This window comes from Danio rerio, chromosome 19, assembly GCF_052040795.2.
Source record: "Danio rerio strain M-AB ecotype USA chromosome 19, GRCz13ab, whole genome shotgun sequence".
Classification (NCBI taxonomy): Eukaryota; Metazoa; Chordata; class Actinopteri; order Cypriniformes; family Danionidae; genus Danio; species Danio rerio.
The window spans coordinates 7,017,501-7,157,500 of record NC_141039.2 but is presented as its reverse complement, the minus strand read 5'-3'; the positions used below and the strand labels follow the sequence as shown (position 1 = coordinate 7,157,500).

General features: G+C 37.3%; 3 protein-coding genes and 2 long non-coding RNA genes across 10 annotated transcripts in view; 4 read left to right on the top strand and 1 right to left on the bottom strand.

The window, feature by feature from the left end:
• Window positions 1–40,176, top strand: part of erf (Ets2 repressor factor) — a 52,099-nt gene extending 11,923 nt beyond the window's left edge. The window contains exons 2-5 of one of the 2 annotated variants that reach the window (XM_087294612.1): window positions 29,246–29,480; window positions 35,825–35,940; window positions 36,039–36,973; window positions 37,061–40,176. In XM_087294612.1, the coding sequence (XP_087150738.1) occupies window positions 29,246–29,480; window positions 35,825–35,940; window positions 36,039–36,973; window positions 37,061–37,618 (1,844 nt within the window). In that variant the 3' untranslated portion in view covers window positions 37,619–40,176. The remainder of the gene's footprint in view (window positions 1–29,245; window positions 29,481–35,824; window positions 35,941–36,038; window positions 36,974–37,060) is intronic. The other variant, NM_001044927.1, reaches the window with a different exon arrangement.
• A 7,142-nt stretch (window positions 40,177–47,318) lies between these two features.
• Window positions 47,319–96,289, top strand: cica (capicua transcriptional repressor a). 2 transcript variants are annotated; one of them, XM_087295321.1, is made up of 20 exons: window positions 47,319–47,467; window positions 53,333–57,011; window positions 57,975–58,106; window positions 58,231–58,384; window positions 59,037–59,136; window positions 59,402–59,584; window positions 65,172–65,304; window positions 65,423–65,710; window positions 67,627–67,724; window positions 70,262–70,673; window positions 76,531–76,667; window positions 77,139–77,299; window positions 79,328–79,515; window positions 81,707–82,135; window positions 84,578–84,735; window positions 84,819–84,943; window positions 87,794–87,945; window positions 91,337–91,468; window positions 91,549–91,674; window positions 93,629–96,289. In XM_087295321.1, exons 2-20 carry the CDS (start codon window positions 53,504–53,506, stop codon window positions 93,892–93,894), a joined length of 6,882 nt encoding a protein of 2,293 aa, XP_087151447.1. In that variant the 5' UTR covers window positions 47,319–47,467; window positions 53,333–53,503; the 3' UTR covers window positions 93,895–96,289. The 2 variants fall into 2 exon arrangements, with proteins under 2 accessions (XP_087151447.1, XP_087151446.1); XM_087295320.1 differs by having other exon boundaries at window positions 70,262–71,114.
• Window positions 81,712–83,878, bottom strand: LOC147832448 (uncharacterized). Its single transcript, XR_015516433.1, has 2 exons — window positions 82,892–83,878; window positions 81,712–82,427 (listed from the first exon to the last, which is right to left on the bottom strand). It is a non-coding gene; the product is annotated as an uncharacterized LOC147832448 (long non-coding RNA).
• A 1,955-nt stretch (window positions 96,290–98,244) lies between the features above and the next one.
• On the top strand, window positions 98,245–124,242 carry gsk3aa (glycogen synthase kinase 3 alpha a). Of its 4 annotated transcripts, XM_087294605.1 has the most exons (11): window positions 98,286–98,640; window positions 101,922–102,109; window positions 104,063–104,155; window positions 105,031–105,114; window positions 105,216–105,326; window positions 108,640–108,770; window positions 109,774–109,978; window positions 110,311–110,406; window positions 112,319–112,505; window positions 116,065–116,142; window positions 121,237–124,242. In XM_087294605.1, the coding sequence occupies exons 1-11, from the start codon at window positions 98,385–98,387 to the stop codon at window positions 121,287–121,289; spliced, it is 1,482 nt and encodes a 493-aa protein (XP_087150731.1). In that variant the 5' UTR covers window positions 98,286–98,384; the 3' UTR covers window positions 121,290–124,242. The 4 variants fall into 4 exon arrangements, with proteins under 4 accessions (NP_001038386.2, NP_001352463.1, XP_087150731.1 ...); NM_001044921.3 differs by lacking the exon at window positions 104,063–104,155 and having other exon boundaries at window positions 98,245–98,640; XM_087294606.1 differs by lacking the exon at window positions 116,065–116,142.
• Window positions 124,243–124,743: 501 nt separating this feature from the next.
• Window positions 124,744–132,533, top strand: LOC103909195 (uncharacterized). Its single transcript, XR_015516431.1, has 2 exons — window positions 124,744–124,862; window positions 130,004–132,533. It is a non-coding gene; the product is annotated as an uncharacterized LOC103909195 (long non-coding RNA).
• The last annotated feature ends 7,467 nt before the right edge of the window (window positions 132,534–140,000 follow it).

Sequence of the window (140,000 nt, the reverse complement as noted above, 5' to 3'; positions counted from 1 at the left end):
AAATCTATCTTTTAAATTTAGGTTTTTTTATAGGAAGCTCTACAATATTACAGTTGTGCATATGCATTAGATTAGTCAGTAATGAAGTCAAATCTGGATTTCAACTTACAAAATAACTTGCGATAATGGTCCAGAAACGCATGCACTTAAATTTACATGTTATAGAAAAGTATTAAATCTAATTTTTAAAAAGGAAAAATCAAGAGAAGCAAAAAAACAATGCTAAATTTTATTGAAATTTTGAAGGTTGTAATTTATTTTTGCAATATTTTGTTGAAATTTACTTGTATTATCTTTCTATTTCTAAATATGTTTGGTGACTAAAATAATATTGTAATAAATATATCTGTTTAATAAATCTGTTTTGTTTAAATACGCCAAAATATATTGCCAATATTGAATGAGAAATGGATAAAAATATTCGGTTTTAAAATGGCATGCCCTCAACTATGCTGATCACTGTATATTCCTAACGGAAAATAGCATTTTTTTTTTTGTATGAAAATTGTTATTGCAATACCCAACCACAATATTGCAATATTTTCCAAGTATTGAGCAGCCCTAGAAACCCATGGTGTTTGCCGCTCATGTTATGTCATTACCATGTACTGAACTCTTATTCAACTATGCTTCTGTATGTGGTTTTGCATTCTATGACACCCTTAAATTCTTGCTAAGTTGTTTGATAAGGTCATGCTTTTCACAACTGAAATGTATTATAACCATTAAAAGTCTCAAGAAAAACTAAACATGTTTTTAAATTAATCCTAAACTGTTTTTATCTAGTTTAAGCTTTGTTTTCTTTTTATACACAGCCTACAATGGTTTCATTGTCCTTGTCTAACCGGATTTGAGCAGATCTGCTCTATTTTTTAAGTAAAATTATTTGCAAATGGAATTTCACGTTAGCTTTAAAGGTGAGACGCAAATCGTAGTCATTGCCTGCTGTGGTTGGTCGTTAATGGGGGAGGTCGAACGCAGTGAACGTTGCCTCCAGGGTCCCCATGGAGATATTCAGACACCCAGTCTCCTGTCTGCCACACTCACACTCGTTCACTTTTCTTTAGACATTCCACAACACACACACACACACACACACACTTCTCAGCCAGGTCACACACATACAATCTGGAGAATCACCTGGGGCCCAGATGACTGTCTCCAGGCCAGCCTTTTGGTTTAATGGCGCGTTCTTGCTGTTGATGTGGACCAATCACAGCTCTCAGCATGTTGCCAGGGCTTGAAATCAGACAATCAGATTGGCATTTCACATTATCAGACGTTGCATCATTGGCAAAATGCAAGCTCAGGTTTACTTCAACGTTGGCTCCACCCGCTACTTCAAACACAGCGCTCAAGGTTTGAACGATGCTGTTATAACAACTATTTTGTAGTATATCTATGAGTCAACATTTGCTAACTCGGCTGATTTTGCATATCAGTTGAATTCTCGTCCCCATCCCCCAATCAACAGGTAAATCTCACAATAGGGACACCAACTGAGTGCGTCTTCAAACGTGCTGCGACAAGTAGCTGAGCTTTGTGTTAAATGCTATCTTTTAGACGTTGGTGCTGCAGAATTGTTTTAAATCCTGTTTTCAGCATCATGGAAATTGCAGGGTTCGCAAGTGTATACGCCTCGTTTTTCAATACTTGCATGGCTTTGCACAGGGTAGGTACGCCGTCTATCGCTAGTCGCAGCCACGTAGAAATGCCAGTAATAGAACAATGATCTCCAACAACTGGACGAAGAAGAATTAGAATCAAAGCCCACAACTGGGAGGGAACAGCGTAGAGGATTTAGCAAGCCGTCTTCTCAACAGACCAATAATAGGGAGCGCAGCGATGGGCGGGACAGACACACTTGATGTTTATTGCTCAGCAAAGTCAGTTTAAGTCTGCGTTTCTGTTTTTGGCGACTCTGGAGAAGAGTTCTCCTGGTCAGTCCTGCCCAACCCTGTATAATCTGGCACAGGCAGGGTGATGGCAGTTAAAATTAGCTGCTCTGAATGAGCTTAGAGCATCAAGGGGAAAACGCTGAGCTTGATGATTGTAGCCAGATTCAGTCTGGCTGACTTCCACCTGCCCTCCAAGACCAGGAGGGTGAGGTTCACATTTGCTTCCCTGAAGTCATCAGTATTACCATGCAGAGTTTTGCTGGTTTGTTTCCACTGATTGGTATGGTATGAGTTGGTATGGGTCACCTTTTATCAGGCTTGTGTTTTCACTGCCAAAAGGGTACCAATGGTGGTGTTCAGACGACATCATTCTCACTCGAGGGAATGTCTGCAGTAAAGCTGTACGGGTCGATCACACATCGTATGAGAAGCACTTCTCACAAAACAGATGCTTTATACACATAAATACTTGTGTATTGATGTTTACTAACCTTACTATAAACAGGATTTGATTATAACTACAGATCAATGATGATATGAAATAATCTACTGTAATGTCTGCAATTATATGAAATATATAAATGCAACATATATGAACACATACAGACCCTTACAGTCTCTGATATGTTACCAAAACTACACACAGCGTACAATTAGTCCTTATTTGGGTGAAACAACAACATGCAACCTATAGCTAGGCCCACCCAGAATCTGCGCGCGCAGAATTCCGCAGATTTTTAGCCCATCATTTATTTTATTTACTTGAGTAAATGTTTGTAAATCTATATTTATTCAGTTTTTTTTTATATAAATTTCAGTAATATTATTGACTTATGTGAAAATGATTACCTGATTTATGTACAATGCAGTTTGTACAGTACTATTTTCTGTCTTTTAATAGATATATTATATGACAAACTTGCTTTATTTACCAAATAAAGAATCTAATTGGATTTGCATTTTAAACATTAAATAAAAGTTAAAAAGATATAATTTTTTATTTCATATATTAAGGTTTTAGTTATGATTCTCCTAAAATAATTCCTCAGAAATCTGCAGATTTTTACCAAAATTCTCCGCAGAAATAACAAAAAATGTCCGCAGATTCCGTCTGGCCCTACCTATAGCCCACAGTTACCCCTCGTCTGTATCTTTAATCTTCACCAGCACATGAAACCTCTTGTTAGAGAGTAATTCCGTCATTCCGAGTAATAGTCCAAAGGGTAATGATGATAGTTAAACATGGCAGTTTGTTCATCTTTTAGGTTGATGAAAGAATCATTTGCTCTTTTGTTTTTTCAGGCTTCTCCTTTGTTTTTTCACGCTTCACTCTCGTGGTTGTTAGTTTCTGAAAGGATTGAGTGTCAGAAGCACTTTAAAAATCCTGCATTATTATCAACAGCTCAAGAAGTTTATTTCAAAAATAGACGCGCACACAAGCAAGTGAATCCACTTTGGATGGCCTCGTAAACAACTGCGGGGCACAGGGTAGATTCTGCTCTTCTTTTCGGCTTTGTGGCTGTTCATCAAGACGACGACAGTTTGTTTGAGCTCGGGTCAACCATGACTTGCTATTATATGTATATATTGCAGATCCCCTAGTTTTTCACGAAAAGTCATTAATTTTTGCAAGCCTGCAAAATTCTTAATTTAAACGCAAAATAATCACGAAATATTTAAATGGCATCAAATTCCTAAATATATTATCAAATTCTATTTATTTCAGTTTGCATTTAGTTGTTTTATGTGACTTACAGACGTGGCAAATGCAGCTTGAGATATATATTTGATTCTCTGTCGAAAAATTACATTAATATGTAATTTTAATGTAATTTATATTATAATTTATATATATATATATATATATATATATATATATATATATATATATATATATATATTTTTTTTTTTTTTTTTTTTTTTTTTCAGAATTGTCACCAAATTTTTGGGAATTACCACCACAAAATTTGTCATTTTTATTGCAAAAGAACTAGAAGGTCTGATTATTACGGCGTAGCGTCTGCTGTGTATTTAAAAATGGCGCTTCCTTTGTTTTCATTCTCCTGGCTTGTGCACGAGTGAGCAACGTTTTTCTATAAACTAATAGCGTTCAGCTGCGCATTTTGCTCTGTATTTTGGTACCCTTTTGTTGTGCTAGGTACCCTTTCGAAAAGGTACCCAAAAAGTTTTACGGTACGGTTTGCTTTTTGGTATCTTTTGAAAGTGGAAAAGCACACTCGGTTAAAACAGGCCATTAAAAGGTTAGTGAACCCCCACCTCCCAAAAACATTCCGTCATCAATTGCTCACCCTCATGTCTTTACAAACCTGTGACTTTCCAAAAAGAGATGTCTTCATCCCAGTTCAGTGCATACTTCTTCCTTTAAATTTAGAATGACATGAGGCTGAGTAACTGATGACGTGTTTTTCTTGTGGTGAACTATCTTTTTATCCTGGTTAAAGGTTGTTTTTAGCCCTATGTAGAGGCAGCATCTGAGTTGACCTCTGTGGCATAAACATCTTATCAGTTTTTTTGGGGGGTTTCCTTATCTAGAACCGGTATCTGGAACCGGAAAAATCAAGCAGATCTGCACTGGTTTTCCTCTGATTGATCTTCTCTGCCCATGACTAAGTGCGAACAGAAGTGGGGGAAGGAAAAGAAAATCGGTTAAAAGTTCATGTAGAAGTGGCTCCCTGGAGGAGATAAAGCCGGGATGAAAGCTTTACTGTGATAAGATATTAGAAATCCACGTCTTGCTGATAAAACGTAATGCCACTATCACCCTTGCAACCTCGGCGGTTCTAATGACTTTTGCTCGGCTGCATGAGTGAAGGCCACTGGAGTGTGTGATTTAACACTCTGATGAAGAGAACATGATGGCTGGGAGACTTTTAAGATTGAATCGGAGAGATTCCACATTACCAGTGAACGAAAGGGCTTGCTTTCATTACTTTCTTTAACTTGGTTCTATTTTGCACCAGTGCGTCTTGTTTTTAATATCTCAAAGTGAACAAATTGAACTTTTAGTTTGCAGATGCTATTTACATTTGCTTTTCAATAGATTTCATGCAATTTGAGACTGCATAGAGGAATATCATTTGTGATTGATTAATTTAAGTGATAGGGGTAGCACTGTTGAATCTACCACTCAGTCCCGATCTGTGCTCCAATTTGAGTCATTAAATGCTGAGTGGCTTCCAATACAGTCTTCATCCTGCTTGTGTAGTTCTATAGATTCCACTACAGGTTACAAATATAATGATGAATGAAAAAGTTGAGGTGGAACCTAAATGCTTTCTTTGGCTATTACTTAAAGATGTTTTCTGTCACTGTTTGCTTAGTCTGCATTAATGCATTCAGTTTAAAGCTGCACAATAAAAACTATAAAAAAATTGTGATCTCGATTCAAACCAGTGATGCATGAATGATAAATGAAAATGATTTGTATATGTTTATTAATTCTTCAAAGAGCTGCATTTAAATAGTTTTTGATCAAGAGAGATTCAGTTTTTACACTTTTTTCAGTTAGTTACAAATAATTAAATAACACAGCAGGGTTCAACGCTAAGGATTTTTTTCTACTGGCCCGATCGGACCAGTGGTTCAGATTTTTACTTGCCTCGCAAATATTGTCACTGGCACCACCAAAAAAAGTTATTAGCTATTGCTTAGCCACAAATAAAAAAAATGTCAAAATGTTTGTAAATCTAGAATTTAAATATTTAAAAAATGTTAAAGTGTTTTGCAAACAAAAGTAGCAAAATGTGCAGGTATTTTATTGCAAAACAACGGATGACTGACCTGCCAAACTAACGGCAAACTATACAAAACATTACTTTTTTTTTTTGTCGTGGTTTACCCTCGTAAATGTCTGCCTCCAAGACGTTAGAGACAAATGTTTTCCTTTAGCATCATCACTTGATGTTGCCGCCATGTTGCTGTCTCTTAGCTTTATTGGTTGTTACGGAAAAAAAAAGAACATGCTCACAACAGCCAATCAGATAAGAGGAACCAAGAAGGTAGCATTTGAAAAACACAAACGGTTTCTCTATTCTGACTGTATTTGCACGCAATTGACAAATAGTCGCAGGCAAATCAAACTTTAGTTACAGGGCATTAGTGGCCCGATCGGGCCAGTAACGATCCTGTCTACTGTCCCGAGCATCTCACACGTTGGCCCCGGGCCATCGGGCAGACCTTATTGTTAAGCCCTGCACAGAAGTACTGGGGGAACAGTTTATATTTCAGATATAAACACTGATGTTTATGGTAAAGATTAAAATGATCGTTTAATGGAACTTGATGCTGGGAAATGTCGCATTAACATTATGTAACCAGTGGGTGGCGACAAACAACCATCTAAATTATGTCACTGAATAGGGTATATGCCGAGCTAGTGCTGTTCCCATGCTGATACACTTCCGGTGACCTGTTATTGTGAACTTTTTTCTCATTTTATACGGTTCCTTATACAGCATCGATGTTGTAATGTCATTAAAATACATTCAGTTAAATAAACTTTTGCATTTATGTAGTGCTCAAGCGTAAAACGAGACAAAAAGCCGTTTACTCGCACGCGCCCGTCAGAATCGGCAGGCTAACGCAGGAGCTCCATTGAATATACTGGGGTAAAATAAATGCTCATATTATTAAGATATGGCGGGGGAAATGTAAATTAACGCAGTGCTTCTTGTACAATCTGAGACCCACTTTAAATCGGATATCACTCAGCTAGTGGAGATCGCTGATTTTTTTAAAGAAAACAGACCTTAAACGCACCGGATTTTGCATTGCCATTCAATTCGCCGGAAGCGCTTAACCCATGGGCAAATTAAAAGTCCTATTAGCATGCTTCGGCATATACCCCATAGGTTTTCAAAAATGATCCACCTATATTAAAACAAAGTTTTATGTGTGACTTGTAGCGTGAACATTACTGGCTTGGGATGGACATCACATCTTAACCAATAAGAACCTGAAAACTTTTCCACGTGGCTAGTTGATGAAACCAAAGATATTCATAACCACCGAAAAGTTGAATTGTGTTATTACCATAGTACAGTGTTTTAATTTAGCATTTTTCAATCTCGGTCCTCACAACCAGGATTCAAAATAGACCTTTTATAACTATTTAAAAATGTGTCGAAAGTGCGAGGTGTGCAGATTTCTCTAACAATTTCAGCTTTCATAGCTTCATAGCTTTCATTGCTTTCATAGCTAAGCAGTAACTGCACTCTGCAAGGAACCACCAATGACAAACCTTTGCTGTAGCGCTGATAATAGATTTATTTACAGGGAAAGGAAACATCTGATGTGATCTGTTTGTGTGCCCTGCGTTCGTCTGAGGTAATTAGTCTACTTTATAACTGAAGTATGCATAATACCTATGGTGCATGCTGTGGCGTTACACAAATCTCCTAATGAACATTCTGAATTGGAGTAAAGCAGAGATGCCAAAACTAGGGCCTGTGGGCCAAAGCTGGCTCCTGGTAACCTTTGATTTGGCCCACCATCCAGTCTGAGAAGGGACTGATGGGAGGGTTGGGAGCGAATGCCTTTAACTGAGATTGTCGTTTCTAATAGGGTTGTGCTGATAGACGATGCCATCGTTCATCGCCGATGGCCGACAAACTTCATGATCCTGAGCCGGCATCATGATCCATCGCCCCGCCCCACATTGATATTGATATACAAGTTATTATTTGCATGTCATCTTAAAAGCAATAACGGCCTTTTCATGTGCTGTTAAATTTTACATATAGCTGCTGCTTGCACGGCTGACAGTATCCTGAGGATTAAATGAAGGATTAAACAGCCTCTCTCGCGCTAAATGTGTAGATTCAGAGGCAACCGCTGTTACCTGCAAACCCCATCCCACAGACTTTGCAGTAAATGGCTTTAGTTATTTTCATAGCTAACTTGAAGCCACTGGAAGTCTTTTATCCAGTCTTAGAATAGTGTAAATTGTGGATTAACATTCAGCACATGATCACTAATAAGATGTGCTATTATTAGTAACTGTGGGTGAATCTGTCAGTGTTATTTTTACTCTCTCATCTTTAGCGCTTTGGATTTTTGCAGTTGTAGTTGCTAAAGGCAGAAGGCATTGATTTGGTGATTGACAGCTGATATTAACCAATCATTCGTGTTCAGGTTCTAGAGCAGTGGGCCAATAAGAAGAGCACAAAGGCGGGGCAAGCACTGCGGGCTTTTTCACCTTAGCAAGTTCACATAACAACTGTTTATATGTTTCTGAGTGCTGCGTTTGGCGGTTTTAGGTGCAAAGATGCGTTCTGCATAAATGTCGCCTAAATCCGCGCACACGGTGAGGATTTTGCTGTGAAAAAAAATGAAAATGTATGCACTACAGTGAACTCCAATTGAACTCTCGTCTTCTACACCAGCTGTGGGAAAAGCCATTAGAACGACACAGATCACGGTATATTATATATAATATATTAATGCCAGAGTTCCGCAGAAAAAAAAATATTGACAGGTTGTAATTCGTTTGTAACTTTATTTATTTATGGTATGGTTGTGGGTAAGTCCACACGGAATCTGCATGCGATGAATTCCGCAGATTTTCCACAGAATTCCGCAGATTTTTAGCCCATTATTAATTCTGTTTATTTACTTGAGTAAATGTGTAAATCTGAATTTATTCCGTTTTTATTCAGTATTTTATTACTTTTTATTTAATATATTAAGGTTTTAGTTAGGATACTCTGCTGGATACTCCCAAAATAATTCCGCAGAAATTCAAAGGATTTTTACCAAAATTCTCAGCAGAAATAGCAAAAAACATCCGCAGATTCAGTCTGGCCATGGTTAACAATTTATTAATTCGTTATGAAGTAATTGGTATTTAACAGCGACTTCCAGCCCCTGAGGTGCCAAAGGATCGAACACCTGCAGCGCATATTAGATTTACTTCTAAAAGGCTTACAGTAAGATTATATATTAAATACATTCACAAATACGAAAACGAACAAGGTTTTTGCTATAATTGTTGTTAGTTTCAGTCAGTTTTGTATGTACACAATACAGTAGTAGTTAGTTCTAGTTTTTAAAAAAAAAATCGTTTTTATTTTTATTTCAGTTACAAACAATTATTTTACATTTTAGTTTTCGTTTTTTCTTTCGTTTTCGTTAACTATAATAACCTTGCCTGGCAGTGGCAGATAGCTTTGGTTTTAAATGTAATTTGTTTGAATCAATATATTTTAGCTCAGGACTAGTGCTATAAAAATATCTATTGTTTAAAGTTACTACACTTTGTTGTTTCTATACCAGATACACTGCTTTTGTACACATGTATTTAAGCATTTGCTTTCCTACACATCCACCGTTTTTGCTTGACTGACAATAAACTTTTGTACGGCTAAATCATTGGATTTCTAAGAATGGCAGTATCAGGTGAGGAAAGATATGTGGTAACTTCATTGATGTTGATTTGAATATAATAAAATTCATAAACATAAAGTCTTATAAGAATCTCTAGCAAAACTCCAGGATTTTCCCATAAACATTTCAATGAGTGACCTATAATGGGTTAAGTTTTTGGCCATAATTTGCAACAAAGCACATCTTCTGATTTGTCAGGTATGTTCACCTCACATATTGAAGCCAATTTTGGAAGTTTTTGAGTGTCACAAGGTACAAGATGTGCTCTGATGTCTCGGAAAGGTCTTTTTTGACACTCACAGACCCTTTAAGTGAGTGCACGCGCAGTTCAGAAGACCTGCACAGGCCTGTTGGTAAGGATTGTTTGGCAGGCGGCCGTCGCAGGCTGCTCCTCATGCTCAGCAGTCCTCACATAGCAGGAAAATTGGCCCAGAAACGCGCCCTGCCTGACCATTTATGGTTGATTTAATCATATCCCTACGAGGAACTCCCCTGTGACGCGTCTGGTTTCTGTCTGGGCAGAGTTGGCCGTCGCGCTGCGGCGTCCCGGACATCTGGAGCGCTGTCTCCACCGCCGTGTGCCGGTAACTGGAGTTTTTTGGTCTCGCTAGTGTTGACATGAAGATTGTAGACATGAAAATAACAGCTACTAGATGTTTAGCTTATGGAGCCGCAGCTGTGAAAGTATTAGACATAGCTAATGGCTCCTCCTTGGCAATGGCGTTTGGGACACAACGCGCTCCTCAGTGTCTGCTTGGGTGGGAAATACCCTCGTGGTGTGACATGGGTGGCAGGATGACCTAGAGGCTCACATAACGCCTAGGATAACACGCGGGCGCAAACATAATCAAACACTTGATCCCTTTTGCCCTCAGTTTGTTCTTATTTGGGTTAAAGTGTTCCCAAAACACCTGTCCAAGTACGCAGTACTGCACGCTTGAGATCAAGGAGACAGATTATGCCTATTTTGACTATAATGTAGACTGTTGGCACAGGTTGCTTGTTGCATTATTTTCATAACGGTGGTATAGTGGAGTCTGTGCTCGTGGAAAAGTCTAGATGCTTTAAAGTTTTTCTCAGGCTGTTTTTTTTTTTTGCACTTAACTGTTAAGTAACAAATGCCAATATTTTATTAATAAAAAAAGGAATAATGCCTTATATTGGTTCAGTGTTGGTGTTCTCATTCAGTTTATTGTTGTTTTTTATTTATTTGTGTTGGTATTGGTGGCTATTGGATATACAGTTAAAGTCAGAATTATTAGCCCTCCTGAATTATTAGAGCCCCTGTTTGATTTTTTCCCCCAATTTCTGTTTAATGGAGAGAAGATTTCCTAAACACATTTCTAATAACTGTTTTTTTTTTATATTTGCCAAGACAGTGAATAATATTTTCCCATATATTTTTCGTGACACTTCTACACATTTCTAAACATTATAGTTTTAAAAACTCATTTCTAATAACAAAATTATTTTATCTTTGTCATGATGACAGTAAATAATATTTGACTAGATATTTTTCGTGACACTTCTATACAGCTTAAAGTGACATTTAAAGGCTTAACTGGGTTAATTAGGTTAACTAGGCAGGTTAGAGTGATTAGTCAAGTTATTGTATAACGATTATTTGTTTTGTAGACTATCTGAAAAAAAAATAGCTTAAAGGGGTTAATAATTTTGTCTTTAAAATGGTGTTTAAAAATTTAAAACTGCTTTTATTCTAGCTGAAATAAAACAAATAAGACTTTCTCCGGAAGAAATAATATTATCAGACATGCTGTGAAAATTCCCTTGCCCTGTTTAACATAATTTGGAAAATTTAAAAAAACTTAAAAAACATTTAAAGGGGGGCTAATAATTCTGACTTCAACTGTATATATATTTAATAAACTGCTCTATAACTACTCTAAACTCTAATGCTGAATAATATGCAAGGACAATAATGTCAAATGTCTGTGATTTTATCTGTGAAAAAATTTGCCCATTTATCAATGACAAAGTGCTCATCATATTTAGGTACACCTCTCACAAATCTACCTTTTAAATACATATTATTAGTAATACATACAACGTTATATTTGTGCATATACATTAAAACAGTCGGTACTGAAGCCAAATCCGAAGCTTATCTAACAAAATAACTTTCGATATTGGTCCAAAAACTTGTTCACGCAAATTTACGTTATAGAAAAATATTAAATGCAAAATTAGAAAAGAGGAAAAATCAAGAAATCAATTGAAGCCAAAAAAATGTTAAAATTAAGTTAAATTTTATAGGTTAATTTAATTTAGCTTGAATTCAATTGTATTATCTTTCAATGTCTAAATATGTTTGGTGACTAAAATATTATTTTAATAAATATATCTGTTTAATGACTCTGTTTAGTTTAAATGCACCAATATACACTGAGAAATGGATCAAAATATTCATTTTCTAAATGGGGTGTACTCAATTATGCTGAGCACTGTATATTAGGGCTGACATTGGAAACAGCTGAAATTCCAATATTTTATTTCTCTGTGATGCATATTGCGATCATCGAGTATAATTTTAAGTGATGAATAATTCTATTTGAAAAGAATGAATAAATTCAGAATATATTCATATGAAAATGTGATGATTTTGTCTTTTGATGGCTTCTGTATTTTGGTGAAAACTTTATTTCATGGCACGGTTAATAAATCTAAGTTACAAATTAAATAAATGCTTTATGGTTTTTATGAGAGTTTAACAGTATTTAGGTACACAAATTTAATAATTCAATGCAAAATAAATAACACTGTATAATAGTCATTTGATAAATACTCTATTGATCTTTCTTGAAGTTACTAAGCTTTTAACTGACTTAAAATGCCTATATAGTCACTGGCCTTAAAACACTTGCAAATTACACATTTTGTTTGGTAACTTTATGGTTAAACTTTGCCATTACACCACAATCAGGTATGTTTTAAAGTCCTGCTTAACTACAATCCAGACCCAACATTGCAGATCATGTGATGTTACTATTGCGGTTATGCACATTACGATATTGATGCTGAAACAATATTTTGTGCCACTCTTAGTTAAAATATTTAAAAATTCATTATTTAAAACTTGTGTTAAATGTGATTTTAGTATTTATCTTTTTGTTTTTTGTATGTATTATTTAATAACTTTTTAAAATACTCCACTGGTTTGCTGTCTGCAGTGTTTTTAAAAAGTTTTAGCATGTTTGTCATTTGCGATATTTTAGTTTTTTTCTCTTAAATTTATATTTTTAGTTTCTTTTATTTCCAGGTAAAATATTTTAGTGTTAACTTTAATAACACTTTGTCATTCTCTACAAATCTTTTAGCACTTGTTTATTGTAGCTGCCAATGTTGCATTTCACACTTACAACTCTGCTAAACTAAATCAACTCTTGTTATTGTGAAGATGCTTTGCTCTCAGTAAACCTGTTGCTGATGCCTGTTCTGTCACTTCTTTTGACTCATGTTTGCACATCGCCATGCGTCTATGAACTTCAGCAGTGGCCCTGACGGAAATAGCCTGCTGTGATCAATCAACCTTGACTTATTTACAGTTAAAGTGATAAACCCCTTGTTACACACACACACACACACACACACACAGCGTAGTGTACAGTAACATGTTATTGTTCAGTCAAATGAGCTGGTTGTGCCACATGTCACCAAATACTAATCCAAAATAAAGCTCCGTTGCAATGTGTTCTTTGCAACCACTTAATGTAAAGCACGTTTATTGACTAAACCTTACTGTTAAAAGCAGTTTCAAGAAAAAAAATGTTTTTTCGTCTAAATATCCAACAGCCACTAGAACGATTATATATTTCTAAATATAGGATCGACTTTTTAAAAGTTTTTAAACGTCTTTTTCCTGCTAATATTTGAGCGGATTCTTAAACGGTGCTAATTGTCCATTGTGTTCACATGCACAACAGATATGACTGTGATTAGTTGTAAAGATCATTGGTTTACCACGCTCCACTACTGTTCACCAAGTACAAACTGAAATACAGAGAATCTGGAGTGTTTCAAAACAATGTTGAATGTTGATCAGCTGATCTGTCTTATTTACTGTCCGTGTAGCTGTGTTCGCACTCAACAGTTCTTAAATATAAGAAGGACACATTTAAAAAAAAAATTCAGCACTGATTGTTACCGGAATCAACGCTTTTGACAAACCTAATGTCATGCGGACTTGTGCTATTTCGAAGAAAGTTTAAATCCAGAAAATAAGGAATTTTAACTAGTGACAAAGACAGAGTATTGTTTTGCCATGCTATTGTTCTGTCACATCCTCAGTTTTTGATTGTTTTTTTATATTAAACATGGAAATACTAAAGACGCTTCAATATGTTGTGGGTTTTATTAGACTGTGAAAAGCAGCATTATAACAGAACTTTTTTAAAGATTTATTTTTGGCCTTTTCCCTTTATAGGACAGTAATGGGACAGGACTCCAGTTAACTCCAGCTGTATCTCTTTTTGGCAACAACTCTTATTACGTAAAAAGTGGCATATTCCACAATCTGACATTGGGCTTCGGTAGCAGCTATCTAAATAAAATGAGAATGTTGACTCCTGAAAGATTTGCCATGTTTTAAGCCTACTTCATAAGCAATTTTAACTAGGACAGAGACCGTGTATTGTTTTGCCATGGTCACCTTCAGGGGAGGTGGATTTTAGTCGCACTGTTAAGTGGTAAAGTGTAGAAGCTTTGGATACACACATCGGTATAGCATCATTTTTTGTGACACTATGCAACAATTATTACTATTTAGTTACAGTGAGGGTTTGGTTTAGGCGTAGGTGTTAATAAAATGCAATTTAATGGCTTATTTATTTAATAATATGACAAATGCTCTGTATAATCACTGTTTTTTCGTTAATATGAGGGTTGGGGGTGGTAGATTTTTAATAAAGTACAATTATTTGGTATTTTCATTATTAATGTAAATAATACTGGTTAACCACAGCTGTATCTCTTTTTGGCAACAACTATATCACGTAAAAAGTGGCATATTCCACAGCCTGACATTTGGCTTCAGTAACAGCTATTTAACTAAAATGAAAATGTTGACTTCAGAAAGATTTGCCATGTTTTAGTAGTACAACGACGACTTCTGATTTCTCAGTCGTTTAATGTTAATGCTTAGGTAAGCCTACTTCATAAGTAATTTTAACTAGGACAGAGACCGTGTATTGTTTTGTCATGATCACCTTCAGGGGAGGTGGATTTTAGTCGCACTGTTAAGTGGTAAAGTGTAAAAGCTTTGGATACACACATCGGTATTGCATAATTTTTTGTGACACTATGCAACAATTATTACAGTGAGGATTTGGTTTAGGCGTAGGTGTTAATAAAATGCAATTTAATGGCTTATTTAATTAATGATATGTCAAATACTCTGTATAATTACTGTTTTTTCATTAATATGAGGGTTGGGGGTGGTAAATTTTTAATAAAGTACAATTATTGGGTATTTTCATTAATAATATAAAAAATACTCGTTAACCACAGCTGTATCCCTTTTTGGCAACAACTATATTACGTAAAAAGTGGCATATTCCACAACCTGACATTTGGCTTCGGTAACAGCTATTTGACTAATATGAAAATGTTGACTTCAAGGCACTTCTAATGTCTTAGTTTGTGACGCCTTTAATGTTAATGCATAGGTAAGCCTACTTCATTACATATTAAACTAGCATCCATTTTGCAACCAAGTGCAACTGTAAACCTTTGCACTGTGGCGGCAGCACTTTATTAGCATTGATGGAAAATCAATAAAATTCATTTGGAAGCACTTAAAGTAGTTGTAGCAATTAGTCGAGCAAATGAACACCTACTTCAGTGCAAGCATGACCTGTTGAAGTCAGCCGTGTAAGCAAAGCAGATAAGAACGCAGCATTTTTTTGGTATCATTCGTCCACTTTCTCAGCATTTTTCCTCGTCTCGTCGGTGTCCTCAAGAAACTCACACCGCTGGCCTGACCCTACGGTTGGTAACTAGAGATTAACCAGCAGGGTATCAGCACACCTTCTCCAGTTAGCACCGCATCGGCTGCTCCAATGGATCAGAGCGCTTTTTATTTGCTTTGGGGGTGAAAGAGATGAAGCGTAGGGATTTACGTGCCTGTCTGCTGCCTGTTAGGGGCAACAACCCTGAACCTTTCCTGTCATGCTTGGCAAGAGGAGGCATGACTGTGTTGTGGGCAGCAGAATCCACACAGACACACACACACAGTGTGTTATGTAAGAGTGCATGGCGGTGATCATGTGAGGGCTGCAGGCTAGCGCTGCGCATCTACAGATGACTGGCCGGCGCTTTGATCCTCTCCTCTCAACCTGGAGTGTTTGTTCTCTGTTTCTGGTTGACTCGCTCCCTCCATATCTTCACCCTTTCTCCGTCTGTCTGACTGTTATCCAGTGATCGCCTTATTCTGCTCAGTGCGATTCATTCTTTCTTGTGTAAAGATTAGTTTGGAGCAAGAATGGATGATAACTGAAATATTGGTGCTGTATTAGCACTCCATGTTGTTTTCCACCTTCAATACTTAAGGTATTTCAAGTTGAATTAATGTAAATAAATCTTTTATTATTATTATTATTATTAGTAGTAGTATTATTATTAGGGATGACCCGATCAGATATTTTGCCTTCGAGTCATTTGATTTTGAGTATCTACCGAAATCGAAACTCGATCTGATACTTTTAGAATTAGGGATGGGTATCGTCAAGGTTTTAACGGTATTACTACTTTTATTGATACCACTTATCTGTTTGGTACTTTAACGCAGTGGTCCCCAACCACCGGGCCACGGATCGGTACCGGTCCGTGGAACAATTGGTACCGGGCCACATAAGAAATCATAAATTATTTCTGTAGAAAATATTCCCCCCCGCGACTTGGTTTCTTCCACTCACCCCCGCCATCTCACGTGAAATGGACTATGCCAAAATCCACCATGGAGCGGGAAGAACGATCGCTAGAATACCTCAGTGGTGGTTGTTGATAGTTTAAAGTTATAAAACAGGTATTATAGAATCCAAGTCATCAGAGCATTTAAGGATTGTGCATATATGTGTGCGTGCATCGATAAGTAAGTACCCGGAATCATTGCAATCTAAATGGAGTTTCACATAATCATACTCATTAGGGCTGTAACATGCCAATGCATACATTTAATTCGGCTATACGGTTGTATAATTGTTAATATGTTCGTCAGTTGAGATGTTTGGCACAGATGTTATGTATTTGATGCATATAAACCTTGATTGAAACATAAGCGATAGTGCAACTAGCGCATGCGCACTGAGTTATTCATGATTAACCTGGATGCACGAGCGCAGCAGCTGTGTCCACGTGAAGACACCCTCCTACATGTTTGCCTTTTCTGGCAGAAGTCGGGATCTTTTTTGGTTTCTTGTGCTCCCTGCAGTTGAAAATACCCTCTTTTAGTTGCAAAATGCAGATAAATAATCAGATAATGATTATGATTTTATATTAACGCATTCACATAAATGAGTTACCGGTGTTTTGGGAGTTAACAATGTAAAAATAAGCAGTTTATTTGAGATGTTCTTAATAGGAATAGTTAACTATTAAGTTATATTTGTAAATATAGTAATGGAAAAGCATTTTTAATGTTTAAGATTTATTTAGGCTACTGCTGAAAAAATACTGTTTACATTGTAACCAAATGTGTGTGTTTAATAATCTATTACTAGTGTACTAATTTACAGAGCCCTTATGTGCTAGCATAACAACACTTTGCTATGGCAATTTTGTCGTCTTCAACTTTGTAATACCTCCAGACCGCAGACATACTTGCGCTTTCCACTTCAAGCTGCTTCCGTGTTCTACTTTGCCGGCATTTAACCAATAGGGTCTCTGCAACAAAGTGAAGTCAAGAAAGAGGTCTAACTGTGTGCTTTCATCATTAACTTCAATATTCTTTAATAAAAAAAAAAAACTAAGTGAAAATTCAACAAAATGTAATAAATCAGGGCTGTGTAATGAGCAGTAGTGTGGATTTCAATCAATTTCCTCAATGTTTTTGGTCTGAATTGGATATATTTATTTGTCTTTCGTGCTTGGTCGTGCCCAACTGTGTCAAGGTTTTCTTTCCTTTAATTTTAGTCAATTGGTGAAGTTTGTTCCTCTCCACTGTTGCCACTAGCCTGCTTGGTTTGGGACTTGTGGATTTGCTCTTCAGTGTTTGGACTTTCAGCAGTTTAAGTTAAACCAAATTGAACTGAACTAAACTGAACTTCAGCAGTTTCAGTTTACTAGAACTTCTTTTTACTTGGTAGCACCGGTGCTCCCAACTTCAAATATTTAGGAGCACCAAAAAAATTTTAGGAGCACCAGAAAAAATTTAGGAGCACTTACCAAAAATGAATGAGCACAGCTGGAAATTGTTTTTTAAAGGATTTATTGTATTTTAAAACAACATTAATAGGACTGACAAAAACCAGAAACAACTATCTGACTAAAGCTGCGAAAACATTGATATTTGTGAGCAATAATTCCAAAATGAATGTCTAATAATTAGGCTATAGAATATAAATTATGGTAAAAAATGACAATAATAGTAACAATGAATTACATTTCTCATTATGATACTGCCTTGAATGTGCATGAATGTAGGTTATCTGCTATAAAAAGTGTTACTTTATGAAAAATAATTGTATAGTTTGCATCAAACAAAAATGAAGCATTGCTGTAAGAAATATTGATTTTGTACTGCTGTTTTTATATGCATGTCAATTTAATAAATAATATTTCTGCTACAAAACAAACAAAAGATTATAATAAATCATTCAATTCAATGATAAAAGCTGCAAAGCAGTCATCAGTAAATAAATAAAAAATAATATACACCTCAAAAAAGAATAGACAAAAGAAAGTAAGTAAAGTCTCACTTCTATCACTCTTTAAAAGTTTTGGTTTCAGTTTGTGTCTATTTAAAGGTTCAGTCTGAGCTGATCTTCATTTTTCTGTGTTAGTGGAAAAGCTGGCGAGTCAGCCGACCCAATTTATGAGCAGGCAGAGCAGGATTCTTGCGCTAACCATCGGCGCAATACCGGTCTTTGTTATGAGCCGCAGTTTCAGTGTAAACTTAGTAAAGGCGAGCTTCTTTGGCGATGATGTGTTCAGTATTAGATTTGACTTTTAGCGAACATTTGCGCTGAACACGCAGTGAATGCAACGCATGGAGATTCGGGCGCCTTCTCCAAGAAGCGCGTACTCGATTGATCTCAGCTGGCGGATCATTATTCACCACGTGACGAGTCATGATTGCTTTCATCTGCGCCTCACCTTTAGGTGGGGTTTGCAAACCTGTGTGCTTTAAGTTTTTACTCTTCAGCCGTTTGCATTTCCCGTGGTCTTAAAAGCTCCTTCCCTGTCACCTGACAGTGGAATACCTTGAGTGAATGACAGCTAATATGAACCATTATAGCGGCAGGGAAGAGCGATTCAGCACGTTTTTACAAAAAATCAAAACAGGTCGCTCTACAACCATTATCTGCAGTCGCACTAATGTGCCCAAATATATTATGAGGTCGCATAGATTAATTTTCGGGCGCATATGTGACCAAAATGGTCGCAATTTCGAGCCCTGAAACATGAATAGAATTTAATTTCTCTACAATCGTGTGTAGTTTTTGAAAATCATTGCATAATACTATATGATAATAATATATAATAATGGCACAGTAGGTAGTGCTGTCGCCTCACAGAAAGAAGGTAGCTGGTTCGAGCCTCAGCTGGCTCAGTTGGCATTTCTGTGTAGACTATGCATGTTCTCCCCGTGTTGGCGTGGGTTTCCTTCGGGTCTCCGATTTCCCCCACAACTCTAAAGACGTGGTACAGGTGGTTTGGGTAAGCTAAAATTATCCATAGTGTATGTGTGTGAATGAGAGTGTATGGGTGTTTCCCAGTGATGGGTTGCAGCTGAAAGGGCATCCGCTACGTAAAACATATGTTGTATAAGTTGGCGGTTCATTCCGCTGTGGCGACCCCAGATTAATAAAGGAACTAAGCCGAAAAGAAAATGAATAAATGAATATATAATAACAATTTTTTTTGTTGCCGTGCTAGAACTTCATTGACAGTGATTCACTGACATATGTGTACCTAAATGAAGCAGCCTCAAGGTTTCGCCCAGATGAATGAGATCTATATTGCCCCGAGAGTATGTGGAACACACAAACATGCCGTTGAAGGCTTTTGTTGTATTTTTCGTCGGAGGCGTTCTCATTATCGCAAACAACACTGACTCATTCGACACAGCTCGGATCAATGCAACCAACTGCGGATTGGATACGCGAATGAGCGCCGCAGTGCCCCGTATCATTCGGCCGCCAGTATTTTTCAGCTCTGTGCGAGGCAGAGTGACAATGTCGATTGTAAGTGGAACATTTAGGCAGCAGAGCCGCTTGTGGTTCTTTTGTATTACTCATCCTGCACACATTCATGCTGGCACACACTCGTACCTCTTTTTTTTCCCTGTCGCCACCATCATTAGTAGATGGAGAACGACCTTTTCCTCTGCCTAAATATAGAGCCCACAAAGAATAGGAGGAAGGGAGGGAAGTGGGGGAGAGATGGAGAGAAACAGAACGAATGAGCGCGGGGGCACTAAACATTTCAGAGCCTTTAAATACAGACCAGAGACGCAGAGGACGGCGTTTTTTGTTTTCTTTTCGTACTTGCGTCACGGCTTCACCATAAAAAAAGAGCTGTTGCAGCTGAACGCTAATGGCAAACAGAGACGGCAGCAATAGGTGCAGTTTTCAGAGACTTCACGTACTGAAACTGAACGCGAACAAAGCCAAGATGGATATTAGCGTCCGATTTCCTTGAACTTGCATGTAATGTTCAGTCAGACATTCGTCAGCCGGTTTGTTTGTTCATGCCGGTACAGTTTGTACAGGTGCTATCATGTAAGGCTTATGTCACTTTGTTTTTGTACGTGTGTACTGGGCCACTGTCAAGCAAGGGTTTCGTCTGGCGGTCTCCTGACTCCAAACCCATTAGTGGCAGTAACTGTCAGAGAAACAGCAGTCCCAGAAGAGCCCGCAGACACTGGGGACGTGCCTGTTTTAGCTGTTGTTGCGCTTTGATTGAGTGTGTTTGTGTGCACGTGCTAAGTTGTCTTGTGGTCTTGTGTGAAAAAAACGAGTGTCTTATGGTGCACTGGTTTGTTTGAAAGTACCTCAAAGCGGTTTCTTGTAAAGTCATTCCTCGGCCCTCCCCAGAGTCGAACATTTAGCTCGCGTCTGGGGTTTATTTTATGTCCCCTTTTCTTATTAAAAATGTCTACCTGTTGATCGTCACCATATTGGCTCTTTGTGAGAGGGAAACCTCACTGTTTCTGCTGCTAGTTTTAAGAGGTTTTGTAAAAACTTCTAAGGCTGTATATAATAAAATTTGGCACGCAGCTAGTCCTTCTGTCTTCAGCTTATTGGGAACGTTTCCAAGTATTTTAATAGTTGCAAAATGTGAAGGTATTTTTGTCGAAGCCACTTATCTGTTGTGTAGTGATAAAAGGAACTTGACTTTATGAAAGGTTTATCCAAAAATAAAGGCTCTTCATTTACACAAATCAGGTCACTGCAAACTTGTATGTCTGTGTAGTGTAAGTCCAACGTTGGACCAAAATAAATCTCTATATGTGTGTATATATATATATATGTATATGTGTGTGTGTATATATATATATATATATATATATATATATATATATATATATATATATATGTATATATATGTGTGTGTGTATGTATATATGTGTATATATATATATATATATATATATATATATATATATATATATATATATATATATATGTATATATATATACACACACACACACACACACACATATATATACACATATATATATATATATATATATATATATATATATATATATATATATATATATATATATATATATATATATATATATATATATATATGTATTTTTATTTTATTTTTTTACAAAAAGGAAGATAGTGATACAGGTTTAAAACAATGAGCAAAAAAAATTACAGTGGGGGTATAAGTATTCAACATGTCAACATTTTCCTCGGAAAATATATTTCTAAAGGTACTGTTGAATTTAAGTCTTAACCGGATGTTGGCAACAACCCAATAAATGCATATATACAATGAAAACAATATTTAGTTTACAAATGAAGTTATGTGTAATAAAATTAAATGACACCGGAAAAAAGTATTGAAAATCATTGTAAATGAATATCAGCTGCTTCAGTCCAACATCTACATCAGCAGAATTTCAGCAAGACAGTGAACCAAAACACAGCCAACAAAACTCTCAAATGCTTTCAGAGAAAGAGAATCAAGCTGTAGAATGGCCCAGCCAATCCCCCGACTTAAATCCAATAGAAAATACAAAATCAAGCTCAGATTTGATAGACGAGACCCACAGAACCATCAAGATTTTTACGTTCTGTTAGGGTTGTGCAATTTGGCCTAAAATAAAAATCTCAATTAATTGAACATTTTAACTCAATTACGATTAATAAGCGATTATTTTATTTATTTTATCTTTTGCCCTCATAGTTCACTGACATGTTTTCTACAGTAAATATGATCACATATCACAAGTGAGAGATTTCTGAATGAAGGGTGCATTACTTTAAAATAACTGAAGGAAACGCACACTATCTACTATCTGTGATTATTTATTGAACATCAAGGATAAACAACTGAAATTAAAGCACACAATGCCAAAAAGAACATTTCTTATAAAAAATATAAAATAAATAACTTGCATATTTAAAAAAAAAAAGAAAAAGGTTTTCAATGTTTTTCATACTAAAAATAGAAAATAAGCAGTATCCCTCCTAAATAACTTTTGTATATTCTGTAAATAATATTTCAAGCTGTGCATTTTTTAGCATCTTCTGTAAACAAATATTTTACTGGAAATAATAAACTGAATGTAATGGAAAATATGAAAATCTATAATATAAAATCTCTGGCGCAGCTTCCAATTATCATCACTGTAGTGCACCGGTGTCAATTCCAGTTCCTGGAGAGCCGCAGCTCTGCACAATTTAGTTCCAACCCTGCTCCAACACACTTACCTGTAGGTCTCAAACAAGCCTGAAGAACGTAATTAGTTTGATCAGATGTGTTTAATCAGGGTTAAAACTAAACTGTGCAGAGCTGTGACCCTCCAGGAACTGGAATTGACACCTGTGCTGTAGTGCAAAGTAATGCTCAAGAACAGGTCCATCATCCTACTTGACCAGAGACTAGATGTAGCTTCAAACTCTTGAAAACCTGGAAAAATTAGATTGATTTTAGCTTATAAATGTCAATTTTGATTACTTTTCAATTAATCGCTGAGCCCTACACTCTATTAATGTCTGTGAAAACAATCACACCTGAGCAATGCATGACTTCATTCTCTATATGAGAGGCGTCTTTAAGCTGGCATCACAAAAAAAAACGTTTATATAAAGTATTAAACTAAAATGTCAGTAGTTCAGCACTTTCTCCATGTGTCATTCAATTGTTATTACACATACTCATTTTTCAGATTTTTAAGTTTTGTTTTATTCTTATTGTTTGGGTTTTTACTAAAATTTGGTTCAATTCCATGTCAACAGCTCCTTTTAGAAATATTATTCTCAGGAAAAAACCTGACACAGTCGTGACGTGTTTAACTTAAGTTGGATGAGATGTAACATTCAGTGAGTCTCTGATGAGAACGCACACATCCGATAGATAAGTGAAACAATAGTTAACAATTTATTAAACAGAGCAAATCAAACAATGAATATAGGAATTTAGAATGTAAATAACAGAATTAAACGAAAAACAGGAGTAATGCCAAAACAAAGAAATAAATATAACAAAATCTAACCAACACCCAACCCACTAAATTAACTAACCAAAAAAAAATGCAGAAACAAAACCGTAATCTTCAGCGTATGCGACGTTTAACTAAACTTCATTAATATTCTAAAACATAATTACAAATGTGGCAACTCCTCCATAAACTAACTAACACAAAAAGACCATGCTGCTCAAAATGACCAGAGTTCTCATGAAGTACACACTGTTAGCCATTAGCAAAACAAGAGCTTATCTGATAATCCAATTCTCATAAAGATCATTCAACTTCTCTATAAATGTTAAATTGAGCTGCACAAGTTTTTCTAATGAATAGATTACTTAAACGAGAGACAAACTACACAACAACAGCAACAACTAAACAAAAACAAATGAACAGGCTGGCCGACCCAAGTGAGGAGTTTGGTGGTAAGCCAAGCGCTCCTGCTTGACCTTTTATACGTGGCGGACCAGCTCCTGATTGGTGCATCATAATGGTGACTGACATCTTTTTCGACCAATGGGTGCACACCTAAAAAAGGACAGAGTACACAATGAAAGAGAGACGAGAAAGCGAAACACAAAACAAAACATGTGTGAAATGTAACAGTCAATACTTATTTCCCCTGCGGTATGTATTTCAGGTGAACTGCCCCTTGTGTTTAGTTGTACTCTGTGTTTGTTTATTAGAATGCAATGTCCTTTGGATATTTAGTGCTGCAGCTCGTGCGTCTTTATTTCATTAATTGATTAATTGAGTTAATTTTTGTTCTCTCTGCTATACGTGTATTTATAGCGCTAAAGTGTCTTGTTGCTAGGAGATGGTGTGGGAGCCAGGGACCCAACGCACGAGAGAGAGAGAAAAAGGTATGAGAGCTGAGGGAAAAGGCGCACTTCTTGTGAAAGCTGAATGACAAATACGCTCCCGCATACGGCGTGAGTCAGCACTGACGCGCGCACGCTGTGGGAAGCTTTGTGTTTCTCTATGCCCACTCTCTCGGTGGAGGTCTGGACCCACAAACATGCAGCTAATCATATATGCTCTGTGTAATGTGGCACATCTTGATAAACTAAGCTTAATTGGTAGAAGATGCACTTTGTCGATATATGGAGACTGACGTCTGGCGTTGCATTCCAATAAAGTTCTATAAAAAGGTGCTGGAGTGGTTTACGTTTTGAATTCTCTGTGTGGATTTTGCGGGTTGTACCTGCATCTTCAACAGCCAACAAAAGAAATCAAGTCAAGCTTGAGTTTTGAATACAGGTTTATGGTTTGAATTGAATGTGCTGACGTAAGAAGACTCTGCCAAACAATGGTGAATAATAGATCTTTCAGCTGAGTTAACCTCAGTAGAAGGATGCATTAATTGAACATACGTTGTTAGTAAGAGTGTCACGATCCTCCAAATCCTACATTTTCGATTCTAAAGTCACGGTTCGATTCGATTTTCGATTATGAATAATTAATTAATTAATAATGAATTAATTATTTGTAGCCTGCTGTTTAAACTACCTGACCTGCATGGTCTTTGTTTTACCCATGAACAAACCATACATTAAATGAATAAAGGCAAGTTACACACATAATTGCCACCTGTCAATCACTTTTTCTGCGGGACTCGTGAATAGGCAGTGATCTGTGTCGTTATAATGGCGTCGGTAAAAAAGGTGCACAACCAACAGGAACCAGCCAACAGTATCTGAGATGTTTGCTAAAGTGACTAAGTACTAGTGTGAAAGTGAAAGGTTGAAGCAGTCTACTGACCCGCTGACTGCCTGGACCCGCTTGTCTTGAGTGCATGATTGTGTGTGCGTCAATGTCTATGTGTGAATGAGTGTGTGTGGTCACGTGATGTGCGTTTTCAGCGGTAGTGAGGAAGGAGGGCTGCTCAGAAATGCTACACGCCAGTGTGGATGTGGATCGTTGTTGTTCTAAAACGCCATTTAAAAACAAAGACCTAGTAGTGTAAACGGCCCAACCCTAATACGTACATAGCAGAGCTTGCAAACTGTGTTTCGTCAACATAACTCACTGGAAATCCAAAATACTTCCACACCGGCGACTTCATTGAAAGAAGTTCTGTCGACGGGTCTCATGTGTCTGCAGTTTAACAAGCATTTTCAACAAGCGTTTTTTTTTTCCTGCTTGGCAAGCCAAGCTGACGTGACATGGGGGCGTGGCAGCATCGACGATTCTATTTTTTGATTCGATAATCAAAATTGAGCATCAATTTCGATCGATTTCAATTTAAAAGCGAAATCGTGACACCCTTAGTTGTAAGCTATTTCAAGCATAGTACATAATCAAATAGCTAACAAGCAGTTCTTGGTTATGAATCAGAAATCTGCAGTCATACCATTGAAATCTGATTACTTGCGTCTAGTGTAACATCAAGTGGTGTACAGGTATAAACAGAGTCTGGTCTCCAATTTGAGCTTGTCCATTTTGTCTAGTTCCAGAGTCGATGGAAAATGGCTTTGATTGGATTCACACTAAATCCACCTTGGATCCTGTTTACACCTGGTTTAAAGGGGATGTTTATGAATCTCTTATGTATGTTGAATGTTTAAAAAGCATGTTGAAACTGGTAGACAGTGACATCAGGGCTGCACAATATATCATTTCAGCATCGATAGTGCAAATCTTTAGAAGTCTCATCCCAGGATCTGCAGTGTTTTAATAATATAACCTGACCTAATCTTATCATTTGATCCTGCTTTTAAAGTCTGTGACTAAGATTTCAAGCGAATTTAAGCCATTTGGGCACTTGAAATTATAAAGTTTGTTACTTTAGCAAAGATTAATTGTTTAATTATTTATACAGTGAAGGCTATGTGCTTTGTTCTATTGTTTTCATCAATTGTGCTTTATTTTTTGTGTATTTTATGCAGATGCACTCTGATACAAAATTACCCCAATCAATATATAATTAGCAATTCTTTCCAAATAAAGTTACTCAAGTCATCTTGCAAAATTATATTCATATTGCTATATACATCACAGAAAAATAAAACACCATGTCAGATTTTCTAATGCCATGCATCCCTAATTGGCATCTATATTGTGATAACAAGTGGACAACAGATGTTTGCATAATCAGAAATATTTCGAGCTTGTCTTATTTTGATAACTTCCATAACAATTTGAAAACAAATTTGACCAGATTTGCTTTTCATATTATAAACACTTGTGGTAAAAATTAATTTTACTTTTTACCAAAAGCTCCTCTCCACCTCGGCACCTAATCCCACTACAGAACATTATGTACTTGTTCTGGGATTAGCTGAAACGTGTCTTAATACCACATGTAAAAAGGGCCTTAAATAACTCTGATATTATAATCTGGTTTTACTTACTAAAATAAATTGTTACTCTAACTAAGGTTGTGCAATATGAGGATTTACAGGGGTTGGACAACAAAACCGAAGTGCCTGCTTTTAGACCACAAAAATAGTGGTATAGGGCCTCCTTATGCAGCCAATTCAGCATCAATTCATCTTGGGAATAGACATAGGACGATAACCGTTTTCAAGTTATACCGCAGTTTGGAAAAGTCAAGGTTTTAAATCAGCCAAAATTTTCTAAGGTTTGTGTTCGATTTTTATTTTTGTTTTTTGTAAGTTTTTTTTTAGGAGAACCGAATCTACGGAGATATCCAAAGATGCAGTTTTAAATTGTAAAGAAATCTGTGTTGTTGAAACAAATAAAAAAAAGCAGAAGTCAGTAATTCATTTGAATCATTTAGCCTGACATGTTTACTGCTCCAAAATATTTTAAATGTTTCTCAAAATTAAATAAATTGTGTTCAAAGGGGAAAGTTTTTTTTTTTTTTTACCCAGACATTTAAAAAGAATATATCTTAGAGCTGTAATTACAATATCGTGAGACAATGATATTATTATCCAGGGTTATTATACCGTCAGAATCTTATACCGGCTCATGCCTTCTTGGGAATGAAAGATACAAGTCCTGCACGGTGGCCAGAGCCAATTTTTTATTTTATTTTTTATTTTTCTTGCAGAATAAAGGCCAGGTCACGTTTTCTGACTTGTTTCTCCAAAACACCCCAAAGTGGCTCAATAATGTTTAGATCAGGTGACTGTGCAGGTCATGGGAGATGTTTAACTTCACGTTCATGTTCATCAAACCGCTCTTTCACCAGTCTTGCAGTGTGTTTTGGTGCATTATCATCCTTATGCACGGCCCCTAGTTCAAAATGAGGTACAGGTGGTATTCAGATCATGACATTTTTGCTACTTGAAACAAACACATTTTGCGTTATCCTTGTAATCTTATTAAGTAAAATATCATCTTAGTTAAAGGCTAACAATAAATGTGAATGAATAGACGTCTGTCGGTTGTCGTGAGTGCCTTCCTGATTTTTCAAGGTGAAGCAAAAGGAGAAGCTGGTACAAAGTTTGATAGAGGTGGCCACCTCATAATTCTCTATGTAGGAAAAACCCTATGAAAAGACCGTCATTTCATATTATGTTCTGAGCCTATCGTTTATTTTTAAACAAAATATATTGTTTATAGTAATACACTTTTCATCACTTATTTGAGTGCAATATTACAGGCCATTATGAGTATGCAGACAGAAACGCAATTAACCACATCAAGACTAAGTTGCAGACTTGAAACATTCTGCATTTAATTTAGCACCTAATTAGTTTTTGAAACATGTTTTTATTTTATATTTTATTCATATTTATTTTATATTTTGAATCAAACATTTCCCCCTTTAGTTCAAAATAAAGTGTGAATTATGATCACACGAATGAGTACAATGTGAAGCTATTTATTTTTTGATATAGTGATATATATCATCATCAGGATGTGAGATGACTTATATCGTGATATTAGATGTTTGTCATGTCGCTCAGCCCTACCATTAACTGCCTTTTGAGTTTTTATGGCTTAATTGAACAGATCTGCTTTTTTGTCAGTAGAGAAATCCTCTATCCGCCAGATTTCTCAACCACACTTCTCAATCATGAGTCAAGCCGCATTGCCGACTGTTCAGCAGTTGTCACGGACAGTTAGTACCAGCCCACGGTGTCCAAGTCATCCTACCGCCCCCCTGCGCAGCGTGGGTCCCCGCAGCACATGTGTGCAGTTGGCGGTGGCGGTAATGCTGAGCTGTTCTGCGTTCGCTGCCTAACACGGCGCTAGGCATTATTAGCAGCCAAGCTCTAAACTGTCTGAAAGGGGCATTCCACTGAGCACAACAACACATCGTGCGCCAAGACCCTCTCTTTCTCTTTTGTGTGCGAGTGTGGGAATTATGCTGTTATTTTCAGCCGTTCCCACCTGACATTGGGTGCCTAAGAGATAGAATCTTGGTTCATTGTGTTTTACTCCGATTTGTTTTTCCATCCTAATAGGACATTGTGTCTGATTTAGCCGGCAGAAATACCTCACCTCATTTTGGTTGAGTCTGCAGCCTTCTCATTCTTGATAATGTACGTCAACGGCTAACATTCTCAGGTGCTTCTGCGATGCGCCGGTTTCAGAGAGCCTTCCGCCATCTCGTTCTGTCACGTTGACTCAGCGTTGTGCATGGATTCGTAATAGGTCTGTCACTTAGCATGTTGTGTAACCGCCTGTCCATGTAAATGTCCCAAGGCACAAACAGTTTCTGTAATGAGACAAAAGACCCTCAAAGTCACGGCCTTGTTTTTGTCTCGCCTCCAGCGACCTCCTGCTACTTTTCTTCTGTTTCTGCAAGTATTGAGTCTAAAAGTAGAGACTGAGACCATCTGTGTATGTGTGTGTGAGTGTTATTTTGACTGCTGCCTCAAGGATTCTGGATTGAAACTCGTGTTAACTAGACACTGTGACATTCTGACAACTTATTCAGACTCTAAGGAGAGCCGCATACAAACTTTAACCAGACAAAATGTTAGTTTGCCTACTGCCCTGAAAGCACATTGTTCTCTTGGCTGCATGTCTTTTGAAAGGCTGCAGAAATAACAAAGGCCGCTTATTATTCCCAGCGAATTTAGCTAGATTGCATCAAAGTAGCAAGGCTCTCAAGTGTGTTTTATGTCTGACCTCTAGGGTTTGCCTTCCCAGACTGGGCCTACAAGCCGGAGTCGAGTCCTGGTTCCAGACAGATCCAGCTGTGGCACTTCATCCTGGAGCTGCTGCGCAAGGAGGAGTACCACGATGTCATCGCCTGGCAGGGAGATTACGGCGAATTTGTCATCAAAGACCCGGACGAGGTGGCACGACTGTGGGGGGCCCGCAAGTGCAAGCCACAGATGAATTACGACAAGCTCAGTCGAGCGCTCAGGTAAAGACTCAACCTGCCTATTAAACCCCAAAGGACTGCCAATTGCGTTCTTGTTTTAATCTGCGGTATCTTTTCTGATGAGCACATCTGCGTTAATGGTAATGGCTTCATTCAACCGCCAAGTGTGCTGCCTACCTAGGTGACGTGTAGGTGTCAAACTCTGGGCTAATGTAGCCTCTTTCTTTACTATGCTGACGCGATACAAATGAATGAATGATTTTGTTTGCCACAAACACAATTGTAAAGATAACCAAACCATTTTAACTTGTGTTTAGTTCCCTTTAGAATATTTTTAGCATCCTTTGAGGGATCTTCAACTGTAAAAACAGGACTGACACGGTTTCAGTTTACTAGAAATTCTATGTTAAGCTGCTTTGACACAATCTACATTGTAAAAGCGCTATAGAAATAAACATGGATTGAATCTAATTAAATCGTTTGATCCCGGACGAGCCCCCAATAAGTGTTATATCCTCATTGATGTTAGTCTAGGGTAAAAGGAATCTTTTGATCTTTTGCACTGCAACAATCTCAACTTCATCTAAGAAACGGGTACAGTTGAAGTCAGAATTATTAGACCCCCTTTGATTTTTTTTATTTATTTAATTTTTAAAAATATTTCCTAAATTATGTTTAACAGAGCAAGGACATTTTCACAGTATATCTGATAATATTTTTTTCTTCTGGAGAAAGTCTTTTTTGTTTTATTTGGGCTAGAATAAAAGCTGTTTTAATTTTTTCAACATCATTTTAAGGACAAAATTATTAGCCCCTTTAAGCTATATATTTTATTCAATAGTCTACAGAACAAACCATCGATATATAATAACTTGCCTTATTACCCTAACCTGCCTAGTTAACCTAATAAACCTAGTTAATCCTTTAAATGTCACTTTAAGCTGTATAGAAGTGCCTTGAATAATATCTAGTCAAATATTATTTACTGTCATCATGACAAAGATAAAATAAATCAGCTTTTAGAAATTAGTTATTAAAACTATTTTAAAAATCTTCTCTCCGTTAAACAGAAATTAAGGAAAAAATAAACGGGGGCTAATAATTCTGACTTCAACTGTATATGTATGTTCCATCTATAGATTCTAAATAAAAATACCCACTATTTGGTGGTATTTAGAGTGACCCTCACAATGAACGATAGAAATATTTGCATCCACACCAGCTGTACACCCACCAACTATATTATTACTTCAAGCATACTACGTCTATGTCATCTGCTTCTTGAAATTCTTGAGCTCTTTAAAAGTCGAGTGACTGTAATTAATTTTGTTCATCAGTGGGTAGAAATATTTCCCACACTGCTGCCTCAGTTTCAATATCACATTAGATTAGGGATCACCAAACTTGTTCCTAAAGGGCCGGTGTCCTGCAGATTTTAGCTGCAACCCTAATCAAACACACCTGAACAAACTAATCAAGGTCTTACTAGGTATACTTGAAACACCCAGGCAGGTGTGTTGAGGCAAGTTGGAGCTAAACCCTGCAGGGTCACCGGCCCCTTCTGGACCGAGGTTGGTGACCCCTGCATTAGATGTAATAATTATTCAAATATTATAATTATTCAAGGCATGGTGGCTCAGTGTTTAGCACTGTCACCTCACAACAAGAAGGTCACTTGTTCAAGTTCCAGCTAGTTGAGGTCAGTTGACATTTCTGTTTGAGGTGTGCATGTTCTCCCTATGTTAATGTGGGTTTCCTCTGGGTGCTAAGGTTTCCCCCACAGTTCAAAGACATGCACTATAGGTGAATTGAATAAACTAAATTGGTTGTAGTGTACGTGTGTAAATGTGAGAGTGTATGGGTGTTTCCCAGTACTAAGTTGCAGCTGTAAGGGCATCCACTATGTAAAACATATGCTGAATAAGTTGATGGTCCATTCCACTGTGGCGACCTCTGATTAATAAAGAGATAAGCCAATAAGAAAATGAATGAACGAATGAACGAACGAATGAACGAACGAACGAACGAACGAACGAACGAACGAACGAACGAACAAACGAATGAATAATTATACCAAATTGCTTACTCAACTTTTAGGCTAACCTAGACTATGAACTTGGAAACATAAAATTGTTGATGGCAACTCTGAATGTTAGTCACGTCTTTCCTGTGGTTCATTTTTTGTGTTTGTGTGGTGTGTCATTAGTGAAGTTGCTTCCCATAAAGAGCCTTTTCGCTCTCTCTATTTCAATTAGGATGCCTCTGCCTATGTAGGTCTACAACATGTTGTTTCTCTGATTTGATGTTGACGGACGATGTTTGTATCCCCGTGTTGTCATTCATCTTGTACAGCATTTTTCCGCCTTTGCCTTTTTCCGTGCTCGTCTGTCACCCGCAATCTGTCCAGTTGCCTGTTTGTCTGTCTCTTCATGTTATTCAACGCTTTGGACCAGTCACCATGGCAACCTGCGGATGCCCACTCAAACCTGCTGAACCTGCCTTTGCCATCCCAGAATAATCAAGCCCACTTAGTGCTCATCAGCCATCACTTACAGGCCTAGTGTGCGTCCTCCACTTCCGAGAACTCTTTCATTTCTCGAAGAGATATGGACGCGTATGAATGGAAGAGGGAGGGAGGGGGCAGAAGAAAGGCAACAGAAAGCAGTTCAGATGGGAAGCAGAAAGTTCTTTAGTGTCACAGCAGAGACCATGACGGCTTCTGAGAAACGGAGAACTGGCCTCTGTTCTGCACATGTGGAGGACACAAAACATGTCCTCTCAGTTAATGCCAGAAAACAGCACACACACACACAAAGGCGTTCTCGTGACCTCATACTGGCTTTTTCGGTTGAAGCTGGTTTTCTTCATTTGTGTTATTGAGTAGTCGGAGGCTCTGCACTGACCCACAAAGACTCTATTCCTCTAATGAAAGCTTTGCACATTTAATGTCCGTTGTTTCTATCCAAATTTGGTACTTTGGCTTGAATTTAAAGAGATCTTTCACCCAAAAATGAAAACCTGCTGTTCATTTCCTCACCCTCAGGCCATCCAAGATGTCTGCTACTACTACTACTTTTGCTACTACTACTACTTTTGTTTTTTTGCCGTAGAAATGTACACCAAACAATCAGGCTGTGCTGGAAACTGAACATTATTTACTACATTACCTTTAATCCAGTCTTGGCAAATGGCTGAGAGTCTGGAGCGTCAGTGTGTGCAGGTGCAAACTCAGACACGAGCTGACACTGTTTTTTTTTACAGCTTTTATGGGTTTTTTCTACCATAAAAAGTGCTGATAACTATTTTCTTACACTGTATCACCAAGGGCCATGGCTCAAAAATATTATTTTCTCCTGAAGAAATAAATCACTTACATTTTGGATAGTCTGAGGAAATAGTCTAGAGTAAATCGCAAGCAAATTAAAATCTTTGGACAAACTATCCATTTACGTTTCAAATGTGTAACTCTAAATGCTAAGTGTTGCTAATTTTTTTGTGCTCTGTTTGTGTAGGCTCTTTTTACTCTAGTAACATACTTGGGGATATACCATAGTACGAATTTGATTGATTCATAAATAAATCAGAAACCATGGTAGTTCCATTACAATGACTAATACCACACATACACTGTAATGCTGTGTTCACACCAGACGCTGGATGCGCAAATAAATTGTGTTATTCTCGTATAAATGGACGTATGAACACTTTGAGTTTATTCGCTTTATTCACATGTCAAACTCGATTGATGCTTCTTTAGCGTGTCAAATTTGCTAGATTCAGGTTGCTTTGTTTGAGTATCAAAGTCGTTTCGTTTGCACATCAAAATCACTTTGCGCATCAAAATCGATTCATTTACGCATCAAAGTTGCTTCCTTAGGGCGTCAAAGCCACTTGATTCAAGTTGCTTAACTTGTGCATCAAAGTCGTTTTATTTGTACATTAAAATCGATTTGTTTATGCATCAAAGTTGCTTCATTTGCGCGTTAAGACCTCTTTATTTGTGCATCAAAGTTGCTTCCTTGGCGCATCAAAGTCATTTAATTCAAGTAGCTCTGTTTGCTCATCAAAGTAACTCTGTTTGCGCGTCAAAGTAGCTCTGTTTGCGCGTCAAAGTAGATTTGTTTGCGCGTCAAAGTTACTACATTTTCCCATCAAAGTCGATTTCTTTGCGCGTCAAAATCAATTTATTCACACTTCAAAGTTGCTTCGTTTGCACGTCAAAAATGCTTCATTCGCTCGTCAGAGTTGCATCATTCCCGCGTCAGTCGCTTTATTAATGCATCAAAGTCACTTCGTTTGCGCATCAAAGTTGCTTCGTTTGCGTGTCAAAGGCGCTTCTTTCACACATCAAATGGGCTTCATTCGTTCGTCAAACAAGTTTCGTACGTCAAAACCAATTCCTTCACCTGTCAAAGCCGATTCGTTCATGTGTCAAAGTCCACTAGATTCTTTCTGATGTGCACCCAGCTTTGAGAGTCCATTAACTCCTCCAGAAACCATACCTGGATGATGGAAGCTTTCAGCAGTGCTTCAGACTGAGCCAAGCCCAGTTTGATGAGCTGTAGTTCGGTGTCGGCAGGAGGATTACCCCTCGGGACACCAACAATAGGTGCCACGTCACATCCCTACAAGAGCAAGCTCGTGATTGTTTAACACGGCACAAATGTCCACTAAAGTTCAGAATTTCCTACTCAATTGACGCAAATCACGTCATCGTGCCGCTTCATTCCTGCAAACAGCCTTGCAGGATGTCTATTATCATCTTTGCATTGACTTAACATGTAAACCACACGCACTTGATGCTTCATCTGCGTCTGGTGTGAACACATCATCAGTGTATACTGTATAACGGCCTTTAAGTCACTGTAAAACATTTTTTTAGAAACAAATTCTATCATACTTTGAGTAATTTATGAGTAATAACAGTTTAACACATTTAAAGATTATTTGTTGTTTTAGTGAAAAGTTTGTTATTCACAAGTGTTGATCTAGTCATTTGAGAAAGAAAAGCCTGAAGGCATTCTGTCTCTGCTCTCTCTTTTCATCCATACCTAAGAGGTTGCATGTGTTCCTCAAAACTCAAACAGCATTCAGACTGACTCCAGACTACACAGACGTCCCATTGTTGAACTGTTGAGAAAATGAACAGACTTCAGGCGAACAGACAATGCAAAACAACATGTACACACTTGTTGTGTTTACCTGTTAACCCGATGCCACTTCAGGTAGATCATACTATAATCGGGCCTCTGCTTTCATGATGGATGTTGTCTGTGTTATGCTTGGTGAAATTAAACAGAAGTGCATTAAGATCATCTATTTTGTTCAGCGGTGTATGTGAATGTCTGCACAGCACACGTGTGCAAAATCACACTAGTTAGAGCTCTTTTGAAGCAAGTTCAAATGCACTTCAAAGTGTTGTTTCCATGTGCTGGTGTTGTGTTCATGCGTATGTGCCCTTTTCTCAGAGTATGCGCCTGTGAACTTTTCAGATCCGCACATCATTATATATCACAATCATGTCTTCTCACACATGCACCCTCAGTGACGTCTTAATTAAACACATTGAAGCCATAAATCAACTTAACATCTGTAGCTTCAGATGGCCATGAAGTCACGTATCTGCTCAGCACATATCTGAATCTGGTTGGCTAAATGCTTTCATGTATGAAAGAATTCAGCATGTGTGTGTTACACACAGTGACCTTCTGTACTCCGTAATGATAAATATAATTATATCAGGCTTTTACTGTGAAAGGTTTGATTTTTTTTTATTTATTTATTTTTTTGATCCTGGTCTCTGAAAAATGTATATAACATGTTGCTTCTCGACAGGTACAATATTTGAATGTTTCATCTTGACAATCTGTTTACCACTTTTGCATATGCCACATTTTTATGCATATATCTTCATTTAAAACACATCTAGTTAACATTAAGAACATTTGCCAAGCGTTTCCATGTCATCTTTTCCATTTTAATTGGATTTTAAGTAAACAGCTGTTTGAATGAGTTTTAGTCATTCAAGGTTCAAGGTTAAATTGATTGCCTCCCTTCAAATGAAAGACTATAGTGTAATCAGTTAAAAATATATATTAATAAAAATTATATGCATTTATAAGCTTGGGTTTTCAGTCCTAGGTGTTTAATTGTAATACATGAGTTATTTGAAACTAAAATAGAAGTTGATCGATTCAGTTTGAAACCTGATCACATTGTTTTACTCTTATGCTACGATGTATCTTAAACTTCCTCAAAACAAAAGTCTCTAAATTGGTCATTTCTGTGCAAGTTTAGCGAGTTCAAAAGTGTCGCAGACAAAACTAATTTTGACTCCTAATAATGTCTTTTGCAAATGTGTAACTATGCCAACACTCTCTCTGCAGATACTACTACAACAAAAGGATCTTGCACAAAACCAAAGGGAAAAGATTCACCTACAAGTTCAATTTTAACAAGCTGGTGCTGGTCAACTATCCATTCATTGACATGGGCTCTGCAGGTAAGGACCACTACTTCTAAATCTTTCAGACTCGCATATTTAATCTCATATGAAAGTATAAGTCCTTTAGATACTAATGTTCTCAACCTCTCTCGTAGGTTCTGGAGTTCCACAAAGTGCTCCACCTGTCCCATCTGGCGTCAGCACTCATTTCCGTTTCCCTCCATCCACACCGTCGGACGTTCTTTCTCCTAGTGAGGAACTACGCAGTCCTGGTGTCTTCAGTGCTGTGCCTCGACGCATAGCTCGTGGCTCTGTCTCTGACTGCAGCGATGGCACCTCCACCAACTCAGAGCTTGAGGAAACTGGCATGGCTCCCGGCGATGACCGCCCGGCTGACCGTGCCTTCAGAAACCTGCTCCACCCACGCTTGTCCCATGATTCATTGTTCCGTGTCTATGGCGCACCGCCCAACCCAACTGGCCTCCCCAGGAGTGGGCCCCATGTGCCACCACACCGGATGCACCCTGAACCCTTGTCCCCATTCCCAGTGTCCCCTCTCCCAGGCCCTGGGGGCTTGTTGCCTCCTACTCTTTCTCCAGCTCTCTCCATGACCCCTACATCTCACATGCCTTACACACCCTCTCCATCCCTGTCACCCATGCTGGGCTCCCACTTTTCGTTCAATCCAGAGGACATGAAGCGCTACCTGCAAGCTCACACTCAGAGTGTGTACAACTATCATCTGAGTCCTCGTGCATTCCTGCACTATCCCAACATCGTCATCCCCCAGCCCCAGCGCCCAGACAAGGGACTAGGTGGGCCAGCGGGTGTAGGTCCACACCTAACAAGTCACCCTCTGCACCACCAGGCTGATGAGCCTCATCTATCTCCTTTCAAGTTCAAGCTACAGCCACCACCACTGGGCCGCAAACAGAGGGAAGGACCAACCCAGACTGGAGGAGGGCATGCTCCAAATTCTGGAAGTGCTGCTGCTTCCTTCCCATACTGTGGGGAGTCTGGTTCAGCCTCAAACTCCTCCTCGTCTGGGATGATGACCAACAACCCAGCGGCTGGTCCACCAAAGATCAAGGTATGTTCACCTTTAAAGAATTCCACATTTCAGCTTTTCTGAGACTGAAATCGGTTTCCTGATTAACTCTCCTTTTTCCTTTTGTAGGTTGAGCCAATCTCAGACATGGAGTCGGAGGAAGAAGTTGAGGTCACAGACATTAGCGAAGAGGAGCATGAAGATGAGGAATGTGATGTATTTTCCCCTCCCCATCCCAATGGTGGCCTCGCCCCTCCACCCAACCATGATCGTATGACAGATGATGATGATCTTGAGGAAGATGTCTTCAAAACCCCAGCTGCCCCTACCTCAGGGGTTGGGCTGAATCTGTTAGGTCTTAAAGCAGAACCCAGGGAGCTAAACCTTGGCCAGGGTGCTCCCATCAGTCCCGGGGGTACACGCTGCATCCCCTTGAAGCTGCGTTTCAAACGTCGCTGGAGTGAGGATCAGCGAATGGAGGCAGGAACCGAAGAGGCCGAGGACAAGAAGAGTAGGGGTGAGAAGGAGGAACTTTCCCAAGAGGTAGACCTTAAACTGGGAGAGGAAAACGGAGACCGGAAGAGTCCAGAGACTTTGGCTGCGCCCCTGGGGACAGGCCAGAGGAGGGTGAGCTCTGAGCTTCAGCGAGCGACAGCACAGCTGTCTTTAGAAAACAATGTTTGCTGAACAGGACCTGGTCAAACACATAAACTTACCAACCCAGAGCTGTCCTCCTTAAAGCCAGAAGGCTATTGTTGCTCTCAGAAATTATGTGAAGACCATCCATTTAGAAAGTGCAGATGACCAAATCATCTTTCTGCACATGCAGGTTCACTCACTTCAGAATGTTGTGACACTAAAAATAAATACTGACCTGTTTTGTTTTTTTGTTTTTTATAGAAATTGAAGTAATCAGGCTCCTTCCCAAAGTTTATCCAGAGCCCCTTGCTTACCGAACCCATTCCTGTCTGTTTGATGTGTTAGACTAACACCATCCCTCTTGTCTCGTTGAAGTCTTGAACACTTTTTTTTTTTACCCCCAAAAAAGCTCTCCAATAGGATCTAATGGTCAACCCAACACCTTTTCATCATATTCAAGAGTTTACAGAAGTGCCTAAACAGGACATTGATGCATCCCCGTTAAATATGAGCAGAGATGATGATCATGAATTGGTCTCAAAGTCTTTTAATTCATGCTCATGAAAATTAGGATCAGTTGGCAAGATGCTTTAAAATTAACACTCTTGGATGAAGTGGAAAGTTACAAGGAAGGAAGGATGCTGGCTGACACCTCCCCCCTAAATACTCAATCATAGTTCTCAAACATTGTGGTTACAGACGCTCTCCTTTTTTGTTTTGCATACCAAGATGAAAGTCCCAGACGTTTTGCAGAACCACCTTGCCTTTCACTTTTAAACCATGACTCTTCATGTCACTGCCTTCAGAGAAATTGACGCTAGCGTGCCACCAGCCGCTATCACTGCCGGCTCTAAACATCAGCTGCTCAACGGACTCTGCCGGCTAACGGGACCACTCAGCAACCTCAACGTATCTTAAGACATGTATATACTTTGGGGGAAACATTTTATATACGTTCGATCATCTTCATGACCACCAGCTGGATGAAAAATGTGATTTATTCCTGCTCCAATTTATTTATTTATTTTTTCATAATGAAGTTTCAACCCCAAGGGAAAGTAATAGGGACATTGGGGCAACATATCAAAGGGCGCTCTCTGATTTTTAGCTACGTAATCATCCCTAAAACCATCTATACAGTCCTATTTTGTAAAGAATGCAAATATTCATCGTGTGTTGCACACCCCTCACATCCAATAGGTTGTCTTTTGAATATAACGCCTTCAAATTAACAAACATTTGTGCCTTTAAATGGAAAAAAAAACGACCGCCCAATTCTTTTAAATGGGTTGTTTTATCGACTCGCATACAGGAGAGGCCTTAGAAACATGACCTCAAACACTGCTTTTATGCCTTATTTAGTTTTGTACGTTTAAAAGAGACTATCCTAAATAAGATTTGCATTTAGAGTCCGTATATTCTCACGATAGCCGTATATATTTGATAAAAGAACAAACGCTGGTTTTGATACAAATTATATTTCAGAAGGTAAATCTATATGTAAGGAAGACCATTAGTTTCAGGGCACTACAGTTCTGTACTGTGAAGCAAAAGTGTTGTTATAGATGAAGCTAAACTTAACTGACCAATAGTTTCAAAAACCCTGAACGGCTTTGCCTTGTAAGGTCTACGTAAAAGGTTTAACGCGTCCAGCCGTGTTTGCATTCTCCCGCTCAGTCTTGCTGCAGTGTTTTAGTTGCAGGAGGCTGTGTTTTCTCCGTGATGATCAAGAACAGCTATTACATCCTATTTGGCTAAGCGTTTGGCTACGTCAGCTCTATTTGTAGCAAAATGCAAGGACTCTTGTAGGAAATGACGTCACGACCATGTCCTTCAGAAAGGGACCTCATTTTATTAAACTGACAACTAAAAAGTGGACATTTAGCCCTCATCTGAGGAGGACAGATAGGACCTGACAGACTTAACACACACTTTTCCCCCCCTCTTTTAACTTTTTCGAGTTCGTTTGGCGGCCTTACACCGGTTCAGTATCTGTATTTCAACTGACAGCTGCCTTATTTGTTAAATACGTTTTTCTTCTTGCTCTTTCTTCAATATAAACAGTGCTGTTTTATTATTTTTTTATTTTTCGCTTATATTACCATTTATCATTTTTAATGTTGATATTATCGCTGGTATTCGTTTGTACCCCCTTACCTGAATTTTAACCTCTCGAGATGAACATTTTAATAAAGCGTACTCCTCTACCCTCTTTGATAACCGTGATAGAAAAGTGCTCTGGCTTTGTATTAATGATGGTTTTAGTTGTGACCAGATGGAGAGGGAGGGGGTGACATTATGCTATCACGTTATTTTTATTTGAATATTACGTTTTTTGGTTGTGTACATATATAAATATATATTTTCCATTTCGAGGGGATGATGTAAGAAAAGACAAATATTTCTTTATCGTGTTCAAGGTCTCTCTTTTTGCTTCTTTCTTATTAAAGCTTTCCATCTGTCTCTCAGCGGTTATGTAATGCTTTGTAAAGAGAGACAAAACTTGACGTTACAAGGAACCATGTATACTTTAGTTTCTCATGTGGTTTCTTTTGCTCTTGTAATTAAAACTGTAATCAGGGTTCATTAAAACAGGTAAAAACGGATCTGGCTTTCTTGTCATTCCTTTGCATTTTTTCTACTTTGGGTAGTATTTTGGGCTGTGCGATATGGCAAAAATTCAACCTCGATAATTATTTCCCATATTAAACGATAATGATAAACATTTCAAAATCAGTTGTTAGAGCTTCCAGCTTTAAAAAGAGTATGCCAACAATGACTTAAACCATAAAGATTAGACGCTTTATTAAATAACATTTTAAACCGGGTGTCCGCGGAGTCTTAAAGTCTTAAGATTTAGGCCTTTAAAAGTCTGAAATTCACTGAAATGGTGTGTTGTAGGTCTTAAATTATTTTAAACAGGTACACGTTATTAAATTATTTTAAACATTTACGTCCAGGTACAGCTACTCTATCAGGTCGACACACGACACAACTTTTTTTAATATTTAATAATTTATTGCCAAGAAATGCTATTCAAAACAGCTGTTAAGACATGTTTAAAGGGCATTATCTAAATTAAATTCCCAAATTTTTTTATTAAGGTGAATTTATTGTAGATAATTGATTAATTAAATTTATTAATCAGTGAAATAAAATAAATCGACACATTCCTTAACATTATCTTTTATTGAGACAAAAACTATTAGACTATTAACTATTAGAAAAGACCCTTCATGTTAAGTCTAAAATTTAATTTATAATGGTCTTAAAAATCTTACATTTGATTTGAAGAGATCTGCATGCAGATACCCAGTTTAAAGTATTGTTTAATAACAAAAACAGTTTACACATCCAATTTTCTGTATTATACTTATGATATTCAATCTAAAATATAATATTCTGAAGAACTGTGACTGCATATACAGTACAGAAACAAGAATATACTTGTTGCGTTTTCTAAAAATAAGCAATTACATAAATATATTTAAATAAATGTTTTACATAATTAAAAATGGTAAATACAGTCATCATTAAAATAAACAACAGCAAATATAGCTGGCGGGAATTTGAATCAAGCTCACTTAACAGTACCAGGTGATGTAGCTTGTTGTTGCATATGTGTGCTGTGTGATTGACTCTTAGATCAATATCGAGTAAAAATGTGCATAGAATTATCATCGACATCAATTTTATTATGATTCAATATAATATCGTTTATTGGCCCCGCCCTTATTTGGATCAGTGATTACAAGTAATTAGACTGCTATTTATACACTTAAATACCTTTTATGATGATTTATTTGCTTTCTTACGATATAGCTTACCGTAGTAATAGCATGGGTATTCCACAAAGGGCATTACATAAATCTGACATATTTAATTGTGTTTATATAATGTTTAATTCTTTAATATTCTTAATCCCCCTTCATTCATATCACCTGTCTGGCTTTTTATTTTTCCATTGAACACAAAATAATGTATTCTGAAAAAATTTAGAAACCTGTAACTATTTACTTTCATGGCATTTGTTTTTCTTACAGTTGACGTCAGTGGTAAAAGGTTTTCATCTTTCCTCAAACTATCTTTAGTGTTCAACAAAATAAATAAACACATGAAGATTTGGAATCACCTGAGAGGAAAGTAAATAGTGAATACATTTTCTTTTTTGAGTGAACTATTTCTTTAAAATCTTTTTGCTTAAAAAAATCATGTTACCTGTGCACTAGCTGTTCTTCTGTAGGATCTGTTATAACTCCAGCAAATCAAGAGTTGTTATTCTAGATCCTGTTGAGTTTAAGCGAGATGCAAAATGAACCAGGATTTGTTTTCCTAATGAACTGGAAATTCACGTCAGGAAGACGTTAATGCTAACGTTTCTGCACGAACCGGATAGTAGACGAGGACTGAACGTCCAAACGGAATTCCTTATTTGTATAGAGAAACCTGAAATCAAACTTATCCGTCTATACATTTTTCAATTAACTTGAAGTTACCAAAGATATCTTCGAAAGAGAAGTTTGAAGTGTTTCATCCGCGTGCGATTATTTGTAAAATGGCGCCATCTGCTGCTAAAACATAGTAATCGTTTAGTCCTGAAGTGGTAACATATTCGAGGCTCTTAAAGGTGAAGTAACATTTTTGTTGTCAAATACTTTCCTCCGATGTTATTTTAACACGCAAATGCTATACTTTAAGTTCTCGACGTTATTATAAAACACTGTTTTAGTTTATTCACGAGTGTCGCGAATGAAAATGAAGCTACTTTTGCTGACAGTTCGGTTGTAATGACAAGTAAGTTAAGCCATAAGAGAACCTCGGGCCTATTTCAAATGCTAGTTAAAATAAATCAGATCTTAAACATTACATTAACGTAACCTTTACCTCATAGTGACGGTTTTATTAAGGAAATATGGGTCGCCAGATATCCACTGTAGTTTGTACAAAAAAGGAAAGAAAATTAGCTATTATTTACAGCTAAGAGTGTAGAAAGTGTACAAATGAAATGAGAATTATTTATTTGGCCTGGTGGACAATGATATTGGTTGCAGCATTCAATTCAAGCAAATTGAAGTACCATTTTGATTAAATAACATGCCGTTTCATCAAGAAACTTAAATTAAATTGTATTATTTGGCTACGGGATGAAGGCAGTAATGCAAATCACATTACTTATGAAGTTGTTAAATATGTAAATGTGTCCTTTAAGCACTTTACAAGCCATAACCAAAAGCCAAATCACTTTTATCGTGGTCATTAAGCATAATTAGTTACAAAAACAATGTATTTGATCAAGTATTTCAACCAATAAAACAACCAAAATGTGTCTTCCTGCCATTGTGGTATTTTTGTAAAGTTAAAATAACACATTTGCTAAGATTAGCTACATTTTAGCTAGCAGTTTTTAATCACAAACACTATAGAAATGTAAATACATTTTCATTTCAGTTCAACAAAGCTCATAATAATGGGGTGAAGGTGGGGGAGTTTGGGTCAACGATTGCTTGACTGACAGGGAAGCCTGGGTTCTTGCTGTGAGTCTCGTTGACCTGTTAAGGGGAGGTCAAAGGTTACGTTTTGCTGGAAAATAAGGCTTTACCATCCAATGGTTGGTTGTAACAAAGAGGTCTAATTTGTCTGTGATTGTGTGCTTTGAAGACATGGTGTGATTCTTTAGTATTTGGCTAGATTGATTGGCACTCTGACTGACTTTTGACTTTCTTTAAATGTATCCAAAAAAAGAAATGGATGCAATAAATAAATAGTTGCTTCAGTGTCAGAAACTATTTATTTCTGCTCTGAAACGGACTACTTTAAAGTTATTACAGTTGTATGACTCGACTTGTAATTAATAGTATGTGCTTTTGGTTTTTTATTTTATTTTATAAAGTTCTGATAATGTTTTCTATGTAATATTATGATTATTTATTTTTTTAAAAATTAGGTACATACTACTACCCTAAAACTTTAAAGGGATAGTTCACCCCAAAATGTAAATTTACTCTCCCAAGAGGTTCCAAACCTTTATGAGATTATTTCTTCTGTTGAACATAAAAGATGTTTTAAAGAAAGCTTAAAGCCTGTAGCCATTGACTTCATTGCAAGAAAAACAAATAAAATACTATGGAAGTGCCATATTTCCATCTTTCTTCAAAATATCTTCTTTTGAGTTCAAGTCGAACAGGTTCGGGCTCATTGAAGGGTGAGTAAATCACTTTCAGTTTTATCTTTTTAAGGACTCAAAATATAGGATTTTATATTCTATATTATCTATTGTTATTTTCTGCAACTAACTGATCTAAGTTATAATATTGTAATTAGATGCAGTTACAATGCTCATAATCAGATTACCATGACTTCCTTGTGGATTACATGATTATATATTATTTACACAATGGAAGTGAATTATTCATAATTGATCCTCCTCTTTATTTATTAAACTGCTTCGTGTAATAATTTAGTTTTAAATATTCACAATATTAACATGAAAATGTGAAGTAAACGAAAACATACATAAATGGATAAAGACAAAAGGATAAGGTTAGTTAAAAGTAGTTTAAAAGTAATCCAAAGGTATTTTGAATGCATTAAAATAAGCTGGAGATTATCTATCTATCTATCTATCTATCTATCTATCTATCTATCTATCCATCCATCCATCCATCCATCCATCCATCCATCCATCCATCCATCCATCCATCCATCCATCCATCCATCCATCCATCCATCTATCTGCATTCAGACAGACAGATAGATAGATAGATAGATAGATAGATAGATAGAATAAAAATAAAAAATAAGGTAAAAGTAGTTTAAAAGTAATCCAATTTATTTAAATATATTAAATAAAAAAATCTATCTATCTATCTATCTATCTATCTATCTATCTATCTATCTATCTATCTATCTATCTATCTATCTATCTATCTATCCATCTATCCATCTATCCATCTATCTATCAATCAGTCTATTTTATATAATGTATTAAACATACTTTTGGACTTTTAGACTAATTTTAACGCAAATTAAAAGTAATTTAAAGTAACCCAAAAGTAATCTGAATACATAAAATAAGTTAGATTATTTAATTGATGAGTTTTTGTCATGCAAATTCCATCCATCCGTCATTCATTCAACAATCCATCCATCAATTTTAGATATTCAGACTACTTTTGGATTACTTTTAAACTTCTTTTAACTCAACTATAGATTGATGGATGGATGGATGGATGGATCAATTGACAGACAGACAGACAGACAGATAGATAGATAGATAGATAGATAGATAGATAGATAGATAGATAGATAGATAGATAGATAGATAGATAGATAGATAGATAGATAGATAGATAGATATTTTGGATTCCACCTTGATGTTACCTTACTTTATGGTATTATTGCTCTTCTTCTGATCTACACTCGAGATCCTCAAATACTCCGGTGTACATGTGAATGTCTGTGAGGGTTTGTTTTTAAGTCAGAGCAGAGTAGATGTTTGTTTACTAATGCTATGAGTCAAATACTCAAATAGGCCGCATGTACACCAGAGCCCTTTCAAAGCCTTCTTTGTTCTTGATGATATTCTCATCAAAGTGTGAGACTAGTCAACCTGAAAGTCTCAGTATGACAAACTGTTTTACATTTAGCCATCTCCTTTCCTTTCGTTTTCGCTTGGTTTTATAGGTCAGGACGAAACTGGCCTTTGAGCGTTGACATAACTCCTGATCATCCTTATCATAGTTAAATGTTAACACCACACAAGACAAACAGCTGCTCGTATATAAACATATATCTGTATTGAACGTCAACCCCTGGCAGGAGCTATAACTGAACAACAGCACAGGGTGTGGCGTGTGTTTAGAGATTACAGCGTGTGTGTGTGTGTGTGTGTGGATGAGGGAGCACTGTGTGTTTCTGTGTGCGCGTTATGCAACTTTTCATTGCATGCCATAATTGCATGCAGGGTGCGTGACGGTCCAGCTGAGCTGTGATGCATACACTGATGATCTCCATAGTACACACAGACACACACACACACACATACACACACCCACAAACATTTGCATGAGCTGAGACCACACATTTATTCAAACATGGCCACCCACTACGATACAATCACATTAAAAGTCAATTTGCAATGCAGAAATATGGATGTGCTACACTCTGTGGCAGTGCATTTGAAGGCTTCATTTAGAGTAATTTAGTCAGAAACCCTTCCTGTTTGGCTGCAGTGATGGCAACAGGCATAATGAGCTCATCACAGGGCTTGGCCATTGGTCTGGAGACCCCTGCGGTTTGGCCAATCACGGGTCGACTTGATGACGCTGCCTTGAGGAAGGCGGGCTCAAGGTTGCCGCTGACGTCATAAGCTGCCCTGTGATTGGCTGGATTCGTCGAGGTATATAAAGTGTAGAATGAACCAGGAGTTTTTGTGGTTGGTTTTCTTTTTAGGTTTCTTTTTTGTTGAATGAAATATGTTCTGACAAAGAAACGAACTTTTTTACTCTTCATTATTTACCTAAACTTCATCCCTGTTGGAAAATCCCATTTCAAAAGCAAAGTTACCAGGGGGTTTCCATCAGAACTGACTATTATATTAATAATAAACAATATGGAAACTAATATTCAAGTCTAATATTAAAGTCTTAAGTCTACATTTTATGGGAATTTTTTTTATTTAATTTTTGTTATTAGTTTATATAGTTATAAATATATATTATACTGATGTATGATTAGTGTATTATTAAACTTAATTATTTAATCAATATATTATATAAAAAATAATAAAAATTATTATTTATATAATATATATATATATATATATATATGACATATATATGACATCACGGTGGTGCAGTGGGTTGTGATGTTGCCTCATAGCAAGAAGGTTGCTGGTTCACGCCTCGGCTGGGTCAGTTGGCATTTCTGTGTGGAGTTTGCATGTTCTCCCTGTGTTCGCGTGGGTTTCCTCCGTGTGCTCCGGTTTACCCCACAGTACATAGACATGCTCTAACAGTGAATTGAATAAATTTGCCGTACTGTATGTGTGTGAATGAGAGTGTATGGATGATTCCCAGTGATGGGTTGCAGCTGGAAGGGCATCCACTGCGTAAAACACATGCTGGATAAGTTGGCAGTTCATTCCGCTGTGGTGACCCCTGATTAATAAAGGGACTAAGCCGACAAGAAAATAAATTAATGAATGGAACATATATATATGTGTATGTGTATGTATATATGTATATATATATATATATATATATATATATATATATATATATATATATATATATATATATATATACTTATACTACTTATATTTAAAATCTATATAAATTAACTTATACACACACACACACACACACACACACGCACACACACACACACACATATATATATATATATATACTTGTATACTTTTTAAATGGGATTTTCTTATGTATACTGGTTTGTGCAGTGATGCATTAAATGCTAATTTTAAATTTTGATAATTTTCTCTGTATCGCCCACCTACTCCCTTCGGCTGCCCCTCCCTTTAACTCCCATTTGCTGCTGCCGTTTCAGGATCAACCAGCTGTTTCTTGTTTTCCCATAACGCGATTGGCCCGAACGACCTGTCAATCAAGCGGACTTTGACAGATGGCTCCGCCCTCGTCGCCGCTACAGGCTACTGTACAGTTTTGTGGACGCTGATTGGCTCTCGGCGCTGGTTGTCAAGGCTTAGTGCTTCATTCACCATTTTGCGACTGTAGAGTACCCTGGAACCTCAACGGCTGGACTTTTTCTCGTTTGCGGAAGAAAAACACTCTTTGCAAAACCTTTCTCGGGGATTCCGCGGTTTTATAGGCTCTGTTTGTGCATCGACACCATTTCGACGGCAATGTAAATATCCACGGGGTGAGTTGAAACCTTTCATCTGCAGCACTGCAGTGATCTGCCTATATGTTTAATGCTGTGTTTTGCCTTTACGTCGCGGATCCATACACAGTGCTTCGCTGTCACTTGTTTATTTTTTCTTTAGTGGATTGTATAAAATGGCGGAGTAAGCATTTTAACATACACACACACACACACACATTGAAAGGGAGGGGTGGAGGTGCACAGTCAGCCTAAAAACTTTTTTTTTCCTGAAAATGTTTGTGTGACACAACAGCTACAGCTTCAACAAACTGCTTTTGTCTATTCTTTTAGCATCCAGTGACTGTCATTGCTTAAATCCGCTGTTTTTATGTAAAGACAAGGCGATTGTTTTGTTATTTAAACTTGACTGTTTCGTCTAAATATATTTTAGTTGCATTCAGTAAGTGTAAATCGGATGCTTTAATCCTCCAGCCTTTCTCTATATGTTTGAGAAAGATAGTTTTTGTATTTTCTCCCATATTTAATAATATGGGCACGGTCGCCCTCGATTCAGAAGCCTGAGGGAGACGGGAAACTGCTCTGCGGCCTTGTGTTATGGAGGAGGCCTACGCCACTCCACTGTGTCGTAGGTGGTTGTAAGCGTAGAGTAGGGCACTACAACCAATAAAAGCGCTTGACACAGATACGGCGCTGTACTACTCAGCAAAACTTTCGCAAGTCGATGACAGCGGTGGCATTGTTGATGAGAAACAGGGCTTTTACTTTGTTTCAGGGCATTTGTGTTCATTTGGAGTCCTGTTGCATAGGAACATTTATTACTGTGCAGTTAGCAAGTCATTATAAGATTGAGTTGGTATTTTGGTGGGTCATTTGGTGCATTGCAAATGAACGTATTGCTGTTCTGCAATTTTTACATTTTACTTGAAAATATTTACTTTTCATTGATTTATGTATTCATGTGCATTGAGTTTAAATGTGACAGCAATCAAGTATTCATCTCCAACCTTGCTATTGGTAGCACCATGCATTTTAAAATCATTAAAGTTGCATTATGGGTGTCACCATGTTGACATCATATGGCTACTGTTGATGGTTACTACTGCTAATGATACCACAAAACAAAATTTAAATGTCTGTTTTATAAACATTTAAAATATAAATGTGTATAAATGAGTACACTCTCAGATTTCTCAGAAAAAAACCCATATAACCTTTGTATAAGGGGTCTTATAGATCAGAGATGCCCAAAGTAGGGCCTGCAGGCCAAAGCTGGCCCACTGTCACCTTTGATTTGGCCCACCATCCCTTCTGAGAGAAGAGTGAGAATGAGTGGGTCAAATGACTTTAAAAGAAGTCATCATTTCTAATTTGATGTAACATTTTTTGTTAGTACAAGGCCCTTTCATCGCTGCTTGCAGCTTTATTTTGTTTGTTTTATTGCTGAGCTGCAAAAAAGCAAACTAAAATTAAATGTTTTAATTAAATGTTGCAAATGAATCTGATTTTTAAAAGTGTAAATACTGTCACTCGACAGATAGAGGACTATGCGGAAGACATTGGTGATTAAATCGAGGCAAAAACTAGTGTATTTCTGTTATAAATGAGATCGTTTTGTTTTTATTAGTTATTATGAAGCAATGTTTTCTAGTCATTTTTAAATAATATTAAATAAATTGGGAAATGACCCATGGCAACTATATGTACCTTCAGCCCACTAGCCTCAAGCAAGTTTGAATTTTGGCCCTTCACAAGAAAAATTTAGGCACCCCTGCTATAGATCTGTGTTGTTCTTGTTTTTTTTTTTCACGTTATATTGGAATCATCAGAATTATTTTAAATGATTACTCTTTAGTGAAGAAACAAATGTAAAACATTAAGAAAGAAAATTGGCAGTTCATTCCACTGTAGAAGGTGAATGAGGAGTCAAGGAGGCCATACAAAACATTAGATTTAGTTGTAGGCGGTAATTATTTTTGCAACACCTCATTTGATTGTAAATGTTAAATTCTGCGTGACTTGAAAGTCGTAGGTATGTTGTTTTGCATTTCTGAGAAAAACTTTATACTAAATGAGAAAAATAGAGGGTGTGGTTTGCTTTTTTACTGTGACCTGATTGGATGTAGTAAAGTAGACACTTTGTTTATTTTAAAGCTAACAGTCGGAGGGACGTGATTGCTCAAGCCCACTCTGAGGTGTCAATCTGATGACATCAGTCTGTCATTTCAGGGCGGTGGTGCATTTCTATTTTTCAGATTGACTTTCACATATGAATCGTTCACCACAAACTAGCAATGTGCACTAACAAACTTAAATGTATTATATGTCATAATGTAAAGATGTTAGTAGTACTGCTGCACAATATATGGAACTCAGCGGATACAATGCTGCTCAGCAAATATGAGTACACCCCCCCAAAATCTCTTCTTTAAATTAATATTTTTGGTAGGATGCTTTACGTTATTATATTTGTGCATATACATTAGTTTAGTCAGTGCTGGAGCCAAATCTGGAGCTAAGCCAACAAAATAACTTACAATAATGGTTAAATAATTAGTAGCACAAATTAATAAGTTAGGGAGAAATATTAAATAAAAATTTCAAAAATAACAAAAATCAAGAAAAACAAAAATATATTTAAAATTTAGTTTAAAAGCTGTAGTTTTTTGCAATATTTTCGATGAATTTAAATGTATTATCTTTCCATTTCTAAAGATGTTCTGTGATTAAAATATGATTTAATAAATATATCTGTTTAATGAATCTGATTTGTTCAAATGCACCATAATATATTACCCATATTCGCTGAGAACTGAATAAGAATATTAATTTTGTACTATATTTTCCCGTTTCCTGATACATATTAATTGTAATCTAAAGATGTTTGTGTAGAGCTGCTAGTAGTTGTTTGTAGTATAGTTCGATATATTGTGCAGCTCTACTACTAACATCTTTAGATTGCAACAAATATGTATTAGGCAATGATTTGCATAAAATTAATTACATTTAATAATTAAATAAAAATATATCAATTATTATATAATACAAAAGTACATTTTTGTGCCTGCCATTAGGACGTCCTCTGAAAGACTCTTCAGCACATCTCTGAAACTAAGCACAGTGGACATGCTGGTTTTCTTATTTAAAAATCTGCGTTGATTTTAGTATCGATGTTGAAATACTATGATGACCAAGCAAGCTATACTAAAAAGCAATAAGGCCGCAATGTAACTCCACTTTGTTTCAAGTGTTTTGCTTCTTTGATTGAATTTGATGCTTTTAGATAAAACTACATCAGTAGTGCAAAGTCTTGGTGATATGTATTTAATTACATTTTTGTTTGTTTCCACTGTTAAAATGTCTGAATTGTTTTACGCAGCATGGCTGTTCACTTACAGAAGTTGTAGTGATGCTTTTTTCCCCATGAACTAATATGAAACATACGTTGGTTATATACATATTTTTAAACGTATCACATCCCATACCATATAGTCGCCTCACAGCAAGGAGATCACTGGTTCGCCACTTGTATATCGTCCAAGCTTATAACAGGGTTCGAAATGAACCTTTTTGCTTGGTAGCACCGGTGCTCCTAATTTAAAAAAATTAGGCGCATCGGCCAAAATTTAGTCACACACACCAATTATAAGCACCGTTACTACAAGTTTTATGTAAACAGATTTATTGCATTTGAAATCAACACTAGTCAAACTAACAAGCAAAAAAATATGCGTGCGTGAGGAAAATATGTCTCAACGAAATCCCATTATCACAAGAAAATACATTTTCATATCATAACCGAGTGACCAAATGATACACGGATAGCTCACCGGCCCTGCACGCACTGCTTGACATGGATGAATCTGTTAACGATATAACTGTGCTGTTCTCACTGGTGCTGTCTGATATTGCACTGATGCTTTTGACATATACTGTACCTTATTTTATGCATACGTCATGTTAATAGCAATACTGGCCTTTTCATGGGTAGCGATATTAGTTTACTTAGTGCAAGCCAGTTTGCGATGGTGTATGTGGTGTTAAATTTTACATATAGCTGCCACTTGCACGGCGGACAGCATCTGGCGTTATATGAAGGATTAAACAGAACCTCTCATGCTAGATGTGGCAAACAGTTAAAATTGCTTAAAGTTCCATCCCACAGAATTTTTTTTGCTAACTTGAAGTCTTTTATCCATTCTTCGAAAAGTGTAGATGGTGGATTAACTTTCACCTCATGATCAATACTAAAATGTGTCATTGTTTGTAACTTTAGATGGTTTCTAAAACGAAATCTGTCAGTGTTATTTTCATTCTCATCTTCAGCGATTTGCATTTTTGCAGTTGAGCTCTTCCTCATCCCAAGCCAGAAAGCATTGACTGAGTGATTGACAGCTGATATTAACCTATCCATTCAAGTTCAGTTCTAGAGCAGTGGGCCAAAAATAAGAGCGCAAAGTTGGGGCAAGCATTACAGGCTTTGTTTACTGCAGCAAGTTGACATCTGTTTTAAACCATTCCTGAGCACTGCGTTTCAAGTGCAAAGATGCATTCTGCATAAATGTCTCCTAAATCTGCGCATGTGGTGAACATTTTGTAGTAAAAACTGGTCGCACAAAACAATTTTATGCACTCGCACAAATGCTCCCAAATATATTTTGAGGTCACATAGATAACATTTCAGGCGCATATGCAGCCAAAATGGTCGAATTTTAAACCCTGATATAAACATAATAGTAGCAATGATATGGACAAACATGCTATTCAACAATCCAAACAAAATGAGGGCAAAAAATAAAAAGAGATATTGAGTGAAGTCAGTGTAATACTCTAACCGGTGTATAATTTGGCCAAAAACCGAGCTCACCTTTTAGTATAACCTATTTTTTTACGTTATGTGTTATCTTATATGGATTAAAAGGGTTAAATTTTTCAAACCTATACTCATCAACATGACCAGGCTATAAATTTCATAACAGGTCTTAGTAAAGTGTTTTATGATGTAATTTTCTTGCTGAAGGTAATATACTTCATATCATACATTTGCTTATTGCCTGCAAACTTGTCTTACAGTGCAAATGGCAGTGCGGTTACTGTGGTTTCTGCTCACAAGAATGGGACAGTTTTGCACCGCGGACCTATCTTCTTTAATTCAAGCGTGCATCAAAAGAGGTCATTCATGTCCTGACCTTCAACCATAATATACACCTCCGTAATAAAATGAAAACCAGTCAGTCATATTTACCGGTCATAAACTCTGAATGCAGTTTTTGAGATATTCAAAGCTTTAATTAACATTTGACTACACTGGATTATTTGTAATATGTCACATGCCTACATATAAGTAAGTATCTAAATATGCTTATGCAAAGAGTGATGTTGATAACATATCTTGATTGTGTTTAAAACACTAATAACATTGTAAGGTGAAGGGTCTGGCAGGAGGAAAGACTGTGTATAGTAGTAATGTGTAAAGATTGTAGTGTACATTGAATGTTGTAGTGCTTTGACAGGAAGTGAGGACTGTAGGGGTGGATTGCCTCTGAAATGAATGCAAAAAGGTCATTTGAAAGAGCGAGTGAGAGAGAGCCTTAGAGTCACAGAAATACCACTGAACAAGGAATTCCCCCGCCTCTTCCAATCCAGCCAAAAAACCAATGTGTGTGAGACTTGTCTGGGCAAGCATTTTTCTTTGTGTTCTGTCTTAGTCAAAGTGCTTAGTATTTAGTTTGGGTTAATATCTACTTTGTAATGCTATGGTATATCACACTTATGAAGGTCTTTTGATGAGGTTAAGTACTACAAATGTAAACAACTACAACTACAAATGCGTTGTATTCTCTATAAAGGGATTCAGTGATGTGTAAGTGACTGATCCATCTCATGTTCTGTGTTTCGTTGCAGGGTCTAATTTAAGAAGGAAAGGACAGCACAAACAGGAAGAGGCTTGAGCAAGAACAGAAGAAAACGACAGAGAAGGGGCGGGATGCAAGAGAGAAACAGAGTGGAAGATATTGATAGGCTTGGACTCACAGGAAATCAGGAGGATTAGAGATTCTCTTAGAGTAAGAAAAGATGAAGCCCATTAAAAAGCAAGAAAGGCGGTCTCCTCCCTCTACTCGTGCCAAGGGAGTGAAGAAGAGGATAGTGGATAGTAGTCCACAGGAAGAGAAAAGAGAAACAGAGGAAAAAACCCAGATTTCACCTACCTCTCCTAAGAGACATATCTCCTCAAATTCTGACTCGTCACAGGAAGGGCCACTGAGAAGCAGCAATTCTCCGGAAAAGGAAGGGATACACAGTGATGGGGTCCTCAGTATAGCGGTGGATTTGGGGAAGACGGAGGAACACCCTGGGAGCTTTAAGTCTGGCGGAACACAAAGTGACAGCAACAGTAGCACGACCAGTGCCAGCAATAGCCCTAACCCTTCGTCTAGTCGTAAGACGGCCACTTTTAAGGCCCGTGTGCCCAAGAAGAAGTACACCTTCGAGCACTGTGCCGGAAACCATGGCAACGCTAGCACTCCCAGCACACCCCCACAGAGCAGCAGCAGCTCTCACAATGGTACTGGTACTAGCCAGGTCCCAGCTGCCTCTGCTGCACATACAGACCCAGACGGTCAAAGCCAGCAAGCTGAAGGCAACATTGCAATGTATGCACACAATAACATAACAGGGCCCACGGGAAGAACTGCTAGTGATTGTGGTGAAAGGGACAGGACAAGTGTATCCAGCCCACAGCGTTGCTCCTCCACAGATACGGCCAGCGAACACTCGGCTGACATAGAAGTGACAACTTCTGGACATGATTCTAGCGCTAACTCCCAAAAGCCACAAGCACATAGCACTTCAATACCCACACAGGAGAGCCTGTCATCTGGGTTAGCTGGAGTCCTGGCCAAAGGTCTTAAGAATCAGAGAGTTTTGGCCCGACAGGGTCCTAGATTAGGAGAAGGCTGGCCTCATGATCGTGGCCGGGATGTATCAGGAGTGTTTCGCACTGGTGTCGTACGGAGAGTTAGCGAGGAGCATGGGAGTTTGGAGGTGCAGCTGAACGGAGAAAAGACCATTTGCAAGTACCCTTTTCGAGTGGCTTCTGATTCTGTTGATCTTATTCTAGATGCGTCACCTCCTGGTGTGGCCCCAGTGGCAATAGGCACCCGTGTTTGCATCCCCTTTAAAGGGGACGATGAGGGGAGTGAGGGAACACGTCAGTGGTACAGAGAAGGTGTAGTTACTCAAGTAGACCAACATCCAGCTGTGTCTTGTCAATATCGCGTCCAGCTACGGGAGGATGTATCTGATGAGAGAAAGGAAATTAGAAGTGAAGAGGACGATGGAAGGGCCATAAGTGCTCAAGCCATTTGGGTCTCACGACAAAACCTTCGCCTCCTAGTTCCTCCTTGGGACCTAGAACCACCCCAGGCAGCAGAGCCAGAGGGTGATGGTAGGAGGGTTAGAGAACGAGAGTGGGAGGAAAGAGATGACATGGAAGTTGAGCAGGAAGTTGTTCGGCTGACCAGGCCAGGGTATAAAGTGCCGAGTTTGTTACATCCTGTGATAGTTCCTTACACCTCACCACATACTTCGTCTTCTGCCATTAACACTGCCATCACGTCTGTACTCAGTGTAGTCCCAAACAGAGACTGGGAACATCACAGAGAGAAGAATCAGGAAAGAGATTTGCATAGGCACTTAGAGAGAGAAAGGGAACGAGACCGAGATGACATTGAGGTCAGTCGTCTCAGTCAGCTAAGGGATGGCAGCATCACTGCAGCCATGGATGGCAAAGCTCAAGGGGTTCCTTCTCAGAATCGACCCATTCTTTCTAAACCAAACTACCTCAGCCATCCCCTGCTGAGAGGGCCCCCAATTGCACCCCACCTACCCCTTGCTCCTCATCCAAATCATCCCCATATGCTTCTGGGCCTGGATTCAGCCACAGGTGCTGCAGTCATCTCCACACCCCAGCTTCCTCCTTTGCCCCCAAGCTCATCTCGAAGCTCCCTTGACAAAACCCCCAGCTCCAGCTCACATGGAGTGTCAGGGGGTGGATCTGGATCCTCATCCTCTTCGTCACGTTCTCGCACACCCCTCACAGCTGCTCAACAGAAGTACAAGAAGGGCGATGTGGTGTGCACCCCTACAGGTATCCGCAAGAAGTTCAATGGCAAACAGTGGCGCAGATTGTGCTCACGTGAAGGCTGTTCAAAGGAGTCACAGAGGCGTGGATACTGTTCACGGCATCTTTCCATGCGTACCAAGGAGATGGAAGCTGGAGGCGGGGTGGGCCGAGACAGGAGTGGGGCCAGTAGTACAGGCACTCTCACACCTGACCTCCGTTTAGGTGGACGCACCAGCAGCGAGTACGACTGGGATGACAACTCCCGAGACAGCAGTGAAGCAAGCAGTCGTGGTGGGGACTCTCGACCACGTTTGGTGATGACCTCTCTTATGCCGCAAGAACTGCCACGTGATCTATCTCGCTTTGACTTTGATGAGTGTGAGGCTGCAAATATGCTGGTCTCACTTGGCAGCTCACGCTCATGCACACCCTCTTTCTCACCTGTATCCAATCAGTCACCATTCTCCCCTGCACCTTCCCCCTCACCCACGCTATTTGGCTTCCGCCCAGCTAATTTTAGCCCCATCACAGCACCTTCGCCTCTGACACCCCGCCGCCCTCGCCACCTCAGTGGCACAAAGATCCCAGGGACCCCCACCACAGACCGTGAACGTCACCTCTCCGGCATTGTGCCCACTTTTTCGACCAACCTTACCTTTACTGTACCCATGAGCCCCAGTAAACGCAAGTTGGATGCCCCACCACCATCAATGCCCAGTGCATCAGACTATGTGAAATCTGATCCCCAACTCAATGACCCTAGCCTCAGCATTAATGCTGCAGCATTCAGGGTTCTGTCCCCACAAAGCCAGCCTACTACCCCCTCTTCTCTTTCATTCCCTAGACAGAGGAGTGTCACAAGTCGCCCCTCGTCCTCTGCTGCCTCTACTCCACCACCTATGCTGGTTTCTCCCACACCACCCTCACCTCTGCCACAGGATCCCAGCTCGCGTCGTATTGTTCCCCTACGAGATTCGCCTGTCATTGTTCGTAACCCAGATGTGCCATTGGCAAAATTCAGCGATAGTCCCCTGAGTCGTCGAGCAAGTTCCTGCTCTAGGGAGCACAGCCAGACCCCTCACCATGCTGTGGGACTTCAGGCCCCTGTCCCCATTAATGGTGCTACCACCAACGGAGCTGTTCTTCTCCGAAATCCAGCTCCAACCTTAGTTCTGGTGACCTCCTCTCAGTCCTTGGCACCTGTGGCTCCTGGATATCCCACCCATTCAAATTCTACCGCTTTGAATGTGTCCACTTCTAATGCAACCACTGGACCCGCACTCGCAATATCTGGCTCAGGAGGTAAAGATCAAGAGAGGAAGTCGGATGCAGGCAGCGCTCTCCCTCAGCCTGTGGCTTGCCATCCTTCACCCACAGCCCTGTTACCCCTCATCCTTCCAGCTGAGTCCCCTCACCCTGCTCCTCGCAAAGACATCATCATGGGAAGGCCTGGCACTGGTAAGATCCCTAAAAGATAAATACAAAAAAAAGAGATGTTAATGTTTGTAAATTACTTATTGCCAGAGTTCTAGAGTGGAAATATATTTAAATTTACAAATGCTTAGTTTTTATTAATTATACACTGTATTGTTTTGCGTAAAATAGAAAGAAGAATGACCAAAAAAAGTCCTTTTCTAGCAAGTATGCGTAAAACTGATTAATTGCTTTTATAATTCAAATGATTTTTTCTTTTTTTAAACACTTGATTTAATCAGAGAACCAGATTTAATCAGAGAATCTATCTTTTTTTCTAATGAAAATGATTCCCATGTGTGATTCTCACAGGAGGTTATCACACTTTGCTCAGATTTCCTGAAGTCTGTGTGCTTTTTTTAGTAACTAAAATCTAAAAGTCAAATTCTTCCAGTGCCAAAGATACATTTATTTGATGTATTTCTTTATATAGGCAATTTCTATATATTAAGAAGGATTCAAAAACTGCTAGATTAGTTTGTGCTGGCAGGAATATGCTGCTCTGCATGTTGAAGTACACCAACAATCACTTTCTATTCCTTTCAGTCTGGCAAAGTGTCAAAATAAGGGGGGCTCAGTGTGACTTTGGTATGCTGGTCAGCAGCAGGTGTGTTTGGGTGTGTGTAGTGAAGAATGCACTGTGCTTTCGGGTCAGTGCCTCTTTAGACAGTTGCAGCATGTCTGAAATGATACACAGGAACTTGCCCAGACATGCACAGCTAGAGAGTGATTAGGCCGCCCTGATTCTCATGAGTATTTAATCTGAGATGCACAGTTCACTGACATGTTACGCTAGTCACTGATACACAGACATATGAATGGGTTCATTCAGCTTTAGTCTAACATTTTAGACTAACACTTTAGTCTAAATTTTTTTTTAAAGCACTGCAAGTTTTCTTAAATCCGTCATGCGTAAATGTGAAAGTTTTTGTCTGTTTCTGCATTTAGTTTGGACCAATGTGGAGCCCCGCTCTGTGCCAGTGTTTGCATGGCATTCATTGGTTCCTTTTCTGGAAACCAGCCAAACTAAAATGTCCACGCAGCCTGCAGATGGCCAAACACTTGTAAATCAGAGCAAAGGTAACAATCAATGAAAAAAAAAAAAAAATGAAATTAGCATTTTAAACTGCAACATATTCTTTAATGACACAAAATGGCATTTAGAATACTTGAGCTGATGTTTTGGAACCGAATGAACTTGCAGAGCCTCGTTGTGGAGTAGCCCTTGTGTCTGAGGGGCTGACTGACCATCCAACACCAGAGAGAGGCTCCCCGTCTTGCCCCCCTCCTTCAGCTGAAGACCCACCCGTGGAGAGAGAAGGAGGCGACAGCGAGACTGAGAGTGACGCTGACGACCTGTAAATATCTGCTTGCATCTCACTTATTGAGCAGGGGGTCATGGAGGGATGGGTGAGGAAGGCATGAAAAAAACAAAACATTTAGATGACAATATCTTAATCTTTTTTGCTCACAAACAGAACTGATCACAATAGTAGTATATGTAATATACAGTTGAAGTCAGAATTATTAGCCCCCTGATTATTCTTTTCCTTAATTCCTGTTTAATGAAGAGAAGTTTTTTTTTTCAACAGATTTCTAAACATAATAGTTTTAATAACTCATTTCTAATAACTGATTTATTTGATCTTTGCTATTATGGCAGTACGTACAATTTTACTAGATATTTTTAAGACACTAGAATTCAGCTTAAAGTGACATTTAAAGGCTTAACTAGGTTAACTAGGGTCAAGTTATTTTATAATGATGGTTTGTTCTGTAGACTATAGAAAAATATATAACTGACGTGGTTCAAATGATGGATCTGCGACAAAGCAGCTACGGTTTTGGGAAACACTTATCACTGTATCGTTCTTTTCCTTAACGATGCATCATACTATGATAGTTCAGCTGCGAGTTATGTTGTTGTTTAAGAAACGCCTCACTGTTTGGTTACTGTTTTTTGATGGAATTCTACTTTTTTATTAATAAATGTTTTTAATTGCTTTTCAGTTTTTTACCAGGTGTAGTTCCAGACTCTTCTCCATCCCTCAACCCAGTGAAAAGGCGCACGCAATCTCTCAGTGCGCTCCCAAAAGATGGTGACAAGAAGGTAACTGTGAGTTTTATGTTAGCATTTCCATCCTGTGGTTTTATTCTAAATGTCTACAGTAGTGACATACTATAAAACAGGACGTTGGTTTTCTATTGAGTAGTAACGCAAAGTTCCCCCAACCTCTTTTTAGTTGACTGAAAAAATACCCTGGAAACTTGTCAATGTGTTCAAGCTACAAACATTTCCCTTATTACCATCTATATAAAGTTCTACACAACTGTATAATTTCTTCTTTCTCTGTTTCTCTCTAACGTGCACAAAGAGGGAAAAGGACCACATCAGGCGTCCAATGAACGCATTCATGATCTTCAGTAAGCGGCATCGTGCATTGGTTCACCAACGACACCCCAACCAGGACAACCGCACTGTCAGTAAAATACTGGGCGAGTGGTGGTACGCACTGGGACCCAAAGAAAAGCAGAAGTATCACGACCTTGCCTTCCAGGTCAGACAATCCTAATATTGCATGAGACCATCACATTCATTCATTCATTCATTCATTCATTCATTCATTCATTCATTCATTCATTCATTCATTCATTCATTCATTTATGCATGCATGCTTGCATGCATGAATGTATGCATGCATGAATGTATGCATGCATGTATGTATGTATGTATGTATGTATGTATGTATGTATGTATGTATGTATGTATGTATGTATGTATGTATGTTTGTATGTATGTATGTATTTGTTTATTTATTTATTTATTTATTTATTTATTTTATTCATTTATTCATTCATTTATTTAAAGGTGAAATTAAATAAATCTATTAGCTAATGTGCTCCAAAACAGTGATATCATTCGTGTTTATAAGATATAAAACTGATATAAACATACAAAGCTTGCTCATACTTTAGTTTCCCATCAAAAATATTGTCCAATCAAATGCTCTCTAGTATCTGACATGGCTCGTCTTCTTCAAGACGCTTCTCATTTGCCTTTCATTTGATGCGCTTGAGCAAGACCACTCTTACTGGCAGAGCTGTGATAAAAACGAAAGGCTATTGGCTGTTTTTTGAAGGGGGAGGAGCTATTTTGTGTTCCACCCTCTCTTTATTTTTTTCTGTTAAGATTACATCAAACATAGAATAAAAAAAAATTAGAGCACAGTAATTAAAGGCACAGTATGTCATTTTCACCACTAGAGGGTGCATATTCATGACAAACAAAAGTGTATTTTGATGATGCTGTGACTGAGTGTGGAATCGTGGGAGTTGTAGTCTTCATTAGAGAGATGAGTGCAATTTTATTACCCTACAGTCCACCAGTTCAGGTTTTTCCTCTGTTTTTTTTATGCTAAACACATTTGAATGTTCTGTTATATTGCTCTGTACAGTCTAAGAAGCCCATTTATGTTCTATCAACTGAATCAGCTGCAGATTGTTCACGAGTGTTGCTGTTATATATTGGTAATAATTGTAATATTTTATAATATTGGGATATTCAAGATTTGTAAAGTCATACAGCTCTTAATAACTTGAAACAGTAACTACTTGTCTCTCCTCCATCTTTAAAAGTCTCCATAGTTGTCTTTACAATACAGCCACTGCTGTCACATCAACGGAAAACCCGCCTCTGCTTTCATTTGATCGGAGAATTACTGACATAGCGCGTTTTTTCTGATCAGAGTTGTCTTTTTTTGTACTGCAAGCGCACAACGACAATAACGCAAGGTGCAGCAGGTGGTTAAAACGCAAGGTGTGCAGGGTTTATAAGCAGCGCACAAAATGCTCGCGGCTGTTAGTTAATGATTCAAAAGATGCGCAGCTTTCAGCGCAAAAGAAAATGTTCGGTGTAAACGGACGCTAATGAAACAAAAAGAAGATTAAATCCTCTTTGGTGTTTCCCTCAAGCAGAAATGGAGGATGTCAGTCCACACTTTAGCTTTTTAAAGAAATTGCATATTTTTCTGGAATTTGAGCATTCTTCAAAACATTTAGGATAATGGATAAGTCAGCACTTTAAAAACGAAATCTTACAGATGTCCCTTTCATATACAATGTGGAAGTGAAACATGGTTTTGCATTTGAATTAGTGGTAGACCCATATCAGTTTTACTGTGGTTAATGTACAGTGTGTTCTGTAGATGCAAATTTCTGGAAAGCAGGATGATCGATAGTTTCTAAGAAAGCAGGATGGTGGATAGCTTGATGCAAATATTCACTTGCATTTTCTGCAGGCTTTTGCTTATCATGGCTTTGTTTTTTTTATCAAAAATACAGTAAATAAAATAGTAGCATCTTATTTGCCTTCTATTTTAATATTTTATAAATTGTTAAATTCTACTCCAATCCTAAGTGTCACATGATGCTCAACAAATTAACCAAAAATAAATAAAAGCGTGTATCAGTCTAGTTGCTAGTGTAAGTCTTGAATATTTTCAGGGAAACAGTGGTAGATTATTCAAAGATGCTTTGATTAAAAAAAAAAATATATATATATATGTTTATTGAAGTATAAATCATCAATACTTTTACTCACTGCCACTTCTTTACTTATATATTTGGCATATATCATTGTATAATAAAATAATTTAACATTTAATATGAACACAATATATCAAACAAATTTCAAATATTTCCCAGATGATGTTTAAAAGAGCAAGGATTTTTTTCATGGTGTTTTCATGGTGTTATAATATTTTTTTCTTCTGGAGAAAGTCTTATTTGTTCTATTTTGGCTACAATACAAACAGTTTTTATAAAAAAAAAATTAAAAAAAAACATTTTAAGGCCAATATTATTAGCCCCCTTAGGCAATATATATTTTTTCAGTCGTCTACAGAACAAACCATCATTATACAATGACTTGCCTAATAAACCTTGTAAAGCCTTTAAATGGCATTTTATGTTGAATACCAGTATTGTAAAAAAATATATAGTAAAAATGTATATACTGTCATCATGGTAAAAATAATAATTATTAATTTAATGCACATATTGTGAATAAAAGTATTAATTGCATCCTTTAAAAGAATCTTCATAAACATATGAATGATAGAATATACAATTGAAATCAGAATTATTAGCCCCCCTTTGATTTTTTTTTTTCTTTTTTAAATATTTCTCAAATGATGTTTAACAAATCAAGGAAATTTTCACAGTATGTCGGATAATATTTTTTCTTCTGGAGAAAGTCTAATTTGTTTAATTTCAGCTAGAATAAAAGCAGTTTTTAATTGTTTAAAAAAATTTAAGGGCAAAATTATTAGCCCCTTTAAGCTAAATATAATTTTTGATATTCTACAGAACAAACCATCGTTATACAATAACTTGCCTAATTACCCTAACCTGCCTAGTTACCCTAATTAACCTAGTTAAGCCTTTAAATATCACTTTAAGCTGTATAACAGTGTTCTAAAAAATATCTAGTCAAATATTATTAACTATCATCATGGCAAAAATAAAATAAATCAGTTATTAGAGATGAGTTATTAAAACTATCATGATTAAAAATGTGTTGAAAAATCTTTTCTCCGTTAAAAAGAAATAGGGAAAAAAGTAAACTGGGGCTAATAATTCAGGAGGGGAGTTAATAATTCTGACTTCAACTGTATGTAGTACATTTATGATGAATTATTTATAATTTAATAATTATATTTACTGATGATAAAGTGAACATTTTGAATTTATATTAAATAAAGAACATTGCTTAAAACATAATTTTTAACCAAACCACACTACATTACCTGCAACTATAGACCTTTTTCTTCATTGCTGCATGGAGGGTGCATTAGTTACCAGCGCCTTTCAGTAGGGTGCTTATGACCATTGAGAACTGTCATCGACCAGAGCAGCGTTTCTCAACTGGGTGTCAATACTGTTTTCAGTGGCTTATGGAGTGTTTTTGTGATGCAAAACTTTAATTTAGAAAGAAAGACTTGTGTTAAAGCCGTTAAACTTCTGTCAGATGCGGTTTAAGTGTGAGAGAAAAACGTTTTCCTTATTTAGTGTCTGCCATCAGATCAGATGCTGAAGTATAGCGTCAGTGTTCCCAACCTGTCAGCTGTTATACTGCGCTCAGCGGCTCTTCAATACACACACACACGCACACACATAAAACATTGCTGCATTAGAAAGAACAAACCATATTACAGGCATGAAACTAGCAAGTATGTAAGCTGTGCAATTTCCAAATAATTACCAATTACTATTCTGGTTGATTTGCATGTTGATACTAATCGGAAGCCGTTTTGTTTAATTTAGTTAGTTTGTATTGTGTGGTATTTACCAGGGTATGTGTTTTTCTGTCTTTTCAAAATGCCACTTCATTTTCACGTTGTGACACTTATTCAACTAATGTGTTAGTGGGACAGTACAGTAGGCTACGCGTGTGTGTCAGACATTTTGGTGGAGTACATTTGTTTGGGTTGGTTATATATTTGAAAGAAAGAGAAACTGTTGACTTTAGCGATGACGAGGCTTTATTTAAATGGCACAAGATGCCATCTGACGGTGAGGGTAAATGACTTGCTGTGATTGTTTTTCTTCTTTTTTATTTTTTTTATTGTAGTTTCCAAATTAACATACAGATAGGGTTTTCCACAGTGTATTCACAAAACGATCGGATTCCCAAAATTGTAGAAATAAATGAAATGATATAATACAAAAAAATTCCATTAATAAAAATGGAAGTTACATTAATGAAATAAGGACATTATGAGAAATAAGGAAAACAATACACTTATAATTGTTTTGTATATCATCAAAAATAAACAGATAAAATTAATTTGTTGCCTTTCAGTTACAACTCTCAATTGTGTACTTTTTGTCATATTGTGGCACCCAGTCACCCCTTTTTCTTTTTGTCTTTTTTATTAATTAATTAATTAATTAATTTATTTATTTATTTATTTATTTTTTTTATTACCTAAACTATGTACATATGGAACTATGAGGATAGTACGTTTAGGATCTTAAATATACTATATTTAAAATAGCTAGTGTTCTTCTTTCTGTTATGTTTTTCTCATTACTAGAAATAATACATAAAATAAACAAAATAAAATTCACATCTTTCTAACTATACATTCATTCTATAATAAATCTGGTCTTGAAAAAAAAAAACTGAAAAAAAAAAAAAAAACTGAACTACACTGTTCCAGTTACTATGACCATTTATGTGAAGCTGCTTTGACACAATCTACATTGTAAAAGCGCTATACAAATAAAGCTGAATTTAATTTAATTAAATCTTAATGGCAAGATATGATCTACCTATTTTCTCCATGTCTCATTAAACTCCTCCGTCTGTAGACGACGGTTCATTGTTAGCCTCTCTATCTTATAGATTTCATAAATTATGTCAAACCAGTCACTAATTTGAGGTATTTCAAGCTGTAACCATTTTTTTGGTAATAGCTTTTTTACAGGCTATCAGCAAAATTTTCAGCAGTTTTTTTGTCAGATTTTTCTTCTAACATAGGATTTTTAAGGCCTAAGTATAAAGTTGAGAAAAAAAAATCGATGGGGATATGGAATATATTTTCTAAACATTTATGAATTTCTTGCCAAAATGCCTGAATTTTTAAACATTTCCAGAAAATATGTGAATAATTAGCTTCATTTGAGCCAGATAATCTCATGCAGACTACCTTTTTGTTTAAGTATCTCTTTTGCTTAGGGGTGACGAAAATACGAATGATGTTTTTCCAACCAAATTCCTTCCAGACCGAGGAGGATGTTGATTTCCACTGTGTTTTAAAAATTATTTTCCATTCTTCCTCAGTAATTTCAAGTATTGCACTCTTACTGTGATTGTTTTTCATTGACTAGATCGCATTTTTAAATGATCAGTCCAGTAGGTGGCGCTGATTAACATCGGTATAAGTTTAAAGACATAAAAAGTAAACTATTCTTAAAACTATCATTTCAAAGCTGTCTGAATGTGACTGTTTACATGCATCAGCTGCTGACCTGATGTTCGAAGCATCCTGTTTGCACATACAGGCAAAGCATAATGGGTGATTTGTGTATGTTTTCATCGCATAACTCTATCATTAACCATTAAATTTCACACTCTTGTAGGTGAAGGAGGCTCATTTCCGGGCTCACCCTGATTGGAAATGGTGTAACAAGGACCGAAGGAAGTCCCTGTCTGAGGGCCGGGGAACTCCAGGGGCCAAAGATGCTCGCGAGCGCAGCGTGTCTGAAAGCACAGGTCCGTGTGGGTGTTTGTTTACATGAGTGGGTGTTTGTTGGTCTTGTGAAACTATGAGTGTATATAGTAGTGTGAAATGTAACTGATGGCGAATTATTAACTTTCTCTGTTTCCCCAGAGCCCCATTCAACGTCTCAGGGTGCAGAACACAAAGGGGCAGGGCCCAGCTGGACTTCACCTCCATCTGACTGTCACGGACGATCACCAGCAGGACAGCTTCAGCGGCCTCGTGCTTTTTCCCAGAGCGCCGTGCACACTTTGGAGAGGAGGGAGAAGGAGAGAGAGCTGGACAGTGGGAGTTTGTTTCAGGCCCGTCCTCTTACTCGCCCGCGCCGCCCCAGTGAGGATGTGACCAGTGATGAAGAGCACATGGTGATCTGTGAGGAGGGGGATGATGATGTCATAGGTAAGTTATGTGCATTTGTTATATACTTTTATGATACAATACATATTTAATACAATTGATAAAATGTAGTGTAAATGTACTGTAAATGAATGAGATGAAAGCTATATTTCCTCAGTGTATGTTTATATATATAAAGAGCATCCGGAAAGTATTCATAACACATCACTTTTTCCACATTTTTTATGTTACAGCCTTATTCCAAAATGGATTAAATTAATTTATTTCCCCAAAATTCTACACACAATACCCCATAATGACAATGTGAGAAAAGAGTTTTTGAAATGGCTGCAAGTTTATTAAAAAATAGAAAAGCTGAAAAATCACATGTACGTCAGTATTCACAGCCTTTGCCGTGAAGCTCTAAATTGAGCTCAGGTACATTCTGTTTCCACTGATCATTCTAGAGATGTTTCAGCGGCCTAATTGGAGTTCACCTGTGGTAAATTCAGTTGATTGGACATTATTTGAAAAGGCATACACCTGTCTATATAAGATCCCAGGGTTGACAGTGCATGACAAAGCACAAACCAAGCATGAAGACAAAGGAATTGTCTGTAGACCTCTGAGACAGGATTGTCTCGAGGCACAAGACTAGGGAAGGTTACAGAAAAATTTCTGCTGCTCTGAAAGTTCCAATGAGCACAGTGGCCTCCATCATCCATGAGTGGAAGATGTTTGGAACCACCAGGACTCTTCCTAGAGCTGGCTTTCCATCTAAGCTGAGTGGGAAAGAAGGGCTTTAGTCAGGGAGGTGATCAATAACCTGATGGTCACTCTGAGCTCCAGCGTTCTTCTATGGAGAGAGAAGAACCTTACAGGAGGACAACCATCTGTGCAGCAATCCACCAATCAGGCTGTATGGTAGAGTGACCAGACTGAAGCCACTCCCCGCCTGGAATTTGCCAAAAGGCATCTGAAGGACTCTCAGACCATAGGAAACTAAATTCTCTGGTCTGATGAGACTAAAATTTAACTCTTTGGAGTGAATGCCAGACGTTACGATTGGAGAAAACCAGGCACCACTCATCACCAGGCTAATACCATCCCTACAGTGACGCATCATGCTGTGGGGATGTTTTTCAGCAGCAGGAACTGGAAGACTAGTCAGGATAGAGGGAAAGATGAATGCAGCAATGTACAGAGACATCCTGAATGAAAACCTGCTTCAGAGTGCTCTTGACCTCAGACTGAGGCGACGGTTCATCTTCCAGCAGGACAATGAGCCAAAGCACACTGCCAAAATATCAATGGAGTGACTTCACAACAACTCGGTGAATGTCCTTGAGTGGCCAAACCAGAGCCCAGACCTAAATCCTATTGAACATCTCTGTTGAGATCTGAAAATGGCTGTACACCGTCACTTCCCATCCAACATGATAGAGCTTGAAGGTACTGCAAAGAGGAATGGGCAAAAATTCCAGGTGTGCCAAGCTTGTGGCATCATATTCGAAAAGGCTTGAGGCTGTAATTGCTGCCATAGATATTGAACAAAGGCTGTGAATACTGATGTACATGTGATTTTTCAGGTTTTTTATTTTGAATAAATTTGCAACAATGTAAAGAACTCTTGTTTCCACATTGTCATTATGGGGTATTGTGTGAATTTTTTATCGTGTGAAAACCTGATCTGCAGATAATGCTGTTGCATGTAGAACGTAGCCACCATCAGAAAACGATTATCTTACAGGCATTTTGTTTTGATGTTACAAGCATTTTGCGTGACTGTTCTCATAGTTTCGTTATTAGTCAGTCCTCGAGTCTGTGTCTCCCACGAGCTCTGTGCTCTCTCTGATGCACCACCATCCATTAACTCGTTTTGGAAAGGCAAACTCTCCTCATTGCTCAGCTTTTTCAGTCCCATGAGTGTGAGAAACGCAAGCCCAAGTCTCACAGCTTAACGTGTGATTCCTCCGCAGAAGACTCATTTGCAGAGGGCTCCATTGACCTGAAGTGTAAGGAGAGAGTGACAGACAGCGATGATGAAAACGAGCACGCAGATGAGGCTGACAGCAAGGTAACACCTAACGCATCACATGGGTAGTTGACTTCACATGACAAGTAGTGTTTCCCACAGTTCAACTAAACCGATTGGAAAGACTTCTTGTTAAATTGCTATTTGTGCAGTTACAGTTAATAAGCATTTTGCACTCCACAGATTGCTTATTATGGTAAAAGTGATTAACAAGAGTGGAAAACATTCATTTGTTAGCTATTATTTTAAATGAGCTGTTCATTGTGAGGTATTTTTAGTCCTCTTGAATTATTAGCCCCAGAATTTTTTAACACATTTCTAAACATAAGAGTTTTAATAACTATATTTGACAAGATATTTTTCAAGATACTAATATTCAGCTTAAAGTGACATTTAAAGGCTTAGCTAGGTTAATTAGGCAAGTCATTGTATAAAAATGATTTATTCTGTAGACAATTGAAGAAAAATATTGCTTAAAGGGCCTAATAATATTGACATTAAAATGGTTTTAAATATTTAAAACCTGCTTTTATTCTAGCTGAAAAAAAACAAATAAGACTTTGTCCAGAAGGAAAAAATATTATAGGAAATACTGGGAAAAATACCTTGCTCTGTTAAACATCATTTGAGAAATTCAACTGTATAAGTTATATATGTGATGTTTAAAAAATGTCAGTATTTTTTTGTGATGTATTGAGTAAAGTTAATGTTTGTCTTTCGCTGGTGAAAGGAACATCGATCCCTTGTTGAGATATGCTTTCAATTAGATAAGCCTCATTACCATAGCAACAGAAATAATATTTGCTCTCATTTAATTATTTATGAAACCAGATCATTTCAGTGTCTGTGTATTTGTTTTAGATAGTACCTACTATATCTTCAGGTTTTACTCCCGATATATTAGCTTTTTTGTCTTTCTGTTTTGTTTTCATGTATATGTGTATATATATACACACACACACACACACACACACACACACACACACACACAGCCTCCCTGTTTATTTTTCCCCCCAATTTCTGTTAAACGGAGAGCAGATTTTTTCAACACATTACTAAAAATAATAGTTTTAATAACTCATTTCTAATAACTAATTTATTTTATCTTTGTCATGATGACAGTAAATAATATTTTACTAGATATTTTTCAAGACACTTCTATACAGCTTAAAGTGACATTTAAAGGCTTAACTAGGTTAATTAGGTTAACTAGGCAGGTTAGGGTAATTAGGCAAGTTATTGTATAACGATGGTTTGTTCTGTAGACTATCGAAAAAAAAAAATATGTAGCTTAAAGGGGCAAATAATTTTGACCTTAAAGTGGTATTTAAAAAAGTTATAAACTTCTTTTATTCTTGTCGAAGTAAAACAAATAAGACTTTCTCCAGAAGAAAAAAATATTATCAGACATACTGTGAACATTTCCTTGCTCTGTTAAACATAATTTGAGAAATATTTAATATTAAAATATTAATATTTTAAGTATATATTTTTTCTACAGAATAAACCATCGTTATTTATTCATTCATTTATTTTCTTGTTTTATTAATCTGGGGTCGCCAAAGCGGAATGAACCGCCAACTTATCCAGCATATGTTTTACACAGGGGATGCCTTTCCAGCCGCAACCCATCACTAGGAAACACCCATACATTCTCATTCACACACTACGGACAATTTTAGCTTACCTAATTCACCTGTACCGCATGTCTTTGGACTGTGGGGGGAAACCGGAGCACCTGGAGGAAACCCTTGTGATTGCAGGGAGAACATGCAAACTTCACACTGAAATGCCAACTGACCCAGCCGAGGCTTGAACCAGCGACCTTCTTGCTGTAAGGCGAGAGCGTTACCCACTGCGCCACCGCGTCACCCATTGTTATTCACTAATCTGCTATATCCTGCCTAGTTAACCTAATTAACCTAGTTAAGCCTTTAAATACTTTAAATTATTATTAACTGTCATCATGGCAAAGATAAAATAAATCAGTTATTAGAAATGAATTATTAAAACTATTATGTTTAGAAATGTGTTGAAAAAAATCTTCTCTCTGTTAAACAGAAATTGGGGAAAAAATAAACGGGGGGGGCTAATAATTCTGACTTCAACTGTATATATTACAATCATGATTTTCGAAAGTATTACATCGCTTTGTAAATATTTATTATTACGATTTGTTGAGTCTCCCCATACAGTTTGATAGAGCGATCGTACTCTGAACTCGCTTTGCTTGACGTCACACTTAACAGCTACAAACAAAAACCTTCTTGGTGCTAAAATATTAGAACATAAGTTTGAGTTTTAACACCATGGGTTTTATTTACAGCAATGCATGAAATAAAAGAAAAAAATAGTTATAGTTTTAATGTGATCCTAGTAAAATACATAAATATGATGACAAATCAAAATTAAAGTTGTTGTATTTTTAAACAGATTTCTCTAATTGTCCATTACACATATTGGAATTCCAAGTAATGTAATTAACATCAAAATGTAATTTTCTGCCAAGTATGTGAATGAAATGATCAGAATATCTGAATATAATATTAATCTGATATCATGAATTGTCTTCTCTCCAGCGCACCTTCACACCTGTACTCCATTCCTCATTGACATTCACTCCAACTGCCAACAAACATGAAGACAGGCATGAAGAGAATCTGGCGAAAAAGAAAAAGCGAGGGCTGGGTGGTGCAGAGCTGGATAATGGCGGGCCCAAAGAAGGAGAAGGAGGAGGTGGAGGAGGGCAGGTTCCATTCCACGCCAATTCAGCCTCTGTTACTCATATAAATTCCACTTTGCTGCATGATGCGTACCATTCACAGGGCACCGTCAGGATGGCCCCCACTATAGTGACCAACGTTGTTCGACCCATAACTAGCACCCCGGTTCCCATCGCCAGCAAGCCAGTTGATGGGGGTGTGGCGGTCGGGACCCTTCCTCTAGACGGCAAGCCCAAGCTATTGATCGGTACCGGCGGTGCAGGAGGAGGTGGGTACTTTCCCTCCTCTTCTCCAAAACCTAGCGGTCAAGGAAGCTTAGTTACTGGTTTAGTCCTTGGAGGAACCTTTCCTAACCAACCCACCGTTCAGCTCATTACCCCACCCCATCCTACTCCATGCAACGGAGCCCCTAATAACAATGCAGTGCCCCTTCCTCTTCTCCATCATCAGTTTCTTCCCGCCACCTCTATTACGTCCCCTAGTGGGGGCAAACCTGTCACACAGGTGCAGTACATCCTTCCAACTCTGCCCGCAGCTGCCAATCCCAACAGTCCCTCCACCCAGCAGACCCAACAGCCCTCCAGCGTCCTGGCTTTACCCGGTGCCACACCCACCCATGTGACCCTAGCCAATGGAGTGCATTCAGGGGCGGGTCAAGGAATAAGATATGCTTCAGTCTCAGCAGTGGGCGGAGTCAGTCCTGGAGGAGGTGAGATTTAAGGTTCAGTTGTGGTGGTGAAATTTAGGCTGATGTATACTTCTGCATCGAGTGATCGCCGGTGTGTTCTGTTTGTGTTGCTCGGCCACTGTCGAAACGCTAGCTGGCAGCAGGTTTTTATGTTCCTCTGTGTTGTATTTCCTTGTGGCCGTTTTGTTTTTTCTGAACGCTACTTTAATGTACAAGTAACTAAAGTTCACTCATTCAGAGGCAGGAACTAGCAAACGTGCAACAACTTTAATCATAAGGTAAACGCAAAACAAAAGCATCCAAATTTAGCTCCTCCCCAGGACTTGACAGTAAACACTTGCTTTAAAAGACTAAAGGCTCCTACACACCGGGACGTTTTTAGTTTGTGTTTATCGGCAGTGTTTTACGAGACATTTTTCTGTGTTCAAACCCAATCGCTTTTCATTGGCGTCAAGCAAAAGAGTATGCAAAATCACTCTTTTGACGTTAGATGGCGCTGCACAACATTAAGCTTCTGACACCCGCTTATAACACAGAAGAAGAGTAGGAGAGGAAGTTCACACGTTTGTTTATAAAGTTACTGGTAACTCGAACAAGCATGGATGGTTCAAGCAGCAGCTTCTGCTCTAGCGATGAAGAAATGATTATTGTTTGCAATAAGCAGCTCCACGTTCATAACGCCTCTGGGCATCTTCTTCAATGTGCGCTCGCATTGACAGTTTTGCGCTTGAGCGCCTCCAAGTGCTGTTTACGGTAACTTCAGCAGGTCCGTGCACGTGAACAAAAAAAGTGCTGATCTGATTGGTGGAGAAGGTTTTGACGTCATGCGTCAAACAAAAAACGACCATGAGGTGTTTTTTTAAAAATGACGATTTTGCGCCTGGCGTTTTGCGCGTTGGTATGCATGATCACATTGACGGCCTTTATTTAGTTACGAGGCGTTAAACGTCGACGGAAAACGCGAGCAAAAAACGTCTCGGTGTGCACGGGCCTTAACTGTTCTCCCGCGACTCTCATCGCCTCCACACTCGTTAATGCTACCAAGCTGACCTATCACAGAGCTTGCGTTGCGCTTTAGTGTGTCATGTCGTTACATTTTTCAAGACGTGCCACGTGCGTGTCAGCCACGGTGAAGTGTATGCGACTGTGCGAAGGTTGTGCAGGACCATCTGCGCACACTGCAGAACATAAATCAGCCTTTAGACAAGACTAGCGAGTTTGGTCATGGGCTTCCCACATTGGCAACAGATCATTGTTGTAAATAGAAGTAATTATATGTCATTTTGGCGTTGTTTTAAAATAAATAACATTGACTTAATTAGTGTATGTGACTGTTCAAAGTTTTGAACCTGGAACACACCAATCTGACATCAAAGAATTAGCGGTGGAGCAAACCAGGTTTGCCGCCTCACATCAGCTGCATCTTTACATTCTGCTTCTTTAAACTGGCCTATTTGTGAGGTGTGTATTCTTAGTGTGTTTTATGATTTTAGATATTTGAATGTTTTTTCTATTTTGAATATATTATTTTTATTGTTACTCCAAACTGTATTTTTTTGAGTAAAGCACTTTGAGAATTTAGTTTAAAAGGCGCTATATAAAAATTAATTAATATTATTATTATCTAGTCCCATCTGAACCAAAAAGCTGTATGCATTCTATGTTTGTGTGAGAGGATGGATCTTTTCATACCCACAGATAGTAGTATCTATTATCATTCCACAAAGGGAAACTGGAACTAGTGACATACAAACCATAAACAAAGCAGCATTCATGTACCAATAGCATTACAGTTTCTCTCACTCACCACGGAGGGATCCAGTACATATTTGTACATATTATACAAATATGTCTGATAATCTGAAAATCTATATTTTGCAAATATTTTCAAAATGTGACCTAACAACAACCGACCTCTTAGCTCAACAACCAATCACAGCGCTCTTTTTCACAGACGGCTAATGCCGATTTTATATGCTGAACAGTGCTTCCCACAGGTTTGAAACATACTTGTGTTGGCAGCCAGATTAAAACACACCATTTAGCCACATCATATAAATAGTTAACTATATGTGAAAAGCAAAACATAATTTAATTTTTAACAATATTTTGATTTATTATGACACTATTATACACTGTTTCTTTTTTGATGGGTTAAAGCAGGGGTCACCAATCTCGGTCCTGGAGGGCCGGTGTCCCTGCAGGGTTTAGCTCCAACTAGTCTCAACACACCTGCCTGCGTGTTTCAAGTATACCTAGTCAGACCTTGATCAGCTAGTTCAGGTGTGTTTGATTAGGGTTGGAGCTCAAATCTGCTGGACACCGGCCCTCCAGGAACAAGTTTGGTGATCCCTGGGTTAAAGTAAAAAAAAACAAAAACAAAAAAACGTGTTGAAATAAAAAATAAATCTCTTTTAAGTTCAAAGCAAACTTGAAGAACGAACTTAAAACATTTTAGATATGCATATAAAATAGCCTATATAATATATTAACATCATCAAAATAAATAAAATAATCAGCAAATGAGAAATAAATGACAGGAAAGGAATATAAACAGACAATATCTCAAAGAAATTATCATAATTACAAGATTAAAACGTGTAGATTATTTAAATAAGGCAAATTAGTTGATTAACCATTACTAATGGTGTACAAATATTTTGCAGCCAGTTTAGACCTGTTATTTCATCCTCTTCGAGTTGTTTAGATTAGAAAAATTATTTATTCAATGTCAACGCTTCAGATTCAATTTGAATAAGTGACATCAAGCATTACCGAACTAAATTGTGGATCTGTTGGCGCTGGGTCAGCGGTATTGCTCTTTGCAGAAGTTGGGGATTTCTCAACTTTTCAAGCACCAACAGAAGTGTCAGCCAATCATTTCTCTTTATCCAAATACCCTAGCTCAGACAGTACCCAATTGAGGTCTAATTTCATTGGCTGACGCTACTATGACGATCGCATCCGCACCAAACTTCAGACATGCCTTCCGGCAAGCGTTGACGCCCGATGTAAATGTGCCACAAGGGCTTTTTCAGACCTGTAGATTGTTTGCTTTGTTTTTGCTTAGTTCAATTCACTGTCACAGGTTAATATTTAAAAGTCCATCAAAGTGTGCATTTGCAAGTCACATGGGAGTGAAACAGCCCTCTCATTGGTCAGAGTGCACGGTTATACATTTGTCATTTGCTGTTTATGCTTGTCATTAGCTCCCATTTCCTGCTGTGACTGATGAATGATATACATTTAATCATATTTAAAATGATTTCAGTAATTCATAAAGCAGTTAAAGTGCGACTCAAGGCTTCATCAGGAAGGCATTTTTGCAATTCACAGAGTAGAGCAATTGCACAACATAAGATGAAGCAGTGCTATTAGGTTTAAACTGCAGTAACTAATGCGCTCATTTACAGATCAGGCACTGCTTCATTTTATGTAGCACATTTACTGTTATGAAGGATGATATCTTTTCTTGGTCTTTTGGGTGATCGTTTTCTCACCCCAACCTTTTCTCTCACCTGCTCCAGAGACTTTTTGGGAATAGGTCGAGACACCTCCTTCTCAGATAGATTTTTTTTTAGTGCAGGTCTGAACACTATTATCATGTACATATACAGTGGGGGAAATAAGTATTGAACATTTCATGATTTCTCTAATAAAACATATTTCTTAATGTGCTGATACCGGATGTAAGTACCGGATGCAAAGGAAACAAAACTAATTATTTACTTATTAAGTAATGTGTAATAAAATTAAATGACACAAGGAAAAGTATTGAACACATGAAGAAAGGGAGCTGTAGACACGCAGTAAAAGTCCAGACAGCAGCTGAAATCTCAGTAGTTATTCAGCAATTATCCACCCTTCCTCATTGTAAATGAATATCAGCTGCTTCAGTCTAACATCTACATAAGCAAGATTATGAAGATGAAACCAAAGTGGACATTTCAGCAAGACAATGATCCAAAACACAGCCAAGGAAACTCTCAAATGCACATCCAATCATCTGACCCGAATCCAATAGAAAACACAAATTAAATATCAGATTTGATAGACGAGACCCACAGAACCATCAAGATATTTAAACTGTTGAAGTCTGTGAAAAAAAATTACACCTGAGAAATACATTTGACTTCATTCTCTATATGAGAGTTGTCTTTAAGGTGCCGTCACCAAAAAAGCCTTTTATATAAAGTACTCAATACATTTCAGTAGTTCAGTACTTTCTCTCTGTGTCATTCTATTGTTATTACACATAACTAATTTTTTCTAAATTATTTTGTTTCGTTTTTATGCTTGTATTGTTTTTTTTATTTTTTTTATTAAAATCTGGTTCAATTCCATGTCAACAGCTCCATTAGAAAACAAGTATTCCCATGTATTTCACCCACTGTATGTCTAAATGAACCTAACCAATGGAGAAAACCCAATAGGTTCTAAAACGATGAGCCAAAAAAACATCCAGTTTATTAGGATACAATCTAAAAAAATTTTGAAATAATCGTCAAAAAAAGAAAAGAAAGTAACTGATAACATTGATTATTTTGGCAGCACGAATATTTACAATTTCTTTAATACAGAGATGCACAAAGTCGGTCCACCATCCATTCTGAGAGAAGAGTGAGAATGATGGAGAGGGGTGGGTTGAATGCCTTTTTTTGTTGGGTCCCTTTCATCGCTGCTTGCAGCTTTAATCTGTTTGTTTTATTGCTGAGCTACAAAAAAAGCAAACTGAAATCTAATGTTTTAATTAAATGTTATAAATGAATTAGATTTTTAAAAAATGTAAATATTGTCACTATGCAGAAGACATTGGCGAGTAAATCAAGGCAAAAACTAGTGTAATTCTGTTTTAAATGAGATTCTTTTGTTTTCACTGTAATAAGTTTAATATAAAATGTAAAAAAATACTATATTGGTTAATATAACGCCATGTTTTCTAGTCTTCAATAGACATGTTTAAATATTATTAAATAAATTAGAAAATGACCCATGCCAGCTATATTTACCTTGCCTCAATCCAGTTTGGTTTTTGGCCCTTCATATGAAAATGTTTGGGCAGCCCTGCTTTAATAGCTTTGAGTTCAACAAGGCAAAACCTCTGGGTGTGAATCACCACGATTGAAATTTGAGCAGCTTTTTGAGTAAACGAATCCCAATATTTGAGTGAATTCTTTTCAATGATTCAGTCAAGTCAGTTCAAAAAATGACTCATTTATGAACAAGCCACTGAAATTCATTTCAAAACATGTGGGAACCCTGTAGTGTCCACATTCTTTAGCACGTTTGCATTCACGCCTTTTGAAGGGATTTAATGTGGTTTCTCGCTCTCACACCGAGCGGGATTCTGCAGACAGTGTTTGGCAAATTAGGCAGTTAGTTCATCAAGTCTATTCTCGGTCTGCGCTATATCAGTGGTGTTCATCTCTCTGCTCAGTTCAAGCGCAGTCCCCTGTCCTGCAGAGCAAGATGCTGGTTCCCATGGCAACTGTCGGAACAGGATCTACACCTCCGCAGCCAATTTCCCTGGTGGGCCCGCCTCTTCCTGTTCAAAACGGTGCTCCAGGAAGTAAGGTACGTTGCCTAGTGTTACTATCTAACTCTATTAACAACACCTATACAGTTAAAGTCAAAATTATTATTGTTTTTCAAATATTTTCCATTTGATGTTTAACAGAGCAAGAAATTTTGCACAATATTTGCGATAATATTTTTTCTTTTAGAGAAAGTCTTATTTGTTTTATTTTGGCTAGAATAAAAGCAGTTTTTTAACCATTAAAAATTTAACGTATGTAGATTTTAAACTGTTTTAAATCATAAAAATACCATAAAATGTTTGCAGATATTTCATAAACATGTTAAGTGAACATTTTCGTTTATCTGAAAAACAATGTTAAAGTCAGATATTCTGCTTTGAAAATGTGCATGTAGCGCATGTATATATAAAAATATATATAGGGGGGCTAATAAATCAGGAGGGCTAATTATTCCGAGTTCTCACTGCATGTATTGTATTTAAAACAGTCTGATTTGTACTCTTCTCAGATCATCCAGATCGCCCCAATGCCTGTGGTCCAAACAAACGTGCATCCTGGAGGATCAGTGCATACCAGCAGCTCATTTCCTGTGTCTATGCCAACCGCGAGTGTCATGGCCCCGGGATCCACCCCTCCTCAGACGGTGCTGCTGACGCCACCACCAACAAGGTTCTCCAATACCCACTGTCTCTTTTACACTGCTGCCAGATGGCGGAGTATTGAAACATAACCCAGACTAACCTCTAGTAACTCTGTGCCAACTAGGACATGCTCCTGGGTCAACATCCTTCTTGGTCGTGGGACAACATCCTATATACTGACAGATTTTAGGGATAGGGGGAAACCTAGGTTTAGGCTTAATTGATTTTAACGGAAACATTGGAAACAACTTGTTTGTTTGACAAGTTGACACTTTTTTTTCATTCATTCATTTTCTTTTCGCTTAGGCCCTTTATTAATCTGGGGTCGCCACAGCGGAATGAACCGCCAACTTATCCAGCACATTTTTACGCAGCGGACGCCCTTACAGCCACAACGCATCTCTGGGAAACATCCATCCACACACACTCATTCACACACACACACACACTCATACACTATGGACAATTTAGCTTACCTGTACCGCATGTCTTTGGATTGTGGGGAAACTGGAGCAAACGCAGGGAGAACATGCAAACTCCACACAGAAACGCCAACTGATCCAGCCAAGGCTCGAACCAGCGACCCAGCGACCTTCTTGCTGTGAGGCGACAGCACTACCCACTACGTCGCCCACTTTTTTTTTGGTCACTGAAAACTAAGATTCCATCCTTCTTCGCTGTGGAGACCCCTATTTAATATAGGGACTAAGCTGAAGGAGAACAAAAGAATGAAACAAATTTTTGGTTAAAACAATAAAAAAAATCTCAATAAAAATTATTTATGGTGTAAAAAATGTACACTTTCTTCTCATTTTAGAGGTAGACCTGATTAAGAGTTTAGCTGTGTCCCAAATTGCATACGTATGCAATATTCTACACCATTTTTTAGTTTAAAGAGTGTAAGTAGTGCGTTCACACTGAAAAGTGTAAGTAGAGTGTAAGTAGTGCAAGCACTTTAATTACCCAGGTGATGCACTCATTCAACTGGTAAAATGAAGTGTGTAATGTTGGACACTTCACACACTCAAAAACTGCAGGTTTGCTCACGTAGCGGAAGGGGCAGAGCTATAGAGCGCACATGTTGGATTGTGAAAGCAAATTTCTCCTACAAGAGTGATTATAGCGCCTCTCGTTGGTGACTGTGGTTATACTCATGGCAGGTATTATTTGATAGTGTGGTCATTTATTTCACTGATTTGGCAACCGTCAAACGTCATCAGGGACACAGTTTGAATTTCCGCCTAGTAAAAAAACATTAGTGCTTTTGTCTTCTAATGCTGTGTTTACACCAGATGCGGAACGCGTGGGTAAATCGTGATATTTGCGCATAAATAGCCGTGTGAACATTTGCATTTACTCGCTTCATTCATGTAGCAAACCCCGATTCATTCGCACGTCAAATCCGCTTCATTCTCACTTCAGAACAGACGCGGATTTGGGTGTTGGGCAGGGCTTCTGTCTGCCCGGTGACTCTAGCTTCCATGCTAAATGGCTAACATGGATTTTATTAAGAAAATAACAGTGTTGATGTGCTTTACGAAAGATGAAAAACATTGTCGATACGTTTAGGGCCATGTCTGAGTCCTCTAGATCCTTTCAAAGGTGCATCCAGCTCTGTGAGCTCATAAACTCCTCCAGAAACTTAACTAGGATGATTGAGGCTTTTAGCGGTGGTTCTGACTGAGCCAAGCCCAGTTTGATAAACTGTTGTCTGTATCGGATGGAGGATGTTTCTCCGGGACACCAACAACTGGCGCTATGTCACCATCACGCCCCTACAAGAGCAAGCTCCTAATTGGTTAACGCAAATGTTCGCTTAAGCTCAGATTTTTGAACTCAAGGGATTCGCGTGAAACGCGGGATAAGCGCATCAAACACGCAAAATGCTCAATTTGCTATTCGCGCGAATCGCGCCGCATGATGTCTATTCGCACGTTTGCATTGACTTAACATGTAATTCACTCGCGCTTGACGCTTCTTCCGCGTCTGGTGTGAACGCAGCATAAGAAAGAAGTCTTACTTTTTGCAACTCAAACTTTCTGCTTTTGTTGTTCAGGATCACTTATGTCCAATCAACACCTGGAGTCGCGGCTCCTTTGCCATTGGCTTCTACACCTGCGGTCTCCTCCACCCAGCAGGCCCCGTCACCCGCAGGTCCATCTTTTCTGCAATCTCCAGTAGCGACACTCGGGTTTACTGCAATTGCCCCTGCTGGACAGACCTTGGTTCAGCCTATTGTTGCAAGTGAGTACAACCTCTGACAACTCGCCACCACATACACAACAATGTACATACACCACCATTCTAAGTTTTTAATCTATAAAAGAAGCTAATTTTTCTTACCAAAGCTGCACTTATTTAATCAAAAATACAGTAAAAACTGTTTAATTGTGAAACATTATTAGAATTTGAAATAATTGTTCTCTTATTATAAATATTTTATTTTATTCCTTTGATTCAAAGCTGATCTTTCTTCATTATCATCATTATTATTCCAGTCTTTAGTATCACATGATGCTTCAGAAATCATTATAATATGATGTTTTGCTTCTCTAATATGACCAGTTGTTAGTGGTTGAAAATCACTAAGAATGATTCTCACAATTATCAGTGCTGAAAAAATATCGCCTTGCTTCAAAGTATTGTGGAAACTGATATATTTTGACTTTGTTTGATATAAAAAAAGCTCTTATCTGCAATGTCTTGTTTTCTTACATTAAAAATATTTTATATTTACTTTATTTTATATTTACAGTGGGGGAAATAAGTATTCAAAATGGCATTCAAAACCAAGGAAACTCTCAAGCGCTTTCGGAGAAAGAAAATCAAGCTGTAGAATGGCCCAGCCAATCGCCCGATTCGAATCCAATAGAAAAATACTAAATAAAGATCAGATTTGATAGACGAGACCAACAAAATCATCAAGAGTTTTACACACTGTTGAAGTCTGTGAAAAACTCACACCTGAGCAATTGATGTGACTTTTATATAATGTATTAAATACATTTCAGTAGTTCAGTACTTTATTTTCGTGTCATTCTATTGTTATTACAAAAAAGAAAGATTTTTTTTGTTTTGTTATTTTATGTTTTTATTGTTTGGGTTTTTACCAAAATCTGGTTTAATTCCATGTCAACAGCTCCTTTAGAAATATTATTCCCAAAAAAACATGACATTTTCATCACTTTTTTTCCCACTGTATATCATATACTTACTTTCATCCTTGAATAATTTATTATTATTTGTATATTGTAACAATTTACAATATATTGTAATTTATATACAATATATTTATATCATTATTATTATTATTATTATTATTATTATTATTATTATTATTGTGATCAATAAAAGAAAATAATTTTATTTAGTTTAGTTTCCCAAACTAACAACAACAGAAATAAATATTTCTTCTTTAGCAGATTGTGATACAAAAGTATTTGAAGTATTAGGTGACATTAAAGACATTAATCATGCTTAAAATTGACCTTTAAACCACAAATATAAAATAATAATAGTAAAATAATAATAATAATAATAGCAATAAAGTAACGGTTATTTAGTATTGCAAAAACATTTAACAACTTCACAGTTTTTATTGTATTTTTAATAAAATAAATGCAGCATTTGTAAGCAGATAAAGCTTATTATAAATGTTTTTTTTTTTTACAAATCTTACAGATTCCAAACAATTCCCTGATTTATTTAATTACAAAATACAGGAACATTCTTTTTCATGTTTATCTTGTCGGCTTAGTCCCTTTATTAATTCGGGGTCGCCACAGCAGAATGAACCGCCAACTTATCCACCCATGTTTTTACGCAGCAGATGCCCTTCAACCCGCAACCCATCTCTGGGAAACATCCACACACATACATACACTACGGACAATTTAGCCAACCCAATTCACCTGTACCGCATGTCTTTGGACAGTGGGGGAATGCGGAGCACCCGGTAGGAAACCCGTGCGAACGCAGGAAGAACATGCAAACTCCACACAGAAATGCCAACTGAGCCGAGGCTCGAACCAGCGACCTTCTTGCTGTGAGGACCGCACTACCTACTGCGCCACTGCGTCACATTAACATTGTGAAACTGAAATATTTTGACATACTACAGTAAATAACTCTTATTGTATTATTATATTCTTTTTGTGGTTTCAAGGTAAATTTAAGCATTAGTCTTAAGTGTCACATTATCCTTCAAATACAGTAGTATCACCATCTGCTAAAGAAGAAACATTTATTATTATTATTATTATTATTATTGTTGTTGTTGTTGTGTTTGGTCAGTTTGGGAATTGAATACAAAACCATTAAAAAGTACCATTACATATTTATTTACTTTTATTCATCACAATATATTATTCAAGAGTAAAAGTAAATACAAGTATAATTTAAAAACATGTCAAGCATGATCAAATTTGCTCCACAGGTCAGCCACCCCTTCTGGCTCCATGTCCACCTCCAAGCGGACTGACACAGAACACACAAGCCTCCACAGCCACTCGTCAGCTCGTGACCGCCATTTACCCTAGCGTTAGTTTAGCTGGAGGAGTCGTGTCAGTAACAGCCATGCCACAAAGCACATCAAGCCTCACATCAGCTCCAGCCTCATCATCATCATCATCATCAACGCCTCAAGCAAAAACCTCTTCAGTCACCGCTGCGCAGACACGCACACAGACAGATGCGCAGCCGCAGTCTCAGGTAAGCATGCAAATGGAAACAGAGAGAGGACCAGAAGCTAGAAAGGAGGTGGAGAAGCAGAGAGACCTGCTGGTGTCAAAGGATGGACTTCGGGCGCCACCCAGTGGTTCGGAGGATTCGGTGCAACCTGGATGTACATCAATCACACATAAAGGTAAATGCAACCTAGCTTCATTTGTATGGTAGCAAATTTAAGGATGATTATAATTTGATCACAGTATTTTTGTATGCATACATAAAAAAAACCAACTGGTCTCTTAATTATATGAATGCATATAAAACAGTAAGATTCAATAAATTACATAAAACAAAAATGGGAGAACGAGTCAGACCATCAAATAACAGCGGAAGACTGGACAGATATGTGTGTGACACATGCAAAAACCACAAACTCGAGAGCTTGGAGAGAGTTTGGATGGAAAAATCTGATGAAGTTCTTTAAACTCCTTTTTTTTCCCCCAATATGTTTATTGATTTTTTTCCTTTTCACCCCATCAACTAGGCATACAGACAACAATGCAGCCTACACAGCACATATCTACACCCTTCTTATATATATGTATATACACCCATACAAAAAAAAAAAAAAAAATTATAGTAATAAATAAATAAATATATATATATATATATATATATATATATATATATATATATATATATATATATATATATATACACATACATACATACATACATACATACATACACACATATACACATATACATACATACACATACATACACACATATACGAACATACATACATATACAATATTTGAATTATATATATATATGTGTGACGTAAACAATAACACAATAATACAAAAGAAGAAGAAAAAAAAAGGTATTAATAAATAAAAAACATGTTTACAAACACACAGTTTACATAATATTCATAAGTTCTTTAAACTCCTAAACTCTCTGCATTGCGTACAGGTATTGAAAGTTTGGGCTCTTGTTGGAGAGAATGTAGGACCTCAATGTACTACCAGAAACCCTCATACAGTTATGTGATGCATTGTGTGTATGCTTTACCAAAAAGATATGTCTTTATTCTAGTTTTAAACTGAGAGAGTGTGTCTGAGCCTCGGACATCATCAGGAAAGCTATCTCTGAGTTTAGGAGCCATAAATGAGAAGGCTCGACCTCTTTTAGTAGGTTTTTGTATTCTGGGTACTACCAGAAATCCTGAGTTTTGAGATCTTAAAGAGTGGGTTGGATTGTAGCGAGGCAGAAGGTTGGTTAGAAAAACTGGAGCTAAAAGTGGTCCATCACCTACATTGGACAAAAGCAAAATTAGCTAAATTTTCACCAACCCTTGTTATAGATGTGAAGTAGAGATAGCTAATCACACACGTTTAAGTCATGTTCTAAACTTACCAAGCTCTGGCAATTATTATTTAATTACTTTTCAAATATTTTGCATGTATCAATTGACTCTTGCCCTATTGTAGTATTATTTGGTTTAATTACAGATCCGTTTGGACAATAATACCAAAAGTATAATTTATTTTTAACATTAATTGCTAGACATTTTATACTGCTCAAATGGAAGGACAAATTTCCTCCAACTTTTAGTCGTTGGATTGGAGATCTTGCGCACCTTTTACAAGGGAGAAGATTCAGTATTCCACCAGACGTTGCAGTGAAAAAAAATGTATCTTATTTGGCAGCCAGTGCTGACATCTAAAGAGCAAATAGATCCAAACTTAATATTTGCAGTCTGACCGTTGTTTTGTTTTTGTTTTCTTTCCTCCATTTTCTTTTTTTTCCTTTTTATCTATATTATTTTATTTCTTCTTTTATCTACTTATATATATGCATATATCATGATATGATGTAAAACAGATTAAAAATTTGCTTAATATGTTAACAAAATGTTAATAAAAAGATTTGAACAAAAAAGAAAAACAGGAACTAGATTATTTAAAGCTTTATAGGTAAGAAGCAATATTTTATAATCAATACGGAACTTGATAGGTGGCCAGTGTAGGGAGGATGAAATTGGGGTGATATGATCATATTTTCTAGACCTGGTAAGCATTTTGCACCAACTGAACTTTATTAATAGAGGATGCTGGGCAAACAGAGCATTACAGTAATCCAGCCTAGAAGTCATAAAAGCATGGACTAGATTTTCTGCATTTTTTTATTTTATTTTTACATAGGACATGTAATCATTAGTTTTAAAAGTGTTTTATTTTTATTAATATTTTATATTTCTACATATTATTTATCAAACATTTGCCCTGCCCTATCTAAAATTTCATTACATATGAATAAGTACATTTCTGTGTATATGCTTAATAATGTAAAGAGAAATAGCGCTTTGCACGTGGTCAATATTTATACACTATTAATTCATTGAATTTACACACATGATTGGGATCTTTATCAGGATATGAGATTACTTATTTTGTGATATGAAATTAATGGTCATATTGTCCAGCGCTTTTTTTTTTTTGCAACATCACAGTGATGCTACAAAAATTCTATTTTGGCCATTTCACAGTCACCATCAGCCGACAGGAAAAGCATTTGTCTACTACCGAATATGCTTGCAGTTCTTTAAAAGTCATGTTTAAATGTTTAACAGGTCAGCACTGCGAAGGGAAGGAGGGTGGAAAGAAAAGCAGTAAAACAGAGCGAGAGTTTGAGAGAGAAGTGGGAGGAAGTTCATCTCAGTCAGAGAGAGCAAGAGCAGCAGAAGGAGAGTCAGAGGCTCAAACTGAGACCAACAGCAAAGATGAAGAGGTAAGAAGCTTTTCTCACTTCTACAGTACAAATTTCATCACATACGTTTTGAACTTCACATTATTTATTAATGTTTCATTCAGGCAGCGTCAAAGGAAAAATCTGTTCTGGACCCCCCGCCGCCCCCTTTGCAGACTGACACCCCTTCAGCTAAAAAGATCAAGTTTCGTCCTCCTCCACTAAAAAGCACCACTGATTCTGGTGACAAGTGAGTGTCATTGCCTAAAATCAGTCAAATACAGTGTGTTTTATTATCAGGTGTATGTATATATGATGTGCAATATTCGAGGAACATTATATCACAGTATTTTCTTGATAATGATACTATTTTTTTGATATGTGTTTTTTTTTTGATTTATTGGCAGATTTAGCCCTTAATCACACCAAACTCATTTTTTGCAATAAGAGACCTTTTTTAAATGGTTTTCTAATTGCTGTGAGCGTATTTGATTTTCTTGATAATGATAGTCATACTATTTTTGCTATGTAACAATAATAATAATAATAATAATAATAAATAATAATAATTCCTTACATTTATATAGCGCTTTTCTGGCGCTCAAAGCACAGTTTTGGGGGGAATCTCCTCATCCGCCATCAGTGTGCAGCATCCACCTGAATGATGCAACGGCAGCTGTATTGCGCCAGACCACACCCCAGTTGATTGGTGGAGAGAGTGATGAGGCCTATTATGATATGGGGATGGTTAGAAGGCCATGATAGACAAAGGCCAGTGACCAGGATGCCGAGGTTATGCTGCGTTCACACCAGATGCGGCACGCGCATCAAGCGCGAGTGATTTACATGTTAAGTCAATGCAAACGCGCGAATAGACATCCTGCGGTGCGTTACGCGCGAATGGCGCAGCGTGAATGACGCAAATTGCGCGAATGGCGCGAGGCGAATTGAGCGTTTGACGCGCTTAACTAGCGTTTCGCACGAATCTCTCGATTTCGAAAATCTAAAAACCTGTTGTCGGTGTTCCGAGGGAAATCCTCCAGCCTTCACCAACAACAGTTTATCAAACTCGGCTTGGCTTAGTCAGAAGCACCGCTGAAAGCCTCTGTCATCCAGGTTAAGTTTCTGGAGGAGTTTATGAGCTCACAGAGCTGGATGCATCTCTGAAAGAATGTAGTGGACTCAGACACGACACTAAACGTATCGATGCTGTTTTTCAGTCTTCATAAAGCACATAAACACTGTTATTTTCTTCATAAAATCCATGTTAGCCTTTTAGCTATGAAGCTAGAATCTTCGGGCAGACAGAAGCCCTGCCCATCATGCGAATCCACGTCTGTTCTGATGTGAATTTGACACGCGAATGAAGCGAGTAAACTCAAATGTTCACCCGGCTATTTATGCGTGAATAACGTGGTTTATCCGTGCGTTCCGCGTCTGGTGTGAACACAGCATTAGACCGCTAATTTTTTTCGCAGGACATCCCGAGTTTTTTTTATCGACCACATAGAGTCAGGACCTAGATTTAACGTCTCATCCAAAAGATGGCGCTCACTGAGCAGTATAGAGTCCCTGTCACTATACTGGGGGATTGAGATGCACACAGACCACAGGTTGAGCGCCCTTTACTGGTCTCACTAAAACCACTTCAGGCAGCAACCTAGCTTTCCCATGTGGTCTCCCATTCAGTTACTGAGCGGGCGCAGCCCTGCTTAGCTTCGGTGGGCGACCATGGGAAAGTTGCAGAGAGCTAGCTGCTGGTTATGTGTGTTTTTGTTGTTATATGTTTGCAGATTTGATCACACACAAATGTACTTTTTGTGATGAGAGGTGCCTTTTTTAAATGGTTTTGTAATTGGCGTGAGCATTTTTTATTCACCCATACACTCTCTCACCCTCTCATTCAAACTCTACAGCCAATTTAGTTCATACAATTCACCTATAGCGCATGTCTTTGGACTGAGGAGGAAACCAGAGCATTTGGAAAAAACCCACGCCAACACGGGGAGAACATGCAAACTCCACACAGAAATGCCAACTGGCCCAGCTGGGTCTCGAACCAGTGACCTTGTTGCTGTGAGGCGACAGTGCTAACCAATAAGCCACCGTCCCGCCTACGTGTGTTGTATGATTTTTTGCTATGTGTTTTTTTACTGTGGTATATTTACCGATTTAGACCTTGATCACACTGAACTCGCTCTTTGCGATGAGAGGTGTCTTTTTTAAAATAGTTTTCTAATAGCCACAAGCGTTTTGTGCGCTGCTTATGCGGGATTCACATTTTTGCCGTTGTGAGTTATGCGTGTACGGTCTAAAACATTTTTACTTTGAGCGGAAAAAGCGCGATACTTCGGTCACGTCTTTTTATTGTCCAATCAAATGAAAGCAGAGGTGGGGTTTCCAATGAGGTGACAGCAGTGTTTGTGTTGTCAAGATGACTACGTAGACTTTTAAAAAATGAGGAGAGACTAGTGGTCGGAGTTTGGAGTTATCTAGAGCTGTATGACTTCACAAATCCTGAATATCACAATATTATTAAATATTACAATTATAACAATGTCAACAGCAGCACAATACTCAGCTGATTCAGTGGTTGCCTAGCGACATAAAATACGCAGCACCGCTCTTTTTTTCTTGTCAACAAAAATAGGCAGCATGGTGCGTTCTCAGAACGAAAAAGTATTCAGCCCATAGGTCTGTCATTGGTACTGCCAGTAGGTGGCGACAAGCTCAAGTTTTAACTTGTGATTATGAATCATTCATTTGAAAGATTTGTTCAAAATGAATGATTTGTTTAGATTTAATAATTAGAAAATTTTATTCAGATTTGAAAAACAGAAACAAATATTAGTTATTTTTCCATTTACTAACTTCAAACATTTCTTCTAAAATGATTGCTTTTATTAGAGACTTTGAACATTTGACCTTTTACACCATACAGCTTGAACACCACATTACACTTAATTCCTGCTTCTAAAAATCATTAAGTACTGTACATTTTTAAAACACAAGTGGTTCTCTTTTTTCATGAGGTCTGGTGATTTGACAGTTGTCGTTGTGATTATTTCATTGTCTAAAAGTTATACTGGCTTTTTCTCAGGGCACTCTTTGGCTCCTCTTTCGAAGAGCGTCTTAAAGAGCTCCCGGAGTTCAAGCCTGAAGATGTGCTGCCCTCTCCCAATCTTCAGAGTCTGGCCACTTCCCCTAGAGCCATACTTGGAAGTTACCGCAAGAAGAGGAGGAACTCCACAGGTCAGAGCTAATATAATATAAAATACGACCTAAGATAATGAGCAGTCAAGCACCACATTTTACACATGTAGCAGCAGATTTACTAACAGCTAGCTCACTCCAGCGTTTCAACACAGTTTTGGCAATAAAAAACAACTGTCAGGATTTACTACAGGCAAGCACTGATAAATTAGCAACCAAAAAGCGTAGATATTTATTTTTGCAGCTTAGTCTATTACAAATGTGTTTGTAGGAGTTTCCCTTTTAAAGGGAACTGTGCCACATGATTTGCTAAGGTTTACAGTAGCCTGTTTAGTGGCATATGCGCCGTTATCGAAATCTCAAAACAAAGAATGTCTTTAACCTGTTTATGCTAAAGAATTTTCTCTTCGGATCTGGCTGAAGTGTTTTTCCTCTTTTATTCATTTAGCAGAGGATTTATCTAAAGCCACTTACAAATGAGGATAAAAGAAGCACTTCAGATCAACAGAGAGTAGCAGTATATAAATGCTATGACAAGTCTACTTTACTAAATCTACAAGGTTGGGGGCTTTGAAAGAGAGGAGAGAGTGTGTCCAATAGATGGTTTGTCAAGCCCTGTGCACAGTGTTTTCAAGAAGTATGAGGTACATATAAGAAGGTGCATGTGAAAAGGAAAAGAGTCTCACCTACATGTGGTTTGTCCCACTCAGCTCAGATGTGCAGAGCACACTCAGAATGGCGTTTGGACTTGTTGCTGATAACAGTCTGGATTATTCTTTTCTTCTTTGGTCCGGAGCACATGGCGTGCATTTCTCCCAAAAAATACCTGAAATACTGATTCATCTGACCATAGAAGACGTTTCCACTGAGTCATGATGCATGCCAGATGCCTCCGAGAAGTCAACGGCACTTCTGACAATGTTAACATAGGGCTTCCTTTTGACACAGTACAGTTATCACAGGCATTTGTGGATGTAACTATGTATTGTGGTATGTGATAAAGCCCACGTGGTGATATCACTTATAGATGAAAAAGGATTCTTGATGCACTGAGGGATCGGAGATCACTGTTGTTCAGCTTAGGTTTGCGCCTTTGTCCTTGAAGCAGCATTGACTTCTGCTTAAAATGATAAAGCAATGTAATGAAAGCTTGAAGGGTGACTGATATCATATCCCGTGACACAAAAAGTGCACTCTTCTTGCCAGTTAGATCAGAGTTTACTTTGACAAATTTATGAAATGTTAATATATTCGCCATTTAAATGTTTGGTTTAGAATGAATCAAACTGGCTGTTTCTCAATTCCAAGAACGCAGAGAACGAACTTGCATTCTTGTGGAGACCGGTCTTGCCAGGTGTCCTCGGAAGAACGAACTCAGGAGACCGCGAAAACAGAGAACACTGTGAGAAATTAAATGCTGCGTTCTTCCTGACGGTCACATGACCTTCACGCATTTTAAATGGAAATTATTTAAACATTACAGCACTCATACAACCATTTATTGTTTTTCCCCTCTTCAAAATATATACTTTGCATAAAAACATTATAAATATACTCTGCACAATATAAATAAAACACTTTTTAATACGAATTTCACCGAACAAACATCCTTAATGTGTTTATTCCTTTATTAAGATATTCATGTTAATGTTTACTTTCACCGTTTTATTTAGGGAAACTCCTGAGGTAAATAAGTGATATCTCTGAACTTTAATAATAAATCTACATAAAATGTGGTGCTTCCCATCTCCAGTCGCAATGACTTCTGGGACTTCCAGAGTGAGTTCGGTGCTCAAGTCTGCATCAGTGCGTCCTCGATATCAAGAACACATTCGGGAAGTTTCACGCGTCCTCCGTACTTGCGGTCTTGAGTATTGGAACTGAACTTTGGCAGCTGATGATGACGTTGCACGAGAACGAGGAACAAGACCGCTGAAGAACGCATATTGAGAAACAGCCACTGTCTTAATTTGAGCTGATATTGGCAGATTTATTTATTTTTTCATAGTGGAAACTAGTTACAACATCTATGTTCGCTAATCAATAGAAAGACCCGCAGAACTTTAAACTCCCCATTGATGCTTTCAGGGTGTCCTCTAAGCTGCCCTTATTCAGTAAATCTGTCTTCTAGTTTCCTCTCTGCCTCACGTTTTCTTTTTCATGTGCTTTTGATCTCCCCTTTCATTCAGCTGTGCATGATTTGGCTCCTCCTTATGTTTGTGATTTTGTTTCCCCTTCATCATCATCCCCATTCAAAATTTAAATCTATGGGACAAGGAGTCTTCTCTTATTTTACTCAGAGGTTATAGAGTGCACTTCTGTTGAATGTTCAAAGTACTTTAAAGAAAATGCATCACTTTAAAATTCCTTACCACTATTATTCTGGCAATTAGGATTTTAATTTGATTCATTTCGATGTTTTTTTATTGTTTCACATATTGTACTTTTTATTTTAATTGTTGTATTTTTATAGTTTGTTGTGGAGCTTTAGGTTAGAGAAAAGCACTATTTTGTAAATAAAATGTGTTATTATTTGCAATCAAGACACAAGTATTCAGTTTAAATTGCAATTTAAAGGTTCAACTAAGTTAAATAGGCAAGTTATAATAAGTAAGGATAATGATGGTTTGTTCTGTAGGCAATCTAAAAACAAATATTGCTTTAGGAGGCTTATAATATTGACCTTAAAATGTTTTTTATTTAAAAAATAAAAACTGCTTTTATTCTAGCCAAAATAAAACAAATTAAACTTTCTCCAGAAGAAAAAATATTTTTGGAAATACTGTAAAAAATTTCTCGCTCTTGTAATTGTCTTTGGGACAAACTTTAAGAGCCCCTCTTATACATTGAAAAGGGTCATATTTTGGTTTTGGAGGTCTCCAACAACAGGCATTGTCTTAAAATATGCATTTATTCTTACCTAATTATCCCAGTGACTCCCATATAATTTGTTCAGCGTTTCTTTTGTTCCTAAACCCCTCCATAGCCCGATGCTAATTTGCGGCGATTGGACTGATAACAGTCTGTTGTGATTGGTCAACTGCGTTCAGCGTGAAACAGAGTGAAATGCCCACCACGGCTTATCAACAGTATTGAAATAGTCAGAGTGCAGAGTGTATGTGTGAGCCTACCCGCCAACACTCTTTTTTTTTTTTCTCTCTTGTTTTACCTGGGAGTTTCCCGTATTTCAGACCCGTCACCCTCCCGTTTTGTTATTTATCCCAGGAAAACTCCAGTAATTTCAACCATGAAAACCCATAATTATAGCTCTTTAAAAAAGAAAAAAAATAATAGCAGGGCACATAATTGTGACTTATATTATATATAACTGTATATCACACACATTTATAATTTATTTTGGTTGCGATTAACCACGATTAATCTTTTCCCAACACTAAATATCATCTTTTTTTTTTTCTCCATCCTGCAGATCTAGACTCCACCGATGACCCCACTTCACCGAGAAGGAAGAGTCGTCGTCTGTCAAGCTGCAGCTCCGAGCCCAACACACCCAAGAGTGCTGCCAAGTGCGAAGGGGACATCTTCACCTTCGATAGAACTGGTAGGTTCATTTTTATATGAACGCAACTTTATTAACCCATACATGAACATAAATGCATTTGGGTCTTCTGTGTTCATCAGTTGGAGAGACCGAGCATATTTTAGAAGAGCTGGATCGCGTGCCGCCGTCCTCTCTGCGTCGGATGCTGGATCAGCGGCGTGCTCTCGTCATGCAGCTCTTCCAGGAGCACGGCTTCTTCCCCTCAGGTAAAATCAAGATACTCCTCTTCCAGTATAGAATAGTGTTGTACTGATACTGGAATTCAATGCCAATCGATATTGAAATTTTCAAAACGTCCATTTCCTGCTAACATTTGAGCGGCATTCTTATAGCCCGTTTCCACTGAGTGGCACAGTACGGTACAGGTCACCTTTATCAGGCTGGCATTTCCACTGCTAAAAGGGTACCAATAGTGGGCGTGGTGTACGACAAAGTTTCAGTCAACGTCAGTCAAAAAACAGATGCTTTATACACATAAATACTTGCGTATAAATGTTCATCACTAACCTTACTTTGAACAAAATGTATTATAACTGCAGATCAATACTATAAAATGAAATAGCCTACTGTAACATCTGTGATTATTTAAAATAAATAAAAACTACTCACAGCATACATTTAGTCCTTATTTGGGTTCAAAAACAACATGCAACATATAGCTCACATTAACGAATCATCTGTATCTTTAATCATCACCAGCACTTGTGACCTCTGTTCCGTCATTCCAAGTTCATAATAGTCTAAAAGGTGATGATGATAGTTAAACATGGCAGTTTGTTCATGTTTTAGGTTGAAAATCATTTGCTCCTTTGTTTTTTTAGGCTTCTCCTTTGTTTTTTTGCGCATCACTCTTGCGTTTGTCCGTTTCTGAAAGAATGTCAGAAGCACTTCAATCATGCGCACGTTAACGTTGTTATTATTATTAGCTCAAGAAGTTCATTAATTTAAATATAGACGCATGGCTCGCGCAAGCAAAAAAGCGAAACTGCTCGCACTTTAGACGTTTGCGCTCGGGTCGACCATGGCTTGTTGTTATATGTATATATTATTATGGTGTAATGTCTCTGCAGTGTATTTAAAAATAGCGCTTCCTTTGTTTTCATTCTCCTGGCTTGTTGTACGAGTGACGTATCTCTGTAAACCAATAGCATTCAGCTGCCCGTCTAGCTCTGTCTTTTGGTACCCTTTTGTCGTGCTAGGTATCCTTCCGAAAGGGTACCCAAAAAGTGGTGCGGTACGATTCGCTTTTAGGTACCTTTTGACAGTGGAAACAGCCATAAAAGCGCACCAAACTGTATCGTACCACTCATTGGAAACGGGCTGTTAAACGGCACTAATTTGCCATTGCGTTCATGTGCTCAACAGAAAAGAATGTGATTGGCTGTGAAGCAGACCCGTGCAGAGACCGTCCAAAGGGCATGTGCAGGATACTTTTTTTTTTTTGAAGAGCGGGGGGGGGGTTGTTGTTGTTGTTGTTGTTGTTGCGCGCGCGCGCGCGCGCGCGTGTGTGTACTCAAGAGCGGTGTTGTCGCGCGCCTAATGAAGGGCGGGACCGAGGGTGTGCCTCGTCGCGGGGGCACTTTTGATCATTTTGGAAGGGCACTTTCCATCCAAGACTAAAAAGGGCATGTGCACTGCACAGGTTGAGCCCTATGTGTGCACGTGCCTGCTGTGAAGGTCATCAGTTCACCGAACTCACCTCTGTTTACTGAGTGTAACCACAGACACAGGGGCATTGGAGTGTTTCAAAGTCATGTCGATAAGTTAGTTTGTCTATAAGCTGACATAGAAGTGATCCGCTGATGATTCGCTGCTTTAAAATGCTGTTTAAAAAGCGCTGTTTAAGAATGTGCTCAACAGCACTCAAATGTTAGCGGGAAATGGGCAGTTTTATAATTTCAGTATCGACTTTTACCGAATTCCAGTATCGTGACAACACTAGTAAAGAAGAAGATGCAGATTTTCTCTCAAAGGCAACCAAATGTACATTTGGATAACAACTATGGTTTTGAAAAGCAATCCAATCAAATGCATTCTGGACCAGTCAACCACCTCTGGAAGTCTAAACCAATAGCCCCGGTTCACATGTGTATTAATTGTCATCTATGTGTGATTTTTAACAATGGCGTACATAAACGAGGCCTTTTTTTTCTGTTACAGCGCAAGCCACCGCTGCCTTCCAAGCTCGCTACTCGGACACATTTCCCAGCAAGGTTTGCCTGCAGCTGAAGATCCGTGAAGTGAGGCAGAAGATCATGCAGACCGCCGGCAGTACTGAAATCACAGGAGGCGTGGCCGGCGGAGGCTCAGACTCCACCTCTGCACCCGGACCATCCAATCAGGCGTCCAGGGAGAATTCTGAGCCAGACGAAAGAGGCAGGGAGGAGCCAAAGAAAGACACGGGCGACCCGCAGGAGTCCAGATGAAGAACGAAAGAGAAGAATGGAAGATGAATGTAGGGATGGATTATAGAAATGTGTAAAAACCATTTCCACTGACGTTACAGCACTTAACGTGGATTTTGCTTCATTTCTAATTGAGCTGATTTCGTTGCCATTGCGTTCACTTTGCTGATGTTCTGTTGTTACACACACAGACACACACGTACATGTTCACACACACACGTTATGCAATTACATAACAATATCACTTTTACTCTCGCACAAGGAACTATTACATAGGGGGCATGGGGGTCGCTCTCATTTGCATACGCCACTCGTTTTAGCCAGTCATTGGTCCAGCTCTGCGCTAGGGCGTGGCTTCACTTTCTGTCCGAATTTTAGAGCCCTTCAATGCTGCACCACAGGCAGCACCAAACCAGCCTGTCTGCACATGCTCAGTAAAGCCCCGCACGGGGCTAGCACAGATTTTTATCGAACGGACTGAATGTTTTAAAAGAGAAATTAGACTGTTTGAGGTACCGGTAACTTTCAATCCAAAACAGGGATGGGGTTGGGGGTGGGGGACAAATGCGCTTGCACTTTCATTTGTAGAGACCGAGGAAAGCAATAGCCAGGGCGGAGAAGGGTCTTCGTGCAAATGTTACACCCCCCAAGTCGGGGTACATGCATCGGCTGTTACTGTTCTTCAGCACGGGCTGTAAATCCACAACAGCTTTTTTATTTTTCTCCCAGAAGCAACAAACTCAAAAATCACGTAGACCAGCGGAGCAGAAAACAGAGGCTACGGCGACCGCCACAATCACATAACAACAACAACACAGCACACTCAAAGCAGAGAGGAAAACATTGTCCTAACCTCGGAAGAATCATTCAAAAGGAGACGAATAGAGACACTACCCCTCTTTGAATCAACGTGTAGTTATGCTTTGTCGTTTTGTTGTTGTGTCGTAACGGTGGAACTGACTGATATCTCTTTTTTTATTTGTATTAGCTTGCGCCTCTTCTTCTTACTCTAGTAATACTTTCAGCATGGACTAATCCAGCTAGCTAAGTGTCGGAGCGAATACGTGGAAAAACAAGAAAAAAGACTGTGTTTTAGCCTCTTAGCTGAAGCTCCTCTTCTCTGGCCGCTGACGTAGGCTTTTCCCCGTACACTGTATATATATATATATATATATATAAATATATATAAAAATATAAGCGTGATGGCAGGGGAGGGGGGCCGAGGATGGGCACGAGGCTCTCTCTGTGTTCTTTCCCTCCTTTCTTTCGTTCTTTTTTTATATTTCAATCAGGTGTTTGCACAATATATGGTCTTAGACCATGATTTAAATCAGGAAAGTATTTGTTTTTAGATATTTAAAAACTAACCAACGACTTTGTTCCATTACGTTTGATTCTCCCTTTCCGGATCCCGAAAGGAAAGCTTTTGTTTTCTCTTTAAGACTTTTAACTGAAGTGTTGATGGAAAGCGCCACTTTAAGCGCTGGTCTGGAGTCAGAATAAGCTTTGTAGTCGATTTAGGATTACTCAAGGGAAAGCTGACCCGAGACCAGCGCTGGGGCGGCATTTCTCAGGATCTCCTCTTTCTTACTCTGCCTCTTCTTTCATTGGTGCAATAGGACGTGGGTGGGATTATTTTTCTCTTGAAGTAGACGAGTGACCTGTTAGTGCCATAGATTTTCACTGTACAAGCTGTAATAAAATGATCTATATATTGAAAAGAGCGTGAGAGGGGAAAAAATCAGAAGCAAGTATCGAGAGAGAAATCCAAACTGAACAAACTAAAATCCGAAGAAGAAAAAAAAATGACAAAAAAAAAGTAACTTAGCACTTTCTTGCGTCTGGTTTTGCTGAAAGAGAAGGAGTGATGAGTATAAAATGCTACTCAGTCTTCACTTGAATGTGTGACAATATAAATGTATAAATATACCTATATATTTCTATATGTTCATGATATACAGATGTCTGTGTGTGTGCGAGCGTACATGCTTATACATTACATGCACCTTGACAAATCTGACTTACTCCCAAGCAAATGCTATTCATATCCTAAATCCCCTTCCCCTCCAAAAAAAGGCATTGGCACCACATCTAAGGACTGTTAGCATATGCCTGAGAACTGGTGGCTACTGACGTGCCAGAGGAGATATCAGCATATGTAACCATTCAATTCTGAACTTAATTTACCTGGGCTTTCTTTCCCTTCCTCAGATGAAAGCTTGCACACACACACACACACACATACCTGCACATGTATGCGTGTACACCTTATGATTGTGTATCCAATAAACTGTCTTTACTTTGGAGAAGGAGTTTTAGAATGAGAAAGGTGAGTGTAAACTCATCAACAGGCATGTTGACCATGTGCAATATTTCTAAACAAGAGATTATTGAAAAAATTAAAGACCTAATACAACGCCCGGCTTTCGTGTGGTGTTTTTGGGATGTATGATTTATTATCATACGTTATTTTTTTTTTATATTAAAAATGACATTAAAATACATTTAGATTAAAATATTATCATTGTTATTTTTTTTCAATATCATTAAATAAATCAAATAAAAATGTTTTAACATCTATTTATTACCTCGATTAGCCCTCAAATGTTAGGATTTATATGTTTTATTAAAATTAGTTCTATTTAGTTTTGTACATCTTTCATTAGACGTTATTAATTTGTTTCATTTAAGTATATTTATTCACAATTTTAATTCATTCATTCATTTTTGGCTTAGTGCCTTTATTAATCTGGGGTCGCCACAGCAGAATGAACCACCAACTTTACACAGCGGATGCCCTTCCAGCTGTCTTTGGACCGTGGGGGCATCAGGAGGAAACCCAGTCCAACATGGGAAGAACATGCAAACTCCACAAAGAAATACCAACTGACCCAGCTGGGGCTCAAACCTGTGAACTTCTTGCTATGAGGCGATCGTGCTCTGCCACTGTGACACCTCCACATTTTTTATATTAATATATTTTTTTGTTCATTCTTTATTATTATGGTATTGAATATTATTATGGTTTAATTCAGACTCATAATTTTGAAACAGATCTTTCTGTAATGTTTTCTGTATCTGACTGACTTTTAAAAAAGTCAATATAATTTCGATTTATTACTATTTTTATTATAAATTCATTTTTAGCCCCAAACTGATTGAAGTCTGTAGGTATGTAGACATGGTCAAGACGATCTGCAGCTGAAACCGAGCATCAGAATGGAGATTTAAGGTGATTTAAGTGGCTTTGAATGTGGCATGGTTGTTGGTGACTAATGGTCTGGTCTGAGTATTTCAGAAACTGCTGATCTACTGGGATTTTCACACACAACCATCTTTAGGAAGAATGCCTTGTTGAAAGGAAACAGTGGCTCAAATAACCACCCGTTACAACCGAGGTGTGCAGAAGAGCATCTCTGAATACACAGCACTTCAAACCTTGAGGCAGATGGGCTACAACAGCAGAAGACCACACTGGGTGCCACTCCTGTCAGCTAAGAACAGGAAACTGAGGCTATAATTCGCAAAAGGGGGTCCAACCCGGTACTACTAAGGTACCAATAAAGTGGCGGGTGAGTTTAGTCTTATTCTTATAACTAATTAAATATAATTATTAGCTATTATTATTATTATTTTTTTTTTGTAATTCAACAGGTCTTGAGTTTAGGAAATTCAGGAAAATCATAATATTTAAGCTTTTTGACTTATGAATATTGTAGGCTTATATTTATTCAATTCGATTAAAGTTTATTAGTATAGCATTTAACACAATATGTATTGTTTTAAAGCAGCTTTAAAAAAGGTTCACATTAGGCTATTGCATTACAATACAAATCAGAAAAGTTATGGTTATAACTTATAACTTTATGTGTTACTAATAACTTTAATTAAACAGTATATAATAGAATTTAACAGTTAGTTATAAACATATAACTATAGAATATAGGTGATGTCTATTGTGTACCTGTTCAATGAAGTGTATTTGTGTATGAGTTTATCATTGTAATTTATCATTATTGTTTTAATCTAAGGTAAAGTTACAGATACTGATCCCTCTGGTGAGGTAAATGACACCTGCTCCTGACCTGTAGTTGTTTAATTAATCATTAAATTATTCTTATTAGCTATTTATATTTTGTCCTTTGTAGGTCTTGAGTTTAATTAAAGAGCTATAAATAATATTTTCTGTCCTTGCCAGGAAAATCGCCATAATAATTAAGCTTTAAGACTTTTTATCACTAACGTTACTGTGGGCTTATATTTATCATTATTGTTGTGCAGTATAACATATACAATGACGGTAAAGTTACAGACAGATGTACTGATTCCTCAGGTGAGGTAAATGACACCTGCTCCTGACCCGTGGTTGTGGTTTTGATCAATATATTTCGCCTCCAGCGCTCTGGAACTTCATTCCCCATGAGGCTGCGCGGATTCTCGGCGCGTGAGGGAGTGGGTGATCGCTGAGGGTCGCGGAGAACCGCTTATCATCTTTTTTCGTTTTTAACCCAATGTTTCACCCAGCACCAGGCCAAGTAGACGAGGGAAGCGCTGATCGTCGACCCACCGCCTCGGTAAACTTTCAGTCAGATATGAGCGGCAGCGGGCGGCCCAGGACAAGCTCGTTCGCTGAGCCTCAGGGGGCGTCCGGAACCGCTGCTGCATCCGCCGGAACCGCCGCTGTCGTGGGGAGCAACGCAGGAAAGCCCGGGGTCTCGCAGGCCTCGGCGGACAGTTCATCTGCCTGCGCGAATTTAAAACTAGCTAGTGAGTATATAAACGAAGTTCTGTCAGTTGTGAATTTTTACTCGATTTGTCGTTCATATACTTAAACAACACACCCATGCGTTCGTGATACTGACAGCTATGACATATTTACGAAATTAGCACAGGCTAACCGATGAAAATTGTCTTGTTTTTTGGTTAAATTATTATTATTAAGTTACATATATTTAATGTAACGTTACCCTAAAACCTAAGCTGCGTAACTTAAGCACCCTTTCGGGCATTACAGAAAAAAAGTCGTCTGGTTTTACCATGGTACAGTGATGCTAATATGGTAAATTTATATAACATGATTTTTATATGCAATGTTCATTGATGTTATCATATAAAACGTGCTTCAAGGTATCATGGCCAAAAATATAACATGATTTAGCATTGTAAGAATGTTTAAAAACACAGTTTGCGTTTTAACATGAATTATGAGGTTTAGGATTTGAGATATTACCATTAATTTGAGAATAATTTCTTAAGGCTTTTTTATTGAATTGTTAAAATGATTTAAAAGATAAGCAACTAGGTTTTAAATGGGTAGTAATTACCTGTCCTGAGTCTCCTGTTGTCATAATGTCTGATGTGTGGGACTGCTCAGGGCTTTATTTTACATTATATGTTACAGCTATATATCATCGGATAACTTTGCAGTAGCTGATGCTTACTGTAAATGTTTATTTAAATTTTATAAAAAAAATTATAAAATAATGCTCCACATTCAAAAAGTAGTTTATTTTACATTCTGTATGAGCCAAAATACCATAATAATTAGGCATGAATCAACATAAATGGAAAACTAATAATATGAGACCACTTAAAAGTCTTGGTTTATTTGGGTGTATGTAGAATTTAGAGTTATGCATATACACTCACCAGTCATTTTGTTTGGTAAACCTTACTAGTACCGGGTTGGGACCCCCCAACCCCCTGCCTTCAGAACTGCCTATATCCTTTGTGGCTTAGATTCAACAAGGTAATTCCTCAGAAGTTTTGATCCATGTTTACATGCTCGCATCATGCAGTTGCTGCAGATTTGTCGGCTGTACATCCATGATGCGAATCTCCCGTTCCATCACATCTCAAAGGTGCTCTATTGGATTGAGTTCTGGTGACTGTGGAGGCCATTTAAGTACATTGAATTCATTGTCATGTTCAAGAAACCAGTCTGAGATGATTTACACTTTGACATGGTGAGTTATTCTGCTGGAAGTAGCCTTAAGAAGATGAGTACACTGTGTTCATAAAGCGATGGACATGGTCAGCAACAATACTCAGGTAGGCTGTGGCGTTGACACAATGCTCAATTGGTACTAATAGATCCAAAGTGCGCAGAAAATATCCCCCAGACCATCACACCACCACCAGCCTAAACCATTGATACAAGGCTGGATGGATTCATGCTTTCATGTTGTTGACACGAAATTCTGACCCTACCATCCAAATGTCACAGCAAAAATCAAGACTCATAAGATTGTTTTCCAATCTTCTATTGTCCAATTTTTGTGAGCCTGTGCGAATTGTAGCCTCATTTTCCTGTTCTTAGCTGACAGGAGTGGCACCTGGTGTGGTCTTCTGCTGCTGTAGCCCATCTGTCTCAAGGTTGGAGGTGTTGTGCATTTAGAGATGCTCTTCTGCATACCTCAGTTGTAACGAGTGTTTATTTTGAATTACTGTTGCCTTTCTATCAGCTCCAACTAGTCTGGCCATTCTCCTCTGGTATCAACAAAACATTTGCGCCCACAGAACTGAAGCTCACTGGATATTTTCTCTTTTTCACACCATTCTCTCTAAAGCCTAGTGATGGTTGTGTGTGAAAATCCCAGTAGATCATCAGTTCCTGAAATACTCAGACCAGCCCGTCTGGCACCAACAACCACATTCAAAGTCCCTTAAATCACCTTTCTTCCCCATTCTGATGCTCAGTTTGAACTGCAGCAGATCGTCTTGACCATGTCTACATGCCTAAATATATTGAGTTACTGCCATGTGATTGGCTGATTAGAAATGTGTGCACTTGTGGAAACTTTTTTTAAAGTTCTGTGTAATACCAGCACAGTGCTGCAGTCATGGTACCACAGCAAAGTTTCTTTTTTTTTAGATTTATTTTGGCCTTTTTGCCTTTTTTAGATTGGACAGTAATGAGACAGTAAACAAAGTGCGAGAGAGAGAGGTGGGTAGGGTGGGGAAATGTCCTTGAGCCTGGATTCGAACTCAGGACGCCCTGATGTGCTACTACACTATATGTCAGCGCTAACCACTAGGCTATTGCACCAACTGCAGGAAAGTTTCTTGATTATTATTATTATGGCAAGATCAGAGCATAGTTTCTAGCCATATCAGCCTAGAAAACAGCAACTTTTAATTTCAGAGACTAACAGAGATGTATTGTGGTGGAATTTGTAAACTATAATGTAAATGAAAATACAGCCAAGAGTTATTATCAATCTTTGCATAAACAGTAATGAGACAGTAAACAAAGTGATCCGAGCAATATGATCCGAGCCCGGCTATATCACAGTGTATTATGGAAATGTAATAGGCATATATGAAGAGAGAATGATGAATAGGGCGGGATGTCATTCCTACCGATTAATGTGCGTTTCGTGTAAAATATGAAAGTGAAGGCATACACTATTAGCGAGAGCTGTTCATAAAACAGGTATAATAAAATACCTTTATCTCAGGGAAATCACAGGAAGAGCTGAGTGATAAGACAGGTGTACCTAATAAAGTGGCCTGTGAGTAAGTAGAGTTACATTTTTGTGCTTTTTTTCTATAAACCTCTGATGACAAGTCTTTTAAATTGAAAATGAAATGATTTAGCGCAATTGATTCGTATAAAATAGAAAGTTGCCACATTTTCAGATGTTCATATTCATTACTGGATCACACAAAACAAATGTTTTAACCTTTTAAATCAGGAAAAACCCAAATTTTCAATCACAAGAAATGAAAACATTTCTTATTCCCAACCAGCTGTCACTTTCTTACATTTAAAAAAAAATTGTAAATAGCATTTTTTTTATTTATTTGAAATTTAGAAAATTAGTCAGACCTTTAGAAAATAAAACCAATTGTAACATTTTATTCAAAACTATACATTATAAAGCCACATGATTTCCACACTTTTTATTTATAGATTTGAAACGCTCGAACTAGCATCACGTTCTGAGTTGATTCAAGTTCATGACCGAAAATATTGTTGCTTCATTTACACCCAGGAAGCTCCTCAACTTTGTTTAATCAGATCTGCTGTCTGGAATGTGTTTCAGGAGACAGTGGGAAGGTGACCACAGTGGTTGCCACCCCAGGCCAGGGCCCGGATCGCCCGCAGGAAGTGTCCTACACTGATATCAAGGTGATCGGTAATGGCTCCTTTGGCGTGGTTTATCAGGCACGTCTCATTGACACTCATGAGTGGGTGGCCATCAAGAAGGTTCTTCAGGACAAGCGATTTAAGGTACGACACTTCCATACATATGTGGCTATGAGTACTTGTTGACCCGTTCAGTAGAGAAATGTCTTTAAAGTGTAATTCCTTTTTAAAGGTCCCATTAAATTAAAATAAAGTATTTTTAGTAAGTTAGTAATCTAATAAAGTAAGTTAGTATCAGTACTGTTAGTTTTGTGCACCAAAACTGTGATAAAATTGTAGTTTAGAAGATTTCAACCTGATATAAATATACAAAGTTTCCTAAATCGATCAACAATGTTTTTGACGTCACCTTATACTTCAGTTTCTCATCAACTGCTCTCTAATATCTGGCATGCCCCGCCCCCTTTAAGATGCTTCACATTTGATGCTCTCACTAGCAGAGCTGTTATAAAACAAAATGCTATTGGCTGTTTTTTAAAAAGGGAGGAGCTGCACTACGCCTCACCCTCTTTGCATTTTTCAATTGTGATTTTGTCAAACATTAAATAAAATAAAAAAAAATCACATTTCAAAGCACTTTTAATCACTGGGCTTTTAGGGTGCTTTCACACCTAAACCGAGAAACCTGTCTCGTTTGCCCAGTTAGCGCCATTTGGCATATGTGAATCCAGCAATCGTGCTGAATAAGGTGGTCTCGGCTCGATTAAAACAAACTCTGGAACAGTTCGATTGTCATGAAAAAGCATTATGATTCGAGCCCGGCTATATTACAGTGTATTATGGATATGTAATAGGCATATATATGGCTATATGAAGAGAGAATGATGAGTAGGGCGGGATGTCATTCCTACCGATTAATGTGCGTTTCGTGTAAAATATGAAAGTGAAGGCATGCACTATTAACGAAAGCTGTTCATCCGAAAATTGACCGAACCGCAGTAGTTTATCTGTTTTTTCTCTCTATAATGTAAAGCCTATAATGCATAATCCATCTGCTATGTATACTCTTACATTTGATCTATAGTGACTACGTCTATGGGTGTCACCATTAAAAATTAAACTTCAGCTTTTCGCTTATATTGTCTTATTGCTCATCGTCATAAATTAAAATAAGGATGCATGACAGCTGAGCGGGACTCTGCAAAATAAACCCTGAAACTCTGACCAAAGTGAGGAGAGTTTACTCGCACGTGACATGTTTTAGCTATTTTGGTCCGTTTAGAAACTTTACAGTGTGAAAGCGAACCGCACCAAGAACAAAGAGCAACAATGTAACAATTTTAATCCCTGTTTCGGAACAACTGAATCAATTCACAGGTGTGAAAGCACCCTTAATCATTTTCAGCTGCCTAATTTGGTCACTTGGTACTGAATTATAGCAGATTTTGATGCAAACGAGTAGAGCTCGACTCCAAGAAACCAACAACAAAAGATACAGGAATCATTTTTTCCTCTTTTTTTTTAATGCAAATAATACTTTGCACATTAAAAATAGTTTTCCCTACTGTCTGTAGATGTAATCAGAACAGATCTTTGAATCATGTATGGGTTATGATGACTAGAACGTAGAATCTGCAAAATTCGCAGAATTTTTAGGCCTTCATTGAGTCTTTTTATTTACATATGTAAATGTGTTAAACTTAATTATTCAGTATTTATGTTGATTTCAGTGATATTATTGAATAATGTGCAAATGTTTTTATGATATATTTACAATACAGTTTGTAAAGTCATATTCTCTGTCATTTACTACATATATTTTATGTGAAACTTGCTTTGTTTACAAACAAGTGGATCTAATTGGATTTTCTTTGTAAAATTTAAATAGAAGTTAGAAAGTTATTTTGTATTTCATTTTTTGTGTTTTATTTACTATACTCTCATAATCATTCCGCACGATTCCACAGAATAGCTATCTGGCCCTGGTTTTGACTAATTTTATGCAGTAGAACGATTTTTAAACATTGAGTCTTTATTTATTTATTTATTATAATTATATTATAATAATTTAGTTTTTTTCACCATTTATTATGATAGGATAGTGGAGGACAGACAGGAAAGCATTCGGAGCAGAGAGAGGGGAAGGATCAGCAGGAATTGAACTTGGGTCTTCGTGAGCACCATGGTGCTGTATGTTGCCGCACTTAACCCTTAGGCTTTTGGCTTTAAGCCTTTTTGATAAGACATGTTCATCACAAATTGTCTATTGTCCAAAGTACAGTTATCTTGGAGTCCAAAAAATTCAATAAACATCACGTTAAAAGGCTTAGGGTGCTTGTCCATTTTCATTTTCAGTTGCCAGTGGAAGCGCAGTGTTTTTAAAACATAGACAGCATGCATTTTATGCTCAACTTCAACACTCGCCCTTAATTAAAGGGATTTATTAATAGTTTTGTAATGCATTATATATAAAGGCTTCCTTTTGGTAATTGAAATGAAATGAAGATGAAGTAATATTGAAGAAAATACAAATAAATTAAAAACTAAAATATAAAAAAATCTTAACAATAAGGTAAAAAAGTACTGATATAAGTCTAATACTGAGAGGAAAATTAAATTATATAAAAAAAAAAGCTTATTTAAAATACAAATAAATACTACAACCCTAAAACTCATTATTTGCAAATTACTTTTATATAACTGTGCCCAATTTCTGTTTATATGAATGATTCCTGAAAATGAATCAACAGAAGCAGTTCGTTCAGACTTACTGGGACGACACTGATGTTTATAGGGCGTCTTGAGTAAAAAACCTTCTCAGTTGTAAAGTAATGTTCTGGTTTGAATATATCAGCAGTTTGTTTCCATTAGATGACTCCGCAGCTAACCGTTTACATGACCCACTTTTGCTGTCCACCACTACTAAAGTAAACACTGTGCCCTTGAACGAGGCACTTAAACCCAGGCTGAGAGGGATGGAACTGTCATGACTGTTTGCTTGTAAATATGGTGACGTGTTTTATCCCTGAGAGACGCTGACAGTGTTTTCCTCCATGCTTCTCAAGAACCGAGAACTTCAGATCATGAGAAAACTGGACCACTGCAATATAGTGAGGCTGCGCTATTTCTTCTATTGCAGCGGAGAGAAGGTAAACACCTATGATAGTTGTTGCATAATTCTAATTAAAATGATATGAGCATGTACATTACACAACCACACATTTTGTTTTGGTCTGTTTGTATTCCACAGAAGGATGAGGTTTACCTCAATCTAGTGCTGGACTACGTGCCTGAGACTGTCTACAGGGTGGCTCGACACTTTAGCAAGGCTAAAACCATTATTCCCATCTTTTATGTGAAGGTAAAGTTGACCAAACAAATGATCTCAACATCTTACAACAACAACAACACAAAATTTCTTTCATCTTAAGGAGATAGTTCACCTAAAAATAAAAATTCTGTCATCATTTATTCACTATTTGCTTGTTATAAACCTGTTTATTTACTTTATTCTGTTCATATATTGAGGAATGCTGGAAACCTATGCCTAGATTTCCGCAGATTTTTAGCACATTATGGATTCTGTTTATTTACTTGTGTAAATGTGTGCAAATTTTTATTTATTCAGTTTTTAAATTAATTTCAATAATATTCTTGAATAATATGAAAATATTCATAAGATCTATTTACAATACAGTTTGTAAAAGTAACATTTTCTGTCTTTTAGTAGAGATATTTGTTGTAAACTTCTAAGAGCCCAAAAAACCAGGGAGAATCTTTCGGTTGTCTTCAAAGCAGAATCCTTTTTAATAAGAAGAACTCTGCGTGGCTGTGGCGTCATCGAAAGCAAACTCTAAACTCCAAAGCAAACATTATACATTTTACAGCATGTAGGTGGGGTCAGTCATGGTGGGGACAGTCAAACAAAGCATCCAAATGAAGTCTGGTTGTCTGCAGGGTGCCATGCCTTCTCCAGGTCTGATCTCATCAGTATATAAGTACATCATTACAACAATGTGCAAATGATGTTCTGGAGACAGAGAAGACAATAGATACAGCCATGCTGTGAAACCGATAATTGCATCACTTTGGCTTAGCCTGTAGTCAGCAAGGCAAAGGTTAAATGTCCCTCCTAGCTGGCATGTCAATGAAATGATATAATTAAAAACCAAAGAATATAACTTTTCAGTTATACATAGATTATTGTTCATTTGGAATTAGATGATAGAATTTTATATTTCCACATATTATAAGAGAGACTTGCTTTGTTTGCCAAATAAAGTCGATCTAATTGGATTTGCATTGTAACCATTAAATAAAAGGTAAAAAGGTATCATTTTTTTATTTCATATATTAAGTTTTTAGTAACGATACTCTCAAAAATCATTCTGCATAAATCCCTAAATTTTTAACAAAATTCTGCTCAGAAATAGCAAGATATGTCAGCAGATTCTGTCTGTATGACCATTGACTTTCAATGGTATTTGTTTTTCCTACTATGGAAGTCAATGGTTACCGGTTTCCTGTTTTCTTCAAAATATCTTCAGAATAAAGAACCACTTGAGTTTTTCATTTTGATTTTTGGAGGAATTATACATTTAATGTGCCCAAATTATCAGTTTATGTAGATGTTAAACTTTATTCAAGTTGTTGGATATGCGGATCTAAACATGTGAGTTACCATGTTTAGCAATCACAGGCAGCTTTCATTTAGACTGAAATCAAGCACTACCTAACAAAAGTCTTGTCGCTTATCCAAGTTTTAGGAACAACAAATAATAGGTTGACTTCTAGTTGATCATTTAGTATCAGAAGTGGCCTATATAAAATGTAAAGGCAACTAGATTACACTTATTTTACCAAAACAAAATATGATCATGCCTTGATTTTTAACTATTTCATTAGGACAGGAAGGTCTGACTTTGCTTAGACAAAAGTCTTGTCACTTAACAGAAATGATGTACAGTATAGAATATAAAGTCATGCTGCAGTGAAAAAAGAGTTAATATTACGTATAACTCCCATGAGCTTAGAGGACTGCATCCATACATCTCTGCAATGACTCAAATAACTTATTAATAAAGTCATCTGGAATGGCAAAGAAAGTGTTCTTGCAGGACTCCCAGAGTCCATCAAGATTCTTTGGCTTCATCTTCAATGCCTCCTCCTTCATCTTACCGCAGACATGCTCAATAATGTTCATGTCTGGTGACTGGGCTGGCCAATCCTGGAGCACCTTGACCTTCTTTGCTTTCAGGAACTTTGATGTGGAGGCTGAAGTATGAGAAGGAGCGCTATCCTGCTGGAGAATTCACCCTCTCCTGTGGTTTGTAATGTAATGGGCAGCACAAATGTCTTGATACCTCAGGCTGTTGATGTTGTCATCCACTCTGCAGATCTCTCGCACACCCCCATACTAAATGTTACCCCAAACCATGATTTTTCCTTTATTAAACTCGACTGATAACTGTGAGAATCTTGGGTCCATGTGGGTTCCAGTAGGTCTTCTGCAGTATTTGTGATGATTGAGATGCAGTTTACAGATGATTAATTAGAACAATCTACCTTTTGCCATCGAATGAATACTTAAAAGTCAAGTTATTATTTGTTGCTCCTACAACTGGGATTGACGACAAGGCATTTGACAGGTAGTGTAAATGGTTATATGTTAGGTTGGAGGATTTTAAGAGCTCACAATCATTAAAATTGAATAATTGTCAGGCCTGGAGAAATGAAAAGAAATAAAACCAAAATGTTTTGGAATGGTTATGGACGTTTCTTTCATAGATATCTGTATAAAAGAATGTGTAGGTTATTTTCTGATATTGGCTAATAAGTGATCTGTGGCTGTTTTCTGGCACAGTTGGAGTTTGTTTTATATATAATTTTGTGTAATGCCAGGAACATCCTAACTTAAAATACCTTTGCGTGAGATCATGCAAAAAGGTTCAACGTTAACACGTGGTGAACACTGTGGTGTATTTTCTATTTAATTGACCCTTTGCTAAGCCCTGCCCTCCTTAGTTACTGTTGCTACGCCTGTCAAGCTTTTGTGTCTGGCATATACGTACAGTAGTATGACTAACGTTACTATGGCGAAGGTTTAAATGGACTATTACTCATATTATCTAGCAAAAAAAAAAGAAAAAGACAGCTGTGGAACATAACCTGCTTTGTATTTTTGTAGGAAACAGTTTAGATCTGTTTAGGGTAAGAGCTGTGTGAGTTATTGCCGTCGGTCTATGTCTGAATGTGTCAGGAATATTAAAACAAAACCAACTTAGCTCCGCTCCTTTAGCGCCCCTCACACGGCTTGATCCACGCTGGCATTTCTCCTCTTGGGTTGTTGGTTTTGAAAGGGGAAAAAATCCACCATCCTGCCCAAACTTTAAGGAAACCGGGTCGAAAGCTTGAAAGCTCGAAAGCTTGACAGAGCCGCTGTGCGTTGCTACAGTTGCCAAGCCACGATTGGTGGGTGGCGGTTTTTGGGAGTGGCTTAGTGAAGGGTCAATTGCATAGCCTGTCAATGATTTAATTAAAAATTGTTTCTGGTAAATTTGCAGGTATACATGGACATTAAGTATATTGGAATCCAGCATGAATATTTTCTGGAAAACCAATTCAAATAACCTACATGAATCTGAGCAAGAACCATGCTTTATGTTTTCTCTTAGGTGTACATGTATCAGCTTTTTCGCAGTTTGGCCTACATCCATTCCCAGGGCGTATGTCACCGAGACATCAAACCACAGAACCTTCTGGTGGACCCAGAAACAGCTGTTCTCAAGCTCTGTGACTTTGGCAGGTCAGTGATTTGTGTGTGTGTGTGTGTGTGTGTGTGTGTGTGTGTGAGAGAGAGAGAGAGGGAGCAGGTAGATTTGATGGGTTCTCAATTGTGTCCTTCTGCCCGCCAGTGAACATAATGTTCAGATTTAATGGATGCTGCACAGTAATACTCATTATATTCTGAGAGTACACCTTAGTCGGTGTCTAGATTTAATGTATAATTTCAGAGCGCTATCACCGCCTGCCTGAAGCCTTATGTAAAGTATATTTTCTGTTCTGATGTTAAACTTGTTCACAAATACAGTTGTTGTTGTTCTCCACGGATCATTGACGAAGACAATATGCATCCAGATATTCATGCTGCTGGTCAGATCGTCTCTGCTGTGATCCTTTGCCCTCCAGGCCAAACTCTGGCCTCTTTTCCTATTTATAAACACTCCCTTTTTCTGAGTTTTTAAAAAAAAAATTATGAGAACCACTTGATGCATTGTATGATGTGAAGAGGACTGTAATTCAGACCACATTTGTTTAATTTATGGCAATCTCAAGAGTTAATTTCGTGATTAAGGCACTTGATGCACTTTAGGTTATTATATTTTTTCGTTTCTTTTGTAAGAACATGAGCACTGCTCTCCGTATTCTTAAAAATGGACAGTCTGGCAGCCGAAAAAAGGCTTGTAAATTGCTACTTGGCTGATTGGAGATGCACATCAGACTGGAATAATCACTGTGTTTGGAAGACAAAGCATCTGTATTGAATTGTGCTTTATTCTGGATCCCTTTTCACAAGAGGTCTGTCATCCAGATATGTTTTAGGCCTTTTTTTTTACTATTTACAAAGCATTTCAGTGCTTTCCACGAGAAACACACTGCTTGTGTTTCGAGCATCAGTTTAACATACTGTCATGCTGGTGACAGATACATCTTGCATTATTAAAGTTCATCAATTGATTATTATTGATTTTGTGGAAACCGTCATGGCTAATCTGTATACGTTTGCGATTGATTTTTTTGTCTCTTAGTGCAAAGCAGCTGGTGAGGGGTGAGCCTAACGTCTCTTATATCTGCTCGCGATACTATCGCGCCCCTGAGCTTATATTTGGTGCCACGGACTACACCTCCAACATTGACATTTGGTCAGCTGGATGTGTGCTGGCCGAACTGCTGCTGGGACAGCCCATCTTCCCTGGAGACAGTGGTGTGGACCAGCTAGTGGAGATCATAAAGGTAAACAGGCATGTTATATATACCTGAGAGTCAAAGAGTTTTAAAAATAATTTGTGGGGTATTTTGTGCTGAAACTTCACATACACATTTCTGGGACATCAGTAATTTATTTTACATCTTGTACAAAGGGGCCTTTAATCAAATAAATGCAATATATATATATATATATATATATATATATATATATATATATATATATATATATATATATATATATATATATATATATATATATATATATATATATATATATATATACCACAACCGTGTTGATCAGCAGTGTATTATTTCAGCTCCGCATTCCTCACTGTTGTTTCTGTGATTCTGCTCAGGTACTTGGAACCCCCACAAGAGAACAGATCCGTGAAATGAACCCAAACTACACAGAGTTCAAATTCCCACAGATCAAAGCTCATCCATGGACCAAGGTGAAATCTCACACCCCCTATCTGACTCACATCTGCAGCCAAAAAGCCATGAGGTTTCTGTTAGCGGTGATGCAAAACTGCCTTATAAATATTCTCAAGTAACCATTTCTGACAGCTTTTGGCAAGTTTACTGTTTGTCCTTGTCAAGAACTGTCTTCTTTGACAGGAAACAAGCATCTGACTGACTGACATCTGCAAAGATTTATTACAGCATTTTTCAATATGGGCTGTTTTTCAGGTTCATTTGAAATGATTTTATTTAGGCCTCACATTTTAGTACACAAGACTATATTTTTAGTTTGCTAAATGTATGTATGTGTGCATGCTCATTTGTTTTTATTTTTAATTTAGTGACTTTTATTTATTTATATTTATTTGATTGATTTATATTAATTAATAATAATAATATTTAATATTTTTTATTATAATTTATTTATTTATTATTTGTTTATTTAATTTATATTTATTATTATAATTAATAATAATAATAATAATATTAACAATTATTAATATTTATTATTATTATTTATATTTATTTAATGTAATTTATATTAATTAATTAATAATAATAATATTTAGATATTCTTTTTATTATTTATTTATTCATATTTATTTACTATTTATATTTATTAATAACAATATTTAATTACTTTTTATTGTTATTTATTTATATTTATTTAGTTCATTATTATTTATTTAGTAATAATAACATTTAATTATAATTTTTATATAATTTATTTATTTTTATTTATTGTTTTCATTTATATTTATTAAGTAATAATAATAATAATATTTAATTATAATTTTGATATTTATTTATATTTATTTAATTAATTTATATTTATTAAGTAATAATAATACTAATAATAATATTTAATTATAATTTTAATATTATTTATTTATCTATATTTATTTAATTTATTTATATTTATTAATTAATAATAATATTTTTTTTCTATTGTAAATATGGTTAACTTTACAGGATTTGTTGCTGTGTGAAAGAAAAAAGGTGTTTAATATTAAGTGTTATAAAATTGGTATAAAACATATCTAATAAATTATATTATAAGTGTAAATGTTTTTAGAATATTTTGTATGAGCTATCAGTAGCCAATATTTTTTTACATTTATTTGAGCATTTATTAAATAGTTTTTTATTTTTATTTTATTTATTAAATTACATTTATTGAAGTCTTTTTACATTAAGTAGTTTCTTTTTTTTTTCTTCTAAACATCAATATTTTGACCAGATGTGACTTGAGCTACGTTGATGATAAAAAAATAGTACCTATAGTAAGAAACTTACTAGTGGATTGAGTAAAAACTGGCCTGTTAAATAGTGTTGGGTCCATGATATCACATTGAATATTTGTTTTATGTGCAAATACTGCAAAACTTTTGTTTAAACAGTTTAGATTTTCCTTCAACACATTATTAAACATAATACTTGTAATAACTAATTTCTTATGTCTTTGCTATAATGACAGTTTATAATATTTTGCAAGATACTAGTATTCAACTTAAAGTGACATTTAAAGGCTTAATTAAGTTATGTTAACTAGGAAAGTTTGGATAATTGGGTAAGTTATTGAACAACAGTTTTTTTTTCTGTAGACAATTGAAAAAATAATAATATTGACCTCAAAATTGATTAAAACAAATTTTAAACAGATTTTTTTCTATTTAAACTTCAAAAGAAATCAGACTTTCTCCAGAAGATGAAATAAAATAGGAAATACTGTGAAATTTGTTAAGTGTTACTTGGAAATTTTTTCAAAAGAATAAAAATTTCTCAGGAGGGCAAATAAATTTGACTTTATAATTTCCACTGTATATATAATCGAGTTCATTTTCAGAGAATTCAGTCTTTTTTTAATCTTTCATTGTTTTCTCTCATATCTCTTTCTTGCAGGTGTTTAAACCCAGAACTCCTCCTGAGGCGATCGCGCTGTGCTCTCGGCTGTTGGAGTATACGCCAGTGACTCGGCTGTCTCCGCTTCAGGCTTGTGCTCATGCCTTCTTTGACGAGTTGCGCCAACCTGGCACCCGTTTGCCCAGCGGCCGAGAGCTGCCTCCGCTTTTCAACTTCACCACAACAGGTGAGTTTCCCTTCATGCGCATCCTCAAAAAAAAACATCTCACTGATTGAATGCAGATATCATCTATCTCAACAAAACAGGGTTTCACATGATACGTAAAAGTTTTAGCTTAATCTTGCTCAGAAGTTGATCTTTCACTGTATTTAGAAATCTTTGGAAACTTTAGAAATCTCTCCCCAGTGGACTCATTTATTAAAACTAACCTACAGTTTTTACTTTAAACTGCCTTTTGTTTACTGCCGAACAATTTTTTTTGCTCTGATAAAATATTGGGTGGCACGATGGCCCCGGCTGGGCCAGTTTGCATTTCTGTGTGGAGTTTGCAGGTTCTTCCTGTGTTGGCGTGGGTTTCCTACAGGTGCCTCGGTTTTCCCCACAGTCCAAAAATGTGAACTATAGCTGAATTAAATAAACTAAATTGGCTGTAGTGTATGTTTAAATGTGTGTATGCGTGTTTCCCAGCACTGGGTTGCAGCTGGAAGGGCATCCGCTGCGTAAAACATATAATGGATAAGTTGGCGGTTCATTCTGCTGTGGCAACCCCTGATAAAAAAGGGACAAAGCAAAAGGAAAATGAATAAATGAATGAATGAATGAATGAATGAATGATTAATAAAAATAGTATATCCAACGCCGTCTACAAATGTTAGCCATTCACAACAGAGGGTATTTACAAAGTTTGAGGTCTAAATGATTTTAAAAAAAGGTTATTTTAATTAAAAAAACTAAATTATAAAAATGAGAACACATTTTTAAAATGATTTTATTTCATTTGTTTAAATTAAGTTTTTTATTCAGCAAAGACACTTTAAAGAGAACCTATTATGCCAAAATCACTATTATAAGAGGTAGTTTAAACAGTCGTGGCAACAGCTGAAAATAACCAGTTTCTAATAAAAACTGTCAACAGAAATACTTTGATTGACATTCTCCTTTTGTACGTGTCATCAGAGGGGGAAAGCCCTGCACATTAATGACGATCTTTCCCTCATAAGCGTAGGACATCTGGTTTTTGAATCTGCCACTATGCTGACACACTGGCATTTGTAGCTCCGCCCTTTTTTGAAAAGAGCACAATATAATTTTTCATTTAAAGTGACAGTCCCCAAAACAGCACAATTAAGATCAAAGCCTAAAAGGGTCAGTTTCAAAGAGTTATGAAACTTTATTTGGGTTTTTTATTTTGAGCTGAAACTTCACATAAGCACTCTAGGAGCATGAGAGACTTATTGAGCATCTTGTAAAAAGGGGCATAATAGGTCACCTTCAAAGTGAAAAAAATGAGAGTGAAGATGTTTATTTAAATGTTTTATATATATATATATATATATATATATATATATATATATATATATATATATAGATAGATAGATAGATAGATAGATAGATAGATAGATAGATAGATAGATAGATAGATAGATAGATAGATAGATAGATAGATAGATAGATAGATAGATAGATAGATTGATATAGATTAAGGCTTTTGTTCAGCAAGGGCACTTAAATGTGCAGTATGTAAGTTTGACACCCAGTGGTTGAACTAGGTATTGCATTTCTGCATCAAACCACATGCAAGCGCAGGTTACCAGATTGAGGACCAACAGGAGCAAACCATTGAGCCTAAAGGCTGATTTAAGGCTAATTAAAGTCGTGTTCTAAATAAAAGCAATGGCACGTGATAGAAGGAATATTTTCCTTATTATAATAAGTTTAAACAGCTGAAATTTATATTTTAGAAACAGCTTCTATTTCTTGCAGCTGAACAACAGGAAACTTTGACAATGATCACCTCAGGTAAACCTCATGTGCCTTATTCAGTGTTAAATGCTTATGACGTGATTTTTAATGCCATTTTACATGATATTTATTGCCATACTACTGAAAGCAGCAGCAGATAGTTCAGCTCAGATCTCGAAAAAAAAGCATTTGAAATTGAACTTCAGAACTGTGACTCAGTGTAAACCAACACATATCAGTGATTCAGCATGTACATTTAGTAGTGATAAAGAGGTTTAATATGTATGAATTAGATTATAAACCTTACCGTTTGTTTGAGTGCAGTGAGTGCACTATTCTGTGCTTCTGAATGGCTACATCTAAATTTCTGTGTTTCGTCTGATGCAAACAGCAAAATCATCTCTGCAAATTTCAGCACTTACCGTGTGTTAAGACATGAAGTAACAATATAACCTGCTCACCTAATGATTACGTTCATAAAATTTATACTATTTGCTAATTAATAACCTCATGTGGAACTCTGAATCTGGGTCTCATTTCGGAATCTGCTTCTGTCCTCCGCAAATCACATTTCGGTCATGGATTTTACGACTTTAAGAGCCTTTCTGAGGGAATGAATGAAATACGCTGTTATCCACAAAGGCAACCCGGGGTTCTGAAATATAATGGGCTAAACTGGCATTGGGCGGGTTAAAAGAATCAAAACAAAGATGCATGTTCCAGCACGTAACACAATTTTAGACCAGAATGACTTTAGCACAGTTTTCCAGATAAACAAGAATGTTCACGCATGTTTCTTAAATATCTGCAAACGTATTATAGTATTTTTATGCTTTAGAAGAGTCAAAAACTTACACACAGCACCTTTAAAAAGATCAAAAGTGACAGTGATGACATTTAAAAGAGGGATTGTTTGTAAACAATTGCTTTTATATAAAATGATTCTCATTTAATACTGAAAATAGTTTGCAAAACAAATGTTATGAATCACTATTAAACACTGATGAAAAACAAGATGACAGTAAGAAATGTTTATCTCAGTATAACTGTTTTAATGCATTTGCATTTAAATAATTATTTCCTTTCAAAAGCTATATAACTGTCCCAATGATCCCAAACTTTCCACTGGTGGTTTATTTAAATAAAAACTAGCTTGGGTTTTCTTTTGTAATTTATGCACCATCGTGTTACTATGCATCTTTCAATGCACATCTATGTGTCTATAGCAAAAGGGAGAAGCTGAAGAAATGTATTAGTAAATAATTTATGTTAGTCTGTTCCTCATACAACATTACATGAGTTCAGAGACATTTGGACGACTTTGTAATAATTTGATGAGGCCTTTTATGTCCTTTTTGAAGCTTAATTCCCGATATTTAATTGCACGGACAAGAGGAGCCAGTACAAATCTTTCTTTTGATCCACATAAGAAGTGAAGAAATACAGATTTAGAAAGACGTGAACGTGTGTAAATTATGGCTGAGTTTTAATTTATGGATGAACCGTTCCTTTAATTCTACAGGTTAGAGAGCGGGCAGTGAATGATCATGTACAACTAAATTACAACTACGTTTGATGAAATAAACCTTGACTAACATAACTGGACTTTAGGGAAAAAAATGAAAGATTACAGCCACGCTTTAGAGGAGGCTGGCAGCTTTTTGTTACTGCTCACTGATATTCAGTCATATTTTATTTAATGCATTTAGTTTATTTTTTACCAGCCCAGGGATAGCGTGTGAATCTGAGCATTTGATATTTCTGCTCCGTTGTTTGTTCCACTTGGAGATCTGTCAACAGAGTGTGTTTCTCTTTATTTCAGAGCTGATGATTCAGCCGCAGCTCAATTCCACTCTCATTCCACCGCATGCCCGCGCACAAACCGTAGCATCATCCAACGGTAAAGCTGTTATCCTTCTCACTGACAACATTAAATCATAAGTGACCTCATTCACTTAATGTTAATAAACTCCTCTTGTCGTATTAGTGTGCACGATTCACCAATGCATTTAGTAACACTTTACGGTTAGTTAACGTTGTACCTCATTAGCTGTCATGAGCAGACATACGAATATAAATTAGAAGCATCTATTATTTTTTTAATGTTCAACTAACATGAACAATAAACATCCATACTTTTAGCTAACGTTAACAAAGATTAATGAATACTATATAATGTTATTTAATGCATTAATGTGAACCAATAGTAAAGTGTTACTATGCATTTATTCTATTGAGCAAAATGCTTTTTTATTGTGTTTCATGGACTAGTAACTTTCCTTGCTTTTGATAATTCCTTATGTAAGAAATGCACCGATGTGAATTTTAGGACTGATAACCGATAACCTTTACATTTGGAGGCCGATAACCAATGTATTAACCGATAAATATTTTTAAATGTTCTATTTTTGTACGGCGAGCAACTTATTTTATTTAAAAAACTTAAAATAGCACACTCAAAGCTAACAAAAAAGCAATAATATCAAAATTGTGATTATATAAACCTATATTCATTATTTCCAGAGATGGCAAAAGTACACACATCCTTTACTTGAGTAGAAGTACAGATACTCATGCTTAAAAAGACTCTGGTAAAAGTTGAAGTACTGACTACACTTTTGTACTTAATTAAAAGTAAAGAAGTATTGCCCGAAAAATATACAAAAGTAAAAAGTACCCGTTTAAACCACAGGCCCAAAGAAATGCGGTTTAGGTGATTAATATTTCAACTAAACTGGCAGAGTATAAGTGCGTGTGTGAATGTGTATGGGTGTTTCCTAGTACTGGGTTGCAGATAGAAAGGTATTCGCAGTGTAAAACATATGCTGGAATAATTATATATTTATTCATAAATTGCCCAGTATACTTACATGTGTTGTTGAAAAATATTTGTTAAAAAAATATTAATTGAGGACAACAGTATAGCCCTATGTAAAATCCATAGGCAGATAAAAAAATCTATAAAAACTGAAAAACAGCATAAATTCTGTATTAGGAAAATAAACTTATCAGAAATAAACCGTGATGCATCATTTTTTTAAATAAAGTATTTGATTGTTTTAGTACTAAATGTACAATCTTTACAGAAAAACACAAATTTTCACGATATTAGATTGAAAGACCAGAGAAGCCTGTGCAGTCAGAAGTGGACGAAAGGCTTAATCAAAAATGGCATGCTTTTGAACTGGAATGTGTATCTCTTGTCTACCTGTGATCCGAACAAGCAAAAGTCGTCTTATTCCCGTGTAAACAGGGCAGCATTGGTGATGTTAGATTCGCCCCTCTGTCACATCTGCGTAGTCATCTTAGCCTTTCTCATAGTAATCTTCATGAACTAGCCCACGTACAGAGCGCGATAGCCTTGAAAAGACCATGCAGTGCAGCACGCAGGCGCACAATGAGGAGAAATAGACTGACTGCATCAAAACTGTGTTCACATTACGCAATGACCAGAAATAATATAGATCACGCTACCAAACACATGAAAATGAAAATAACGACCGTGGTTTAAAAAAATGTAAGAAGTAGAAAGTACAGATATTTGTGCAAAAATGTAAGAAGTAAAAGTAAAAAGTTGTCAGAAAAATAAGTAGTGGAGTAAAGTACCGATACTGTAAAAATCTACTTAAGTACAGTAACAAAGTATTTGTATTTCGTTACCTCCCATCTCAGATCATTTCACATAAATCAGCATGCCAAAAATAGATTATTTTCTTTTCTACGCATAGCAAATTAACATGCGACTTGACTGTTGCATAAAAATAAAAGGGTAAAAGGACAAAAGTGGATTTAATCAACAAGTTAAATAAATATATTTTAAATAAAATGAAAACGAAAATGAAAGAACTAAGAACTAAAACCAGCTGAAATGTTCTCGAATAAAAAGAGTTACAGTAATGTACAATTGTTTGTCATTAGACATTTTTTTTTACTGCACTCCTTTAAGATTCTCTCGTGCTTACAAGACAAGAAGTTCTGTATTTTTCATATCAGACCAATAACGATAACAATAAAAGTAGCATTTCTCTGCCGATATCGATATGGCTGGCGATATATTGTGCGACCCTACCTCATGTAATGTCTGACTTGATTAGAGCCACTTAATACCTTTTATTAGAGTAATGTTTTTCTGTAGTTTAAAATTTTTACTTTAAGAATGCCATATCATCAGAATCTGGATTCACATCAGCATAGCTAAATAGTTATTCTATTACATGGAGCTTCAAACACCATTGTTTCCTCATTCTCATATAAATACTGTGAGTGTGAAGTCCCAGTAGAAAAAAAGACAATAGGGTAAAGGCAGACGGACATTTAAGTTTCTGTAACCTGGTTAAAACCCTTCCGGTGAACTGTGTCATCTGTTTTTTATAAAAAAAATCAACGATCTTCACTTTCTGATTGATATTTGATTTTAAAGTGGGTCTCAAAATGTGCAAGAAACACTGAATTAAATTTCATTTTTCCGCCCCATATCATTAAAAACGAAAATTTGTTTTGCGGCAGTATTTTCAAAGCGAGTTTCTGCTCTCCCTACTGATCTTGATGTCAAGTGCATGTCTTGTTTTACGCTTTAACAAGTAATTGAATGCTTATATCTATAAAGCTGAGTAAATTGCTAATACATTACAACATTGAGGCTATAAAAAGAACTGTATAAAAGTGAATAAAGTCACATTAACCGTTCACAAGTTTATCGGTAGCGGAAATAACACAAGCTGTCGGAACAATCGGAACAACCCTGACTGTATCATTGCACATGGGTTCACTAATATGCACAATCCAGATTAAGTTTGATTGGCCTTAACATTTTCTAGTAAGTTTACAGCAGTGATCACCATTTTTCCCATATTTTTAATTTTATCTAAAATTTTATTATGCTTACTATGTATGTGGGACTCTTATTTTGAAAACGGTTAGGGCAGAGGGACTAAAACCCAGCGAGCATCACAAGTTTTTGCATTGTTTTCTATTAATTGCTTAGCAACATGGACAATCCAGTTTATACTTCTCACTCAGCCATCTGTTTACATGCACGTCAGTATGCAAAATGCAGGATATATGGATTGTACATTTATTCAGCACCACTCCGAAGAGGTAGAAGGTCTGTTTAAATGCATCTTTTGTTAGTTTAACAATGTATATTGTGAAATTTCCCATCCTAAATATGAGCAACCCTGAGCTTCTGATTCTAAGGGTAATTTCTATGGTTATTTATAATAAGCATATGATACCATTTCTGCAGAATTGTTTCACTTGCCTAACCCACAAATCTACTATGTGGATATAGAGAACATTTCTTTGAATTAATGCACTACTTGACTGTTTAGGTTATTGATTTTATGTCCTTCTTTTATTGTAATCAATGTTGAAAACAATGTTTTGCTGCTTAATTTTATTTTCCCCTCAGGACAAATACAACATTTCATTAATTTAAAATAGAAATCTTCTGTAACATTATCAGTAGCTATGTTTCTAACCACATATAAAATAAATGATGTAAACGCCAATATTGCATACATTTTGAAAATAAAAAGCTGACGCGCATAATTGAGTAGGATAAACTTTATATTCAATAAGATAAAATGTGCATAAACTACAATGGAAACACTTTTACCGAACAATTTCTAGCATGCGCATTAAAAAAAGTCATGTTATAATGGCGCAATGTCACTGAGTGGTACAGTACGGTACGGTATGGGTCACCTTTATAAGGCTTGCGTTTCCACTGCCTAAAGGATACCAATAGTTCATTACTAACCTTTCTATGAACAAGATTTGATTATAACTGCAGATCAATGATGCGCAAAATAACCTACTGTAACGTCTGCGATTATATCAAATAAATAAATGAATAAATACAACATAAATGAACACTTACAGACCCTTACAGTCTTCGATAATCCCTCTCGTGCTTGTCCGTTTCTGAAAGAGTCGAGTGTCGGCAGCACTTCAATAATCACGCGCACGTTATTATGACCAGCTCAAGAAGTTTGTTATTTCAACTATAGAGCGAAACCGCTTTGGCCTTGTAAACAACTTCTTCTTGGCTTTGTGGCTGTTCATAAATACGACGACAAGGTTTGTTTAAGCTCGGGTCAACCTTGGCTTCTTGTTTTATGTATATATTATTACGGTGTAATGTCTTAGCTGTGTATTTAAAAATGGCGCTTCATTTGTTTTAATTTTTCTCGCTTGTGCATGACCGAGTGACGAATCTCTGTAAACCAATAGCATTCAAGTTGAGTATCTTGCTCCGCCTTTTGGTACCCTTTTGTTGAGCTAGGTACCCTTTAGAAAGGTACCCAAAAAGTAGTACCGTACGGTTCGCTTTTTGGTACTATTTTGATGGTGGAAACGGCAATAAAACCGCACTGTACCATACCGTACCATTTAGTGGAAACGGTCCAAAAGAGATCATGTGCACATTGTAAAACATCGTAAATGTTATTTTGGTCATTCTGAAACGCCTTAACCGTTTTAGTATCAGTATTATTAGATTATTAATGACCTCCAGAACTGTCCAGAGCGTCTGCTCCACGTCTCGCGCCTTTAAACACTACCACGCATTGATTGCGTATCAGCATTGTCTTCTGAGGCGCAAGTCGTTTATTAAATAAAGAAAAGATTCATGCTGCTTCTCCTACTGCTGCAAATTCCATTTTTACTGTTGATACTTGGAGCAAAATAATCAGGAAGTGACGATTTTATTCTCTTTGATGGAAACGCTGATTTAGTCGCACGTCTTTTATGCAATAATCCAGTTTTGCGCCTAAATTTCATTAGCATTTTTAGATGGAAACATAGCTAATGTCTCTACTGACACTTTTGATCAGTTCAGCACAAGTAACCATTTGTTTCAACTTTTGAATGATGGTGTATTTGTCATTTTACGCATTTAATACATGCAAGATTTCTGTTTTGCCAATTACACTGACAAATGCCATATTTAACGGTTCTCTGTGTGTTTTGTCCTCTTTCTCTTCTCATCCAGATGGCTCTGAAGGCTCCGTACAGCCCGGATCTACCCTGACCAACAGCACCTGAGACTCATAAAAACCCACAAAACACACCACAGCATCTGAGCCACCACAACACACACAAACACACTCACAGTCTCACACTCTCAATACCTCATCCACGGCTTCTTGCTCCACACATTTACAGACCGATTCAGGAGTCACTGCACACAGCCCTGTGTTTGCTGACTGTTGGTCAAACATACTGTACACACACACTGCCATGTACACGCAACCGCAAACAGAGTAATACCGCTAATATGTGCTTCAGATAATAGAGGTAGTCAGTCTGAGGAGAGCTCCAAGCGGCTGCGTAGAAAAGCTCACGTGCATCCATATTGTGTGTTTTGGCGCTCAGATATGATTGGTTATCAGTGGCTAGGGGCGGGTCCTCTAATTTTACTATTATTTTAAAATCTTAATTTATTGAAATCGTCATTTACGGTGGATGTTTCCCCTTGAACGCTCGTCTTTTTCGTCATTATGCGAGGTCAAATATGTTTTGAAGGGGAACAAGCTGTCATTGTAGATGATGCATCTTGTTGTAAGTGTCAAAGAGGCGAGACTTAAACGTGGTGGTTTTATACAGTTATTTTATTGTATTTTTTAAAAACAGGAGAATAATATCTTTTTTTTTTCTGGTAATTATATTTATTATTTTAATTCAACCACTCATTCGGACGAACTTTTGAGAAGGCATACATGTAATAATTCCACAGAGCAGTTTGGGGAAACGTTCGACATTATTGTTGACCACAAAGAAGGGAAGGAACGATGTATGCAAGCCAATAGCATATTCATTTTATTGTACCGAACTGAAGTGACTTTATATTCCTGGATGTTTAATTATCATTAGCTCTTAATGATGCTCCAGGTCTAGGCTTAATTTATGCTTGTGAGATTACAAAGTCTTCTTCCGTTCAAAGTCATTTTCAAACGACGGTCTGAAGACTCCACCACGCATCATAATTCAGTGTTTTTTCCGTTTTAGCAATCATTTTTATAGTACATTAAGCTATTCCTACCATTTGAAGGCCTTTGTGGTAGAACAATACTAGTTTGTGAATCAGCACATGAGTTCTTAACGTCAGATGGTCAATCATATCGATTTCTTTACTTGAGAACATGTCTGTTAGTAATAAACTCTATTCTGAGGCCCTCAGGAGCCCTACTTCCATCTTTCCTTGTTCCTGCTGTTCTTCTGTTTATCTTGTTCGGTGGGTGTACATTCATACACTCTTCTATATGTAAATATAGTTTGGCTTTTAAGCCCTGTGTAAGATGTAAATACTGTGCCACTTCTGTTTCTTTTCCGTCTATGTCTTTCTCTCCCTTCATCTCTCTTGGGCTGTCTTTTATAAGTTTCCAAATAACCGTTAATGTCTGTTTTGTTTGTCCTAAACAGTATTTATTGCTTTGCACTGTAATGTTGAGGCTGAAAGTTTCAGTTTTTTTTTGTGAAATACTGCTAAATATACACTCGCTGGCCACTTTATTAGGTACACCTGCTTGTTACCGCTAATTTCTAATCAGCCAATCACATGGCAGCAACTTAATGCATTTAGGCATGGTCAAGACGATCTGCTGCGGAGGCGGATGGGCTACAGCAGCAGGGGATCACACTGGGTATCACTCCTATCAGCTAAGAACTGGAAACTAAGGCTACAATTCGCACAGGCTCACCAAAATTGGACAATAGAAGATTGGATAGACGTTACCTGGTCTGATGAGTCTCAAATTCTGCTGCAACATTCGGATGGTTGGGTCAGAATTTGACGTCAACAACATGAAAGCATGAATTCCTTCTACCTTGTATGAATGTGTCAGGCTGGTGGCGGTAGTGTAATGGTGACGGGATATTTTCTTGGCACACTTTAGGCCCATAAGTACCAATTGAGCATTGTATCAACGCCACAGCCTACCTGAGTATTGATGTCCGTCCCTTTATGAACACAGTGTATCCATCTTCTGATGGCTATTTCAAGCAGGAAAATACGCCATGTCAGTGAGAATTGTCTCAGACTGGTTTCATATCAATGAGTTCACTGTACTCAAATGGCCTCCACAATCACCAGAACTCAATCCAATAGAGCACCTTTGAGATGTGGAGGAACGGGGATTCGCACCATGGATGTGCAGCCGACAAATCTGCAGCAACTGCGTGATGCTATCATGCCAATATGGACCAAGATCTCTGAGGAATATTCCCAGTACCTTGTTGAATCTCTGCCACGAAGGATTAAGGCAGTTCTGAAGGCAGACGTGGGTACTAGTAAGTTGTACCTAATAAAGTGGCCGGTTAGTGCATCTACATATTGCGTACTGTATGTCAGTTCATAAGCTCTAAAGTTGATTTTTGAAAGCAAACCTCAAGGTTCATGTCCAATAGGGTCATGTTGATCTTTGTTCTCCGCTTGGCAATTGGAGCACATTTTTTGTAAACGTGCACTAGAAGCCATGCTCATATGGTCTGTTTTCATGAATTAAACGGCTGCTTGAAACACTGCAACTCTTTGTGGCGCTTCTTGCCAATCTGGCGTGAAGCCTCAAAGACACGGGAAATGTGTTTACTCTTTAATCGGACATCTGTGAATCAAGCCCACAGCATCATGTATGTGTGCTCTTTGAAAAATGTGAGTTATTTATTTTATTATAGATCTATCTATATGTGCAATTGGCTTTGAAGTTTATTTTCCTTCCCTTTAAGGCTTGTTCAATGAATGGAGAGCAGCCTGCAAAGTCTCTTCCTCTTCATTGCACTTGTAATCCTGCCTTCCCTTTAGTCTCTGCCTTAAACCTGCCATGCAAATGTTAGCTTATTACCTTTTTTTTTTTTTTTGGTTAATTGTTGGAACTTTCCGCCTCAATGTTCTGGCCCTGGGGAATCCTGTCCCGAAACAAAGAGAGAGATGAATGGAGAGAGCTTGTCAGAATGAATTGAACTCGTTTAATAAAGTGACGAAACTGACTTTTAGAGGCAATGATGATGATGATGATGATGTGTGTGTGTGTGTGTGATTGTTTTAAGTGGTTTATGAGGAAACAGATTTGTGTAATGACATTAGGGCAGTGATGGGCAAACTCGGTCCTGGAGGGCTGGTGTCCTACACAGTTTAGCTCCAACTCTAATCAAACACACCTGCTTATAGGTTTCTAGTGATCTTGAAGACACTGATTAGCTTGTTCAGGTGTGTTTGATTAGTATTGCAGCTAAACTATGCAGGACACCGGCCCTCCAGGACTGAGTTTGCCCACCCCTGCATTAGGGTATGACCTATGATACACTGTAAAAATTCAGGGGTCCCGCACAATTCATTTATATTGTCCCAATAAAAAAAAATCAATGGAGATAACAAATTTAAGTGGATTGAACTTAAAATTATTAAGCCCAAAAAAGGGACAGCAGGGTTCAGGGAACAGGGTAGCCCAGGGATAGCGTGTGAATCTGAGCATTTGATATTTCTGCTCCGTTGTTTGTTCCACTTGGAGATCTGTCAACAGAGTGTGTTTCTCTTTATTTCAGAGCTGATGATTCAGCCGCAGCTCAATTCCACTCTCATTCCACCGCATGCCCGCGCACAAACCGTAGCATCATCCAACGGTAAAGCTGTTATCCTTCTCACTGACAACATTAAATCATAAGTGACCTCATTCACTTAATGTTAATAAACTCCTCTTGTCGTGTTAGTGTGCACGATTCACCAATGCATTTAGTAACACTTTACGGTTAGTTAACGTTTTACCTCATTAGCTGTCATGAGCAGACATACGAATATAAATAAGAAGCATCTATTATTTTTTTTAATGTTCAACTAACATGAACAATAAACATCCATACTTTTAGCTAACGTTAACAAAGATTAATGAATACTATATAATGTTATTTAATGCATTAATGTGAACCAATAGTAAAGTGTTACTATGCATTTATTCTATTGAGCAAAATGCTTTTTTATTGTCTTTCATGGACTAGTAACTTTCCTTGCTTTTGATAATTCCTTATGTAAGAAATGCACCGATATGAATTTTTGGACCGATAACCGATAATCTTTACATTTAGTGGCCGATAACCAATGTATTAACCGATAAATATTTTTAAATGTTCTATTTTTGTACGGCGAGCAACTTATTTTATTTAAAAAACTTAAAATAGCACACTCAAAGCAAACAAAAAAGCAATAATATCAAAATTGTGATTATATAAACCTATATTCATTATTTCCAGAGATGGCAAAAGTACACACATCCTTTACTTGAGTAGAAGTACAGATACTCATGCTTAAAAAGACTCTGGTAAAAGTTGAAGTACTGACTACACTTTTGTACTTAAGTAAAAGTAAAGAAGTATTACCCGAAAAATATACAAAAGTAAAAAGTACCTGTTTAAACCACAGGCCCAAAGAAATGCGGTTTAGGTGATTAATATTTCAACTAAACTGGCAGAGTATAAGTGCGTGTGTGAATGTGTATGGGTGTTTCCTAGTACTGGGTTGCAGATAGAAAGGTATTCGCAGTGTAAAACATATGCTGGAATAATTATATATTTATTCATAAATTGCCCAGTATACTTGCATGTGTTGTTGAAAAATATTTGTTATAAAAATATTAATTGAGGACAACAGTATAGCCCTATGTAAAATCCATAGGCAGATAAAAAAATCTATAAAAACTGAAAAACAGCATAAATTCTGTATTAGGAAAATAAACTTATCAGAAATAAAGGAAATAAACCAATGCATCATTTTTTTTAAATAAAGCTTTGATTGTTTTAGTACTAAATGTACAATCTTTACAAAAAACACAAATTTTCATGATATTAGATTGAAAGACCAGAGAAGCCTGTGCAGTCAGAAGTGGACGAAAGGCTTAATCAAAAATGGCATGCTTTTGAACTGGAATGTGTATCTCTTGTCTACCTGTGATCCGAACAAGCAAAAGGTGTCTTATTCCTGTGTAAACAGGGCAGCATTGGTGATGTTAGATTCGCCCCTCTGTCACATCTGCGTAGTCATCTTAGCCTTTCTCATAGTAATCTTCATGAACTAGCCCACGTACAGTGCGCGATAGCCTTGAAAAGACCATGCAGTGCAGCATGCAGGCGCACAATGAGGAGAAATAGACTGACTGCATCAAAACTGTGTTCACATTACGCAATGACCAGAAATAATATAGATCACGCTACCAAACACATGAAAATGAAAATAACAACCGTGGTTTAAAAAATGTAAGAAGTAGAAAGTACAGATATTTGTGTAAAAATGTAAGAAGTAAAAGTAAAAAGTTGTCAGAAAAATAAGTAGTGGAGTAAAGTACCGATACTGTAAAAATCTACTTAAGTACAGTAACAAAGTATTTGTATTTCATTACCTCCCATCTCAGATCATTTCACATAAATCAGCATGCCAAAAATAGATTATTTTCTTTTCTACGCATAGCAAATTAACATGCGACTTGACTGTTGCATAAAAATAAAAGGGTAAAAGGACAAAAGTGGATTTAATCAACAAGTTAAATAAATATATTTTAAATAAAATGAAAACGAAAATGAAAGAACTAAGAACTAAAACCAGCTGAAATGTTCTCGAATAAAAAGAGTTACAGTAATGTACAATTGTTTGTCATTAGACATTTTTTTTTACTGCACTCCTTTAAGATTCTCTCGTGCTTACAAGACAAGAAGTTCTGTATAATTACATAATTCGTCGGCTTATAGATATCGACCTATTTTTCATATCAGACCAATAACGATAACAATAAAAGTAGCATTTCTCTGCCGATATCGATATGGCTGGCGATATATTGTGTGACCCTACCTCATGTAATGTCTGACTTGATTAGAGCCACTTAATACCTTTTATTAGAGTAATGTTTTTCTGTAGTTTAAAATTTTTACTTTAAGAATGCCATATCATCAGAATCTGGATTCACATCAGCATAGCTAAATAGTTATTCTATTACATGGAGCTTCAAACACCATTGTTTCCTCATTCTCATATAAATACTGTGAGTGTGAAGTCCCAGTAGAAAAAAAGACAATAGGGTAAAGGCAGACGGACATTTAAGTTTTTGTAACCTGGTTAAAACCCTTCCGGTGAACTGTGTCATCTGTTTTTTATAAAAAAAATCAACGATCTTCACTTTCTGATTGATATTTGATTTTAAAGTGGGTCTCAAAATGTGCAAGAAACACTGAATTAAATTTAATTTTTCTCCCCATATCATTAAAAACAAAAATTTGTTTTGTGGCAGTATTTTCAAAGCGAATTTCTGCTCTCCCTACTGATCTTGATGTCAAGTGCATGTCTTGTTTTACGCTTTAACAAGTAATTGAATGCTTATATCTATATAGCTGAGTAAATTGCTAATACATTACAACATTGAGGCTATAAAAAGAACTGTATAAAAGTAAATAAAGTCACATTAACCGTTCACAAGTTTATCGGTAGCGGAAATAACACAAGCTGTGCATATAACCTATCGGAACAACCCTGACTGTATCATTGCACATGGGTTCACTAATATGCACAATCCAGATTAAGTTTGATTGGCCTTAACATTTTCTAGTAAGTTTACAGCAATGATCGCCATTTTTCCCATATTTTTAATTTTATCTAAAATTTTATTATGCTTACTATGTATGTGGAACTCTTATTTTGAAAACGGTTAAGGCAGAGCAACTAAAACCCAGCGAGCATCACAAGTTTTTGCATTGTTTTCTATTAATTGCTTAGCAACATGGACAATCCAGTTTGTACTTCTCACTCAGCCATCTGTTTACATGCACGTCAGTATGCAAAATGCAGGATATATGGATTGTACATTTATTCAGCACCACTCCGAAGAGGTAGAAGGTCTGTTTAAATGTATCTTTTGTTTGTTTAACAATGTATATTGTGAAATTTCCCATCCTAAATATGAGCAACCCTGAGCTTCTGATTCTAAGGGTAATTTCTATGGTTATTTATAATAAGCATATGATACCATTTCTGCAGAATTTTTTTACTTGCCTAACCCACAAACCTACTATGTGGATATCAGAGAACATTTCTTTGAATTAATGCACTACTTGACTGTTTAGGTTATTGATTTTATGTCCTTCTTTTATTGTAATCAATGTTGAAAACAATGTTGTGCTGCTTAATTTTATTTTCCCCTCAGGATACATACAACATTTCATTAATTTAAAATAGAAATCTTCTGTAACATTATCAGTAGCTATGTTTCTAACAACATATTAAAAAAATGATGTAAACACCAATATTGCATACATTTTGAAAATGCGCATAAAAAGCTGACGCGCATAATTGAGTAGGATAAACTTTATATTCAAGAAGATAAAATGTGCATAAACTACAATGGAAACACTTTTACCTAACAATTTCTAGTATGCGCATTAAAAAAAGTCATGTTATAATGGCGCGATGTCACTGAGTGGTACAGTACGGTACGATATGGGTCACCTGTATAAGGCTTGCGTTTCCACTGCCTAAAGGATACCAATAGTTCATTACTAACCTTTCTATAAACAAGATTTGATTTTAACTGCAGATCAATGATGTGCAAAATAACCTACTGTAACGTCTGCGATTATATCAAATAAATAAATAAATAAATACAACATAAATGAACACTTACAGACCCTTACAGTCTTCGATAATCCCTCTCGTGCTTGTCCGTTTCTGAAAGAGTCGAGTGTCAGAAGCACTTCAATAATCACGCGCACGTTATTATGACCAGCTCAAGAAGTTTGTTATTTCAAATATAGAGCGAAACCGCTTTGGCCTTGTAAACAACTTCTTCTTGGCTTTGTGGCTGTTAACGACGACGACAAGGTTTGTTTAAGCTCGGGTCAACCTTGGCTTCTTGTTTTATGTATATATTATTACGGTGTAATGTCTTAGCTGTGTATTTAAAAATGGCGCTTCATTTGTTTAAATTTTTCTCGCTTGTGCATGACCGAGTGACGAATCTCTGTAAACCAATAGCATTCAAGTTGAGTATCTTGCTCCGCCTTTTGGTACCCTTTTGTTGAGCTAGGTACCCTTTAGAAAGGTACCCAAAAAGTAGTACCATACGGTTCGCTTTTTGGTACTATTTTGATGGTGGAAACGGCAATAAAACCGTACTGTACCATACCGTACCATTTAGTGGAAACGGTCCAAAAGAGATCATGTGCACATTGTAAAACATCGTAAATGTTATTTTGGTCATTCTGAAACGCCTTAACCGTTTTAGTATCAGTATTATTAGATTATTAATGACCTCCAGAACTGTCCAGAGCGTCTGCTCCACGTCTCGCGCCTTTAAACACTACCACGCATTGATTGCGTATCAGCATTGTCTTCTGAGGCGCAAGTCGTTTATTAAATAAAGAAAAGATTAACGCAGCTTCTCCTACTGCTGCAAATTCCATTTTTACTGTTGATACTTGGAGCAAAATAATCAGGAAGTGACGATTTTATTCTCTTTGATGGAAACGCTGATTTAGTCGCACGTCTTTTATGCAATAATCCAGTTTTGCGCCTAAATTTCATTAGCATTTTAAATGGAAACAGCTAATGTCTCTACTGACACTTTTGATCAGTTCAGCACAAGTAACCATTTGTTTCAACTTTTAAATGATGGTGTATTTGTCATTTTACGCATTTAATACATGCAAGATTTCTGTTTTGCCAATCACACGGACAAATGCCATATTTAATGGTTCTCTGTGTGTTTTGTCCTCTTTCTCTTCTCATCCAGATGGCTCTGAAGGCTCCGTACAGCCCGGATCTACCCTGACCAACAGCACCTGAGACTCATAAAAACCCACAAAACACACCACAGCATCTGAGCCACCACAACACACACAAACACACTCACAGTCTCACACTCTCAATACCTCATCCACGGCTTCTTGCTCCACACATTTACAGACCGATTCAGGAGTCACTGCACACAGCCCTGTGTTTGCTGACTGTTGGTCAAACATACTGTACACACACACTGCCATGTACACGCAACCGCAAACAGAGTAATACCGCTAATATGTGCTTCAGATAATAGAGGTAGTCAGTCTGGGGAGAGCTCCAAGCGGCTGCGTAGAAAAGCTCACGTGCATCCATATTGTGTGTTTTGGCGCTCAGATATGATTGGTTATCAGTGGCTAGGGGCGGGTCCTCTAATTTTATTATTATTTTAAAATCTTAATTTATTGAAATCGTCATTTACGGTGGATGTTTCCCCTTGAACGCTCGTCTTTTTCGTTATTATGCGAGGTCAAATATGTTTTGAAGGGGAACAAGCTGTCATTGTAGATGATTTATCTTGTTGTAAGTGTCAAAGAGGCGAGACTTAAACGTGGTGGTTTTTTACAGTTATTTTATTGTATTTTTTAAAACAGGAGAATAATATCTTTTTTTTCTGGTGAATATATTTATTATTTTAATTCAACCAGTCATTCAGACGAACTTTTGAGAAGGCATACATGTAATAATTCCACAGAGCAGTTTGGGGAAACGTTCGACATTATTGTTGACCACAAAGAAGGGAAGGAACGATGTATGCAAGCCAATAGCATATTCATTTTATTGTACCGAACTGAAGTGACTTTATATTCCTGGACGTTTAATTATCATTAGCCCTTAATGATGCTCCAGGTCTAGGCTTAATTTATGCTTGTGAGATTACAAAGTCTTCTTCCGTTCAAAGTCATTTTCAAACGACGGTCTGAAGACTCCACCACGCATCATAATTCAGTGTTTTTTCTGTTTTAGCAATCATTTTTATAGTACATTAAGCTATTCCTACCATTTGAAGGCCTTTGTGGTAGAACAATACTAGTTTGTGAATCAGCACATGAGTTCTTAACGTCAGATGGTCAATCATATCGATTTCTTTACTTGAGAACATGTCTGTTAGTAATAAACTCTATTCTGAGGCCCTCAGGAGCCCTACTTCCATCTTTCCTTGTTCCTGCTGTTCTTCTGTTTATCTTGTTCGGTGGGTGTACATTCATACACTCTTCTATATGTAAATATAGTTTGGCTTTTAAGCCCTGTGTAAGATGTAAATACTGTGCCACTTCTGTTTCTCTTCCGTCTATGTCTTTCTCTCCCTTCATCTCTCTTGGGCTGTCTTTTATAAGTTTCCAAATAACCGTTAATGTCTGTTTTGTTTGTCCTAAACAGTATTTATTGCTTTGCACTGTAATGTTGAGGTTGAAAGTTTCAGTTTTTTTTGTGAAATACTGCTAAATATACACTTGCCGGCCACTTTATTAGGTACACCTGCTTGTTACCGCTAATTTCTAATCAGCCAATCACATGGCAGCAACTTAATGCATTTAGGCATGGTCAAGGCGATCTGCTGCGGAAGCGGATGGGCTACAGCAGCAGGAGATCACACTGGGTATCACTCCTATCAGCTAAGAACTGGAAACTAAGGCTACAATTCGCACAGGCTCACCAAAATTGGACAATAGAAGATTGGATAGACGTTACCTGGTCTGATGAGTCTCAAATTCTGCTGCAACATTCGGATGGTTGGGTCAGAATTTGACGTCAACAACATGAAAGCATGAATTCCTTCTACCTTGTATGAATGTGTCAGGCTGGTGGCGGTAGTGTAATGGTGACGGGATATTTTCTTGGCACACTTTAGGCCCATAAGTACCAATTGAGCATTGTGTCAACGCCACAGCTTACCTGAGTATTGATGTCCATCCCTTTATGAACACAGTGTATCCATCTTCTGATGGCTATTTCAAGCAGGAAAATACGCCATGTCAGTGAGAATTGTCTCAGACTGGTTTCATGTCAATGAGTTCACTGTACTCAAATGGCCTCCACAATCACCAGAACTCAATCCAATAGAGCACCTTTGAGATTTAGAGGAATGGGGATTCGCACCATGGATGTGCAGCCGACAAATCTGCAGCAACTGCGTGATGCTATCATGCCAATATGGACCAAGATCTCTGAGGAATATTCCCAGTACCTTGTTGAATCTCTGCCACGAAGGATTAAGGCAGTTCTGAAGGCAGACGTGGGTATTAGTAAGTTGTACCTATTAAAGTGGCCGGTTAGTGCATCTACATATTGCGTACTGTATGTCAGTTCATAAGCTCTAAAGTTGATTTTTGAAAGCAAACCTCAAGGTTCATGTCCAATAGGGTCATGTTGATCTTTGTTCTCCGCTTGGCAATTGGAGCACATTTTTTGTAAACGTGCACTAGAAGCCATGCTCATATGGTCTGTGTTCATGAATTAAACGGCTGCTTGAAACACTGCAACTCTTTGTGGCGCTTCTTGCCAATCTGGCGTGAAGCCTCAAAGACACGGGAAATGTGTTTACTCTTTAATCGGACATCTGTGAATCAAGCCCACAGCATCATGTATGTGTGCTCTTTGAAAAATGTGAGTTATTTATTTTATTATAGATCTATCTATATGTGCAGTTGGCTTTTAAAGTTTATTTTCCTTCCCTTTAAGGCTTGTTCAATGAATGGAGAGCAGCCTGCAAAGTCTCTTCCTCTTCATTGCACTTGTAATCCTGCCTTCCCTTTAGTCTCTGCCTTAAACCTGCCATGCAAATGTTAGCTTATTACCTTTTTTTTTTTTTTTTGGTTAATTGTTGGAACTTTCCGCCTCAATGTTTTGGCCCTGGGGAATCCTGTCCCGAAACAAAGAGAGAGATAAATGGAGAGAGCTTGTCAGAATGAATTGAACTCGTTTAATAAAGTGACGAAACTGACTTTTAGAGGCGATGATGATGATGATGATGATGATGATGTGTGTGTGTGTGTGTGATTGTTTTAAGTGGTTTATGAGGAAACAGATTTGTGTAATGACATTAGGGCAGTGATGGGCAAACTCTGTCCTGGAGGGCCGGTGTCCTACACAGTTTAGCTCCTACTCTAATCAAACACACCTGCTTATAGGTTTCTAGTGATCTTGAAGACACTGATTAGCTTGTTCAGGTGTGTTTGATTAGCGTTGCAGCTAAACTATGCAGGACACCGGCCCTCCAGGACCGAGTTTGCCCACCCCTGCATTAGGGTATGACCTATGGTACACTGTAAAAATTCAGGGCTCCCGCACAATTCATTCATATTGTCCCAATAAAAAAAATCAATGGAGATAACAAATTTAAGTGGATTGAACTTAAAATTATTAAGCCTAAAAAAGGGACAGCAGGGTTCAGGGAACAGGGTAGCCTCACAACAAGGAGGTCGCTGGTTTAAGTCCCGGCTGGGCTAGTTGGCATTTCTGTGTGGACTTTGCATGTTCTCCCCATGTTGGTGTGGGTTTCCTCTGAGTGCTCTGGTTTCCCCCACAGTCCAAAGATATGCGCTGTAGGTGAGTTGAATAAACTAAATTGGCCGTAGTGTATGAATGTGTGTGTGTTTGTGTGAATGAGTGTCTATGGATGTTTCCTAATACTCTGTTGCGGGACTGTAAAACAAATGCTGGAATATTTGGTGGTTCATTCCGCTGTGGCAACCTCTGAATAGAGACTAAAAAGGAAAATGAATGAATGAATGTCCCCAAAAAAGCTTATTTTAATTTGCAGTTTGATCAAGCGGCAATATATATTATGCTGGCGTGTGTGGACTTGTTTATGTGATTTATGAGGGCAAATAATAAAAACGAATAGTAATTATATGGGTATGGCCTAGTTGTACTGTATTAAGGTGGTTTATGAAGACATGTCAAACAAATTGCTCAACAATCATATTTAATGGGGTATTTACTTTTAAAATGTGCCCTGTTTCTCTTGTGGGTTGGGGTTAGGGCTAGGGTAAGGCCATCTAAAAAGGGTTTTTTGCAATATAAAATACATTACAACTATAGAAGTCCTCGTAAACCATATATACAAGTGAGTGTGCTGTAAGTGAATTTTAATGTCTGGCATATGAATTCAAATTTTAATCTGTTTAAATAATAATTTGTGGTGCCAAATTTGTGAGACCACAATTTAAATTCAGTTTATTTTTATTTTTTCAGTTTATTTAATTTAATTTTTTATTTTTTTAGTTTGGGTTTATTTACTCACTCTCAAGTGGTTCCGAATCTTTATAAAAAAAATTTTTGTTAAACACAAAAGAAGATATTTAGAAGAATGTTGGACACCTGTAACCTCTGACATTAATAGTCGGAAAAACAAATGCTATGGAAGTCAATAGTTGCAGGTTTCCAGCTTTCTTCAGAATTTCTTCTTTTGTGTTCAACAGAAGAAAGAAGCTCAAACTGGTTTGGATCAAGTGAAGCTAGAATGAAGGAAGACCATTTTCAGTTTTAGGGGAACTGTTCCTTTAAATGATAAAATCTATTATTATTTATTTGATTTAATTTTTAACAATCAAATTTTTTATTTGCATCAAAAAAGCTAACAATCATTTTTACTTATGGAAAAGTTAGATAATTTAACAATGTTTAAAGAAAACAAATATTATATTTATTGGTTATATTGGTTATACTTGCTCTGAATAAAATATTTGTGCAATATTTTTAATTCTATATACATTTGTAAAAAGTGGAGGTTTTCTTGACCAGAGCCATCTCTAACGCAGACTGGAAGTAACAGGAAAAAATGGATATGATCGAGGGAATAAAAACAGGAAAAAAACAAAACAAAACGTGAGTACAGTATTATCACAGCATTATAATATTATGTCAGAATCTTTCTGATTCATTGGACAGTTTGTTACAGGCAGGTGCTGTCTCTACATCCTAGAACGAACACTTGAAACCATTATTTATGCGTTGTTATTTTGTACTAAACCTGAATAATTTAGTTTTTTTATGTGAAACGCAAAAGGAGATATTTGAATGCATTTCTCAGACAAGACAAGAAAAAAAAAAGATTAATTTTAAAGTGTTGTGTATATACACTCACCAACTGCTCATTAACATAAATTTCTAATCAACCAATCACATGGCAGTAACTCAATGCATTTAAGGATGTAAACATGGTCAAGATGATCTGCTGCAGTTCAAACCGAGCATCAGAATGGGGAAGAAAGGTGATTTAAGTTACTTTGAATGTGGCATGGTTGTTGGTGCCAGAGAGGCCAGTCTGAGTATTTCAGAAACTGCTGATCGTAAATGTCTTGTTGATGCCAGAGTTCAGAGGAGAATGGCCAGACTGGTTCGAGCAGATAGAAAGGCAACAGTAACTTAAGTAAGCATTTGTTACAACCGAGTTATGCAGAAGAGCACCTCTGAGCACACAACACGTCCAACCTTGAGGCGGATGGGCTACAGCAGCAGAAGACCACACCGGATGCCACTCCTGTCAGCTAAGAACAGGAAATTGAGGCAACAACAACATAAAAGCATGGATCCATCCTGCCTAGCATCAACGGTTTAGGCCGGTGGTGGTGATGGTGTAATGGTGTGGGGGATATTTTCTTGGCACTTAAAACCCGTTAGTACCAATTGAGCATCGTCAACACCACAGCCTACTTGAGTTTTGTTGCTGACCAAGTCCATAGCTTTATGACCACAGTGTACCTATTTTTGGATGGTTACTTCCAGCAGAATAACACACCATGTCATAAAGCATAAATCATCTCAGACTTGATTCCTGAACATGAGAATGAGTTCACTGTACTCAAATGGCCTCCATAGTCACCAGAACTCAATTCAATAGAGCACCTTTGGGTGGTGGTGGAACGGATGAGTTGCATCATGGATGCGGAGCCGACAAATCTTTTTATACCATGTCAGTATGGACCAAAATATTTTCAGTACCTTATTGAATCCATGCCATGAAGACAAAAGGGGGTCCAACCCGGTACTAGTAAGGTGTACCTAATAAAGTGGCCGGTGAGAGTTTAACGCATGCTATATTTCGTATCATTCAAGTTAAATAAATAAAACATTCTGCTGGGAACAGAGAAAACCTATCTCTATTGGCATGCATCTCAACTTTAATTTTTAATGAATCAATAAATAATAAATGAAGATGTTCTCCCAACACTATGTTCTCAAGATGAATTGAAATTGAGAGTAATTGCTGTAATCTCTACTACTGTTGTTTTCGTGGTGCCTTTTTTAAAATCACAAGTTCTTGAAGCTCATTCGTGTTTGCATTGTGCATGTTATTGAACTATTATATTAATAATAATGCATTTTATTTAAAGGCGCCTTTCATGACACTCAAGGTCACCGTACAGGACAGCTAAACAATCAATTCAAATAAAAACACAATAAACAATAGAATACAATACAAGCTTTAAAAATGCAATCGGGTCAAAGAGAATAGGGTATATGCCGAGCTAGTGCTGTTCCCATGCTGATACACTTCCGGTGACCGGTTATTGTGAACTTTTTTCCATTTTATACGGTTCCTTATACAGCATCGATGTTGTAATGTCATTAAAATACATTCAGTTAAATAAACTTTAGCATTTATTTAGTTGCTCAAGCGTAAAACGAGACAAAAAGCCGTTTACTCGCACGCGCCCGTCAGAATCGGCAGGCTTCAGGGGCGCCCCCAAGGGGTGGCCAGGGGTGGCCACGGCCACCCCTCGGTAAACTCTGGCCACCCCTGTGGCCACCCCTTTGGCCACCCCAATATAATTTTGCTGTTGACATTATGTACTTATAAATCCACAACGTTTAAATAAATAAAATGGAGCCACTAAATTATTGTTGGTGTTACTGATGTAGCTGATTCATTGTCTCTCCGCCTTAGTGCTGGTTCAATGCTGAATGCTGGTGAAAGCAAACTGACGCATGCGCGCAGAAAACCATTCCCGCGCGCCTCACGCACTCCTGTGTGAATCCCGGTTGATTGTTTGCATGCACGCCGACAAAATACAGTACGCGCCGCTCATGCGCCGTGAAACGGAGTAACAGCCTTTTGTGCAGAGGTGAAAGTCGACTAAAGTTTATATAATATGATTATGATGATGATGTTACTTTCACTAAGCATGCCTTTAAAGCAGAAAGGAGGGATAATGAGTCAGGGAGGTAAGACTTCATAACATGATTTCTCAGATCTGGTCTAAGACCACAGATAATTCTATAATACATTTTTTGTATTCTTTAGAATTGTCATAATTAATTTTCATGCAAAAGGTTTCTTAAGTGATCTTGGCATATCACTCCAGTTGTTCTTTTCCAGTAATATTTAGGATTGATTTCTGTTATTTATTCAGAATAATAATTGTATAATAATATTAATTGTATTTATTTAAAATAAATATAAAATTTTTTTTATATTTATTGAATAACAAATCTAACAATTCAAGGGAGGTGGGGTGTATAGGGTGGCTCGCCCAGGGTGTCATTTAAACTAGAACCACCACTACCCTTCCCGATCGTCGTTGACAGCACGCACACACCTTCAATAGACAGCAACGGCAAATTAATATTTACCTTAAGGTACAGTATATCAATAGAAGAAGCTGCATTAATAAAATGGCTCAAAAAGTAATATGGATAAATGATATTATTTGGTATAGTGAGTGTGTATAGTAATGCCTTTTTGTTTCAGTTTGATCATTTGTTTGGGTTATTAATGAACTCATTATTTTTTCATTCATTTTCTTTTCAGCTTAGTCCCTTTATTAATCCAGGGTCGCCACAGTGGAATGAACCGCCAACTTATCCAGCACATTTTTACACAGTGGATGCCCTTCCAGCAGCAACCCATCTCTGGGAATAATAAACTCATTAATCTTCATTAATTTTAGACATGGCATATACCGTATGATGTACAATAAAAGCACGTAAAAAGTTATTTATGTATATATATATATATATATATATATATATATATATATATATATATATATATATATATATATGAAAAGTGTTTTTAAACTAAACATAGATTTTTATTTGGTTTGCACATGTACTTCTTGAATTACTTCAAGGAATAAATAGCAATATTTCAAGAAGAATTAATTAAATGAATAAAAACTACATTATTACATTTACCAAACACAAAAATATAACATTACACTGAATTCATAATTTTTATTGTGTGCCACCCCAAGATTTGGTGCGGCCTCTTCTGGCCACCCCTAAGAAAATTTTCTGGGGGCACCACTGGCAGGCTTACGCAGAAGCTTTATTGAATATACTGGGGTAAAATAAATGCTCATATTTTAAAGATATGGCGGGGGAAATGTAATTTAACGCAGTGCTTCTTGTACAATCTGAGACCCACTTTAAATCGGATATCACTCAGCTAGTGAAGATCGCTGATTTTTAAAGAAAACAGACCTTAAATGCGCCGGATTTTGCGTTGGCATTCAGTTCGCCAGAAGCGCTTAGCCCAGGTTACTGGCAAATTAAAAGTCCTATTAGCATGCTTCGGCATATACCCCATAGGCTGTTCTAAACAGATGTGTTTTGAGTCTGGACTTAAATTGTGAAAGAGAGTCTAAATTCATTCATTTTCAGCGTGCCATCCAAAGCTGTGTTTTAGTCATCCAGCAAAGTTCAATATGATCAAAAACAAGGCCATCTTCTAATTTTAAATCGATGCTTTGCATATTGTTTTTCTTTTTACCTCCAAGCCTAACACATTTCCAACTACATTTAAAAGACCACATTGTCCTGAATAAGCAATAAAAACAATTGTGCACCAGAGGGCATCATCGCACAAATATACGCAATGATTGGCCATAATCACCCTTCCTCTGTTTTGTTATTGGAAATGTTTTTATAGGGAGCTTGATGTGCTGCTGAACCCATCAGATTCTGGCCTCACGGCACACATTAGCATGCGGCGCTGATTGTGTTGATCGCTTCAGCACCTTTGGCCTTTCCAGATGATCGCTGTCTGATGTGTGCGGCTCTTTAAGAGATGGTTGCCTGGATACAACCTGCACGTTAATTGCGAGGAATGTTTCTTATAATTCAGTGTAATCTGTTCAGAATAATGGACTTGCGGTTCATCTACAGTTTGTTTATGGGGCTGATCGAGTGTGATTTGGGTCTTTTATATGGACTTTTGCATGGGTCAGCTCAGCTGTCATCATTACTGCTGTACTGATGCAGTTTCAATGCACCCATCATCCTCTAATCTTCTCTAGTTCGTGTTGTTTATTGCATATTCAGAGGATTTTAGGTAATTTTACCCCATTTTGACTGTGGTCTCTATATAAAGTTGAGGTCAGAATTATTCAATAGTATCTGGATGCAGCCTTTATGATGCAAGCTGAGACTGCATCACTCAGCGAGGCAATGTCAGACACAATGCACTCAAGTGGAGCTATATAGTGACGTCACGGTGAAGGGTAGGGTTAGGGGTGGGGTTAGGCGAGCACATTAAAAAGCATTGGATGCAGCCCAGATTGCACTGCACCAGGTCTGCAGCCAGACCCCACACCAATTATTAGCCCTCCTGAATTATTAGCCCCCCAGTATATTTTTGCCAATTTCTCTTTAACAAATCTTTTCAAGATCTTTAAGATTTTTTCAACACATTAACTCATTTCTAATTACCAATTTATTTTGTCTTTGCCATGATGACAGTACATAATATTTTAGATATTTTTTGAGATACTAGTATTCAATTTAAAGGCTTAACTAGGTAAATTAAGATAATTAGGTAAGTCATTGTATATCTGTGTTTTGTTCTGTAGACATTTGAAAAACAATATTGATTCAGGGCTAATAATTCAGACCTTATAATTTATTATTTTTTTTTTATTAAAAACTGCGTTTATTCTAGCCGAAATAAAACAAATAAGAAGAAAAAATATTATAGGAAATGCTGTGAAAAAATCTTTGCTCTA

Coding starts and splice junctions, on each gene's coding strand:
- gsk3aa (XM_087294605.1), top strand. CDS start 98,385: ATGTTTCACCCAGCACCAGGCCAAGTAGACGAGGGAAGCGCTGATCGT. Junction 109,979..110,310: donor AGCTAGTGGAGATCATAAAG/GTAAACAGGCAT, acceptor GATTCTGCTCAG/GTACTTGGAACCCCCACAAG. Junction 116,143..121,236: donor AACCGTAGCATCATCCAACG/GTAAAGCTGTTA, acceptor CTTCTCATCCAG/ATGGCTCTGAAGGCTCCGTA.
- cica (XM_087295320.1), top strand. CDS start 53,504: ATGAAGCCCATTAAAAAGCAAGAAAGGCGGTCTCCTCCCTCTACTCGT. Junction 59,585..65,171: donor ATCACGACCTTGCCTTCCAG/GTCAGACAATCC, acceptor ACACTCTTGTAG/GTGAAGGAGGCTCATTTCCG. Junction 71,115..76,530: donor CGGAGTCAGTCCTGGAGGAG/GTGAGATTTAAG, acceptor CTCTCTGCTCAG/TTCAAGCGCAGTCCCCTGTC.